The sequence below is a fragment of the Hemicordylus capensis genome, chromosome 5, assembly GCF_027244095.1.
Source record: "Hemicordylus capensis ecotype Gifberg chromosome 5, rHemCap1.1.pri, whole genome shotgun sequence".
In the NCBI taxonomy this organism is placed as follows: Eukaryota; Metazoa; Chordata; class Lepidosauria; order Squamata; family Cordylidae; genus Hemicordylus; species Hemicordylus capensis.
The window spans coordinates 210,978,853-211,123,031 of NC_069661.1; the positions used below are offsets into that span (position 1 = coordinate 210,978,853).

General features: G+C 45.3%; 3 long non-coding RNA genes across 4 annotated transcripts; 1 reads left to right on the plus strand and 2 right to left on the minus strand.

The window, feature by feature from the left end:
• The first annotated feature begins 8,946 nt into the window (after positions 1 to 8,946).
• Positions 8,947 to 71,629, plus strand: LOC128328515 (uncharacterized). Of its 2 annotated transcripts, XR_008309266.1 has the most exons (5): positions 12,137 to 12,177; positions 16,339 to 16,460; positions 57,048 to 57,184; positions 60,776 to 60,951; positions 68,965 to 71,629. It is a non-coding gene; the product is annotated as an uncharacterized LOC128328515 (long non-coding RNA). The 2 variants fall into 2 exon arrangements; XR_008309265.1 differs by lacking the exons at positions 12,137 to 12,177; positions 16,339 to 16,460 and adding an exon at positions 8,947 to 9,078.
• A 3,462-nt stretch (positions 71,630 to 75,091) lies between these two features.
• Positions 75,092 to 91,686, minus strand: LOC128328516 (uncharacterized). The gene is made up of 3 exons (XR_008309267.1): positions 91,653 to 91,686; positions 85,175 to 85,341; positions 75,092 to 75,170 (listed from the first exon to the last, which is right to left on the minus strand). It is a non-coding gene; the product is annotated as an uncharacterized LOC128328516 (long non-coding RNA).
• A 4,570-nt stretch (positions 91,687 to 96,256) lies between these two features.
• Positions 96,257 to 100,042, minus strand: LOC128328514 (uncharacterized). The gene is made up of 3 exons (XR_008309264.1): positions 99,915 to 100,042; positions 98,241 to 98,474; positions 96,257 to 97,247 (listed from the first exon to the last, which is right to left on the minus strand). It is a non-coding gene; the product is annotated as an uncharacterized LOC128328514 (long non-coding RNA).
• Between the last annotated feature and the right edge of the window lie 44,137 nt (positions 100,043 to 144,179).

The following is a 144,179-nucleotide window of genomic DNA, read 5'->3' on the forward strand; positions in this document are numbered from 1 at the left end:
GAAGCGACTGCCTCCCTTCGCCTCAGGAAAGGGCCAGCCCTGGCTAAAGTATGAATTAGGCTGTGTCAAACATGGTCTTACCATGCAGCTCCCCACACTCGTATAGAGGTGCAAACCCGATTGCATGACATGCCATCTGTGCTTGACCCTGAAAAGCTGCAGTTTGAGCACTTTTGGGGGTCATGGAATAAGATTGCTGTGCTGCATAATCAGGCATGTTTTGTATTCCCCATGAGAATGGAAGTCACCCTCACACACATAAAATAATCCAATAAAAACACATAACACGAAACTAACAAATCACAACACAGAACAAAAAAAAATACACAATACAATAGAAAGCATTTTAAAAAAAAATTTACTCCATTTATGTAGGCTGAGGGTATGGTCTGAGGATCTGTTCCTGAAGGCTGCTCTCATACTGTACAATTCTTCCTTAAGACAGAACCGAAAAGAATTTTCCAAACGTTCAGTAACACCTCTTGCTTATTTGGCTGGCTTTTGGAGGCCAATGAAGACTGGCATGGTCTAAACATAATTTCCTATCTATTATCTATCTAATTACTTGAGGGGCATTTCATACTGTTTCTTTTTGCCCTACTAAAGAAGGACTATGAGGTGTGTGGGTGTGCGCACACATGTGTGTCCCTAATAACTTTTGTGTTCACAGTCTGATACAAACCAAATTTACAGTACTTGGGAGGAGGTCCTAGTGCTGATGACTGGTTAGCTCTGCTTCTATACATGGCTCAGTAAACCCCTTCCCCTCATTTCTGGATCATCTCTAGATTATTGTCATCATTGCCGTAGAGTTAACAGGGGTCTACTGAAGGCCGCAGTAGGGGACACCAAGTATAGAAGAAGAAAACATTCCACGTCCAACTGTATTTAAACAATGGTCATTTTATAAACTTATTAAACAAAGTAAACACGTAATAGAGGTTTCTTTCATTTCTCACTTGCACTTGTGCTTTTGTCATTACATTTGTCTTGCTTATTTGATTGCTTATTGAGGTGAAAAGCTCCTAACCCTCTCCTGTGCAAAGAATACCTGAAACAGCTGCCAGGCTGCACTGTTGAGCACCACTTTCCAATTCCAGTCTGAAAAGTGGAGTCTTAAAATTTCCCCCTTGTCTCCTTGTCCTAAAAATTCTTTTCAACAAATGTGGCACTGGCAACCCTTCCCCAACCACACAAATGGACAACAATTTTACAATAAAAAGCGATTTCTTCCACAAGGGTGGTTGGTCATTCAGCAAGCATTTCAGTGTCTTCAGAATGACAACTTTCACATCCAAAATATGAAGCTCATGGAAATTCAGCACATACTCTTAATAAACAGTCCTTCTCCAGTAACCATGAAAAATGTTGGTAGATCTCACTCTGCTATTAGTATGAAGCTGTCTTTGTGACATGGAAAACCATCATGATTAAACCGATCTTACTGCTGGCAATCTCAGCAAGAAGAATCAAAGGCTGTAGATGTGATGTGCGTAATAAACCAGCCCTTACCATTTAGCATAATATTTCCAAAATGGCTTGGAAGTGTAAGGAGAAAATGAAAGGTCCATCAGAAAGTGGAGGGCAAAACAATGAGGACTTAGGTCCCTGGTAGGATTCCTACCTTCCTCAAAAGAGACACAAATACATTCTTCATTTTCCTAATGTCCAGTCATTTAAATTGCTGCATATTTATAATTGCATGTTACATAAAATTGAAATTGATCTGGGAATGGGTGAGAGAGGATAACATCATGCCTTATCTCTTACTAGAAGAATAGGTCAGCCTGCAAATGAATGCCTGCAAAAATGTTAGTAAACTAGTCTAGATATTTGGATTTTTTTCAATATATTTGACACATGGTGGGCCTTTTTTCTTTTCTGGCTATGCAGGAAAGAAAGAAAAATTGATGCTTGCAAAAAAGCTAGGTTTTTAAAAAAACAAAAAACACCTGTCACCCCATTTTCCTTTCTATATTTCCTGTTTGCTGTGCACAAGCACAGCATTGAAAGCAATGGAGAACTCCTCAGTTTGAGCTACAAATCAAAACCTCCCTGGTTTGAATCTTGCCTCTGCAGTTACTTCACTAGGTAACCTTAGGCAAACCATTCCCTCTCAGCCTCATCTCCCAGCTGTAAGATGGGGATAATATGAATCTGCCAGGGCCCATCACTCATCCTCACAGGCCCTGCTTTTGGCCCTGCCACTGACATACATTTGGTTAGTGAGGGCCAGAGACAGGGCCTTCTCAGTAGGGGCTCCCAGAGGAGCTTCTCCAGTTTCCCTCCTGACAAATTTTAAAAGGAACTTGGAAACCCTCATCTTCTGATATGTTTTGTCTGTTTTATCTGTGGTTATTTTATTGTTGTTACTGTAAGCCACTTTGAGCAACGTTGTACTAGAGAGGCAGGGTAGAAATGTTTTAAATAAAATAAAATAAAATAAAATAAAATAAAATAAAATAAAATAAAATAAAGCTTACTCCACTCACAGGGTTGTTGCAAGGATCACATCAAGAAAATTCACGTGAAGCACTTTACACACTCAAAAAGTGGCATACAAGTGCTAAGTATTCTTCATCTCAGAGCACAGACAGTACATTTTAAAAAGAGCATCAGAAGTCCACAGTTTTGTCGTGTTGTAGCACTGCCCTTGTTCTCCTTAGGGTTCTTTCAGATAGAGATGTTTGAAAGTGACACCTGCAAACTACAGGGGAACTGTGCTTGTCCCCATGCTTAGCAACTCTTAAAACTGGTGCTAATATTTCTGGAGAAGCTGCTGTCCGGAAGGATCCCCAGAGACACTAATTAATTTCTCCTACTAATACAATCTGGTGTTGTATTGTGTTGTGTTGGGTGCATAGGACAGTAGGATGAGCTTCTGAAGCTTTATTCACATACATTCCAAAAGCAGCAGCAGAATTCTGGACCACCCACCTTGCCTTCAACTCCAGCTATGAAAATAATCATGGTTGGAGAACAGCAATCAGACCTGCAGCCATAGTGGGAGCATAAGGGCAGGTCAATGTATTGCATGCAAATATGTTACAAAACATGGGAGCAGAGTGTCCCCATACATTTTTCAGTCAGTACCCAACGCTAATTTTTCTAGGCCTGGTACGAACTTGTAATACACGTTGCAGATAGTGATGTGCAAACAGGTTTGACATCAAACCAGTTCGGTTTGACTGTCCAGAGTTAAACCGAACCACCCCTGGTTTGGCCCGACCCTGGACTGAACCTCCCCCTCCGGGGAACTTGCTCCAAGTGGCAGGGGAGTTCCCACTCCCACCACCACCTCCTTGCCTCCCAAACCGGCCCATTCGGCTGGCTCTTTGGCCCATTCGGGCCTCCCCACTCCGGCAGGGCAGAGGCATTCACGTGATGCATTATTGGGGCTCCAGGGTGATCCACCCACACAGCGACGGGTCGGGTGAGTGATCGTCTGCGGGGAGAGCGAGTCAAACCCTCTCTCCCTGCAAACCTCCTCTTGGCACTTCACACTACTTGTGTGAAGCACCTCCTGGCCTAGACTAGTGCTAGGCTGGACATTTTTCAGCCCAGAACTTCTTATGTTTTTGGGGAAAGGGTGATTTGGAAGAATGAAAACAATTTCAACTTTAATAGGGGCAACAATGCAAGTTGGGAAATAGTTTGGGGGAATGAAAATAGAGTTGCCAGCTGTTACTGAAGCTATTCCTAGTAATCCCACCTGCACTGATCATTATTATTATTATTATTATTTATTTACACAGTCAGACAGGTGTTATTGACTGGTTTGTTTTATCCAGACATCGAGTCCTTCCCAAGGACCTGGGATGGCTGAATTTTATTGTCAATGTTGTTGCTGTTATAGATATCGTCACAGAATATAGGCTGTTCCCAGTAAAGTTGCTTTTTGTAATTGGCTGATGATGATTTCTGTGGCCACTATGGTGTTGAGGTGCTCTTCAAGGTCTTTTGGAACTGCACCCAAGGCGCCAATTACCACTGGGATTATTTTGGTCTTTTTCTGCCATAGCCTTTCAATTTCAATTTGTAGATCTTTGTATTTTGTGATTTTTAAAATTTCTTTTTCTTCTATTCTGCTATCCCCTGGTATTGCTATGTCGATTATTTTGACTTGTTTTTCTTTCTTCTCAACTACAGTGATATCTGGTGTATTGTGTGGCAGATGTTTGTCTGTTTGTAGTCGGAAGTCCCATAATATTTTTACATCTTCATTTTCTTCAACTTTTTCAATTTTATGGTCCCACCAATTTTTGGCTACAGGTAGCTTTTGCAGATGTTCCAGTGTATCATCCCTGCTACCTTGTCATGCCTTTGTTTGTAGTCAGTCTGTGTGATCTTTTTACAACAGCTGATCAGGTGGTCCACTGTTTCATCTGCTTCTTTACAAAGGCACACTTGCTGTTTGTTGTTGACTTTTCTATTTTTGCTCTTATTGCATTTGTTCTTAGTGCCTGTTCCTGTGTATTATTATTATTATTATTATTATTATTAATCAAACCATTAAAAGCTCCAAGACAGTTTTCAATAGTCTTCTGGAGAGTGTTATAAGTTCCTGAACACTCCCAGCTAATCCTGGAGGGTTGGCAACCCTAGGTGGGTGACTTACTGGCAATGGTAGGATGGTGGTTCTCTTTTTCTCTCTCTCTTTTTAACTGTCTTTTAACCTGAAAATGCCACTGCTTCTGTTGTTATTGTTATCTGTGGGAGGTGACAGCAGAAGCAGCACTTGAAGGACTGCCCATTTTCTTTCCCAGAATGTCCTTCACAAAAGTGACAAAACTCCTTTCCCATTTTTCTGCCTATGAAAGCAGCAGTGAGGATGCAGGAGCAGGTCAAGCTGGGCACCAGCTTAGAGTAATTCTAAAGACTGTACACCACAATAGCAGCCTGTTCTCATGAGCAGACAAGCCCAGGTTTAAGCAACCAAGCCTGAGCTAGGATTATTGTGAGAACCGTCGGGATCTTAACGGATCCCGGCAGTGCTGAACTGAGCACCAAAGTCCAGGCTTGCAGCTCACACTGACACAGAGAAGGGTACCTAGAGCATCCATCCCCTAAGGCAGGGATGGGGAACCTTGGCACTCCAGCTGTTTTTGGACTACAACTCCCATAATCCCCAGCCACAGAGGCCAATAGCTAGGGATTATTGGAATTGTAAGCCAACATCTGCAGGAGTGCCAAGGTTCCCCACCCCTGCCCTAAGGGAATCCCACCAACTATTTTGGTGGCCTAGCCTTTTCCTTGCAATAGCCTGACATAACCCGACAGAAGGAATTCAGCACATAATTAGACATTGTGAATGTGTGAGAGGAAGAAAGGCTAAACACTTCCAGATGCTAGAACCCAATTCAGTTTCCAAATCCCATAAGAACACAAGAAAGTGCCTTATACTGAGTCGGACCATTGGTCCATCTAACTCTTTATTGTCTATTATCTACACTGAGTGGCAGCATCTTCTCCAAAGTTTCAGGCAGGAGTTTTCCTCAGCCCTATCTGGAGAGCGAGGGGTTGAACCAGAGTCCTTCTGCATGCTAAGCAAATGCTCTACCACTGAGCTGTGATCATCCAGCTCAAGGATTCTCCTTCCTCCCAATCTGGAATAGTCATTCCTACATGCCCTTCCTTTGGGGAGGTCAGAGGAATTTAAATTCTATCCCCCCCCCAACACACACACACTTTTTTCAGTGTATTCATGCTTAAGGGGTAATGAGATAGAATTCTAACTCTCCACAGTAAGGATCCAGAGAATTGCAATTATTCTAATTTAGTTAGTACAGCACACAAAAAGATACACACTTGCATATGCGGCATAGTTGCAGACTGGGGGTTCTAATCACTGATTGGATGCTGGGGTGGTAGCTTTTCCAGCATAACTTGTGCAGAAACATTTCTTTGTGTTACCTCCCTCTCTTCTCTTCTCCCGGCTGCTTCTCTTCCCATGATCTTCTCTGCTCCCTCTGATCGTTCATCCTAGCCACGTTTATGCAAAGCAGCTCTGTAGTCCCATTACTGTTGTGCTGCCTCTGATTGTTCATCAACGATTCTCTTTGCCACCTTCCATCAGACACTGGTGAGCCTCATTAGGGGCCATGAAATGTGCCTGGCAAGCCGAGACTCTTTTACATGATGTTTAGGAAATGGTGAGATGTTCTTTACCCGTTGCACTTTCCTCCTGTCAGACCCACATGCCTCGCCGCTGCCCTGCCTCCTCCCAAAGCACATGGCTCACACGTGTTAACTGCAGAAAGGTTGCTCGGCAGCAAGCAAAAGAGGAGGGAGGGAGACTCACAGAGAGTTAAGAGCTGTAACGGAGCCTAGAAGTGAATGACTTCATTTCTGTCTCTGAGGCCTTCTCTGTGTCCAAGGGTGTGCGGACGGATGCAGGTGATGCCTCCCGATGCTTCACTCATCATAGAAACATTTTATTGCAGAAGTGTGTCAAGGTGAGCATGCTCTGGCCGCTTTCTGAAAGAGCTCTGCATCCAGCTGCTCACTTATCTGCCTAGAGCACACACTTGCCGACATCAGGCACTGCCTCAAAGCATTTCAGAAATGGACACAGAGCTGAATGCACTCACCTATTTTTGCATCATCATCATCATCATCATCATCATCATCAGTTTGATTTCTATACCGCCCTTCCAAAAATGGCTCAGGGCGGTCTACACAGAGAAATAACAAATAAATAAGATGGCTCCCTGTCCCCAAAGGGCTCACAATCTAAAAGAAACATAAGACAGACACCAGTAACAGTCACTGGAGGTACCGTGCTGGGGGTGGATAGGCAAAAAACAAAAAAGAAACCGTGCACACTGCTGGACAGAGAAAAGCAAACTAGTGAAAACCTAGAGGAGCACAGGCTAGACTGTAGCCTGGGGACCTGTGTATTGATATCATCAAATAAGTAAAATATTATTCATTGACAAAATGCATATACCACCTCTCTTCTGGGCAGGGGTGCTGTATTGGAAACAGTAAAATGAACAAATGTCAATATCAAATATCATAACAAATTCTGTTAGGATAGGGCCAGTTAGTCTACCCCTACTAAATAAAGAGAATCACCATGTCAAAAGGTGCCTCTTTGCCAAGTTAACATGGGTATGCGTGTTTCTGTGGAGCTGCATCTGTTTCAAGCAACGTGTGCCTGTGAGATGCATGCATCTGTAGCAGAGCTGCGAGATGTGTGCAGTCAGCTCTGCTCGCTGCTTCAGACAAGAAGAGATTGTTCTGGAGCATGCCTGGAGAAGTACTGTACCCACTGTGTGTGGTGTGTGTGTGTGCATGTGCATACCTAAAGCAGAATGGTTACGTCACTCTGTGTGTGCATGCGTGTGTGTGTCTATGTCTATGTTAACTGCTGTGCAATAATGTAATTCTGCTTTTAGTTGTCCCCCCCACTCTTCCCAATGATGTGCTGGGATCGGATGGCTCAGGGGCTTGGGAATAGAACACAGCTATTTTCCTCTAGGTCATTGCTTCTCATTTCACTCGAAGTCAGGGGAAGAAGGCTGGTTTAAGGGAAAATCAAAATCGGATCTGATCTTTCTAGCCTTTTCTTAGGCTGTGTGGAGCATACACTGCTAGGCCAGCAAGTTCAGCCGCAGTAGTACCTTCAGCCAGCCCTGGAGACAGGTACATTGGAGGTTATGTACAAAAACATTATTTCATGCACTGTTTCACTATCGAAAGCACTAGATGGAGGTTAATCACCAGTTCCAATCATAATGCTATATCTTCTGCGAAAACAGCAAATATCTTGCCACTTTTCTTGGGGAAGAATTTGTGTTGCTATGTAGAGGGTGAAAAGGGAGAATGAAGGAAAACACCAAGGTTATTACAGGGGGAGTACACAGGGGCAAATTTCTATATCGGCTTCACGTTCAGCACTTTTATTACTTAATGCATCAAAAATCCTTGCAGTCTGCAATGTCTGCGTAATAGCCCCACAAGGATACCTTTGGCTCGTATAGAGAACAATACCCTAATTCTGGTAATGTTCACAAACAGGAAAGTCCATATGTACTTCTATGTGCGTGTGTTTTTAATCTAAGACCAGTAAATAACGTATCTAAAAGGAGCTGTGACATATGGTGGGAGTGTGATTATGGACACAAAAAGGAAGGAATTTTATGCATCGGTAACAGTGGGATGGAGCTATAGTCAGGAGAAATTCAGGAAGGGAGGGAGAAGCTATATCCATGAGGTGGTGGTGGTGGTGCTAGAAATGTGACTGGCACAAGAGCCCTGTGCAAACATTATAGGCAGGATCCAGATTAAGCAGTTTTCCGGATGGCAGTAGATGTGATAAACAGAGCTTGCAAATAAATATAAGATGAAGCAATAATCCAGATATTCCCACAGACTGCTGCTGTCTTTTCTTCTGGGATCTGACAGGGAAGTCATATAGAAAGCTCTTGGGTAGGGATATGCACAAATCATTTTTTAAAAATTCGATTTGTACCCAAATTGAATCACACCCAATTTGTTTTGGTCCAAATCTGGCCAACTAGCACAGGGGCAATTAGTTTTGTCCACAAATCTCCCGAAATAGATAGATTCGGGTTCAAATTGTTTTGTACAAATGTTGATTCACACAGACTAGGTGTGGGCAGTGATTCTCTAAGCAGCAAGAAGGGGGGTGAAAAAATTCTCTTCTTTTTTCCTCAATCAGGAAAGCAGGAACAAAAAGCAGAGAATCCACTCCAGGCAGCAGACAAGCAAGATAAAACTCCTCCCCCCCCCCCCAATAAGGCAGAAAGGCAGAACGGTGGCTGCCTGCCTCCTTAAGTACATTTGAAAATCCCTCCTTCGAACTGCCCCCCCGTCCCTTCTTTGACCCTTCCCCTAGCCAATGCGGTGTCAGTCACCCCTGGCAACACAAGATTTGAATGGAAATGAGCCAATCTGGAACCAGGGGGGAATTGCCAGCTAATGGCTGCACACTGTAAGTCACCAATCTAAAGCTTGGGAGGGCGAGATTTTTTTTAAAAAATTCCTGACACAAAATGGAGACAGCAAGAGAGATCACCAAAAAATGGAGGTCTGAATCTACAATTTTTTCAGGTACAAAATTTGGGCAATTTGTTTTGAACCTGAATCTGGCCAGCTAGCACAGGGGCAATTTGTTTGTTAGCTTGTTTATTTTTATTTTACATTTTTTTTAATATCCCGCTCTTCCTCCAAGGAGCCCAGAGTGGTGTACTACATACTTAAGTTTCTCCTCACAACAACTCTGTGAAGAAGGTTAGGCTGAGAGAGAAGTGACTGGCCCAGAGACCCCCAGCAAGTCTCATGGCTAAATGGGGATTTGAACTTGGGTGTCCCCAGTCCTAGTCCAGCACTCTAACCACTACACCATACTGGCTCAAAGCAGGTAGATTTGGGTACAAATTGTTTTGTACCTGAATCGATTCGCACATCCCTACTTCTGAGAGTTATTCACACATGGCTTCATGCTGCAGGATAAATGTTGAGCGAAGCTACTTCGAATCACTAGGGGTGTGCACGGAACCACGGAGGCGCGGTCCGGCACTGGGGGGAGTGTGGCTTTAAGGGCGGGGGGTAGTACTTACCTCTCCCGCCGCTTCCCCCCTCCGGCGCTCAACTTATTAGCAAAGTTTTTGGGGCGGCAGAGTTCCTCCCTGCCACCCCTGCCCCCATCGTTGTCTTGAAGAAGAAGAAGTTGGCACTACGCATGTGCCCGTCGCAGCATGTGCTGCATACGTCACACATTGCGTGTGACATGTGGTGCGCGGGGCGTGATGAGTACATGCATGGTGCCAACTTCTCTTTCTTCAAGACAACGATGGGGGCAGGGGCAGCAGGGAGGAACTCTGCCGCACCAAAAACTTTGCTAATAAGTCGAGCGCCGGAGGGGGGAAAGCGGCGGGAGGGGTAAGTACTACCCCCCTGCCCTTAAAGCCATACACACACACACCGACGGACCGCCAGACCGGCCAAATTCTGAACCGGTCTGGAGGCCTCTTACATGGCCCGGGACCGGTTCCATGCATACTCCTACAAATCACACTCGCGGCATTCAGGGAAGCAGCCCCTCTCCTCTCCTCTTGGGTTTTGTTTTGATGCAAACTCACATGGCATGCCTCTGTGTTTTCCTTCTAGCCAATGGCGGGGGGGGGGGGCTTTCCAAAGAGCTATATCTGGATTTCCTTCCTATATCTATATCTCCTGCCTGTAACCTTGGAGAAGTCGCTGCCAGTCTGTGTAGACAATATTGAGCTTGATGGACCAATGGTCTGACTCAGAATATGGCAGTTCCCTATGCTCCTAACATAGCTTTACATCAATCCTACAATTGTTCAGGTTGAGATTCTGTGTCACTCAAATGCAGCCTTTGCCACTGCAGAACAGGACAACTGTTTGATGTCAACATTATGTGGAAACAAAGAACAGAACGTGAGGACAAATATTGACCTCATGATAGGAATGGGATCAATTACAGGGAAGGCTGCAGGGTAACCGGACAGATTCTGCTCCTTAGATAACACTGGGTGATGCAGAACAGCCTTATTCGGGTAGCCACTGTGGGTAGGAGAGAAGCAGGAAGATCACTTCAGCAAGTAGCCCAGGGGTACAGCACCTGCTTTTCATGCAGCAGGCTCCAACTTCAGTCTCCAGCATTTCCAGGCAGAACTGTGAAATACCCTTGTCAGAAACCCTGGAGAGCCTCTGCCAGTCAGCATTGACCTAGATTAACCAGTGGTCTGATTCAGTAAAAGGCAGCTTAGTATGTGCATATATAGGGAGGCAATGGGTTTCAGTACCAATATCTGTGGCATCCCAGTTGTGTACCAAAAAGTGGGTGGCAGGGAAGGTGCTGGTAAAATCAGTGTAGGGCTGGCATTGGAGAGCAGCTACTGAAAGCCCACAGCCCTCAAAAGAGCCCACTGCTGAACCCTGCAATCATCTCTGTGCCCATAACCTTTGGGTGGTGGTGGCAGAGCAACTCACTTGGGGTCCACCCAGGTATGAACAGCCCATGGAGGGCAGTTTGCTGAGAGCCCCCCGAAGCTGCCCCTGAGTCTGTGTGACAGACTACATGTATGCACTGGGATAAGGCCCTCTTCCTGTGACACATATGGACACTGGATCAGACAGATGCACTGTCCTTCAGGCTTCTTAGGCTAGGGGTTTGCATTCTATAACTCACAGTTTTTTGCCCAGGCCTTCTCAGCCCTTTCTGTATACTTCTTGCCCTGGCTCCACCTCCTCCAATGCCCAAACCAATGGTAGAGAGGAAGAGGAATTATGCTCTAGGGAAGGTGCTGGTACTTACATATAAAGCCATAAATGATTTGGGACCTGGGCATGGGAAGCACCACTGAAATCAATTGGATTTCTTCTCTTATATGTACTTCCCCCTATGCTGTGGTCATCATCAGACACCAAATGCCTGGCTTGTCAGATGTTCAAAGGACATCCATTAGGAGCAGGGCCTTTTTCAGTGGTGACACCAGTTCTCTGAGGAGCTCTCTCCATTGAGGCCAGACAAGATCCCACCCACCACCAGCAGCCAATATGTATTTCAGTAGCAGGCTAAAACATGGAATTTAAATAACATTTTTAATATTGGTGGATTTGTTGCTGCTGTTTAAACATCCTGCAATGTTTATGATGCTGGGCATGGTTTTCTTGATTTCTGTGTTGCTTTGATATGCTCTGTGTTAGCTGCAGATAAGCTAAAAGCAAAGGCTCCAGTATTCTGGTGACACATGTCCAACTGAGAACCAGGCATGCCAGACTTTGCAGACTTTGGTTGGATACCCAAAGGGCTTGTGGAATGGAAGAATAGAGTAGAAGCTCTGGAAGGTGGGTGAAGCCCTGACCCCGTCTGCGTGGCATATGCTGGGTACATGCTGATGAACATCTGGCTCCACAAACGGCACTGAGTCTGGTGCAGTTTGCATTTAAATTTGCGACAATGGGAGAAACAGTGGGGATGCCGTTAGTGCCGCCGCCAGTCAGGAGAGTGGCACCACTGCTTCTGTGTACAGAGAAGCAGCAGCACTAATGTCTTCTGGCCCTGTTGGCATTGTGCATCATGTCACCCAATATTGATGTTCTCCAAACAGCACGTGGGCAAGACAGGAGAAGCTGAAGAGGTTGTCCAGAAGCAGCGTGGGAATCTGAAGCCCTTGCAGGGTAATCTAACGCTCGCCCCGCCTCCTTTATTCTGAAATATGTTTACTTGATTTCATTATCCCATGATTTCAATGAGATGCATTCCCATGCCGATGTACTTAGAGCGACAGCCTCGGTCGCTTTCTCCTTGCTTAGCCTTTTGCAGGGCCAAAACAATGTGCAGTCAAATGTCAGAAATATGTATTGACTTCCTTTAGCATCTTCATTCTGAATATGAAGCCACGGATGTCGCTTGTGGCATATGGCAATAGCTGCTAACTGACAGGAGACGTCGTTCTGTCTCAGCTGAAGTTCTCTTTTCAACAAAGTGAAGTCATCCTTGCTGCCATTTTGTGTTATGCTTCAGGTGTCATATGTTACAGAGTGAGTCACACGACAATGTTCTTCCAGTTATGGGGAAAGGGTAGGTGTGTGCTTTCTCTTTGATTTCCTTCAATCTCCAGTAGCTGCACAGACTGAAAATTCTTTGCCATTTTTGTAGGTTATATATCTACTATTACTATGGAGAGTTTCGGTATCAGATTGGGGCCTGGTCTCTTGTTTGTCGCTAGCATCTTCCACCCTTAGGCATTTGGGAGGGGGCATAGCTCAGTGTTAGAACACATGCTTTGCATGCAGGAGGCCCTGGGTTCAGACCTTGGCATCACTCCAGCTAGGAATCTGAAAGACCCCTGTTGGAAATCCTGGAAAGTCACTGCCAGGCTCCTTATAGCACCCCCTGACATTACTTTCCCACACATGTACATGTTTTTATGTGAATGACTGTGTGTGCATTAATTCTAAAAATGAACCTGGGTACAGACTCCCCATAAATCCAGGGTGCAGACAGGAAGTGTACTACTGTACTAGTGTTGAACATAATGTGTAAATAACTGTACATGCATACAGGTATGTATGTGTGTACACTGTACACAGATTGTACATGTGTTGACCATAATCTGTGAACTTATAAAATTGGTGGAAGTGAGGCAAGTGATGGGGTTTAGTGTGAGCCAAACGGAGTACGGCTTATGTTGCAATGCAATTACAAAATGGCTATGCTCCACATCCAAATTCTGTATAGAACAGGGGTTCCCAACCTGTGGTTCTCCAGATGTTGCTGAACTACAACTCCCATCAGCCCCAGCCACAAAAAATTGTAGCTGGGAATTATGGGAGTTGTAGTTCAGCAACATCTGGAATTACCACAGGTTGGGGAAAAGGTAAAGCTGTGCCGTCGAGTCGGTGTCGACTCCTGGCGACCACGGAGCGCTTTGGTTGTCTTTGGTTGAATACAGGAGCGGTTTACCATTGCCATCTTCCACACAGTATGAGATGATGCCTTTCAGCATCTTCCTATATTGCTGCTGCCTGATATAGGTGTTTCCCATAGTCTGGGAAACATACTAGTGGGGATTCGAACCAGCAACCTCTTGCTCCCTAGGCAAGCTACTTCCCCGCTGTGCCATTAGGTGGCTACAGGTTTGAACCCCTGGTAAAAAACATTCCTGTATTTTCAACATTCTAGTTTGGTGCTTTGACTTGGCCTTTGCCCCTGGGACAAGGAGTGATGGGCTGAACACAGTGGCAAAACGTTTCTTCAAAAATGGATCTGAGGCAGGGGCTATGTAATGAATATGAATATGATGAAGATTTATATACCGCTTTTCAACAGAAGTCCCCAAAACAGTTTGCATCGATATAAACAATCACCTTTAAAAAGGTCTCTCTTTGCTCAGTTAGCAGGAGAATGTTGAATCATGAGTCAAGGCTGTGACTCCCGAGACTATTTTCCACATTAGGCCTCTGTTTATTTCATGTATTGATATGTCACTGCGGGCGGGTGACTTGTAGTGGTTTGCCCTGGGAGAAGCAGGAATTGGCAAAGATCCCTGGAGCTCACAGCTTGTTAATGCCTAGTCGAGGCATAACAGTGGGCCCAGTTGTTCCCAGAATGATTAACCCCACAGCAGCACCGCTGAAGCCGGGATTGGCTCATTGGGATCCAACAGGCAGAGTGGCCAATAAGGAGGCAGGCTCACCCTCAAAAGGAGAAGTTAGGGTAGGAAGAGGGGTAGCTCAGTGTCCAGAGCTGGAGGAGGGAGGTCAATGCTTTGCACTTCAGAGGTAGGTTGGAGCAAGCAGCAGCGCCACCGGGCGTGGCATGAAAGGAGGAAAACTCCTTGGATGGCAACATTCCCTGTAGACCACAGGAAAGCTGAAACAGTAAAAAGGGAGAAAGACAAGAGGGTTTGGGGATATGTACAGATGTGAGGCACCATCCTGACCACTGCTGTGAGTGAGACTACTCTAGGCTTGAAGTTAAGGCCTCCCTAAACTATCATACTTTGGGCACATTATGTGAAGACCCAGCTCCCTTGAGAAGTCCATAATGCTGGGAAAAGTTGAAGGAAGGAGAAGAAGAGGATGACCAGCAGCAAGATGGATGGACTCGATTATGGCAGCAATAAATGCACCACTGAGAGACCTAAAAGGCCAAGCTGAAGACAGATCATCCTGGAGAGAATCTATCTATGTGGTTGCTAAGAGTCAACACTGACTTGATGGCACTTAATAAATCAATCAATTTACAGATTCTCTACAGGCCCCTAAGGGGCCAACCTAATCTATAGATGTGCTCTCTCTCTCTCTCTCTCTCTCTCTCTCTCTCTCTCTCTCTGGAGTGAAGTCACCCTGTGACTGTTGGCAATAAGGAAAAATTGATGTTGGAAGGAGATTTCTCTGTGTCCTGATTATTTGGCTCAATGTTCCCTTCCAACCACCCTAGCCCTTTTGATGTGAAATTGTCTCCATGGGGTGACTCTGACATCACACCTACCTTTCCTTAAAGAGGTATACATGGCTCATCCTTCCTTCCCTCTGCCTTCTCAAGACCCTGTGAGAGGAAGTGACTGGTCCCTAGTTAATTGGGATGTGCGAGCTGGCTTAGTTTGGGTGATCCAAGTTCGAACCGGACCACCCCCGGTTCTAAGAACCAGCTTGCAGGCTGGCTCTGGAGTAATAGGATTCTCCTTTACAAGTAAAGGGAGATTCCCTAGCCTAATGGGGGGGGGACAGCGAAAAGGGAATCTTTACCATTAGTTTCCCGATGGCAGAGGCGGCAGTGGCGGTGGCATTGGAAGCTCCTCCCCTCCAACCCCTCCCTCTGCTGGCCTCCCAAATGACAAGCCGGGCCACCTGCAGCCTGGTTCAGGCCTCTGTACATTCGTGGAGTATTACCCCCATGTGTGGAGTATTGTAAGTATTACCCCTGAGCCAAGCTGGCCTGTGAGCCAGCTTGGCCCGGCTTGATGGCCAAATTGGACTGGACCTGCTTTGGCCCAGCCCAAGCCAGACAAACAGCCAGCTCGCACACCCCTACTAGTGAGCTGCATGGCTGATGGAAGATTTGAACCCAAATCTCCCTAATGCTAGTCCAATGTGCTAACCACTACACCACACTGGTGGACTCTGAGCTTCACCCAGCTTCCAGCGTTTTCATATAAGGCAATGTATGTGTAATGTTTCTTGCTCTCCTGCTTGCTCGGAAGCACACACTCACATCTCTATGCAGTGAAAGGCTTCCTGTCCAATGTCATGTTGACAAGGAGAGAAGAGGCTGTGGAAATGTCATGACTGAATGGCTGTAAGGAAAACAGCTTTGTCAAGCATGATGCAGGAGAGGATCGAGAGGGGAAAGCAGTTTGCCTGAATATAAGCCACCTGCGTGCATCCTGCTTGAAACCAATTTGCTCTGTAATGGGTTGCCGCATTTCTTTGGCGTCTGCTTCCAAGATGGCGATCTGCTTCCTCCTTCTGCTGTATTTTCTTCTCCTGCATTAGTGGAGATCCATAGGAGGGATAGGTTGCGGCGATGGAGACTGGCGTGCATGTATTACTCAGAAGCACATTCAGTGCTGCTTTTATCAAGCATTGCACAGTGTGCATAAATCGCTTTCTAGTCTGCGATAGACAAGCACAGCATGCAGCTCACCTGGATAGTTCGGATAAAAGCACTGATAGGCCATCTCACTTCTTTCGCCCCTGTTTCCCCCCTCTGCTTGAGCCCACACCAGCTGTTTTGTATATGTGTGCCTTGTAGAGTATATAATCAGCACTTTTTATTAACAAAAATAAAAAACTATTCTGAAACATTAAAAAGGCCCTCTGTTTAATTTTCAGGTGGGAAATGCAAGGATCCAGGTTTGCGTGAACGAAATCCATCTAAGTCATGTCCTGGAATCCACTGTCTCTAATTCCAAATATATCCATGCAGGGTGTAGTTATTCAGTTGGAGAGAAAAGGTAACTCTGCACATGGTCAGAGGTGCTGTATATTCTGCATGTTCCATGAGCTAAGGCATTGAAAACAGGTACTGAGGCTCAACCCTTACAGGTTCAGATCAAGATCGGGACCTGATAAAGTGTGCTCTAGTCCAAAAAGGTTTATACTATATTTGTTAGTTTTTAAAGTGCCATCAGGTGTTTTGATGTTTTAGCTACAATATAGTAATGCTAGTAAAGTGTGCCTACCTTTAGAAACATTAATAATGTAGTGCAACATGGCAACATTCTGTACACAGGGGCGCGTATCATTTATTCACTTACTTACTTATTACATTTCTATACCATCCAAAGGCTCTGGGCAGTGTGCAACAAGTAAAGAACAAAGGCAAACACTATTTAAAACAAGCTACTTAAAACAATGTAAAAACAAATTTAAAACAATTCAGAATCATCATTTAAAACCAATTAAAATACTTAGAAATAATCTTAAAACCTTGGAAGGCCAAGCCAAACAAGTAAGTCTTTAGGGCTCTCTTGAAAGCCAACAATGAGTCCAAACTACGGACATCTGTCAGGAGTGCATTCCACAGACCAGGAGCAGCTACAGAGAAGGCCCGGCTCAAGTTGCCACAAGACATGCTGGTGGTAACTGGAGACGGACCTCTAAGGAAGACCTCAGAGTACTATGGGGATCATACAAAAGAAAGCGCTCACTTAGATAACCTGGACATAAGTCATTCAGGGCTTTAAAGGTAATAAGCAGCATTTTGTATTTTTGCCCAGAAACATACTGGCAGCCAATGCAACTGCTTGAGAACAGGCATAATATAGTCTCTCTGGGTTACCCCATTGACCAGTCTGGCTGCTGTATTTTGGACTAACTGAAGTTTCTGAACTGTGTACAAAGGCAGCCCCACATAGAGTGCATCGCAATAGTCCAACCTAGAGGTTACCAGCTGATGTACCACTGTTTTGAGATCATTCTTTTCAAGGAATAGACGCAGGTGTCGTATCAACCGAAGTTGATGGAAAGCGATCCTGGCCATAGCCTTCACTTAGGATACCAGGGAGAGGGCTGGATCCAAGAGCACTCCCAGGCTGTGTACCTGTTCCTTCTGGGAAAGTGTAACCCCATCCAGCACAGGAAGATCTAGCTCATCCCTCAAATTCTGATCTCCCACAATGAGCACCTCCATCTTGCTTGGATTCAACTTCAATTAGTTGTCCCTCATCCAGCCCATTCCTGCCTGTACGCAGGCATTTAGGGAGTGAATGCCATTGCCTGATGATGATGATGATGATGAGGAGGAGGAGGAGGAGGAGGAGGAGGAGGAGGAGGAGGAGGAGGAAGAGAAATAGATTTGGGTGTCATCAACATACTGATAACACCCTGCTCCAAATTTCCTGATGACCTCACCCAGCAGTTTCATGTGATGTTAAAAAGCACTGGAGACAGAGAATGGAGCCCTGAGGGACTCCATATAATAGCTCCCGTTTCGAAGAGCAACTGTCACCAAGCTCCACCATCTGGAATCTGCCTGAGAGATAGGAGCGGAACCACTGTAAAGCAGTGCCTCCTATCCCCAACTCCCCCAGGTGATCCAGAAGGAGACCATGGTCAATGGTATTGAATGCCGCAGAGAGACCCAAAAGCACCAACAGAGTCACACTCCCTCTGTCAATTCCCTGATAAAATTCATCCATCAGGCCAACCAAGGCCATCTCAACCCTACAGTCTGCTCTAAAGCCAGTTTGAAATGGGTCTAGATAATCAGTTTCCTCAAAACCGCCTGGAGCTAGTTAGCCACCACTCTCATTCACCTTGCCCAACCAAGGGAGATTGGAGACCTGCCTATAACTATCCATCACTGAGGGATCGAGGGAAGGCTTCTTAGGAAGTGGTCTATTCATTGCCTCTTTCAAACAAGGAGGCATCCTACCCTCCCTCACTGATGAGTTAATGATATTAACTAGGCCATCTCCAACAATTTCCCTACTAGATAGAAGCAGCCAAGTTGGGCAAGGATCCAGAGAACAAGTGGTAAGCCACACCGCCCCAAGCAGCTTGTCCACGTCTTCAGGTATCACAGGTTGAAAGTGATCCAATTTAGTCTCGCAAGAGTGATTGCTGGCCACTACCTTAACAGACTCTGAAGAAACAGTGGAGTCCAAGTCAAACCGGATACAGGAGATTTTGTCCACAATGAACCCATTAAAAGTATTACAGAACATAGTCTCCAGGGACTGGTTCAAACTGGAAGGAGCCTGAATCAAACTCCTCACAACCCGGGACAATTCTGCTGAACACGAACCTGCAGAAGCGATGCTCGCCAACCAGAATTGTGGTTTTTTGCTGCATGCACATGAATCTTCAAATGGGCTCTGAGCTGTATCCTGTCACATTCGAGCCAAGTTCTCCTCCACTTGCATTCCAGTCACCTACCCTACCCTACTATAATGTAGTACCCAGGATACTCTCAGGGCTGATCTACACATTACTCTTACTTTATAGAGGCTGTCCAAAACAGCCTTGGCATGGGCTTCCTCGTCCTTATTCTGACCTCGCACTATAAAATCCACACCATCATTTAATCTTTACTACATTATACTCAGTATTGAGTATATGTGGTTCTCCTGCCTGGTGTACAGAATTCCTGTGCTAGACACGCACACATGCACATACATATTCCACCACTCAGTGGTGGGCCACTGTGTGAAACAGTATGCTGGACTAGATCAATGCTGTTCTTATGTCCTGGTGCTGATGCATAACATTCTTCAATCAATGCAGAAGAATCATGTGATGCACTGTGCTCCACTTTTACGGCCATGATATGGAGCATTCCAATCCATTTCTTAAACAAACTCCATGGCCACAGATGAACATGGCTGGCAAGAATAAAAGAAACTTTCTTTAGCCAGTAGGTTTTAACCTATGACAGTTAAGTTAATGTCTAAGGAGGAAAGCTGGAAGCAAGAGAGGAAGGAAATATATTAATCAAAGCCCTTTTTAGGCTTCTCAAACACAAAAGTGCAAGGTCCATCCTATTAGTCAGGGGCCTTTTCCACTTTTCATGTCTACTGGGAGAAGCAAATAGTCAAGAGGTCAAAGATTTTGCTTCTGTTCACTCCAATAATCAAACGCTCAAGTCCTGCCTTATGTGTACTTAATAAGCAGAAGTAATTCTGATTCTGACACCTCCCAGGCAGGTCACATATGACTGAAAGTTTGTTTGTTTGTTTGTAGAAGAATAAAGAATATATACTACAAAATCGTGAAATAGCAGCAACACTCCATCCTCTGGATATTTCTTATTCCTAGTGCATTAGCACATAATAATTCATCTTGCCAGAGCTAGTCAGCACATAAACATACTCCAAAAAGTTAATTCCATATATTGCTTTATCCTCACCAATCACCCAACTTCTATGAAAAAGACATAGGCATTTGATAGAGAAATGCAACGGTGATCTAAATCAGGGGCAGATAACTCCCTTCACCAATGATCTTCACTATTTTTCAAGCAGGGACCACTTGGGCAGAAAACCTTCAATGTGAGAGTCATTTCCCACTGTGCTGACTTTACACAGTACTGTGCTTTTCACAGGGCTGGGAGGGCCCTGTCAGAGAGAGTGAGGCTGAGCCCTCTCTTAAGTGCTCTAGGAAGAAAGTGCTGGGAAGGGATATACTTCCCAGCACTCTGTGCATGGCTTCCAAGATGGTGCAGGGTCTTGAGAGGGCTCCATTTCCCTTAAAGGAGCCCCTGGTGCTGGACAGTGCAGTACTCCATGCTAAGAAGGGTTGTCTCTGCATGGTGCAAGGGGGACCATGTAGAGTATTCAGCCAGGGGTGTAGCTATAACTGAGCCAATGGGTTCAAAGAACCCAGGGCCCCCAGCTCCTGAGGCCCCCCCAGCTCCACTCCTCCCTGTTTTCATCATTACCTCCCTCACTCCGAGGGGCCCCTCAGAGGGGTGAACATGGGCCCCCTCTCCTCTAGCCATGCCCCTGTATTCAGCTTTGGCCAAAGTTTCACACAGGCCCAGTAACAATTAGTCAGGGATGTGCAAACTGGCTCAACATCGAGCCAGTTCTACATTGAGCTGGTTTGGTTCGATGGTTCAGGGTCGAACCGAACCACCCCCTGTTCAGTCTGACCCTGGACCAAACACCCCCCAAATGTTGGGGTGAGGGGTTTTGCGGACCTTTTTTTGTTTTGTTTTGTTTTTTAAAAATTACCTTATCCCCCTCCGGGAGTTCCTGGAGGTGTCGAAGGGGGGTGTCCACGGAGGTTCCCCCTTCCCCTGCCGGTTTCTATATGCCCCCTTCCAGCCACTCTTCAGCCGGTTTTTGGTCTTCTCCCCTTGGCGCGGTGGCCATTTTGGAGGCCACACGCCTGCACAATTGGCCTCTGCGTGGTACTTCCTGATGTGGCTCAGGTGGTTTACATTAAAATAAAAACACAGAATAAAACAATTAAAATCAAGAAACATTTAAACCAGATTAAATAGCATGAAAATTTAGGTTTAAACAACATATCATTAAAAGCCAGACTGAAGAGATGGGTCTTTAAGGCATTCTGAAGGCCTCCAAGGAAGAGAGTCCTCTTATATCCATAGGGAGTGCATGGATTAGTAACCCTGCTAAGTAAAAAGGCACCTTGTAAGGTGGTGTATCTCTTCTGTTTATCATGGGGAGAGCAACTGGCCCTACCCAACCCCAGCACAGCATTCCTTCAGTGGCTGAGGATGGTGTTACCTTGCATTTCTTTTTTGGTTGTGAACCCTTTGGGGACAGGGGAGCATATTATTTATTTTTCTTTGAAAACTACAGTGAAAACCTCCTGTTGAAAAGTGGTATATAAATGTTTGTAGTTGTAGAGAACAGCAAGCGAGTGGGAGATCATGCACACATCGCTACATGCCTGCACTAGGCTAGCACACAAAGAGGCTTGCTACCCTAACTCAAGCTTGATGTGTGAGCACTACAAGATATTTCCCTCAGGGAATGAAGCCGCTCTGGGAAGAGCATCTAGGCTCCAAGTTTCCTCCCTGGCATCTCCAAGATAGGGCTGAGAGAGATTCCTGCCTGCAACCTTGGAGAAGCCACTGCCAGTCTGTGAAGACAATACTGAGCTAGATAGACCAATGATCTGACTCGGTATATGGCAGCTTCCTATGTCCTATGTCCTAAGCCAAGAGGTGAAGTTGCAGGCCTGGCTGGGGAGAGCAGGCTGAGTGACCTGTGGGGGAAGGAGGACTAGTATGTGTCTTGCAAACCTAACCAGCTGAGGAATTTGCAGCTAAGAAGCAGGGGCCTTGAGAACTCAGCACCTAGGCAGCAGACTGAGCTGACATGCAGTTCACCTGGTCATTGGTTTCACAGTGGTGAGCTGTATTTATTTTCAAATCATCCAACTTTTATCAAAACATGCCTTCAAGTTTACCAATAAGGGTTTACTAATTAGAGTCTTACTTTTCCGTCAAGAACTCTGTGGCTAGGTTGGAGGGCTTAAAAGATGTAGTAACTGGGATACGTATAATGGTAGCCTAACAGCCCCTTGGTTTGAAAAGCAGTTTCAGAAGGGGACAACTGAGAGTGGAGAAACTGAGGGAGAGGGGTCAATTGAAGCTCCCCCCACCCACCAAGGCAAATATACATCTGAAATCCCACAGATGGAAACATTGCTGGGGGCTGATATTTGTAGCAAGGGATAGAGAAAGGGTTAAGTGCTCCATCCCCCCCATCCTGATTCTCCACTCAACAGCTCCCTTCAAAGCAGCTTTTCAGGTTATGCAACTGTTTTTCCATTTAAAGGTTTTTTGGGGGGGTGATGTCTGTCACAAGTTTGGGAAATACAAATATGCTGACAGCAGATTTGTGGTGCCACGGAAAAAAATGGAAAATAAACAAGGATTTAAAACATAAAATCTGAACCAAAACACCATTTATGTCACAAATTATTATAAAAAAGCAACCTATTCTATAGGCAAGTATTTTAGGTTTCTATTAGATATACTAACGACTTCTTAAAAAAAATGTTATTTACAAAATTGAGTTGGCTCTATAATATTTTTAAACAACCTGGATTTAGATGTGGGGAAAACTGACAATACAAAGGCAAAATAACTATTCTTCTCTCTCTCTCTCTCACCTTTTGGGAAAGATATGGGTAGCTGACAAATTGGGAAACTGCTGAAGCAATCTTTTATTCTCAAGAACACGGGCAAGCTTTACAGTCTTTCAAGTTACAAAGATACCAATTTACACACACACACACACACACACACACACACACACACACACACACACACGATTAGAGTTGTAAATAAAGCAATGCATCATTAAACTATGGGTCTACAATTTAAAAACTACAATCCAAAATTATGTTTACATTTTAAAGGTTATGCTTACATTTTAGACTAGCTAACTAAATTGGAAAACATATGGACCTACAGAACTAATATACTCAAAACAGCCTTAAATTGGCACTTTATACATCCATAACAGGTAAATAGTGGATTTGTCATTTGTGCATATAGCAAGGATTCAGGCTTCTAAAATGTTAAACTGTAGATCTCTTGCCAAGGGCCTAGGCAGCAAGGGACATTTTAAACACTTTATACTTTGGCATCTTGCCTGCAGCTGCAGGCATCTTAAATCATATCTACGAAGTTTTACAAAGTAGAGAATATGCAGCCGTACCCTCAAAGATATACCGCCTTGAAGATGTTGGCTGCTGCCAGAAGCACAGCCAGTTTTATCCTAAAGTGCATTGCAAATTATGCATATGGAATCAGGAATCTGCAGCAGCCTCCAGGGAGAGCTTATGAGACAACAAGCTAACTGGACCGCACACACCAGTTAAAACAGGCACAGGGGGAAAGACACCTTGGGCAATGAAAGCAAAACAACCTTCTCCCATGTCAAAATGGCCATCAGTTATGTGAAAAAGAGGCCATTCCTGAAACATTCAAAAGAAGCAGTGGTAATGGCATAATCTGGAGCCCATATTATCAATAAGTTAACTACTTTTTTGGCTGCAAGTTAACATACTATGAACTGTCTCTGTGCCACAAGGTATCCTGTGCTGTAATCCTGGGCGCTTTCCAGACTAGACCCTACACCGGGGTCAAGACGAATCTCAGAAGTGCGTTTCCACACTTACTGTGTCGTGACACCACAGTCGCTAAGCCAACAGCAGGGTGCCATTCACATTTCCAATCCCTTGTTGTTAATTTAATCGCTGCAATATAGAGCAAGGATGTCACATATCCGGCGTGAAAAAGTTGCTGTTTTTTCAGGTTGTTAGTTGCTGCGAGACTGCTCCCCATGCTGTTTATGGCTCGAATGCTACTTGCCCGAATGGAAGCATTTTGCTAGTCTGGAAAGCGCCTTGGTCAACAATTCACCACTGTCTACCTAAGAAACTAGGTCACAGGGGAGGGTTACTTAACAAACTAAGCTTTGTTCACCTCCCTTTCTTTGAGCAATGTACTGTAATTGACAATAAATACTGCTTAGAAATCACAGCAAAGTTGAAAGTAACTTGGATAAAAGCAAAATCAAAGGATCGCTTCCTAAAGCTGATGGAGGGAGACAGGCCTTAAGGTGCTTCCCAAGGGAATGGTACCAGAGACTAGGGATGTGCAAACCGGCTCGACGTTGAAAAGGTTCGATGTTGAGCCAGTTTGGTTTGATGGTCCGAGGGTCGAACTGAACCACCCCCTTTTCAGTCTGACCCCAGACTGAACACCCCCCGACTGTTCGGGGGTTTGCGGACCTTTTTTTTTTTTTTTAAACTAAGACAACCTACCCCCTCTGGGGGAGTTGTTGGAAGTAGTGTGGGGGTGTCCTCAGATATTCCCCCTCACCCCTCCAGCCTCAATGCAGCCTGAACCAGCCCATTTGGCCGGCTCTTTGGCCTGTTTGGGTCTTCCCCCTCAGCACGGTGGCCATTTTGGAGGCCACCACACCTGGGCAATTGGCATTTGAGAGGCCTGGCATGACCCAGGCCTCTCAGAGGCCAATTGCGCAGGTTTGGCAGCCTCCAAAAGGGCCACCGTGCCAAGGGGGAAGGCCTGAACAGGCTGAAGAGTCAGCCGAATGGGCTGGTGTGGGCTGCATTGAGGCTGGCAGGGGGAAGGAGAACCTCCATGGACCACCCCCCCCCGCCTCCAAAAACCTACCCGGAGGAGGTAAGTAACAACAAAAGTTTTTTTTAGTAAAAACAAAAATTATAAAGGTCTGCGACCCTCCCCGGACCAAACCGAACCGGGGGTGGTGGTGAGGGGGTGCCAGACCAAACTGGCCCAGTCAGGTTTGAGTCAGGTCTGGACTCGAACCGTACCAAGCCAGCCGGTTCCGTGTTCATCCCTACTAGAGAATTCCAAGACAGTGGGCTGTTCCCAAGCTTTCATATGGACACAACATCAAAAGGTTCTCTAAATAAGCTCTAGCCCTCATACATATCTTCATGTACTTGGAGAACCTACTACAAGACTACTTTTTCCATCAGTGAAGGAACTCCCCTGTTATTATAGGTCTAGAGAAGTGGCATCTGAGCAGGAACTAAGAAATATGCTGTCTAACCCACCAAGATGGCAGCAAAAATTCGCCCCTGAAAAAGAACACTTCACTCCTCTCACAAAGGAAAAGTTTTAGTGCTTCTTTCTTACTTTTATGACAGATTTTAAGATGGAAATTAAATCAGAAATGTCTCCTTCAATCTCCCCCATAAAGAAAGTGATCGACAAGCCGACAGTCATAGTGTTTGATGTAGAAACATCTGCAAACCATGTACTGACTTGAGCTTCAGATGGAGGGCACACTGAAGAAGCTGAACTCCACACAACTGAGACTTAAAGATAACAGTGCTGAAAACCATGGACAAGGGTGCAACCTGAGATTTAGAGAATTTAAAGGGGCTTGAAAGGACCTACCATGAAGTCATGTATCAAATCATTGAGCTGTTGAAGGTGACTTTAAAGGGGTGGAACCCTCTTTTCCATGTGTGCTCTCAGGGCAGTAATATCAGGAGGCCTGTCGAAAGGGAAATCAAAGAACATAACCGTAAAGTGCCTATATTACCAAGCAGAGGTGCACCTAGGAAATTCTGGAGCCTGGATCGAAAGGCTTTTGGAGCCCCACCCCCCCGGCCCCGCAAATTAAGCATCATCATGCTCAGCCAGGCAACCACACCATCCGGGACAGACTAAAGAGGATTTGGGGGGCCCAAAGGCTGTGGACACAGGCGCTCTTACCCCTGGACTTTGGGGCCGAAGTCCAGGGCCTCCACAGCCCCTGGGTGCCCCCAATTCCTCTTTAGTCTCTCCCAGGTGGTGTGATCGCCCGGCAGAGCATGATGATGCTTAATTTGCAGGGGATGGGGGCCTCCAAAGGCCTTTAGGTCCAGGCTCCTAAATTACCTAGGTGCACCTCTGGCTGTGGAAGCCCTGGACTTCAGCCCGGAAGTCCAGGGGTAAGAGCGCCTCTGCTACCAAGAGGAGGAAAATATCTTAAGAAAAAGCAGATACCTTTGAGAAATCGTATATATGGATCACACAATTATTGTGTTCCAAGATTTGTCACTGGAAACACATCAGAGATTCATGGCAATGAAGCTGATCACAGAAATTCCCACTGAAGAAGGCCTAAAACTAAGGTGCTCATCAAAATCATTGTTGTGAAAGAGGATCAGATGGATTCAACCAGAACTCTGAAAGAAGGATTTCTGATGTTAATCAGAATGAGTGTTAAAGCAAAGGGGAAAATCAGGGAGCTGATAAAGCAAAAAAAAAAAAAAAAACCCCAAAAAGCAACCAAACAAAATTACCAATGAGGCAGAAGAAGACAAAACAAATCTGAGTGGCAAGTGGCATGCCCTAAAAGCAACATAAAGAAAAAGACAATGCATGTTACAATTAAAGGAGAAAAGGACAACCAATTTTCTCTGGGCTCTGGCCCATGTGATGGGGATTCTGAAGCAGTGGAGTGAACATGCACTGAAAATTGCTGAGCTAGTTATTGTAACCAAGAGCTGGAAAGCTTGGGGAGGTGACATATACTGTAGCTCAGTGGCAGTACACATGGCTTGCATGCAGAAGGTCACAGGTTCAATTCCCTGAATCTTCTGGGAGAGCTGGAAAAGATTTCTGTCTGAAGTCCTGGAGAGCTGCTGCTAGTCAGGCAATACTCCCCTAGACGGATCTTTTCACCTCAGTATATTTAGTTGTGAGATACTCTCTCTATATATATATATATTTACAGACTTACATACCGCATGTTATTGCTATATGTACTTACATACATATAAGTATGTATGGAGGAAATGTATGGAGGAAAACACAGTCGGCCTATATGGCCTAGGAAACAGAAACGATGTAGGAGAACGACTTCTTAGTTTCTGCCAAGCCAATGATCTCTTCTTTGCTAACACATTCTTCAAACAACCAAAGCAGCATCTATACACATGGACATCACCAGATGGAGTACACAGAAATAAAATTGATTATATTATTGGCGCAATGAGGTGGAAGAGCTGAGTTATAACAGCAAAGACATGGCAGGGGGCCAACTGTGGAACCAATCACCAACTTGTGCAAGTTCCAAGTCAAGCTAAAGCAGAAAAACAAAGCTATCCAGCTTCCACAATATGATCTTGAGAATGTGCCCACCATTTTCAAGAAGAACATCAGGAACCACTTTGAGGTTCTGAACCTCATTGATAGGGAACCAGAAGAACTGTGGAATGAAATCAAAGAAGTTGTTAAGGATGAATGTGAAAAGAGACTGCCAAAGACCAAGAAACAGAAAAAAGCAAAATGGATGTCAGAACAGATGGTGGAAATTTCCCAGAAGAGGAGTGAAACCAAAGTCAAGAAAGATAAAGACCTCAGGAAGGAACTTAATAGGGAATTTCAGAAAGATGTTAGAAGAGACAAGGAGCAATACTAGAATGGCATCTGTAAAGACCTTGAGAAGGGAAATAGACACGGAAAAACAAGGCAAGTTTTCCAAAAGAGCTCTGAACTCAGAGGGAGGTTCCAACCTCGAATTGGTATGTTAAGGGATGCCAAAGAACAACTGAATCAGAGAAGATGAAACAGAGATGGAAGGAGTATACTGAAAATCTGTACAGGAGGGACGTCAACATCCAAGATACTCTAGAACAGGCTTCCCCAAACTGCGGCCCTCCAGATGTTGCTGAACTACAACTCCCAGCATCCCTAGCCACAATCTATTGATGAAGTTAGATCAGCTCTCTGGTCATTACCAAGCCGGAAGGCTACAGGAATTGATGGAATAGCTATAGAAATACGACAGGCAACAGAAGAAGAATCAGTCAAGGCTCTAACCAAACTATGCTAGCAAATTTGGAGAACGACACAGTGGCCAACAGACTGGAAGAGGTCAGTATACATACCGATACCAAAGAAAGGAGACTTAACAGATTGTGCAAACCATCACATAATATCCTTACTTTCACATGCTAGCAAAATAATGCTCAGGATCATCCAACACAGATTACAACCCTATGTGGAAAGGGAAATGCTGGATGTTCAAGCTGGTTTCAGAAAAGGCCAAGGAACAAAAGACATCATTGCTGATACACACTGGATAATTGAGAAAGCCAAAGAATACCAGAAAGAAGTCAACATGTGCTTTATTGACTACAGAAAAGCCTTTGATTGCGTCAACCATATCAAGTTGTGGAATATCCTTAGGAAAATAAGGCATCCCAGAACATCTCATTGTTCTCATGAGAAACCTATACACAGGACAGGAAGCCACAGTTCAGTCAGAACATGATGAAACAGACTGGTTCCAGATCGGCAAAGTAGTAAGACAAAGTTGTATACTTTCTCCTTCTTTATTCAATTTATATGCTGAACATATACTGAGAGAAGCTGGAATGGAAGAAGATGAGCGTGGTTTTAAAGTTGGAGGAAGAAACATCAATTACCTGCGCTTCGCTGATGACACCACTCTGATAGCTGAGAATGCAAATGATCTGCAAGCTCTTGTAATGAAAGTCAAGGAGCACAGTGAAAAAACGGGACTACAGTTAAATGTAAAGAAGACTAAACTAATGACAACAGGTACAGCAACCAGCCTCAGAATTGACAATGAAGACATTGAAGTGGAACTTCTGCCTTTTAGGATCGACCATCAACAGCAAAGGATCCAGCAGTCAAGAATACACAGCAGACTAGCACTTGGTAGGATTGCAATGAAGGCCTTGGAAAGGATATTTAGATGCTGTGACATGTCTACACCTACAAAGATTAGAATCATTCGGACAATGGTTTTCCTCATGAAACTCTATGGATGCGAAAGCTGGACTTTGAAAAAGCAAGACAGAAAAAGCATTGATGCTTTTGAACTTTGGTGCTGGAGAAGACTTTTGAGGATACCATGGACAGCCAGGAAAGCAAACAAATGGATCATAGAACAAATCAATCCAGAATTTTTACTCGAGGCACAAATGACTAGGCTCAAACTATCATACTTTGGACACATTATGTGAAGACCCAGCTCCCTTGAGAAGTCTATAATGCTGGGGAAAGTTGAAGGAAAGAGAAGAAGAGGACGACCAGCAGCAAGGTGGATGGACTCAATTACTACAACAATGAATGCACCACTGAGACCTTAAAGGCCAAGTTGAAGACAGGTCATCCTGGAGAGAATCTATCTATATGGTTGCTAAGAGTCGACACTGACTTGATGGCACTTAATCAATCAATCAATCAATCACTTACTTACATACATACATGCTCCTAAGAACTTACACTCCATGCTCCTAAGCACAGTGTCATTACTAGAGCAACAAATGGCCCCATGATTCCTAATGGGAACATCATCACTCCAGCGATGACACCATGCATAGGAGCCAGAGAAGATTCTGGGTGTTTACAAACAGTGGTAATGTGTTTTTAAGTAGAACATCTTGCATAAAATAATGGTGGACTGCTCAGTATGTAAGTCACACGTGTCTGCAGGGATAGTCTCAGGTATCATGATATCATCAAGACTTGTATTTCCACGTTCAGAAATATGACTCTTGGGCACTTGTGATGCTTCATATGTGAGCATTATCACATATGAAGCACACATATATCACATATGAAGTTTCATAAGCATGTGTAATGCCTCATATGTGAAGCAAGCATCATGACCCACAAATTCTTCTCCAATTTGGACTTCATTGGCTGACGTGATGAGGAAAATTACTGAAATTAATCCATTGGAATTAAAAGCACAATTTAGGCAATGTCATAAGCAATAACAAGTTTTAAAAAATGGAATTGGAGTAGAACAAGAATATAAATAAGGATATAAATCATGACATAATCATTTTTCTCTATATTTTATTGCTACACAGTTGCACAATCTTCTGCACTAAATTATGGGTGATAACGAAAAAAACCATAGGTCAAAATAAAATAATCTGTGCATGATCATATTGTTGTTGTTGTTATTTTAAGCACATACAACCCAGGCAATGTACAACAAACACAGAAGAACAGGCCTTGCTCAATGGCTTTACACTGTACTGTAGGCAATCAACAAAGTGTTAAAAAAAATTAAAATTAGAGTAGGAAATGGCCCAAACAAGTAGAAATAAAAATAAATAAAATAAAATAGTCTTAAGGCATCTTTTAATAAGACTAAGCTAATCAACTGGACATACATCAACTGGTAGAGAGTACCACTGATAAAGAGATGAAACAACAGAATAAAAAGCATGAACATGTGGAAAAGAGGGGGAAATATAGGGTTTGGCATGCAACAAATAATTTTAAAAAGCAAAGATTGGGGAAGAGACAACTGAGAAATCAGAGATGAAAGATACACAGAAACTAGAGAATGAGTATATATAAAGGTAAATACTGTAACACAAATCTTAAATTGAATGAGAAAATCAGAAGGTAGCCAATGAACAGAAATCAAATCTGGGGAAACATGATCATATTTGCATACAAAAAATAATAAATTGAGCAGCAGATGTAGATAGAAACAAGAGACTTAAGGTGGGAATAGGGAAGACCAACTGAAGTAGCATGGCAATCCAATCAGGTCAAAATAAGAGGATGAAACCAAATTATAGGCAGAATGAACAGAAAGGAAATAATGAATTTCAGCCACATTTGACAACTGAAAATGACAGGACTGAGCTAATGAATCTCAGAAGAAAAAGAATAACACTAAAATCTCTAATTTAAGAAACAGAAATACTAACATCTGTGTGTGTGTGTGTGTGCGCACACTCATTTCTATAGAAAGTGTGTGTGTACTTTATTTATTAGACTTGTATGCTGCCTTTAATTAAAAAATAGGCTCAATACAATTTTACAGCATATTAATACAATAAGAACACAAGAACATAAGAAGAGCCTTGCCGGATCAGACCCAAGGCCTATCTTCTCCAGCACCCTGCTGGCCCACCAGATGCCTTGGGAAGCCACACAACCAGGAGATAAAGGCATGCCCCTTCTTCCTGCTGTTGCTTCCCTGCAACTGGTAGGGCAATATAAAATTGGTCTAAAGATGCAAAAACATAATTTAAATTCTGTTTAAAACTCCATAAAACACATAAAATAGTGAAGGCCATACACCTGATTTCCCTGTTCTCCCAAAGTGCACTGAATAAGACACTCTTTCATTGCCTACAGCTAAAGGCTAGGAGAGATGTAAGGGAACAGCTCTGTGAGAGACTTCCATGGCTCGGGGGCAACTAGAGAAGGTCCTCGCCCATGTGCATAACAATCCAGACTCCAAGGGTGTCAGCACCAGAAGCAGAGCCCTCCCCCAGAAGTTCTGGTTAGGTGGGTAGAATCCCGTGGGAGCAAGTAGTCCTTAAGTTATCTTGGACCCAAGCTGTTTAGAACTTGAAAGGTAATGAGCTTGTGTGTGTGTGTACGCACACAATCTTCAAATAATGTGAACCAATAACAAGAAGTTAAGATGAAAGACAAACACAAGAATAAGAGGACAGACTGGATTTTTAAAAAATTAATGTTGTCAGCAGAGACTTGATAATTAATAGCCAAAAAGAAAAAAGAAATAAAATAAAATAAAGGATAAGAGAACCCAAAAGATGGATATAAACAATAAATAGTAAAAAGTCTAAAACAGAACCTTGAGGAACCCCATTAAGGAAAGCAAAGCAATGTCTGTTGAATAATAAGCACAAAAACCAGATTGGTGAGGATCAAAAAGAAAATGTGATAAAAGCAGATCTAAACACTCAGAGGAAGCCACATGTTCAATCTATTTAGAAACAAAAGAATGAAGATAAATTGGGTGATAGCCAACAAAGAAAAACCAGAAGTAGGGTGCTTTTCCCCATAAAACTTGAGAAGGAACAGGACAGAATAAAAAGATTAAACAATTAAAGAAGCTATGCTTGTTAGCATATTTGAAAGAAGTTGCACATTCAATTACCATTATAATCCAGGAATATGTTGATAGCAGCTAATTGTCAAACACTGATGCAGCCCTGATCAACCAATGTTGCAAGAGTTGTTTTCCAAATCATGGAATTGAGCACCTATGGCAAAATTAAGTGGATATGCTAACTGGGCAAAGAGGCACCTTTTTAACTTGGTGATTCTCTTTATTTAGCAGGGGGAGAATAACTGGCCCTATCCACCCCCAGCACAGTAGCTCCAGTGACTGTTGCTGGTGTCTATCTTATGTTTCTTTTTAGATTGTTAGCCCTTCGGGGGACAGGGAGCCATCTTGTTTGTTTTTTTGGTTTTTGGTTTGTTTGTTTAAACCACTTTGGAAACTTGTTGAAGAGCAGTATATAAATATTTGTTGTTGTTGTTCATAATGATGAAACAGTTATGAAACTTTTGGAAAATGATACTTTGTGGTTTATATGACTGCTAATTTTAATAGGTGACTCTGGGCCAGTCATGTATCTCTCAGCCTAACCTACCTCATAGGGCTGATGTGAGGATAAACATAACCATGTACACTGCTCTGGGGTACTTGGAGAAAAAGCGGACTATAGATAGATAGATAGATAGATAGATAGATAGATAGATAGTAGGGGTGTGCAATTCGGGTTTTCGGGTGATTCGGCTCGGACCCGAACCAAATCACCCCTGTTCTGTTTTGTGCCTGAATCTGGGTCTTCTGAGGTGTGAATTCAAAAAACTCAAAAAACTTCTGAGGTGTGAATTCTCATTCTATCATAGCAAATGAGATTTTTTTCAATTAAACAACTCACATGACCCCACTTTCACTTTTTCACACTTTCCTTTACTATGAATAATATGAGGAAGTAATCAATTTAGCACACTTCACCTTATGAAGACGAACCTCATAAAAATAAATTCACCAAAATTCACCCCCTGCCCAATCACTCTTAAATTGGGGATGGGTGGTAGCCTCCACCCATTAGACACTATCTACCAGCCCACCCCACTCCTTTGGGGCAGATCCACTTTCTGCCCCCAATCTGCCCCAAAGACACCCAAACTTCAAAAATTCTCAAAAAATCAGCCCTCTACCCAATCCCCCTGAAATTGGGGTGGTAGCCTCCACCCATTAGGCACTACCGCCCCACCCCACTATTTTGGGGCAGATCCACTTTCTGCCCCCAAACTGCCCCAAAGTCACTAAAATTTCAAAAATTCTCAAAAAATTACCCCTTTGTCCAAACCCCCTGAAATTGGGGTGGTAGCCTCCACCCATTAGGCACTACCACCCCACCCCACTATTCTGCCCCAGGCCCCACTTTCTGCCCCAATATGCCCCAATCTGCCCCAAAGACATGAAAATTTCAGAAATTTACCAAAAATCAGCCCTTTGCCCAATCCCCCTGAAATTGGGGTGGTAGCCTGCACCCATTAGGCACTACCACCCCACCCCACTCCTTTTGCCCAGATCCCATGCTATGCCCCCGAACTGCCCCAAAGTCACTAAAACTTTAAAAAATCGCCAAAAATCAGCCATGAACAGAATCACCGAATTTTTTGGGTCCGAAATTCGGGTGATTCGGCTCATGCCCAAAAAATATCGGGGGACATCGGGGGTGATTCAGTTCAGCCCCGAATCACCCAAAATTGTTCATTTCGGGCACAGATCGTTCTGTGCCCGAAATATTTTTGCACATCCCTAATAGATAGCATATAAGAACGTCTCTCTATTATAGATTTGGTTTGATTGTGAATTCTGCATAGTATACATAAATAAAATAAATAAAATAAAGCTACAAGAGCTGAGGCAATCTATTTAAGGGGCAAAAAAGAAAGACTGGGATGTGTAGCACAAGTAATAATTTCAGATGAAGAACAGAAAGATCATTTGAAGAATTAGGAGGTAAAGAAAGGAGAAAGCCCAGAACAGAAGATAACAAGTAAATTTAAGGGCGGGGGTAGTGTAAAAGGCAAAGAAGAATAAATAACAGAAATAGGCTAAGCAAACATCTGAGGAGTTGTGGCAGGGAAGAAGAGTTAGAACGCAGAGACCTGGAGAAAGGTGGAAAGGAAAAAGGGAGCGAGGAGAATGTTGTTCAGCAGAACAGAACAGAAGAAAAGAACAGAAGAAAAAAGGTGAATGGCTGACATCCAGACTTACTCACTGCAGCTACTCAAGTGTTACTCTGAAGGACTACTCTAAAGTACTTTTACTCAAGTAAATTAGTCAGGATGTCAGCCAGTGAATACAGATGTATAATGGAACAAATCAAGGTGCACTTGGGACTTGCACCATAAACATTCAGCAACCCAAACACAAATGAGGATAATGAGAGAGGGCAATAAACCAGGAGTGAAACAGAGAAGATGATGAGAACAAACAGAAAGAAGAGAAAAAGAATCCCTTGCACTAGTAAAAGCAGAGTTTATTTGTGAAATAGCTTTGCTAGGGAACAATGAAGAAAAAGCAGGAGAAAGTAGAAAAAACAATAGAAGAGAAAAACAAAAACAGAGCATGAAGTTCCCTACAAATCAGAATCCTCAAGTAAAAGAAAGCAAAGCCAGTGGTAATCAGACAAATCAGCTAGAATAAAACCATAAATCAAGAGATGAAGAACTCGACAAACTAAGAAGTCAACATTAAATTAAAAGTTTAGACAAAGGACTACAGTAAGAAAAATATTAACAAGCCAAAATAAATGGACAGCATGCATGATCAGAAACAAAAGAACATGACAAATGAAAAGAACAAAATTGACAGGAAAGAAACACAGAAAACTGAAGGGAGGAGAAAACCTACCTGCCACATTCTACCACCCATCAAATAAGGAGAATGAGAGAAAAATTAAAAGCCAGAAGCAAGAGATGCGGCAATAACCAAGAGCCAAAGCTATGTATACATTAAATACATGGTTTGGCCCCATGTGCTATTTTTTTTAAAAAAATAAGACCTTTTACTCCATGCCATGGCCCAAAACTGCTATTAGCCCAAGGAAGGAAACTTCCATTGAGACAATCTTGAAAAAAGCAAACAGGCTTGCATTTAGTTTCATTTTTCTTGCACAGTGCTCTAGCACAAGGTGTAAAACAGCCCTTCTGTGATAGGATGACACCTTCTGCATCTGGAAGAGCACCTATGGGTTCAGCCCCAAATTAGTAAAATGCTAGTGAGCTGGAGGAGATCCCTGAAGGAAAAAATCCTGCACTTGGGTGTATTTGGTAAAGCAGCATGTATCCCAACTTTTCAGAATATTTGGTGTCATCATGAATGCTTCTGTTGATGGCAACAACACCTCCTCTAGCCACTCTGTAAGCTGGCTAACTGTGAGACATCATAACACGTAACTAGTCATGGTATACATTTTTGATGAATTCAATTTTTAGCCTACTTCCCAGGAGGCTTATGAGATCACCTGACATTCTGTGTGTCCGTTTGTCCCCATGTGTGTGTCCCCTACATCAACTTCGCAGTGCCTTGACCAATATGAACTAAATCGGGTACAGTTGTATGGACACATAGGGACAGCTCAACAGCATAGTTTGTGATTATGTCATCCACTCTGATTCAGGATGGTGGATGCATAAACATTTGAGGCGCAATTGGGCTAACTTGTGAACCGCATAACTGATTTGAACCAAATTTGATACAGCTGTAGGAGCACATGGGATAACCTCAATGGCATAGTTTGTGATGATGTCATCTACCCCAATCCAAGATGGCAGATGTATGAACAGCTGTGGTGCAAGTGGGCTGACTTGTGGGCTGTCTAACCCATTTGAAACAAATTAGGTGCTGAGTGACTCACAGGGACACCTCAATGTCATAGTTTATGATGATGTCATCCACCCCAATTCAAGATGGTGGATGCCTAAACTTTTGAGGCGCAAGTGGGCTAGCTTGTGAACTGCTTAAATGGTTTGAAACAAATGTGCTACAGCTGTAGGGACACCTCAGCTACATAGTTTGTGATGATGTCATCCACCCCAATTCAAGATGGGCAGATGTGTAAACATTTGAGATGCATAAACTTTTGAGGCACAAGTGCACTAACTTGTGGACTGTCTAACCAATTTGAACCAAATGAGGTACAGTTGTAGGGAGTGACACACAAGGTCACCTCAATGGTGTAGTTTGTAATGATGTCATCCACCTCGATTCAAGATGGTAGACACATGAACATTTGAGGCACAAGAGATCGATTTGAACTAAATTTAGTCCAGTTGTAGAGAAAGTGAAAGGAAAGTAGGCAAATTAGTTCTTTCTAGAGCAACTTGTTATTTTTTTATTTTTGTTTTAAAGTTTGTGAGCCCTTTGGAGACAGGGAACTATCTTATTTATTATTTCTTTCTTTATGTGATCTGCTTTGAGAACTTTTGTTGAAAATAAATATAGAAATATCCATAGTAGTGGAAGTTTCTAATGCAGCAGTCTGGAGTCTGGGTTTTCATGTTTAAAATACATTTTCAGAATAACAGAGCTGTATCAAAGGCAACTACAGCATTTCAGAGTTGACTTAAATTATAGTGGGCAGCTATGGTTGCAATTAAAATCATGATCATGGGCAGCTAGATTTTTAAAAATAGCAGACATCACATAACCCAATCACATGGGTTAACCCAGTTGCACAGACTGCTTGCAGTCTGTGTCTTGATGGGTTAGTAGAATTGTTCAGTGCAAAGCCAATGTTCTTCTTGGCATCCTGCATCTATAGTGACCAACTCTGATGAACACTGCAGTTTTGTGTAATATAAGCACGGAAATAAAATGGCAGCACAGCAATTTGGAATAGCATACTGACATTTCAGAAGCCAACACACTGCTTTTGGCAGAAAAATTGCCATATAGATTGTTCTGGCTGTCACCAGAAGTGCTGCATCACCCACCAGAGTGATGCAATCACCAGGATTCATTGAACTGCATCCTGGAAACACAAAGGGGGAAGCTTGCTTGAGGAGCCACCACTGAATGACAGGGAGGACTTGTTTCTACTTTGCCCTACACAAACAGGCAATGCACAGATTATGTTGTACATTCATACACACTTAAGTTGACTTGGGGACTGGATTCCTTGAACATATGGAATACAGATCAAATGCACTCCTGTGCATGTGTTGATTGCAACATACAAATAACTGTGTGCATGTGCTTAGGGTAGGAGAGCTGATCTTGTGGTCGCAAGCATGAACTTTGCTAACGCATGGGCTTTCTTGGTTTGCTTTTGGATATCTTGCAGCACTCACTAAGCACATGTGGGTGCTATGAAATGTTCCCCTTAGGGAATGGGGCTATAGCTCAGTGATAGAGCATCTGCTTGGCACGCAGAAGGTCCCAGGTTCATTCCCTGGCGTCTCCAGGTAGTGCTGGGAGAGACTCCTGCTTGAAACTTTGGAGAGCCACTGTCAGTCAGTGTAGACAATACTGGGCTAGATGGACCAATGGTCTCACTCGATATAAGACAGCTTACTATTACTATTACTACTACTACTAGTGGTGGTGGTGGTAGTATTTATATACAGGTTTTCAACAGTAAGTTATCAAAGCTGTTTACATAGCAAAAATAAGAAGTGTGGTGTACCCAGCAATTATGAGTACACCACACACAAGTTGGATTGTGTTGCTTAACATCTAGATAGGCCCACCAAGGTTGCTTTCAAGCAGTGTCCTCAATGTGCAACCTTTATCTTTAAATACACCCAATAAAGTGTGAGAGGAAGTAGCAACAGCTGCTGCCACCTATTTCTCTCCTGGTCCTTTCATCCGTCCTCTTTTCCTTGCCTGTGACGGCAAGCAGGACACTTTTGACCTGTTGCAGATGGACAAAGGGAAACTGGGGAGGGGAAGTATGGGCAGCAACAGCCTTAACTGCTTCACCTCTCACTTTAAAGCTAAATGCATGCTCTCCGTGCTGCAGCATGGCAGCCAAACAGGGACAGTAGCTCCAACAATAAATACCTTGTGAAAGAAGTATTGACCCTGTTATCCAAAGGACCTATTTTAGAGCCAGTGTGCAGATTTCGTGCAGCAGTTTCTACTTCCCTGTGTTGATTCTGTAGTAGAAATGTACTAGCAGTAGCAGCACTTAGCACAGCGGAAGCTTGGCTTGGGGGTGTCCAGCATTCTGAATCAGTCTGCCAGTCACCAGCAAGAGTATCACAATCCCTACAGATAGCCGACATGTGGAAACACCCTAATCTGATAGTTTTACGCACTACTGGCTTGGGAAATGAAAGATGCTGGCAATCAAACCTGTCTTTCCCCTCACCCTGCCCCTACACATACTGCCTCATGTTATAGCAGAGATGTTATCATGACCAGAAACAACCGTCTTGTTTCCAAAGAGTGATGAATATGTTGTTAAACCTGAAAGATGGTGCCATGGGAATTGAAACCAAATCACAAAAGCAGGGAAGCAGCGGTCACTCCCTGTGTTGCAGACCACAGATGTAGGAACACCTATATATCTAGTTTTTATGAGGTATGAAAAATAACCACAACAATTGCTCCCAAAACCCACTGCAGTTTAATCTTAAATGCATCCAAAACAATGCTTCCCACTTCATTGAGAGTTTTGCCTGACCCTCAACTGAAGCATGAACTGACACCCCTGAAGAAAAGCAGACCTGTGTATGCCTTGCAGGCATATAAAGGCAGGCAATCTGATCCTTTGGCTCTCCAAAAGTCAATCTGGAACCCAGGGCTGGCATCATAAGGCAGCATTCTCAGGCAGCTGAGGGCCTAGCACTTACAGAGGCTTGCTGCTCACAGCAGCCTTGGCAACTGAGAAGGACTGGGCCCAGTTGGTGGCTGGGTGGGGCAACAAGATTTTATTTCATAGGAACATAGGAATGTAGGAAACTGCCATTTACTGAGTCAGACCATTGGTCCATCTAGCTTAGCATTGTCTACACAGACTGGCAGCAGCTTCTCCAATGTTTCAGGCAGGAATCTCTCTCAGCCCTATCTTGGAGATGCCAGGGAGGGAACTTGGGACCTAGTTGCTCTTCCCAGAGTGGCACCATCTAGGGATGTGCCCAAATAGGCTTCGGCACCGGCGGGGGTACTACTTTAAGGGCGGGGGAGGGTGTACTCACCCCCCCACACACACATTTCCCCCGCCGGCGCTCTCCAAATTTCAAGCCCCTCGGGGCGGCAGCGTTCCTCCCTGCCGCCCCATTCCCCCCGTCGGCCAGAAGTGGCCGGAAGTCGCAAGCGTGCGGGCGCCCGTTGCGTGTGCGCGCACACGGCAGGCAGGCGGGCATGCACGCGCATGACGGGCGCACGCGTGCTCGCGACTTCCAGCCACTTCCGGCCGACGGGGGGAATGGGGCGGCAGGGAGGAACGCTGCTGCCCCGAGGGGCTTGAAATTTGGAGAGTGCCAGCGGGGTAAATGTGGCGGGGGGGTGTGTGTGTGAGTACACCCTCCCCCACCCTTAAAGTAGTACCCCCGCCGGTGCCGAAGCACCGAATCCTGCCCCAGCGCTGAAACATTTCGGAGGCCTTTACAATGGCCTCCGAAATGTTTCGGGCACAAGCCTAGCACCATCCCCTGAGGGGAATATCTTACAGTGCTCACAAATGTAGTCTCCCATTCATATACAACCAGGGTACACCCTGCTTAGCAAAGGGGACAAGTCCAGATCTCTTCCCCAGAGGTGCTCTTACCCCTGGACTTTGGGGCCTCCACACCCCCTGGGGCCCCCAAATCCTCTTTAGTCTGTCCTGGGTGGTGTGGTTTGTACCCTCAAGAACCTACATGTTAAAAAATGATGCTTAACTTGCAGTGGGCGAGTGGGGCTCCAAAGGCCTTTAGGTCCAGGCTCCAGAATTACCTAGGCGCACCTCTGCTCCTCCCATTTCATTTATTGCTGCAGCAGCAACAGAAATAGAAACAATGGCCAGAATCCAGGATATGTTAGTCATTACTAAGCCCCCTTGAAATAAATGATACATGACTAATTTAATTCCCATTAACTTTAATGGAACTTAGTCATGGCTGACTTAATCCTTCCTAATGTTGTTTTAATGAGCAAGCGCCCATCATTTTTGCTCCCTGACTAGCTCGGTTCAGACATTATGCTGTACAAGAGTACAGATGTCCTTGTACTCATACACGTTTGTGTGAATGACTGTACCTGTGTTCACTTTAAAAGTGAACCTGGATACAACCCTTCAAATGCATGGTACAGATAGGAAGTGTACTTCTGTACCTGAGTTCAACATAACTTGTGAATGACATGATACAAATTGTGTACAGATCTGTACCTTTGTATGCTGCACATTTGTACAAGTGTTGAATAGGGATGTGCACGGAACCGTGGCTGGGTGGTCCGGAAGCGGCGAGCTTGGCACTTTAAGGGCAGGGTGCACTTACCCCTCCTGCCGAATTTCCCCCACCGGCGTCATTTATTTCCAAAAACCTTCGGGGCGGCCGTGTACCTCCCTGCTGCCCCTTTGCCCTCATTGGCCGTTGCGTGCGCCCGTTGAGCACCTGCCCATCTGCTGTGCACGCAAGCACATGCGCGCCCGGTACTTCTGGCCACTTAAGGCTGATGAAGGCAATGGGGTGGCAGGGAGGTACACTGCCACCCCAAAGGTTTTTGGAAATAAACAACACCGGTGGGAGAAATGTGGTGGGAGGGGAAAGTGCACCCTCCCCTCACCCTTGAAGTGCCAAGCCCCTTAAAGTGCCTTTGAACTTTGAACTGGCCCCGGCATTTGAACCAGTTTGGAGGCCTCTGAGATGATCTGAAATTGGTTCGTGCACATCCCTAGTGTTGAATAATGTGTGAATGGGTCTACTGTGTCCAACCATTGTAGCACATCACTGTTCTGTGTTGTGGGGGCCATTGTAGGGGAGAAATTGAGAGAAAAGCACCAACCCCTGGGTAAAACAACATGGTTTCTACTCCTGTTGCTGCCAATGGGGAAAAAAACCCTTACCATTCTAACAATATGGGGAGGGGCGCCACTGACATAGAGGGTACCTGAGTCCCACTACCAAGGTTTCCCCAACCTGGAGCCTTAATACAGAGTCGCAGCTCAGTGACAGACCTCCTGCCTTGCCAGCAGAGGTTCCATTTTCAACCCCTGGCATCTCCAGGTAGGGCTGGGAAAGACTTCTGCCTGAAACCTTGGAGAACTGCTGCCAGTCCGTGTAGACCAGGGCTGCTCAACTTTGGCCGTCCAGCCATTTTTGGACTACAACTCCCATAATCCCCAGCCACAGTGGCCAGTATTCAAGGATTGTGGGAGTTGTGGGCCATCGTCTGCAGGAGGGCTGAAGTTGAGCAGCCCTGGTGTAGACAATACTAAGATAGTCAGATCAATGATCTGACTCAGTATAAGTCAACGTCCTATGTTCCTATATTCCTATGGAGCTGGCCCTGTTGGCATCAGCACTTAAATGCTAGTAAGCATCTTGGGACCAATCTGGTACTCAAGTTTTTGACATCTCTCATTTGTTTTTTATTACTGCATCTATTCAACCATACAGCATCATTAATGTCCAAAACATTTTACAAGCTTTGTGTTTTGCCCAGACAACAGCCCTTTGGTCACCATTATTCCCATTTTACAGATGAGAACAATTTGTTCAAGACCACAGAGCACATTCAAACTGGGAGACTGAGCTTTCACCCAGTTCCAGGCCTCATGATTCACTAGACCACGTTGTTTCCTTTCTTTTTGTTTTCAGCTGCTGACTTTGCAAAGTTTCACCTGAACCTCTTAGCATTTGGGGCAGATGAACATTTGCCCTAAACAGAAGGGAAGTACTTCTGACACTACAGAGTGGCTAGGTTAAAAAGAGCAAACCCTGCCTGCAGACTTACAAACCGATAAACGAGTTCTCAACCCCGATTTCCTACTGCTCTGCACAGAAAATGAGTAATCCATAGAAAAGTCTTGAAAATTGCTTCTAATAGATCCCCTCCCCCATAGTTGTTGTGTGATCAGACAAGCTGCATCAAGGTGCACTAATCATTGCTTAATTAATTAGTACTCAAGGCAGAGTTTTATGTAAATTTTATTTAAATCCCAATCAGCACATTCATTTCCGTGTATAGTTATTTATATCCTGGTTCTCAGGTGAGCAAGGGTCAGAGCTATCTTGGGAATTGAGGATCGTTATGTGCAGCTTGGGAAGACAGACAAGTGGCACTAGGAATGTCAACAATTCTCCAGGACGAATATAAGGAGCAGCATCAATTAGACAGCTCAAGAATAATTGAGGAGAGGAGGAACGGGTATGAGGTTTGTTTGAATGGACTGGGGGTGGGTGGGTTGATAGATCTCAGTTGTGGGGTGATGAACTAAATTAGCCTGCTTTGGTTCTAGAGTGAGAAGGAGGCTTCTCATTGACTAAAGAAGGGGTTTGCAACCTGGGTCTCCAGATGTGGTTGGACTACAGCTTCCATTATCCCCAGCCATAATGGCCTTTGGCTGGGGATGATGGGAGTTGTAGGCCAACAACATCTGGGGACCCAAGGTTGCAAACCCCTGGACTAATGTGAGAAGGTGATTTATGAACACCCCACACTGTGTTATCCTGAGTCAGATGACTGGTTTGTCTGGCCCAGTATTGTCTGGTCTGATAGGCAGTGCCTCTCCAAGGTTGCCTCCTACCCACGTTGAGGTTCTTTTTAACTGCAATTGCCAAGGAACTCTGCATGCAAAGCCGCCCACCACTACTGATCTACAGGCTCTCCGTCATGAGGCAGGGTGGTGGTAGATCTCTGATGCCATTAAAAGCAGCAGAGTGGGAAACTGAGAGTTATGTTCCAGGGGACACAATCCACTGAGTTCTCCTGGGCACATCCTGTGCAAATGCATGGTGTGGTTGCTCTCGCTTCCATTTGTTGTGGGAGGGGCGGAGTCTATCTCAGAGTTCTGATGGAGTTTCACAGTAATAGCAGGAAGCCTCAACAAGAGAGTTCCAACTGATGGAAGCTCCTTGCTGTCATTGCTCCCTCTGACAATGTCCAACAGAAGGTATATGGGCTCCATTGTTTTTGTCAGATCCAACATGACACACAGCCCTAGTGCATATTCTGTACACATATTGTACTTACATCAAACACAACATGCGAATAATAGGGCAATACATTAACCACGTTCTGGAGTGGCCAATCTAATGACTTCCATGGCTACAGCCTCAGAGAGAAAAATGCCAATCCCAGAAACAGCCTGGCCACTTTACGTCCTTTTTAAACTCAAGGTGCAGAAGGCAAAGCAGCTGCTTGAATGCTCCCTCTAGTGTGAAGAGGGAGCAACCAGACCATCCCTTGCCCCCTTCTGGTCAAAGGTAAATGGGGAGGGGGGAGGAAGAAGAGGAGGAGATGGAGGAGGAAGATGAGGAGCGAGTTTGACAAACATGTCAGAGTTCTGCCACTATACGGCATGAAAGCTGGGGCCAGCCCAACATCGACCCTCCCAACAGTGCCATTGTTGCATTGTGTTGCGTCTGACATTTTGAGCCACGCACAGGTCTAGTACATACATAGTTATTCACACATTATGCTCAACACATGTTTGGAGGTACACTTCTTATACATGGCGCTTTCCGGATTGCAAAAAAGGGGTGTGTGAACTGCAATGTTTTGTGGCGCCGAATTCAAACTGCATTAGAAATCCATTGTAAGGGGGCAAGCCTCCTACAATGGGCAAATACAGCTTTCTTTCTTTTTTGCAACACAGATGCGACATTAAATGGCTGTGATGCAGCAATAAAATCCAAAAGAAGACGTCCGAAATATGAACAGCACCTCCCTTACAATGCAGGGGCTGCGATGTCAAAACACAGAAAACATGGAAGCACACTTAAGGGACCCATTGCAGCACTGTGAGAGCTTAAGTGTGCTTCCCTTAAGTGTGCTTCCATATGCAGCACTTGAGGGGGCCTTTACCCAGGTTTCCTTTCAAAATGAGCACATTTTCAGTCATTCACACAAAAACACGTGCATGTGCACAGACATCTCCAGCTGCATAATGTTTCAATAGGACCTACAGTACTCTTCAGAACAGGAATGTTTCTAATATTAAGGTTCTATAGCTGGAACATAGTAAATTTTAGCAGGCAGTTATTGCAATAATCTGAATTTGAAACTAAAAGTTTTTTCTTGGGGGTGGGAGGGATCAATTAACAAAATAATAATGCAGATGTAGTTGGAATGCTAGCTATGCACCCATCAAGGTTCCCTAGCAACTGCCTCATAGGAACTACTACATATGGCCTCACTTCCTATTGTGAAGTTTCCAGAGGCTGTGGGTGGGTTGCCAAGCTACTGTGCGAAACCTTTCCTACCCAGTGTTTTCTCTGCCTGTGGGCTAAGTCCACCAACTCTACCAAAAGAGTTTTCCTTTCTTGGTGTGGTGTTTGAGGAAAAGAGAGGTCTCTTCAAGACCCTCACACAATCCTAGACAACCAGGAGCATTTCCAGACAGCAGGCTTTACTGCGAGATTAAGAGGGGTGAAGTGCTGTGATTTACGGATATTTCAAATTTGCTTCAAAAACTGATGCAAAAAGTGGGTTGTTTTTTTTACCCCAGACATAAATTGGGCAAAGCTCCAATGAGCAATGAAAACCCCAAATCCTGTATGGAATGCTCCCCGACAGTTTGCAGTGACTTCGACTTAAAATCGGACAATATGTGAACCCACACGTGCCCTGGTTAAGCAAAGTAAAATCACTACCTAGGAACACTCCAAAAGTGAACCAAATAGATAGACTAGGAGGAATAGTTCCCTGGGACCTCCATCTACGAGGCCTTTCTTTATATCAACAAATGGAGTCAAGGAGAGATTTGGGTTTTATCAGAATAAAACATGTTCTACTGGCTGCACTCCATTATGAGATCTGAGTTTATGCAGTGTTATGCTAAGAGTGTAAGCTGTTACCCAGAAGTCCCTAGTTCAACCATAAGCTCAATAGGTGGCTTTAGCAGAATACTTGGGGTTGGGGTGAGGAGTATCCTCCCCAGGGCCGGCCCAAAGGTAGGGGCAATCCAGGAGAAGCATACCGGTGCCTTCTGCTCACCCCATTGCCTACTTGGGTGCCCCCCACCCGGGTGCCCCCCGTCACCTTCCTGGGTATCCTTCTAGCCAAAGCAGGCAGTGGGCAGGGGGGTGGGCACTGCGTGGGCACCGGGAAGTATGTGCCTATCCTGCTCGGTGCTGGTATTCTACAGGCAGCCTGTCAGCTTTCCTCCATGTCCTGGCTTGGTCCACATGCTTCCTCCGAGCGGCAGTCGCAGGGGGGCAGGGGGTTCTCAGGCCCCACGTGTACACTCTCCCGCCTGCTCCAGCCCCCACTCCCACAGCCCAGCACCAGCAGTGCAGCTGCCGACTGGAGGAGGCGTGTGGGCTGGGCAGGCCTTAAAGGAACTTTCGGCATCCTCCTCTGGGAGGAGAGAGTGCCCGGAGTTCCTCCAAGTCCCGGGCCTGGCTCATACACGCCTCCTCTGAGTGGCAGCCACTCGGGGGTCAGGGTCAAGGGAGAAAGCATGTGCAACCACAGTTAAAGGGTGGGAGGAGGGTGCATGTAGCCCATGTGGGGTCTGTTGGCCACACGCCTTCTCTAAGCTGCCACTGCTAGGCTATATGGGGGAGGGGGTTAGGGAGGGCAGGAGAGTGTGCATGTGGGGCTTGGGTAAGTGCAGGACTGGGGGCGGCCACCTTAGTTGCCCTGCCCAACGGAGGGACCTGCTCACCTGTTGCCCCCCTGCCACCACTCACTCAATTCAAAGCCCCCCCCCACTCCCCACCATTGACATGTGGAGGCTGGCGCTTTCCCACTTCTTGCTCTCTCCTACCACCACCTCCTTGCTCCTCCTCCTGCTCCCGCTGCCACCGCCGTTTTCTGGCAGGGTCTTCCAGCAGTTAGCGAGTGAGTTGACTTCTTTCTTTCTTACTCAAGCACCCACTCACTGCTGCAAGAGCCAGTCGGGAAATGGTGGCAGCAGGAGGCCGAGGCAAGAAGAGGAGGCAAGGGGTGATGGCAGCAAGGCAGAGGGCAGCAGTGAGAGTGCTAGCGCCAGCCCCCACATGGGAAGAGGAGGGAGTGGGAGGCAGGGGTGGATTAAGATTTGCCTCTGGGAGGGGGGAGTTAATTTTTTTTTTAAAAAAAACTTTTAAAAACTGCCGCTGCAGAGCTGTGGCACAGCAGGGACAGTGGCAAGAGCTCCTAGTCGATACCCACCTCCCAAATCCTGTCGGGCCAGGTGCAGTTGCTGCTGGGTGTTTGCAGTGGAGACGGCAGAAAAAGACCTCCTCACATGGGCCTTTCTTCTTTGATAATGACAGAGGTCGGGCTGCAGAGGGCCGAAATCGGCCTGACCTCTGTCATTTGGGAGGAAGGTGGGCCCGTGTGAGGAGGTCTCTCGCCGCCATCTAGGCAGGAATCCTGCCCGGCCCAACAGGATTTGGGAGGCAAGCGGGCCCACTAGGAGCTCTCGCCAATGCACAGCAGCAGTTTTAAAAGTTTTGTTTAAAAAAAGTTTTCTAAAAGATTTAACTTGCCGCTTCTCCAGGATTTCCCACTGCAGGAAATTGCCGAAATTGCCTCCGCAGTAATCTACCTTTGTTGGGAGGGTTTTGTATCAGGTGAGTGGGGGGAGGGCAGGTAAGGTACTTTGGTGGCCCATCTTCTCAGGAGTGCCCAGGGTGGCTCATGTTCTTTGAATATGTAAGATGATGCAGAGCAGGCAGAAATAAGAATTCCTAGAAATTACAAATTAAAAGTTTGCCAGAAGAAGTTGGCTTTAAGCCTGGTGCCTAAATGTATACAAAGAAGTCACCAGGCCAGTCTCCCTAGGTAGGGCATTCCATAGATGGGGGGCCACTACTGAGAAGACTCTCACCCTGGTAGCCACTGTCACACCATTGTGAGTGGCGGCACCAGAGAAGAGCCTCCAAAGGTGACCTAAAGGAACAGGCAGGAGCATACCAGATAAGGCATTCCTTCAAGTAGACTGGTCCTAAGAATGCGAAGTATTCCCATCTCTGTACCCTCTCCTCTAGTACAATGCTGTTTCTGGGAGAGTCAAAGAGTGTAGGTTCCCCCTATTTCCTGAGGGATTTTGCTCCTTTGGGCAGCTTGACACTGACAGTAGAGGAAGAAACAGAACAAAATAGTCTTTCTGCTCATTTCTTACCAGTTCAATATGGACAAGCCAGATATGGTTTAAACTGTTGGGTGTGGAGTTCCGGTTCCTTAGGAGGAGAAGCTACTATGAAAAATGAATGATCTCTAAAGAATTGTTATCATTTGTCCATACCTCTCTCCAACATCCCCTGCAGTTCTGAGGCAAAGCCCTTTAAGGACACACACAGCCCCAGATTTGGAGACAGTCTAAGCAGCCGCCTGCAGGACTCTAGAAGAGTATTGTTAGAGGTCCAATAAAGCTTAATAACTAATTACAATCTTTAAGACCTCCCTACCACCCCCAATTCCCACCACCCATAGCCTTTTATGTGACAGTAGACAGATGTTGTCCTGGTGTTGCCTGGGCCAGCTCAGCTAATAATGGCAAACTTGCACAGCAGAAATGTTGAGAGATTCTGACACGATGCCATTAATCCTGTAACAAATGATATGGAAAGAGGAGGAGGGAGGGGGGGAGAGAGAGAATAAGTAAGTGTTTCTAAAAGACAGGCCAAAAAAAAAATAATCCCCAAAGGAAGAAATCTGTGTTGGCTTTTTCCTCTGGAACATGCAGTCCAGACTTTAGCAGACGGATGCTTCCCCATCTGTTCTATTCTATGGGCAGGAGGGCGGTTCCTGTCCCTGGAACCAGACACATCATGCCAAAGAACCCTCCCTCCCACTTTGTTCTGAAGAATAGATGCATACATTCCATCTGGCAAATGGGAAGTGTGCGAAGCATTTCGTACACATGAATGCTCACACCCCACAGTTCAAGGGAGCGAAGAATACAATCACCCGCAATGAAGAAAGAAGTCCATTCACTGACTGACATACTGCCCAAAATTCTGTGCATGCTGTAACGCAATGTACACGCAATTATGCAAGTGCAGCCTTGAGCAAAAGGAAGTGAAGGGGCTTGCAAATGAAGTCAAAGGGGCGGCTACTCAGGGACAGGCCTTCTTCGTTGCTGCCCCGAGGCTTTGGAATGCGCTCCCTAGCGTAATAAGAGCTTCCCCATCTCTGACAACTTTTTAAAAGTCTTTAAAGGTGCATCTGTTCATCCAGGCTTTTAACTGATATTATTTTGATAGTTTTAATGTTGTTTTTAGAATATTGTTTAAAAAAAATTAATTTGTGTTTTAAATTTTGTTTTGTTTTGGTTTTTAACTAATGTTTTGCTTTTGTTTTTATCTTGTTGTATACCACCCAGAGACGTAGGTTTTGGGCAGTATAAAAATATGTTAAATAAAATAAACAAACAAAACACCCAGAAATAGTTCGACTTATTTTCTGAGCCAACCCAGAAATCTTTCTTCCACCCAGCCCCTCCCCACATCCCTTTCACCAAAACTGAAGTCCTATTCACATATTATATTTTAACACATGGACCATAGAATAGAGTTGTGCGTTTCTTTTCTGTTTTGTTTTTGGCCAGAATCCGAAACACCCCCATTTTGTTCTTTGTTTGAAACCATCCAATCCAAAACACCCCAATTCTGTTCTTTGTTCAAACTTGCAAAATCCAAATCCGAAACGTTTTGGATTTTAAAAAACGGCCCCGGGGCAAAACTAGTGGGTGGGAGTGGCAGGGCCCAATGGGTGGAAGCTACCACCCAAATTTCAGAGGAACTGGGCAAAGGGCTGGTTTTTCATGAATTTTTGAAGTTTAAGATTATTCCCATAGGGAATAATGGGGGTTTCAGCAAAGGTATAGCTTTAAATCAGGGGGAAAGGGGTGGCCCAGAGCAGAGTAGGGTGGGTGATAGTGCCCAGTGGGCGCAAGGAAGCTGCCAGAATTATTTCAAAGGAATTGGGCAGAGGGCTGATTTTTAAAGATTTAATGGCGCTTACGTGTCTTTAAGGTTCTTCCCCATAGGGAATGATGGAGGGTTCAGCAGCCCCATAACTGCACTTGGTGGGCACCAGGGTGGCCCAGAGCGAGTGGTGGTGTAGTGCAATAGGGTGCCAACCACCCCCATGGGTTGCTAATCCCATGTGTAGAGAGTGTAGATTCTCTGGTAGCATATGAGATTTTCAACGACAAACCATGAATCCACTCTCATATGCTACCAGAGAATCTACACTCAAAACATCTCAGAAACAACAGAACCCAGTACCCCATGGGTTAACAACCCATGGGGTGGTTGGCACCCTATGTGCTCTACACCACCACTCACTCTGGGCCACCCCGGTCCCCCCCAAGTGGAGTTACGGGGCTGCTGAAACCTCCATTATTTCCTATGGGGGGAAATCTTAAAGACACATAAACTTCAAAAAATCACAAATAATCAGCCCTTTGCCCAATTCCTTTGCAATCCGGGTTGTGGCAGCCTGGTAGGCACCCACTGGGGCACTACCACCCAACCCACACTTCTGCCCCTGAATCCATTCCCAGGCTGGCATGCAGTAACCATAGCAGGCTGGCAGGCTGGGCTCAGGCTGGCAACAAGGCAGACATAGGGAATGGCATGGCATCATGGCAACTTGAGGCATGCAATGCTGCAAACTAGTTCTCTCTCTCTCTCTCTCTCTTCAATGAGGCAGAAAGGCAGAATGATGACTACTAACCTGCTGAACAAATTGAAAGCCTCTCCTTGAACTCCTCCCACCCACCCTTGCCCTTTCTTCAACCTTTCCCCTGGCCAATGTGGGGTCAGTAAAGAGTGGCAAGAGGCAAAAGAGCCAATGGGGAACAAGGAGGGAATCGTCAGCAGGTCAGCCTATGCTTTAGGTCACCGATCGGAAGGCTGGAAAGGTGGGAAATTCAAAGAGATGTCAAACACAAAATGGAGACTCAGAGATTGCCACAAAATGGAGGTCCGAAACAACAAAACGTTTTCTAGCCGGAACAGGGACGTTTTGTTTTGTATACAAAACTTTTGTATCTGGAAAATGGGTGTTTTGTTTTGTCTACAAAACATCCCAAACGGGCTGTTTTGGGTATAAAACATTTTGTATCCAAAATGTTTCGCACATCCCTACCACAGAACACTTCCTGTCTGTATCCAGTATTTGAGGGAATTTGTATCTCGGTTTACTTGTAACTTAAGGTGAACACAAAAACATGTAGCTCTCTACAGGCACCTGTACACAAATACAGTGTAATAGCTGAATACGGCTTGACCCATCTGGGGCAGCTGTAACAGTGATGTTTCCCCCACAATAAGTAGGAAGGAGGGAGATAAGGGGCTTTTGTAGAGGGCCATTTATCTTGCCTTCTTTTCAGCTCCCACAGAACTTCCTACTGGGCTCCTGTGCAGGATCCAGATGCCATGTGTGGGCTTCTGAAGAATCCCACCCTCCTTGCAAGTTTTAGATCTGTGGTCAAAAACTTTTTACAGCATCACCCGATGCACTTACTCTTGGACTCTCTTCATGACTGCTTTATGAGAGGAGAGCTGGTCTTGTGGTAGCAAGCATGATTTGTCCCCATAGCTAAGCAGGGTTTGCCCTGGTTGCATTTGAATGGGAGACTTGATGTGTGAGCAGCACTGCAAGATATTCCCCTCAGGGGATGAAGCCACTCTGGGAAGAGCAGAAGGTTTCAAGTTCCCTCCCTGGCTTCTCCAAGATAGGGCTGAGAGAGATTCCTGCCTGCAACCTTGGAGAAGCCGCTGCCAGTCTGTGAAGACAATACTGAGCTAGATAGACCAATGGTCTGACTCAGTATATGGCAGTTTCCTATGCTCCTATGTATGAACGGCATCTGTATCCAGCAGGATCACTGCAGGAACAGGAGACAAAAGGCTAGATAAACAGCCTAATAGAAATACTCCTGATCTCTTCCTGTCTCCTTTTTGCAGCATGTTCATTGTTAGTGCCATAGAGAAAAGCCTTGGTGGCTCATGGGAAACATTTTTTAAAAAAAAACTACATTTCCCAGAGGGCAAGGAGGCTTTTCTCTCTTGCATTTGTAATGAGCCTGCCAGAGAGGAAAAAGCAGATCAACTACCCCGGGTTAAGTTTTGCTCAATGGGAAGGGGGAGCAGGTTGAGGGGTTGGGAAATAAACAGGGACATCTTTTCTGGCTTAGGTTTTAATCTAAGAAGCATCCAGGCCCTTGCAGTGCTTGCCTTTTCTTGGAGGCAAAGATGATGAGCACATGAAGCTTGATTCTGATCCTGAGCTTTGTGTAGTGATTTGTAAAGGATGTAATTTTAATTCAAGATGAGAAACCATAGAAAGAAACAATAAGCCCAGACTTTGAATATTAGAGTTGGAAGGAACCTTTGAGTTCTTATAAGATTCTAAGAATCTTCTAAAATTCTAGGATCACTTTGCTGAGTGCAAGAAACTGTCATTACAACCCTGACGAAGATCTATCCTCTGTTTTTAAACCTCCTGTTGAGAACCTATCACAGCACAAGACAGACTGTTCCATTGTCAAACAGCTCTTACAGTTAGGAAATTATTTCTAACTAGCTTAACTGAGCACCTGTACGCTAGTACTTGATTGGTCCCCTCACCCTCTGTCACAACTCCTCTCACGTCAGAGATCTCTCCACCCTCACCTGAGCTGCATGCCTGCTCCTCTATCTCCATCCTGTTGCTTCTATCCCCCTCACCCCTCTTGGTCACTCCTCCATCCCCCTCACCCCTCTTGGTTGTGGCTACAGCGTTGGCGGCACCTATTGGCCAAGCTGCAGCCCCCTATCCCAAGAGAGCTCCCCACCCTCACCCAAGCCCCACTCCTGCTCCTCTCCACAGAAGCAGCAGCAGTGGTTGACTGGGCCCTTCCTCGTTGCTGTCACTGCCATGGCCACTCAGTCCCCTCAGATCGCTGACAGGCCTGGGCCCATCCCTTGCCCACCTGCCTGCCTCCCTCCACCAATGGCCTCAGTAGCCCCAGACAGCAACAGTGGTTGACTGGGCCCTCCCTTGCTGCTGCCACCAACATGGCCACTCATTCCCCTCAGGCCGCTGACAGGCTTGGGCCCATCCCTCGCCCTTCCTTCTTTCTCTCTTCTCCTCCTTTTTTTCTTTCTTTCTCTCTTTCTCTCTCTCTCCCTTCCTGAGTTAAACAGATCTTGTTCATCTTGTATCCTCATCTAATCCACACAACAGCAGCCTCCTCCTGAAGGGGCTCTTTCCTCCCTTACGACCCCTCTCTTCACAGACCCCTGCCCACTATCCTTTTATAGATTCCTCTCCTCTACAATCAATAACATTTTTCGACCAGTAACAGTTGCATTCCAACTGACCTTAACCATCACAGGCACCTCCTCTCTATCTGCATATGGAATCCCCACTATCCAATCACCACGGTGCTTCTGCTCTCACAGGCTCCTCCTCCCTATCTGCATATGGAATCCCCACTGCCCAGTCACCATGGTGCTTATACTCTCACAGGCGCCTCCTCCCTATCTGCATATGGAATCCCCACTGCCCAGTCACCATGGTGCTTCTGTTCGCAAACTCTCATGAAAGCTGCCACACACGAGATTAGCCACGGGTACACCTTAGAGAATTATATATAGAGGTAGATGTCTAGATTAAATCTGTTTCCGTGTAATTTCAACCGATTGGTTTGAATACTGTCCTCAGGAGCAACAAAAAGGTCCACTCCTCCTTCTGTGCAACAGCCCTTCAGACATTTGAAGATGGCTAGTCTTCACCCAGCTCCTTCAACTGCTCCTTATAGGACTTTGCTTCCAGACTCCTCACCAACTTTGTTGCCCTCCTCTGAATCCATTCCAGTTTATCAAAATCCTTCTGATAATATGGGGCCCAGAATTGGACACATTATTTCTGTTGAGGTTTGACCAGCACAGGATGGAATGGAACTCTTGCTTCTCATGATCTAGACACTCTGTTTCTATTCATTCTACCTAATTTTAACCTTTTTAAGTAGCTGCATCACACTGCTGGTTCATGGTCAACTAGTTGTCCACTAAGACACCTTAGGTTCCTTTCACATGCACTGCTCCAAGCCAGGTCTCCCCCATCCAGTACTTGTGCATATGATGTTTCTTAGCCAAATGCAGGACTTTACATTTGTCTCTTTTAACTTTGACTTGTTGGTTTTGGGCCAATATTTGAGCATGTCCAGATAGGACTGAATTCTGCTTATGTCTTCTAAGATGCTAGCATTCCCCTCCAACGTCATTCCCCTCCAACGTCATATCATCTGCAAATCTGATAAGTGTTAGAAATAAATAATAATGTCTAATATTTGAGCTTGGGTTGCCCAAACCTGTAAGGGTGTGTGTGTGTGTGTGTGTGTGTGTGTGTATGTGTTTCAGGGGCTAGCTCACTCCTATTACAGCAGAAGCGAACAGGGTCTCAGGGGAACAGCTTGTAAATGATAAGTATGGAGACTGATTTAAGGTTAAACTAATCTACTTTATTTAGAAGTATATAATGATAGGAAAGATCTACACCCTAGCTGCTGGCTATATGGTGGTCACTGAGAGAGAGAGAGAGAGAGAGAGAGTCTTGGGAAGAAAAAGAAGGAAGTCACTCCCAGGAAGTTCCTGAGTACATTCTATCACTTGAGAGGTCATAGAGTCAGAGCAGGGCTCCGCCACCCGCCCACCCAGACAAGTAGCATAGTGAACGAGAGGTAGGAGGGAGGAAGCCAGGCCACCAGGTATCTCACAATGCTCTGCGCAAGCAGCACTATGTATTGGGAAATCTGCTGGGCCACTCCCCCCACTCCCAGGCCCTATGGCCAAGATGGCTGCCGGCCGCCCATGAGTGGCTTCCAGCATCACAACAGACCACATGGCCAGGCAGTAAAGTAGGAGGTGCGTGCTTTTCCGTCTACCTCACTTTTAGCCTGGGCCCTAGGTTGAAAAGTAGGGCTACCCAGGGGAGGAGTGGCAGGACTGGGAGTGATCCTAGTGCTTCACACAACCAGCCCTACCTGGGTAGCCCTGTTCTGCCCAGGTAGGGCTGGTCATGTGAATGACCTCCCTATATGAAAGGTGGCTAACCTGAGGCCCTTCACCTATTGCTGGATTACAAACAACAAGCAGCCAAGGCCAAGCACCAGGGTTCCAGACTTCCACTTGCTAGTTTGTTGCCTTTACTTCTCTGACCAAACAGTCCTTCGGTCCTGCACATTGCATGGAGCTGAGGGAGCCTTCAGAGCAAAGGCCACAAGCGATTAGCATGTTCTAGAAGCCTCCTGCTTTGTTTTGCAAACAATCTTGCCAATGGCATATTTGTTATGCCTGATCAAGGCTTGGCATTTAGCAGTGACTCAACAACATCAGCCCAGTGTTTCTCTCTGCTAGTTAAGTGCTGAGATCTGCACAGGTTTGTGTGTTTATTAGCTGATGCTTGATTACATCTGAAAAAGCAACTGTTGCTGCCTGAAATAGCTTCTGGATGTAGTTTTTTTCTAGAGCTTTCTTACTGCCATCTAGTTATGGTTATTTCATGAAATATTCTCTGCACATGCTCAGACACTCCATATTACTTCATCTTATTGGGCAATGAAAACAGTTCTGCTGTTGCTTTTAATGGACATTTAGAACATATGGAGAAGTGCCAGCAATGTGAGATTCCTGTACAAGTGCCGCTGTGACTTTTCTGCATTTTTTCCTTTGTTTAATAGGAGACTGGAGAAGAATTGCTCGTTTGAAATTACATCAAAGTTGAAATATAAAATGCCAGATATTTCCCCCTTCAATTTTTAAAAAACTCTTTAATCCCAAAATGTGTGCAAGGTGGTGGGTTTTTGTTTGTTTGTTTGTTTGTTTGTTTGTTGGCTTATGATTTTAAAGCTTTTGAGTTGCCTCTACCTTCCAACACAAGGGCACAAACAAATACACACACCCTTCCCTTGAGTTCCCATCATATGCTGCAGGGCTCAGGGGACAGGAGGGTCAGTAGCAGCCACAAATAAAGGCAGGTTAATGCCAAGTCAAATTGGGATTTGTCCCTGCCAACAACAAAACAGGGGGGAAATGGATGAAAAGTACTTGTCTTCTTTTAGGACCTATGCAGGTACTCTGCTGCAGGACGACCGGACACAAAAGCCCCATTCAGACATTATGATGTACCAGTGTACAGATATTTGTACACTCATGCATGTTTTTGTGTAAATGTCTGCACCCTCATCCTTTTAAAAGTGAACCTGGTACCGTCCCTTCAAATGCATGGTACACAAAGGAAACATCCTACTTTACTTGTGCGCAACATAATATGTGAATCACTATACCTGTGTACAGATCTGTACCTGGGTACACTGTACACTTGTATGAATGTTCACCATAATGTTTGGATAGAGCTATAGAGGCTGTTCTCACACACAGTCTAACTCGGCTAGGGATGCTAAGCTCAGATTAGGCTGCACATAAGAACTGCCAGGATCTGCGCGGATCTCGGTGGCAAACCCGCCAAAGAAGCCCACCAATTACCTGAGGTTACAGGTGTGCTTACGCCCTTAACTGTGCCTAACTGCTCATGTTTCAGCACTGGCTGCTTGTAGCTGGCAGTGATTGCTGCAGCTATGAACCATCTCCTGTAACAGAGGACACCATGGGAAGCCAAGATGCATGGGGACTCCCACTCCCTACTCCATGCCTGCTAAATAGCTGGATGCCACTCTCTGTCTGTCTTGGGTATCAGCCTGGGTGTTCTTCCTAGCAAGCAACAAATGTTATTTATAGAGATCACTTCCTTAATCCTTGCCCAATGAACCATTCCTGCCAGTGGACATATTAATGTTACAGATGCTGGCCACAATCCAGAGAAAAACCTAGTTAGCTCTCCGCATAGAAAATGTATTTTAAAAAAATATTTTCTTTCCAACAGAATCCATCCCTTCTCCATACCACACCCACATGGAAAGCCACATGTGCAATTACCTGAAAAGCAGTTTGGACTAAAATAAAAAATAAAAAATCCATGCATATGCCCTAAAAGAACTTTCTGGCTTCTCATGCCACTTTATAATCTAATTAGTCCAGTCTTACAGTTTGCTGTTCCTTCCGATGGCATGTCACTTGGGGAATGGGCCATAGTGCTTTGCACACAGATCAGATCAGAGAGGAAGGGAGAGAAAGCAGAGGTTGTATTCCTCCCCTATAAACAAAGGAGCTAGGGATTTCCACGCTAGGGCACATTAGAAAGGGGACTGGAAATAAAAATGCTGATATTATAATGCCCTTATTCAAATCTATGGTGCGGCCACATTTGAAGTACTGCATAGAGTTCTGTATATAGTAGAGCTGGAAAAGATGCAGAAGAGGGCAACCAAATGATCAGGGGCCTGGACCATCTTCCTTATGAGACAAGGCTACAGCATCTGGGGCTCTATAGTTTGGAAAAGAGGTAACTAAGGGGAGACATGATCGAGGTGTATAAAATTATGCATTTTAATGAAGGAGAGGGTGGACAGAGAGAAATTTTTCTCCCTCTCTCACAACACCAGAACCAGGGGCCATCCCATGAAACTGAAGGCTGGGAAATTTAGGACTGACAAGAGGAAGTATTTTTTCACACAGCGCATAATTAATCTATGGGACTCTTTGCCATGGGATGTGGTGATGGTCACTAGTTTGGATGGCTTTAAAAGGGTCTTAGACAAATTCATGGAGGACAGGTCTATCAATGGCTACTAGGCCACCTCCAGCCTCAGGCAGGATGCCTCTGAATACCTGTTGCAGGGGAGCAACAGCAAGAGAGAGGGCATTCCCTCTCCTCTTCCCTGTGTCATCTGTTGAGCCACTGTGTGAAGCAGGATGCTGGACTAGATAGGCCTTAGGCCTGATCTAGCAGGGCTGTTCGTATGTTCTTAAGACAGCAAAATATCAGACTTGCCTACAGCCAGCCAGCCTACCTGCTCTCTAACCAAAATGGTGATTGGATTCTTCTGAGTAGCTAAAAGAAAAAGTCTTCCCCACCCTCTGGGTACCCTGGCTGCCTGAGGAGTCAATCAGCCTAGTCCCTCTCTGATTGGTTTATAGGGTGGTCCTAGGACCGCCCACTTCACAAAAGCAAAAGTGAGCATGCTTATTGGCTCCTGCCTTATTAATATTCATATTTTAAAAGATTTGGGGCATTTCATTTCTCTTTCAGGTTGGTGCTACCGTCTCCCACCTCACAACTCTTAAAGCAGCAGCATGCTGCAGGCAAGAGCAGCAGAGGACAAGAGAGGGAGGCAGTAGGCACACAAAATGGAGGCAGACACAACATGGCTGACTGAGAAATGTAAGGTGAGCATACCTTCCACTTTGCCCATAGATAAGATCTGTTCCTGCCTGCTGCTCAGAGGCGTAACTAGGGAAAATAGCGCCTAGGGCAAGCACTGAAATTGCGCCCCTGGCCAAACAGGAATGATGGGAATTGTAGTCAACTATATCTGGAAATCCCTGTTAAAAGGAACACTGTACCATCTAGACATGGTTGTTGATCAAAACCTGAAAACATGAGCCATCTCTGTAAAAGACTTAGAACAACAGTCAGGAGTTATGCAAGGATTCCAAGTGTCATTTTCTCTGTCTCATCTCATTCTTTTTTAAAAACATGACTTTATCCTAGAGGATCACCTGCCCAAATAGCCACTAGCAAAATAGGAGAAGAGGAAGTTGGTGGGGTGTGTGTGTGTGTCTATAAACCAATGAATGATTCCTGCCAGCCTTTGTCTTATGATGACTGTTGGCTCATGATGGGGTATATGTGCATTCACCACACCAGTGCTTACTTTGACACCAAGAGGGAGGAGGATACATTAGTTTGCCACACTAGACAGAGGAATTTGCAACAGGAACAGACAGCCAAGTTCTGCCAGGGCCAAAACCAGCCCCTGCCAGACTAAGAAATCATTGTAATTTGCCCCTTCCTGTCACAAGCAGCGTGTTGTTCTTTTATTATTGACTCTAACTCTCAGATATCCCAGTCATGGATGGAAAATTCAGGGTCAATTTACAAGAGACACATTTTCTACATGGAAGTTTCTTCTGTGCAGGTGTTGTGCAGAAACCCATGTGTAGTGACCGCCAGGGACATAGCAAGGTTGGAATGGGCCAAGATGAGATTTTAAAATGGGCCCCCAGCCCCTCAAAGTCCAGGGCCTCCACACATCCCAGGCCCCCAAGGATTTAAGTCTGATATTTCAAAATAAGTATGCACCTGGAAATACATTTCACTGAATACACACATGCACACTTCACAGTATATAGTGATATACATTGAGTACTATATATTTGTGCTACTTTTAATGCCTAGAACACACTAGCAACGCTAATTATTAAAATGGCCCCCTCGCTGCAGATTAGCAAAGGAGACTTTCAACCTTGCAGGGTGAGCCTATGTTTGTTTTCTCAGAATTCTGAACAAATTCAGTAAAGTTTGATTCCAGGAGGTTTTTCACATGGGGCTTTTAAAGCCCTTTAACACACATCTCCTCTGGAATGGAGGTGCTGCATTCACATGTTGGCCAGATTTACCCTGAAGTCCCTGCAAGTTATTGGAGAGCAGTTCACACACAAGAAAAATAAAATAAAATAAAAGCACAACACATGCTTCACAGTTCTCACTCAGACCTTCTGGGTTGCAAAACAACTTGAACATAAGTGCATTTATGAATGAATGAATGAAAATAAATAAAATATACTTGTTCCAGAAGTGTTTGTAATTTTCCACCCTGAAACAAGCCACTTATAGGCCTTTTTAGATAGTTTTTGTTTTTAAAGCCAGCACATTTTTCAGTCTGTTTTAAATTAAATATTCAGAGACTTCTCAGTCTCGCCCCACCCCCCATATCAAAGCCCTATGGCAAGCAGATTCCTATAGGGGTGGAGGGGACCACAAAAAGGAATTCACAGCCTACCTAGCAAAAGCTGTGCTGGATGGTCTGGGCAGAGGGGCTGCTGCTGCTGCTGCAGAGAACTCTGCCTGCTTCCTCCTTCCTGGCTTGCTTGGCCTGCCAAGTACAGGCTTCAGGGAGGCCTACTCGGAGACCTCTCTGGAAGCCCCGCCCACCCGCCGATCAGCTGAGAGGCGGGGAGAGAAGAGCTCTGCAGTTTGCAGGCCTTGCCGATCCTAGGCCTCCCCAATCAGCCGGAGTTGGAGGCAAGTGGCTGAGGGGCCCTGGGGATGGGCAGGTGGGCAATGGGGTGGGGGTGGCAGGAACTGGCGTGGCGCCCCCACCTCAGTGGCGCCTAGGGCACGTGCCCTGCCTGCCCCCCACCAGTTCCGCCTATGCTGCTGCTCCAGAGCAGGACTATCCTATTTTCTCTCTCTTGCCTTTAATCAAGGTAAGAGGGGGAAAGCTCCATCTTACTTCACAGCCCCAATTATATGCACGATTAGAGCAATTTGCAGCAGCTCCCAGCCACATGGCTGACTCTCCACCATAGAGTGCCGCCTACAGAGCAGCCAGGAAGCTGGGAACTGCTGCATTGATGCATGCAGCCTTTCTGCGGCCCATGCAATACACTGTGGGATACTGGAGGACTTTTTCCTCCAGATCGCCATTGAAAACCTCACTACTGTGCCAATCATGTGGGCGCACGGTGCACCATCATCCAGGTGAGCCCTCACTCATTTGGGGGAAGGCATGTTGTGTCCTGCCTTCTGCCGCAGCCCTCCTTAGTCCCAGCTTCATGGGTCATGTGAATGACCCTGTAGTCTTCCCAAATGCTGCAGCCTTTGGGAAGACTACAGCCCTGAGAGCCACTGCACCTTTCCCAGAGGAAGCAAACATTTCATACAAAAAGGCTGCTTCCACTCACTATCCGATAAGTAAAGGGTGGGCATGGGGAGGGGGGGTGCATTGAACACCGACTTCTCTGAGTGGAAAAGAAAAGTGCTTTGAGCCTCCCAAATTCTTTTTTGAGCCTGAACTCACGTACATTTTGTAATACTTCTCAAGGCACCTTTGGCCAGCTGCCAACAGTCAGTGCCCTGGGACGTCTCACGGGAGATACCAACCATGAGGGAGGACTAGTCAGCAACCAGTGAACCCCTCCCCTAATTGTGGGGGCAGCATTCTACTTGGCAGTCGCTGCCCACAATTCCCTCCCCCCTCCTACAAATGCCCCACATAGCATCCTGACACTGCATGGACCACTGTGGGTGAGACCAAATATGGTAGGTGGCCATATTTGTTTATGCTCCTGCTGCCAGTCCACTGAGAATGAAAGAAACCTGAGTCTACCACCATAGTAAGCAGAATGGGGCCCACCAGAGATCACCTTGCCCAGAGTCCTTTCAAACCTGGAGCTAGCCCTGATGAAACACATAATCTGCCTAATATGTGAAGGCTTCTAGCTTTGTATCCTGGATGCCAGATCCAAAAGTGACTTCAATTTGCATGCCACTGTGTGGCTTTATGTAGATGGCACAAATGGTATTTTAAATTATTGTTAACCTGATGATTAAAAGGTGCTAAATATATATTTGGATGTAAGCATTTCCTCATGTGACCCATTATTTGGCTATATCCTCCTATTATGTGGCTTCTAAAGGTGAATTTGCATATACAGTTTGGGGTTTATATTCAACTGGCTGATGCTCCCCACAACACAGCTGGGTGCAAATCCAAATGAGTTACAATCACCTATTTTCGGTAACACATCTCCGGATACCACTGCATCATTACAAGCAGAAAGACGTGTGGGTGTAAAGCACAGAGTAAGAAAAGAGAACTACTCATCCATCTTTCCAGAGAATTTTTGCTCCTGTCACATATTTGAGAGGAGGATGGCAGACAGAGCCCTAGAGTTCTAAAGGAATGGTTTTGTTCCACAGTGTTATAACAATATACAATATGTAACATAGAGGATGTATTCCATGTTTTACAGATTGAACTTGTGAGAACTATTGACTCACACTAGCTCATGAATACAGACTTACATGCAGGCTGTGATCCTTAAAGGCCAAATCAATGAACTCCACTCATGTAGTTCTTCTGAAACTGAGGAGGCTACAACAGTGTGGTGCTTAAATCACCCCCTAAGAAGACGTGCATCAACTGGAGGTAATGGCACTTCACTAGTGACTTTCATTTAGGTTAGAAGGTTTGAAGTGTATTCCAGCCAAAATATCCACTCCATGACTCTGCATCCCATGGAAAGCAATGTTAATTAGGGATGGGTCTGGACCAGTCCGGAGGCCATTGAAATGGCTTCCGGACCGGTCCGGACCTGGGTGGTCCGGATTGGGGGTGGGGGTCGCTTTAAGAGCGGCCGGAGGGTTTACTTACCCCTCCCGCCACTTTCCGCTGTGGCGCTGTAATTAGTAGTGTAATTGGGGCGGCAGGATAGCTCCCTGCCGCCCCTTCCCCGCTGCGGCTCAGCAAAGCTCCCAGTAATGCTTTGCGTGCACGTCAGTGACGTGAAGCGCGCGCAAAGCATTACTGGGAGCTTTGCCGAGCCGCAGCGGGGAAGGGGCGGCAGGGAGGTATCCTGCCACCCCAATTACACTACTAATTACAGTGCCACAGCGGAAAGCGGCGGGAGGGGTAAGTAAACCCTCCCGCTGCTCTTAAAGCGATCCCCCACCCCAGTGCCGGACCGCAGTGTGGCGGTTCTGTGCACAGCCCTAATGTTAATCATGTTCATTCATAGGAAGGCCTGCACCTTCACACCACATATACAAGACTGCACAAGTGAGGACAGAACCAGAGCTGAAAGCACCATTGTGCTCCCAGGCCATGTGCTGTGGAAGACACAGGGTGCAGCCATCTACAGAGGTTTGGGCCTCACCCAATGCCTGGAAGGAAGACAACCTGGGAATCTCATGTACCTGTAGATCACTTTGAGTTCCACCATGGAAGAATGGTGGAATGTAAATGTAGTAAATACATATTATCATATGTGGGGGTGAGTAATCCAAACGGTCCCTCCACAGGTGCTCCAAACACTCGCTGACATGACGCTCATGTCACACTCTGCCCCTGGGCTGCTGTGGACTCCTAAGTAGTCCTAACACTGCTCTGAATGAGCGGCTGCACAAACAGTGTTCCCACAGCTTTCCCCATTTGCTGAAATGGGGAAAACTGCAGTAGGGTTGCTTGCACACCTACATGCCCAGAGCACTGTCAGAGCTGCTTAGGAGTCCGCAGCAGCCCCAGGGTGCAATGTTATGGAGGTATAATGCTGTGTATCATATTGGCCACTCGTTTTAAACTAGTACTCAGAGCATGTGCAGAGCAGTGGTTCAGACAATCCACTCACCCCCACGCAAAAAAGGAGCGCAGAACATTGGGAGTTTGGATCCCCATGAAAGATGCTACAATGAGAACAAACTCAATGCACCCCCTTTTTAATCACATGGGCCAGTTCATGGGGGTGGGTGGGTGGGAAGTATCTTTCAAATCGGTCCACAAAGGATCTAGAAATGAGCAGACAGCATTTGAGCAGCAGTGAGTGATCAGCACAATAAGGCTGAGTGTGTGAACAAGGTTCTTAAGTGGTTTGCATGGGTATTTGCGTGAAGTGTGTATGAGTGAGAGATAACAAGGTGTGTGAGTGGTATGTGTATGAGAGAGAAAACAGATAAAACAGGTATAGAAAAAGTCTGACTTTTCACAGGTATCCACAAAGACATTATTCTACCAAGCCACTCCCAGTCAGCTCTGCTGAAGGAGACATTGAAGCTATTCTCACGATCATTGGAAAGTGGGCTAAGGGAGCTTGGCCTACTTTCCAGGGATCGTGGGAACAACCAGGCTCGCAGGCGAGCCCAGTGCTCCCAAGGTGGCTAGCCCTCCTAAAACTCCCTCCCCTAAGATGAGCGAGCGCTCCATTAACCTCATCTTTTTGCTCATGTGTTGCCATGGCACATGGCGACACATGAGTAGACCCTCGACCAGGAGGCTGCAAGCAGCCTCCCGGGCTCAGGGGTCTCTCCGCATGGCCTCCGATCCCCACAGCCCCCACCAGCTCCGTGATGGAGCCAGCAGTCATGTGGGCAGCTGATCCAGCCACCCAGGGCTGCCATTTGATTGTCTGAGGGGAGAGTGGGCTAAGCCCACAGACCTGGAAGAAGCACTTCTCACAGATCGTGAGAAGAGCTTCATTGACTCCATTTGCACATGTTTGTTACACACGAATAGCAAACCTATAGAAGTATAGTATTGCAGACAAATTTATTTCTATCCTAGCAGAGGTGCAAATAAACAAGAAAAATCTGGCTAGAGAGAGGCTGTCTTCCTTCCTTCAGGGCAGGAATCCAGAGCCTCGTTCTCTCTTTGCTGTCCCAGCACTATTTATCGCAAAGCATTAGCATAGAACAGAAAAGATAATTTACTGGAATAGATTGCTGGTCAGAAAGACATGGATGAATGGAAAATAGCCCATGAAATCTGGGGCTTCATTCAGAAGGAAGTGAATAGCTCCTTCCTCTAACACACGGAATGCCAAACATTTCAAATCATTGTTGGAATTTTCCTGTTTTGTAATGCACATTGTTAGAATGCCATGTTTGCAGGGCTGTTCACTACAGTGGGCTGGTTAGAAGATGCGGGGATGCTGAACAACCATTCTAGACAGTGGGCAGCAGAAATACACTATGCAGAGGCTGTTGTCTGCAGGCTGTCTATGATTTATTGCACTACTGTGGCTTGTCTGGCCCAATTCAGAAGTTCTCTCTCTATTTTCGGGAGTATGGCTTGGATCCAAAGGCACTGCTGTGTGAGTTGAAAGCACTTCCACTTGCACAGGGAGATTTGCCATTTGCCCCCATCTCCATGAACCCCCCAAAATTACCCTGGGGAACCCCCCAAAAAACTTTTGGAGACATTTAGAGAAGGGATTAGTAAACCTCTCCTAAATGCATGAAAATACCTTGCAGGCAGGATCTTTGGGCTCAGGCTCCATTCTCTCTCTCTCTCTCTCTCTCTCTCTCTCTCTCTCTCTCTCTCTCATTATACCAGGGTCAACCTTGAAAATGCAGCAAAAGCTGTTGGGGGTTGTAATTTTTATTCTCCAGTTAATCAGCAGAGCACTAAAGAAGCTACCCATTCCAGTTACAGAGTAGTTGCACAGTTTAGTTGTTGCAGCTATTTTTAGAAGACACAAGGAGATTCTTGTAGAACTAAATACTAAGTATTTATTGGTGAAGTACACTTTGGATAGGAAAGACCTAACCCCAATCTATAGAACTACATAATGAATAGGGAGGGAGGGAGGGAGAGGTTTCCATCTGCTCTCTAAGAGGAAAGGAAGGGATTCTGACTCAGCACAGGAAATACCTGTAGAGTCATATTAGGGATCTTAGAGTAGAGACAGGTAGAACAATTAGGGAGACCCTGAGGTGCTTCTGCAGGGAGAGAGGGCTTAGCCCGCTCTCTCCGCAGACAAGCAGCTGCTTGGAGCTGAGTGGCCGAATCGGCCGCCCACATGACTGCCAGCTCTGTCACGGAGCTGAGTAGTTGCAGAGTTTAGGTTGAAGGGCCATGCGGCCCCTGGAAATTCCAGGATGCCCTGTGTGTGCACGCAGGGCATGCTGGAGAGACCTCTGAACCTGGGAGGCTGCTTGTGTCGCCATGGTCCAGAGCTGCGCTGTGGCGGCACATGATCAGAAAACCCGGGTTAGCAGAGCACTCGCTCCGCTAACCTGGGCTAAGGGGAGGGCTACTTTGGCAGGCTAGCTGCCAGAGAACCACCAGGCTTGCACGTGAGCCCACTGGTTCTCACAATGGGGGAAAACTGGGCTGTCTTTAGCCCGGTTTTCCCCCATTGTGAGAATAGCCTCCCTTACTCACTATCTCTACTCCCAATGCCCATAGTGGTCATTAGGATAGTTGGCACAAAAGGTCGATGCACTGGAACTTCATTCCCAACAAATTACCAGGCAACTACCAATTCCCAATTACCAGGCAACTACCAAGGGATTTATAACAACCTTTCCCTCAAGTGACATAATGTGATAGATGTATGAAGGGCGGAGTAGAGGAGGAGAGTAGGGATGTGCAGAACTGGTTCGGGGGGTTGCGGTTAGCAGTTTGGGGGGTTCAATGGTTCGAGGTCAAACCAAACACACACACCCGGTCCGTCCGGACCAGAACCGAACCCCCTGCCATGTTCACAAACTTTTAAAATAATAATAATTTTTTCCCCCTTTTAGACCCTTTGGGGGTCTTCATCTAGGCCATGGGGGGGTCTGCGAAGGTTCCCCCTCCCCCCATCAGCCTCCCTCATCACCGCCGTGGCCCATTCGACTGCTTTATTAGGCCTGTTAAGGCCTCTGTAGATAGGGATGTGCAAACCAGTTTGAATTCTAACAGGTTTGAATTTGAACCAGTTCAGTTTGATGGTTTGAATTCAAACCGAACCGCCATTAGGTTCGAGCTGATGGTTCGAATTTGAACCCGAACTGGGGGGGGGGGTTGATTTTGAACTGGTTCAAACCTTCCAAAGTGGGTGAGATGGCAGTTGGCACCCATGGATGCCTACCATTCAACCCCCAAAGCAATTGGACACTTGTACGATCTTTTATGATTTTTGGGGAGGGGGTATTTTTTCCTCATAGGTTATAATGGGACTCGAACCAGCCCATTATTCCATATTGTGGAACACCCATGGGTGCCAACTACCACCCAAACCCCAAAGCAATCGGACGCACCTACAATTTTTTTAATGAATTTTTGAAATATTTTTAATTTTTCTCATAGTGTATAATGGGACTCAAACCAGCCCATTATCCCCTATTGTGGAGCACCTATGGGCACAAAAATGGGGTGCATGGTAGGCACCCAGGGATGCCTGCCACCCACCAAACTCCAAGACAATAGGACACTCCTCCGATTATTGGTGAATTTTTAAAGTATTTTTGAATTCCCCATAGGGAAGAATGGAGGTTTCAGCAAATGTATTGCTTCACGTCCGAGGTAAAGGGGTGGCCTAGAGTGGAGTGGAGTGGGTGGTAGTGCCCAAGGGGGGCAAGGAAGCTACCAGAATTATTTCAAAGGAATTGGGCAAAGGGCTGATTTTAAGTGTTTTTTGAAGTTTACACATCTTTAAGGTTTTTCTCCATAGGGAAGCATGGAGGTTCCAGCAGCCCCATAACTCCACTTGGGGAGCACTGGGGTGGCCCAGAGTGAGTGGTGGTGTAGTGCACAGAGGGTGCCAACCAACCCCATGAGTTGCTAACCCATGGGGTACTGGGTTTTGTTGTTTCTGAGGTGTTCTGAGTGTAGATTCTCTGGTAGCATCTGATATTTTCAATGACAAACCATGAATCCACTCTCATTTGTGGCACGCGGCAACACATAGACCCCCGACCGGGAGGTTGCAAGCAGCCTCCGATCCCCGCAGCCCCCACCGACTCCGTGACAGAGCTGGCAGTCATGTGGGCTGCCGGCCTGATCATCTGCGATGAGAGCGGGCTAAGCCCGCTCTCCCTGCAACCCCCCTTACAGCGCTTCTCACCGATTGTGAGACTCGCCTCTACATGTGAGGTTTGTGAGATATTTCCTGATGGGGCCATAGCTCAGTGGAAGAGTATCAGCATCTGCTTTCCTACAGAAGGTCCCAGGTTCACTCCTTGGCATCTCTCAGTAGGAATGGGAGCTACTCCTCTCTGTAACATGACATGACTCCTCTTTGTAGCATATGTAGACATGACAATATTGAGTTAGAGATGGACCAATGGTCTGATAAGGGAACTTCCTACGTTTCTATGTTCCTAAGAAGCATGGTAAAGCATATTCAGCTCTGCCTTCATGAGCAGCCTGGAATGCAGAAGAATTTAGAGAGCAGGAGCTACTGAAGTCATTGCTTAGAGTGCAACAGGAATGGAAAATTGAGCCCGGTCCCTAAGGGACTTTGGATGACTTAGAAAGGGCATATATCTCTCCCCATCCCCAACTCCACTCCCCTTACAGAACACTGTACACTGTTAGGAGATCTGTAATGCCAATATCCTCTCCTTCTGGCTTCCTTACCCCCATTCTACCCCCACCTCTCACTAGGGGGAGAGTCTGTGTAAACCAGACTGAGCTCAAACCAGGTTCAAGTCAAACCAGCCCAGTTCAACCAGTTCAAACTCGAACTAGACCAGCCCTCCAAAAAGCGGTGGGTGGGGGGGCGGTCTGAGTTTCAGCTGAACCAGGCCCGGTTTGACTGGTTTGGATGCTTGTTGAGGGGAACTCAGTAAGGACTCCCCTTTACAAGCATCCGGGGCGGGGGTGGCTTTGAAAAAGGGAGGACAGGGGGACAGATGGGAGGCTAGCTAACACACCGCTGAAGCACGTGGCTCCTCGGCAGCAGGCCAATGGTGGGCTGGCGGCAGCTCCCCTAAGCCCCAGCGGTGCTCCCCCCCCCACCATCAGCCCCAGTTTGGGCCTCCACACAAGTACGGAAGCCATTAGACCACGTGGACTGGGTCGCCACTGGTTCAAATGAACCTTAGCAGTTTTGCGCACACCCCTACCTCTCACCCCAACTGGTGCTCAAGCGTTCTAAACATTTTGTGTGTATACTCAGTCCTTGGCAGGCTATCATTAGCATCTTTCTTCTTTCTTTCCCTTTTAATTTACAAACTAATCTTCTTGTGCCTACCTGAAAAAAATTATGTTTCATTGTGGGTAATCCAAGGAAGCATGAGATTCCACTGTCCTGTGTATGGCCTTTCTTAAGGCTACACATATGTGTATTAAGCAGTACAAGACACTGAACATGTTTTTCATGCTTATTTCCAATTCTAATAACCTTCCAGTAATTACATAGGGTCAGTCATATCACCACAGAAGATTATTCCTTTGCTTGGTTTCCAATTCATCCTTTATATTACCTTATGGGCTTGATATTTATGATTTGGGAGGAAAGCTGGCTTAGGGAAGAGCTTTGGTCTTGCGGTAGCAAGCATGAATGGCCCCCTTTGCTAAGCAGAGTCTGCCCTGGTTTGCACTTGAATGGATGACTACATGTGAACATTGCCTGCTATAAGACATCCCCCTTAGTGGGTGGGGCCATAGCTCAGTGGTAAAGCACCTGCTCTGCGTGCAGAAGGTCCCAGGTTCAATCCCTGGCAGCATCTCCAGGTAGAGATGGGAGAGACTCCTGCCTGAAACCTTGGAGAGTCACTGCCAGTCAGTGTAGAGCAGGGTTTCTTAACCTTGGGCCCCCAGAAGTTTTTGGACTACAACTCCCATCTTCTTCAGCCACAAAGGCCATGTCTGGGGATGATGGGAGTTGTAGTCCAACAACATCTGGGGGCCCAAGGTTAAGAAACCCTGCTGTAGAGAATACTGAGCTAGATGGACCAATGGTCTGACTTGGGGCCAAGTCTCAAGATAGCTTCAGGCAGGTGGGGAGGGTGCGTGGTGGGGGGAGGCTGCTTTCAACTTCTCCTCCCACCCGACAACCAAGCAGTTCAGCATGCCTCCCGTGCTCGGAGCTGCAGGGAGCAGGGAGGAGGGATCCGGGGCTGGAACTTATGGTTCCGGCCTCTGGGCATCCCACAAGGCAATGCACGGCCCATGCATTGCATTGGGGATTCTCCCGTCACATGGTCACTCTATGCTCCCATCTCTGTGACTCCTCAGGCTAAATTCAGCCTGAAGAAACACATGATACCCAGTAGCCAGGTTAAGGGGGAGAGTCCACCCTTAACAGCGGCTAACTGCCAGGTTAGTTATGAGGGTTAGGCAGGCGGGGAGCGGAGGGATCCGTGAGCATCCCACCACTTCTCACGACCAGCTTAATGCTGCTTGGGCTCCCCCAAGCAGGGTTAGGCTGGTGGTCGTGAGAACAGCCTCTTGGTACAAGGCAGCTTCCTAAGTTCCTAACTCACCAAGCCTTAAGGGTAGATAGCAGAAAGCGTCTCGAGTCCTTTAAGAATTCAGCTTCCATAGTGCACTGACCCTGGGTACTGATTCGTTATTTATTGCAGAGAAAAACAAGTCACAACAGAACCTGAAGGAGAGTTATTGACTTTTCTGTATGCAAATAGCATAGCTGCTGTAATCAAAGCAAGTGAAGCAGCTGCAATCCGTCTTGCCTGGAACACTGTATCGGTCCATGATCCTCTGCTTTATCTATCCTAGGAAGAAAAAAAAGGGATGCTGTTTAAGGATGCAGCCAACATTCTGCACTCCATTCTGTGTAATACTTCTTTCTAAGTCCCTCTGAGAACTTTGTCGCCTCGGGCTGCGTCACGGATGGAGAGGCACCCAGTCACAACAGCCTCCATTTCTTTTGCTAAGAAATATACAGGAGAAAGAGGAAGCTTTCTAAGAATCAGAGTCAGGCCGGCTCCTTTGCACACATTACTGCCTCTGCAAGAGGTATTTAACACACATCACACTTGCAGCATGTGATAATATCACAGTAATATTATTTTTATCACAACTGTCTAGAGCAGGAGTTTCCAGATATTGTGGGGCTACAGTTTCCATCTTCTGTAGTCTTTGTCCAGTGTAATGGAGGATGATGGGAGTTATAGTCCAATAATATCGGGAGAGCCAAGGTTGGGAACCCCTGCTGTTGGGAAGTAAGTTTTATTATCAAATAACATCATCAAATGTTATTTGATAACAATACTTAATCTGCTTGCAGGGTTTTTAAAATCAGGATTACAAGATAATTCACGTGAAGTGCTTTCGACACTCAGAGGTTCCATACAAATGCTAAACATTAAGGCAGTTCAAGGAACTTCACATGATTGAAAACTGGGTAGGACAAGTGTCCTACTCACCTTCAGGAACTCCCGATTTTCTATTGTGTGTGAGAAAACAACTATGTAGCAGGAGGGAGGAGTGATTGTGAGGCTGTCCACATGAGCAATGTGGAGAGCCGAGGAGGGATCTGTGGGGAGAGCAGGCTTGACCCACTGTCCCCACAGACAATCATATAGTGAGCCCTCGGCAGCCAGATCGGCCACCCACACGATTACTGGCTCCATCATGGAGCCGTTAGGGGTGGTGGGGATCGGGGGCCACCTGGTCCCCGGAAGTCCCAGGATGCTCGGGGCATTCTGGGGGGACCCCCAAGGCTGGAAGGCTTGTTGTAAGAGCTGGGTACATATGAATAAAGGAGACTGCCTTATACTGAGTCACACTATTGGTCCATCTAGCTCAGTATTGTCTACCTGGCAGTGGCTTCTCCACTTCAGACTGGCAGTGGCTTCTCCAAGGCTGCAGGCAGGAGTCTCTCCCAGCCCTTTCTGGAAATGCCAGGAACCTGGAACCTTTTGCATGGAAGCATGCAGATGCTCTTCCCTGAGCGGCCCCATCTCCTAAGGGGAATATCTTACAGTGCTCATCTGTAGCCTGCTTGTGTGGATCATGCTTAGCAAAGGGGGCAACTGATGCTTGCTACAACAAGACCAGCTCTTCATCAATACCATCCTACCCAGCTCCTCTCACACAAACAATCATTCTCCCCTCCTCCTGCCTAAGTGTTTGCTCACACACAGTCAAACACTGGGAGCACATACAGCTTCCAAAGCTGGGTACCTTCTTAACAATCGTGTGGACTGCCTTATTATGTCATGGTTAGAATGATCTCAAAGGTTAGGAGTTCTACAATACTGAGCAAGCTTGGCGCATCAGATATCAAAGAAAATATTAACAGTTGGTTTGACTCTAAGTGTTTTAATATATTGGTGCAAAGTCAAATCAGTGTGAGAAATGAATTCTGAAACAATGAACATTGATAGGAACATAGGAAGCTGCCATATACTGAGTCAGACGGTTGGTCCGTCCAGCTCAGTATTGTTTACACTCCCTGGCAGTGGCTTCTCCAAGGTTGAAGGCAGGAATCTCTCTCAGCCCTATCTTGGATCCTCCTCAGTTAAGCAGCTAAGGAAAACAATTTATGGAGAGATCCTAGAAGTGGGGTTTTTAAAACCTGATTTAGAATGTAAACGCTACAAACACCGCACTTCACAGTACTTGTTGTAACCCGATCATCCTATCGCTCTCTTTAAGGAGAAAAACGTCCCTTTCCATTTAAGGGAAACGAGGTGGCGTTTATACCACCAAGTACTACCGCTTAATGCGGCTAAGCCATGGCTCCCAGAGGACAAGCAAGAGTGTCCTAAAATCACCTGCAAACAGAAAGCTAGTGAGCTAGGCAAAACATTCAGGGAAACTCATTCACATTTCTTAAGAGTATGTGGTAGCCAAAAGAGTGAGACAGGGAGTAAGCAAGTTGTTAGAGTGGCCTGATTTGGAAAAACAGACTTGGGAAGAACTATCCTCGGGTTTGAGCGATAGAACCTCTTTTCGAGGTCCCAGAAAGAAACCTTCAAGGAAACGAGATGGAACAGGTGCCCTCATACTAGGGAATTGGAACGTTCTCCTTCTCGTAATCAGGTTAGTAAACCTGTATATCATTTATGCAATGCTCCTGCATAGGAATAGGGAGGGAAGAGGTTCACGTGGAAGAGACAGTAAATCTCTTCTGGAAAAGTTTGTATGGTTATGTGCAAAAAGACAAGTGTATCTGTTCTTAACAGCAATGGGACAAATTATGGAAATGGACGTTGGATGTAACCCCCTCCCCCCCCCGATTACCTGATGTGCCTTGTAATCCCCCATCCCCGAGTTACAGTACTGCCTGCATATACTTTATAACCCTGTGGATTTCCAAATCCTTGTGTGTAAATCTTTGTAGATATATGATGTACAAACAACCACTTTGTATATAATTGTGCTTTGGCAACGTACTGTATGCTTTGGTAGTTTGTTGGTTCAATTAAAAAAAATTTTGTCCTAAAAAAGAATCTTGTCCTATCTTGGAGATGCCAGGAAGGGAACTTGGAACCTAGATCCTCTTCCCAGAGCAGCTCCTTCCCCAAAAGGGAATATCTTACAGTGCTTAGATTTGTAGTCTCCCATTCGTATGCAATGACCCTGCTTAGCTAAACCAGCTCTCCCCCCTTTCATAGTGCATATGAAAATGTGGTGGACAGTGGAATTAAATATGATGGATTAATAAACCAAAATTCTGTGCTGAGTCTCAATATTTAGCCCAGGTTCCAGGGGTCCCCCCCCCATGTGAGTTACATACTGGAGAATCCCATGTTCTTGTACCAGATGTGCACCTGGCGGTAGAATTAAATAATGAGGAGGCTTTTTGCAGGCTTGGTCTAACTTAAAAGCAATCTGCTCTGTTGCCCTTCCCTTCCATTGACTGTGAACATTTGAATGGTTCGGCTTTACATGTGCAAAGGCTCAACAAAGACACGGTTGCATACTGTTAACAGAAGCAGCCTATTTCCTTGGAGACAGAAAAGCTGCTTAACACAGTAGGGGACACAGTTTGCAGAACCCCTCACTAGGGCCCTTGAACAGAGGCAATTAAGCAAGGCAGACAACATCTAAACATACCCTTGGCAACGATGGCTCTGCAAACATATGTGATTACCTGGTGAGTTACGGGGAAAGAATGTTAAGTATGCAGCCATCCATTAAATTATACAGTAGAATATTATATTTATTTCCCCTTAGGGAATGATGTATTGGGCAAGGTCCTGTGGCCCAGAAATCAAAGGTTTTACGGATGGCAATATAATTTGCTACCTTTTCTTAATGGATAAGAACTCTCCCTTTCCTCTTTTGACTTCCCTAAACCTCAGAACTTATTAGAGCATAGAAATCATTTGATTTACAGCTAAAGTCACCAATTTCCCAAAACATTAAGCCCCCAGACGTTACTCATTTGCAGATGCCAATTTCATTTAAATATTTGCAGATGTTTAAATATCCATGGACTGGGAGATGAATTCACCAAGTGGGTAGGCTTAAGATCAGCCAGGCAGGAAATCTTTGCATTGGCAGATATAGGTAGTCAGCATAGAACTAGGAAACAGCTAGTGAGCAGTCCATTTGTCAATGAAGTGCTTCTTCACAAAAGCAAGCTGGAAGTGTTGTTATCCTGAGATAATGAAAAACATGGTCTCCACAACCCTTCAGTTCTGGAGCCCTAGATGCTCATTGACTATTTTAGCTCATTTACACACAGGTCACTGTATTTTGTGTATGGAACCATGAATGCCACCCACCCAGGATTCATCTGTGGTTTGTCAGAACCACTCTACATATTTAATCCAGAAATATACCCCAGCTTTTCATTCAAAATCTCAAAGTGGTTTACAAGACTGCATAAAATGATATACAGCCGTAATGAAAATAATTTAAATACACAAAACAGAATTTTAAAAATCTCACAGCAGTAAGGGCAAATAAAACCAAGATACAATCAGTTTTTATGCAGTGCAAAAAGATTTTTGAAATTGTTTTCATGCTCCTTTGAAAGATGAAAAAGGAAGGAGCCAGACTAATCTCCTAGGAAAGATATGTGGCACCACCACTGAAAAGACTTTGCTTCTCGTAGCTGACAGCTGAATATGCATTAGTGACGGGGCCAGGGAGCAGGGATTCCATGTCCAGTCTCAAGGGCTAGGCAGGTTCAAAGGGAAGCAAATGGACCTAGCCCCAAGCTGTTTGTTTATTTATTTGCTTACTTATTTACTTATTTGATTTCTATACCGCCCTTCCAAAAACGGCTCAGGGCGGTTTACACAGATAAATAATGAATAAGATGGATCTCTGTCCCCAAAGGACTCACAATCTAAAAGAAACATAAGATAACCAGCACAATCACTGGAGGTACTGTGCTGGGGGTGGATAGGGCCAATTACTCTCCCCCTGCTAAATAAAAAGAATCACCACATCAAAAGGTGCCTTTTAGGCCCTGTTTAGGGCCTAAAAGACTAAAGTCAGCATTTTAAGTTGGGTCTAGGAATATATTGATAGCCAGTGAAGCTGGAAGAGAATAGGTCTAATGAGTTCCAGCTGTCTTGCTCCAATCAGTGTTCTGGCAACCATACCAACTGAAACTTCCAAACCATCTTTAAAGGCAGACGCCATAAATGCATTGTAATAGCCTAGTACAGGGATTCTCAACGTTCAGTCCCCAGATGTTATTGTACAACTCCCATAATCCCTAGCTGGTTGGGGATTATGGGAGTTAAAGTCCAATAACATCTGGGGACCCAACGTTGAGAATCCTGGGCTATGTAGACACCTACGGCTGACCCTGCCATAAAGCAGGGTGACACAAGCTGCTTCAGGCAGCAGTTTATGGGCTACTTCTCAGGGGCACCATAGGAGTCTACACAGCACTTCTCCCCACATTAGGGGTGTGCACGGAACTGCTCCAGGTGCTTCAGTTCAAATTCAAACTGAATTCAAACGGAACCACCAGCCCACAAACCGTTTTTTTAGAACTGGTCGGTGGTACAGTTCATGCGCTCGAACCGGTTCAGGATGCTTGTAAAGGGGAAGCCAGTAAGCATCAGGGATCCCTAGCAACTGAAATGGAGTTTCGCATGACTGCGCAGCATTGGTGGCTCCTCGGCGGCAGCTCCCCTAGGCCCTGAAAATTTGTATGGTGACACAAATGGCCTCCACGCAAGCACCACGCAAATGGCCTCTGCACATGTGCGGAGACCCAAACCAGCCCTACTCTGATGGGGGGAAGCACAGGCAGGGCCTTGAGGTGCCACCGCCAGCCAGCCCCCACCAAGGAGCTGCTGCTGTCAGCACTGCTGCACCACCACAGTAAGACACCCACACACCCTCCACATGCCCATTTCAATTGCGAGGACTCCTCAATGCTTGTAAAGGGCAATCCTTACCGGATTCCACTTTACAAGTATCCAGAACCAGATAAGCCAGGCTGAACTGGTTTGATCTGAATTGGCTCTGGTTCAGCTTGAACCAGCTCGGGCCATCCTCCCTTTTTTGGTTTGATTTGAACTGGTTCCGCACACCCCTACAACACATTTCAGGGGAAGGCGAGGGAAATAGAACCATTATGCTTTTCCTCTTTCCAATAGAAAGGGAAGGAAGGGGGAGAGGTTTGAAGAAAGGAAGGTATGTGTGTTTGTAGTTTTAATAGGAAAAAAGAGAAAGGGGCAGGAAGTGAGGAGGGGCCATTTGCTGCTATGCTTCAGGAAGCAAAATGTCATGGGCCCAGATTCAAGATAATCATATGGTACAGCACTGCTGTAAATTACTTTTACAATTGAAAATAAAAGATTTCATGTTTACATGTTCTTCCCATTAAAAAAAGAAAAGAAAGAAGGGAGGGAGGGGCCTCACACTTAGAACAGTAACACCGGAGGCATAGCAAGGCTGGAGTGGGCCCTGGGAAAAGAAGTGAAGATGGCCCATTGCTCCCTTCTCTTGTCCCTCTGCCTCCTTCTTCCCTTGCCCGCTGTCATGTCTTTGCCGCAGAGGAACTGTAAGGACACAGTGAAAAATTAAAACATTCCCAGCATGTCCTTTCTCTCACTCCTATGCAAATATCACACATTCAGACTCTCTCTCTCTCTCTCTCTCTCTCTCTCTCTCTCTCTCTCTCTCTCTCACTCACACACACACACTTGTGCACAATTGTATTCCCCTGACTCAGACAACATTTTAAAACATATATACCAATTGCAAGACCATTTCTATTATACAATATCAACACTAGCACTAGTCAATCAGTCACGAGGAGGGAAGGATACTGCCTGACATTCCCCCGCCCCCAGAGATGACTCATCTGGTCCCACCTTCTTCAGTTATAGCTACACCCCTGACTCTAGGCTATCATCTTGTTACAATTTAAAAATAAATGCATAAAATACTAGTTTTCTGTGAGCAGGAAATTTTGTGTTTTCTTTTTGTATGAGAAGCATTCAAATATGCAGCTCCCCACTCCTTGAAATGGTGCAGTACCAATGGGGATCTGCCATGAGATTGTTCTGAATATGTAGATTGGCTTTCACAGAGTATTCTCCTCATCCAGGACAACTGATTGTGTAAACAAGAACTTGATTCCAATGGGACAAATGCCATAGAGAACCCACCATATTCACATACACTTGAGTTTTGTTTTAGAAGAAGCCCTCATCCTTCAACCCAACAAGATTTGTATGCAGTGGGGAAGCAACCTGCCTAGAGACCAGGAGGCTGTTGGTTCGAATCCCCACTGGTGTTTTTCTCAGAATATGGGGAACACCTATATCGGGCAGCAGCGATATAGGAAGGTGCTGAAAAAGGCATTGTCTCATACTGTGCAGGAGATGGCAATGGTAAACCCCGCATGTATCCTACCAAGAAAAACACATGACTCTGTGGTCACCAGGAGTCGACACCGACGCGACAGCACAACCCTAACCTAAGACAAACACCAACTCTGGTTTAATTGCCTTACAAACAAATCCACAGAAGAAACCACTAAAAGAATCTAGGAGCTTCATCTAGGAAGGAAGGAACCTAGGATCTTACTTGCAAGTGCAATACTTTGAAGAAAAACATTGTATATGATACTGAGAAAGTGTCCATCCACTCTTTATTGGATTTCAGAATATCTCAGAACTGTTCATACTGCCTATAGGATTAGCACTGGCATGGAGGTAAGTCAGTAGCAGGACAGGGAGGAGACAGAGAGAGAATGGACAAATGACTACGGTGTGTTGTCCTAACTTTGAACTTTCAATACTCCCCATGTCCCTGACCTGCTGCTCAGTAGTAGTGGATGTTAATACATAAAAAGGCACTCAGGAGCCATCTGCAATGAATTCAGCAAACAGACTGCTTGATTCTATTTGTGGGGGTCCACTTTTTTCTCATTTGTCCTGGCCCAGTCATAACACAGAGCTGGATCAAACATTAAAAGCAGACCCACCCACCCCAGTTTTCAGATGTAATGTTGAATCTGTCTTTTTTTCTTTTTTCTTTAAAGGCTGTAGTCCCCCACTGACCTTGTAGACTTGGCCATGAAGGCTGTAATCCTGTGAATATTTACCTGGAAAACGTGCATGTTCAATAAAGTCAGCCTCACTGAACACTGTGGGACTTACTTCTAAGGAAACATGAACAGGATTGCTTTACATATGTGTAACAGAGATCTCCATTTTGGAGTTTGTTGTCTACTAACAGAGAAATGTAGGTAGGCAGAAATATTGGAAGGTATATGGCAAATCATTATTTATTCACAGCAGAGGTGGGATTTGTATCCAAAGATAAGTCCAACTGAAGAACAGTTATATCCAAGAAAACCAAATCCTATGGTGAAAATACAGGACTCATCAGATGTTGGCAAAATCTTGACATGAGACTTCATCTTCTGGTTACAATATGATATTGGGAATATTCACTTATACTTCTCTCGTCTCACCAGCAATATTATATCTTTGAAACCAACTATTGGACCCAATCTTTTCAGTTGGAGAGACTGTTTTAATGATTATTTTTGCATAAATTTTATTGAAATACACAGATATATTTTTATTGATTCAGCATTATTATAAGTTATGCAACTGCACAGTCTTTTAATTATATGGTTCTATTACTATTATATTGAAATATCAGTATATAATATTTGGATTCCCTGTTGATGTTCATTTATATCCTATCCCTGTCCCAATATACTAGTTTTCTATAGGCAGGAAGTTTTGTATGTTGAGGATCATTCAAAACTGTGATATCTCTCACCTGTAGAGGTTCAGCCCCAGGACTTGCCTATGTGATCTTGTTGAACATGAAGATCAACCCTCAAGCAGTTCAGAATCCATTTAGACCTTGCACCAAAAGTCAATTTGCACTTGTCTTAAATAATTAAAATTCCCTCTCTTATCCTGCCTGCACACCAGAAACAAATCAATCCCATTTGCCAGGCTTCCAAAGCACAGAGCCTGAAAACCAGGAGAGACAATAAGGATTTGTCTCACCTGTAGATCACTCTTGTCATTTGTGACTTAAGAAGTTTTAAGCAATCACATGGTTGAGATGCCTTGAGCTGGAAGGCAAAATATCATCCATGGCTGCTGTTGTGATCCTTGGAGATCCCAGAAGGGTTTTTGTACTTTTCTATGGGCTGTATAATCTGTGTTGAAAAGTTAACCGCATTAAATGTGATGGATAATTTGAGTATGAAATGTTCTTAGTCATAGTGAGGAAGAAAGCTGGCAAAACAGACAGTTAAGGATGAGTAAGAAAGTGACAGAAAATACTGAATATATCAGAGTGTCTTGATTTTTACTTATGGCATGTCCAGAATATGGAAATTCTTTTATAGGAAGGAATCTTGGAAAAGAGATAGCTAGGAGAGATATACATATATAAAAGTAGGGAAAAGTCAATGGGAAACAGTTCCTTGTTGCTTAAAAAACAACAATAACAAAATAGCACCCAAACAACCTATCCCCCTTTGGATACATCCCCCAACCCAGTTTTTTATTTACTCTGTCAAAAAGTAATTGGTTCAGATACAACCTATCTCTACAACATGAGAGGAAAAAAGAAATTACACGCAGAATAACTTCAAAAATAACACATACATAAAGCCAAATTAGTACCAAACATCTTGTAAGATAAACCACAGCTGCAAGGAAACTAATGCTATGTTGATTAAAATGAACATTCCAACAATTAAACTCCTACACTCAGAAGAGGCTTCCTCTCATTACACTACATCACGAAGGCCAATGAGACTGGAGAAGCAACAGATTGGGCCATACCAGCTACAGGAGCAGGTTCCTATGACAAGTAGGTCATTCTCCATTTAGATCAACTCCCATTCTCAAATGGGAAGAGCAATGCAGGCCTGCGTTAGAAGTGAGAATTCTAAATCATTGCTCTCAACACCACAGTAACCTCTTCTGGCCACTAGAGGCATGATGAGATGTTAACAGAGTTGAAGTTTGTAACTGTTTAGCAAAGTGCCAAGAGGAAGCTGCCCACTCCAGTTATAAAGCAAGTGCAGAGCTTTGTTGTTGCAGCTATTTAAGAATAGGCATGGAGATTGTAGTGCAGTCTAAACTAAATAAGGTTTATTGGTTAAGTACATTTGAGATAGGAAAGACCTATCCTAACTATGAGCTTACATAATAAATAGGTGGGGAGGGAGATAGATGCTCTCATCTGCTCTCCAAGAGGAAAGGAAGGAGGACTGACTCACTACAGGAAATAGCGGAGGAGTCAAGGTAGGGGTCATAGAGGTAAAACATGGACAGGTAAGGGGATCCTTACTAACTACCTATACCCCCAATGCCTCTCGTAGTCATTAGGATAGTTGGTGCAAAAGGTTGATACACTGGAACTCAATCTCCAATGTAATAGGTCTCTCTTGGCCAGTTAAGAGTCAGTTAAAAATGTGTTGTTGTTGTTGTTGAAGGCTAGTGCCTGTTTGGGTATGTTGTTCTATGTGTCTCTCAGTATGTGATGTTTGTTTTAGTCTCTTAATAAATTTGTATTTGTTCTGGAACTCAACCTAATTTATCCAGATAATCTCTTGGGCTGAACTTCTTTACCATGAGAGCATACTCTGTTGTGTGAGGACTTTAACATTCCTTCTCACATCCCTCAACAGGGTTATGGGCCCAGAGTTCTGAGACTGGTGAAGAAAACAATTAGCCTGAATGAAGGGGGGAAAAAAAAGGTTTTCTCAAAGGTGGAGACAAGACATGTGGTACAGAGGATTGAGAAGTTACAAGGTCCAAATGTTGAGCTGTGGTCTTTCAAAATGGAGATACTCCTAAAAAGCCACAGAATCAGCTTGGTCTTACACAAGAGCACCATGTCAGAGAAGGAGAAGAAAAACAAGTCTGGGACAGTGTAGATGATAAACCCATTGGGATAATTTGTTTATCAGTGAGTGGCCCTATATTGGTGCATTTAAGAAATAAACAACATGCAAAGGAGATGTGGGAGACTCTAAAGAAGTTGTATGAAAGAAAGTCAGCAGTCTCCAAGGTGCATCAAGTTATAAAGATGTGTAATACGAAACTACAGGAGGGAGGCGATCAGTCTAAGCATGTAAATGAGATGTTGGAGACTTCACAACAGCTGCAAGCACATGGAGTAATTTTGCCTGATACAGTTCAACTTGGATTGTTGTTAAACAGTCTTCCTGAGCATGTTGAGTCTATAGTAAATATATTAGAAGCCAAAGATTATTTGAATTTGGAGTTTGTAATAAACCGCTTGGAAGACTTCAATTTGTGCAGAGGCAATGGACAACAGCTGAAGTCTAGTGAAGAAAATGTTTTTAAAATTTATCAAAAGAACAAAGTGTTTTGTCTATGGGGGTCCCAAACATATGAAGGCTCAATGTCCTCAGAACAAAGAATTTGCAATTCAAAAGGAGGTAAAACCTAAGCATACATAGAAAAAATGCATGGAAGCAAGGAGAGAATAATTCCGACAAACATAAAATATCACCTTCTACTTCATGAACCCCACCACCTATTAAGATCATCAGGGGAGGTCTAGTTGCAGTTGCCACCGTCTTGTTTTGTGGTGACCCAAAACCACACCTTCTGTAGGACTGCCCTGAGGCTCTGGAACACATTCCAAAATGAAATCAGAATCTCCCATCTCAGGTTGTTTTTAAATGACTTTGAAAATACACCATTTTTATCAGGCTTTTGTTACTGATGTTTTAAAGCTTTAAAGGTTAAAGTGTTATTTATGATAACTTAAATCTGTTTATATGCTTATTAAGTTTTGGTTTCATTAGATTATAAACTGCTCTGCTATTTTATATAGGGTGGTATATAAATGTGACAAATGAATGAATGAATGAATAAATTTTTTTAAAATATGCTGCTAATACATAAAAGAATTTAAGGACTAGTTTTAGAAAATGTAATCCTGGGATTTGTATTGATTCAGGTGCAACCAGCAATTTGATTAAAGAAAGAGAAAGATTTAATAATTATTCACATTTTATAGCCTGTTCTTCCTCCAAGGGGCCCAGAGCAGTGTACTACTTACTTAAGTTTCTCCTCACAACAACCCTGTGAAGTAGGTTAGACTGAGAGATACGTGACTGGCCCAGAGTCACCCAGCAAGTATCATGGCTGAATGGGGGTTTGAACTCGGGTCTCCCTGGTCCTAGTCCAGCACTCTAACCACTACACCACACTGGCTGTCCAATAAGTTGGACACAAATTTTAAGGCTCCCATTTTTTTCTAGCAGTTGGGAAGCAGATGTTTAGGAACATAGGAAGCTGCCATATACCAAGTCAGACCATTGGTCCATCTGCCTCAGTACTGTCTACACAGACTGGCAGCAGCTTTTCCAAGTTTACAGGCAGGAGTCTCTCTCAGCCCTATCTTTGGAGATGCCAGGGAGGGAACTTGGGACATGCTCTTCCCAGAGCAGCCCCATCCCCTAAGGGGGATTTCTTATAGTGTTCACATGTAGTCTCCCATTCAAATGTAGCCAGGGTGAACCCTGATTATCAAAGGGGACAATTCATGCTTGCTACCACAAGACCAACTCTCCTGCTGAAGGCAGAGGTTCTCCAAGGTTACACTGCAAACTGCAAAAAGGAGAAACAGTAAAACTGACTGTTGAGGATGCATTGTTTGTGCCTGCACTTGAGTCCAGCCTGATGTCAGTTAAATATGCTACAGAGAAAGGTTATGAGGTGAAATTCAAAAGAAAACACTGTTTAATCACAAATGAAGGTGATATACTTATGAAAGGGACTTTGCAAAAGAGTGATGTATTTGAAGTGGACTGTATAAATGGAGAGGCCAAAACTGTAAATGATGTTCACATTAAAAATGTTTGAATTCATGGCACAGAAGAATGGGACACAGAGATCCCAATGCAATACTTCAACTGGAGAAAGAGGCCTAAATATAAGTCACTGTAATGTAGAGTCCGAGTGTACATAAGGGCAAAGGGAACTAAACCCACATTTCCTCAATACAGAGAAAGAGAAACACACAGCAGCCTCTTGAGCTGATATCCAGTGATATTTGTGAGCCTATGCAGATCAATTCATCAGGGGAATCAAGTATTTGTTAACTTCCATAGATGGTTATTCAAGATATACATTTACTTACTTATTTACTTAGTGAAAAGAACCAAGTACTTGAAAAATTGAAGGAGTATGTTGCAAGAGTTTATAAGCAGTTTGGAAGGAAGCCTCAACTTCTGAAATTATACTAATATATGTTGATGATTTGCTTGTTGTCAAAACAGAGAAGATAGTGATGAAATTGTAAAGCATTTGAATGAAGAAAGAATTAAATCAACTGGGGAACATTTCTTATTACCTTGGAATACAAATAGAAAGAGAACAAGATGGAGGTTATCTCCTTAATCAGAAATGAAAGATAAAAGACCTTGGGGCTATTCTCACGATCAGCAAAAATCAGGCTAGCCTCTGCTAGCCCGATTTTTGCTGATCATGAGAACCACCGAGATTTTGCTGATCGTGAGAACCACCTGCCATATACCAAGTCAGACCAACCACCGAGATCGGCTGCAGGAAAGTGACTACACCCACCAAAAATGTTTGGATTGCAGTTAAAAGATTGGGTAGGTACCTTAAAGGTACAGCTAATTTAAAACTTAAATTGCCAGCAAGTAGTAATTCTAGACTAGTGGGTTATGTAGATGCAGACTAGGCAGAAGGTAGATCAGACTGTAAATCCACAAGTGCATACCTATTGTTTTATGAGAGTGGAGTGATTAGTTGGTGCAACTGAAAGCAAAACATTGTTGCTCTTTCCTCTACAGAAGTGGAGTTCATATACATGACCCAGCAACTCATGTGCTCACCTGTGTAACAGATATGTTTAGGGACACGTTATCATTAGCTTGAGTGTCCTGGATAAACTATTTAATAATGGTCATGACTATCATTTTCAGTAAATGTGTCTGTTATTTGTAGGGATGTGCAAAAAATTTCGGGCACAGAACGATCTGTGCCCGAAATGAACGATTTCAGGTGATTCGGGGCCGAACCGAATCACCCCCGATGTCCCCCGATGTTTTTCGGGCACGAGCCGAATCACCCGAATTTCGGACCTGAAAAATTCGGGTGATTCGGTTCATGGTTGATTTTTGGTGAATTTTTAAAGTTTTAGTGACTTTGGGGCAGTTCGGGGGCATAGCATGGGATCTGGGCAAAAGGAGTGGGGTGGGGTGGTAGTGCCTAATGGGTGGAGGCTACCACCCCAATTTCAGGGGGATTGGGCAAAGGGCTGATTTTTGGTAAATTTCTGAAATTTTCATGTCTTTGGGGCAGAAAGTGGGGCCTGAGGCAGAATAGTGGGGTGGGGTGGTAGTGCCTAATGGGTGGAGGCTACCACCCCAATTTCAGGGGGTTTGGACAAAGGGGTGATTTTTTGAGAATTTTTGAAGTTTTAGTGACTTTGGGGCAGATTGGGGGCAGAAAGTGGATCTGCCCCAAAGGAGTGGGGTGGGCTGGTAGATAGTGTCTAATGGGTGGAGGCTACCACCCATCCCCAATTTAAGAGTGATTGGGCAGGGGGTGAATTTTGGTGAATGTATTTGTATGAGGTTTGTCTTCATAAGGTGAAGTGTGCTAAATTGATTACTTCCTCATATTATTCATAGTAAAGGAAAGTGTGAAAAAGTGAAAGTGGGGTCATGAGAGTTGTTTAATTGAAAAAAAATCTCATTTGCTATGATACAATGAGAATTCACACCTCAGAAAAAACTTCTGAGGTGTGAATTCTCATTCTATCATAGCAAATGAGATTTTTTTCAATTAAACAACTCTCATGACCCCACTTTCACTTTTTCACACTTTCCTTTACTATGAATAATATGAGGAAGTAATCAATTTAGCACACTTCACCTTATGAAGACAAACCTCATAAAAATAAATTCACCAAAATTCACCCCCTGCCCAATCACTCTTAAATTAGGGATGGGTGGTAGCCTCCACCCATTAGACACTATCTACCAGCCCACCCCACTCCTTTGGGGCAGATCCACTTTCTGCCCCCAATCTGCCCCAAAGACACCCAAACTTCAAAAATTTTCAAAAAATCAGCCTTCTGCCCAATCCCCCTGAAATTGGGGTGGTAGCCTCCAACCATTAGGCACTACCACCCCACCCCACTATTTTGGGGCAGATCCACTTTCTGCCCCCAAACTGCCCCAAAGTCACTAAAACTTCAAAAATTCTCAAAAAATCACCCCTTTGTCCAAACCCCCTGAAATTGGGGTGGTAGCCTCCACCCATTAGGCACTACCACCCCGCCCCACTTTCTGCCCCAATATGCCCCAATCTGCCCCAAAGACATGAAAATTTCAGAAATTTACCAAAAATCAGCCCTTTGCCCAATCCCCCTGAAATTGGGGTGGTAGCCTCCACCCATTAGGCACTACCACCCCACCCCACTCCTTTTGCCCAGATCCCATGCTATGCCCCCGAACTGCCCCAAAGTCACTAAAACTTTAAAAATTCACCAAAAATCAGGATTTTGCCCAATCCCCCTGAAATTGGGGTGGTAGACTCTACCCATTGGGCACTACCACCCCACCCCAAAATTCTGCCCCTGGGCCCCTTTTTACCCCCTGAATCAATTTGGATTTGGATTCAGATTAAATCCGAATCCAAACTGAATCAAGGGTGATTCGGGTGACCCAGATTCGGGCACAAAACAGAACAGGGGTGATTCGGTTCGGGTCCGAGCCGAATCACCTGAAAACCCGAATTGCACACCCCTAGTTATTTGTTGATCTCCGCTATAATGTTAGCCTCCACAGTCCATTGGGACAACTTTAAGGAAAAAATCAGGCTGTTCACACAAGCCGCCCTACACAGGCTTGGGCAGCCCTACTTAGGTAGGGCTGCTCATGTGAAGTGCTAAGATCGTTGCCAATGCCAATCCTGGCTCTGGCCCATCAGGTAGTCCAGAACCACCCCGCCTGGGCGATTACCCAGATAGGACATTAATTCACCCATCTACTGGGGCTCCCAGTCATGTGAATGCTCGGGCAGCCTGCGGCCCAAGCAAACACAGAGCCTGGCACCTAGATCACCCATCTTGAGGGAGAATCTCTCAATGCACCACACTCCTCACATGATGCATTGTGGGCTTTCTGGAGGCTGGGTAGTATTTATCTGGCTTCCAGAACACCACTCGCCGCAGTGGCGATCATATGTGCAGCAGCGCAGCAATGGGAGCAAGAGGATAATGTGTAGGGAGGTAGTATACTTCTGCCTCCTCACACCCAGCCCTCCACCACCAGGGATTTCAGTCTTGTGAATGACCTTATAGTGTGTTAGCTATGTTGTCTGAACTCATTTGATGGGCTTTCAGAAACTCCTTCCTTATATCTTTGAATCTGTCCTTTCTACAACATCTGGCATTATAATTTAATCCAGGCTGCTGGTTACAGCACTTTGCTTTGCAAATGTTTGCTGCTTAACCCTTCCAACAGTCAAATCCCCATGAGAGAAAGAGCTGCATCACTGACCTCATTTTAATGGGAAGAAGCTGGAAGATCATTGAACCAATTATTTAGCAACATCCATACAAGGCTGTGGTGAAGGCAGAAACAAGTGCCAACGTTTCCTGAATAGGAGCACCTGCGCTTTCAGCAGGCAGCTGTTTTCTTCACTTGAACGGAGTCCTGGCACTCTTCTGAAGGACATGATGCAAATACAAGATGCAGTCAGTGTAAATCAGCCTTAATCAACAGCTCACATAAAAAACATAGGCTTTATATCAAGTGGACAGCAGCACTGTGTATACCTGCCAATGCTGGAATCTTGAGGCCTATTCACACATTATGTTCAATGCACATCTCATCTGTATACAGTGCTTGAATGCTGCACAGTGCCCCAAGAGTGGGGTGTATTAAGGGTGTGCGAGCTGGCTCAGTACGAGCCGGGTTCAGCGTTGAACCGGCCCAGCTCAACAGGTTTAGGGTCCGATCGGGCCTGGTTGAAACCAAGCCTAGGCATGTGTATGGAACCAGAAGGGGCTGGTTCGATGGTGGGGGTTGGGTAACTAAAGGCTTTTCACCCACCGGCGCTGGCTGGAAAACTGGTTCAGCGAGGCAGCAGAGTACCTCCCTACCACCTTGTCTGCTCTTCAGACCAGAAGAAGGTGGAAGTAGTGGACACGTGTGCACATGTCGGGCACATGCACCGACATGTGCACGCACAAATGTGCTCACTAGATGGGGCAGCAGGGAGGTACACTGCTGCCCCACCAGACCAGTTTTTCAACCAGCGCCGGCAGAGGGAAAGCAGAGGGAGGGATAAGTGCACCCTTAAAGTTACCCCACCCCCGCCATCAAACTATTCAAACTGGCCAGTGTTCAAACACATATATACATGTTATTGTGTGAATAACTGGGGAAGCACAGACAGATCTGTATGTATGGACAGTTATTCACACATTATGTTGAACTCATGTACAGCAGGACACTCCTGCATTTGAGAGGCCTGTAGCCAGGTTCACTTTACAATAAATGCAGGTACAGTTATTCACACAATAACATGTATATATGTGTATAAAATAATATAGGAAGTGTACAACATAATGAGGCAATTCTCACGACTGCCAAGGCGGTCATGTGCTGCAATGGGAGCCACATGGCTTCGGGCAGCAAACCCCGCTAATTCCCTTTCCCCCTTAGCCCAGGTTAGCAAACAAGCACTCCGCTAACCTGGGTGTTTTGATCATGTGTTGACGCAGTGAGGCTCCACACCATGGCAACACATGAGGAGACCCCCGGCCAGGAGGCTGCAAGCAGTCTCCTGGGCTCAGGGGTCTCTCCAGGATGCCCCATGCACTCACGCCAGGCATCCTGGAATTTCTGGGGGCTGCACGGCTCCCGATCCCCGCAGCCCCTGCCGGCTCCATAACGGAGCTGGCAGTTGTGTGGGCGGCCAATCCAACCGCCCAGGGCTTCCTGCCTGCTTGTCTGTGAAGAGAGTGGGTGAAGCCCACTCTCCCCGCAAACCTCTTTCCGGCGAGTTTCATTGATCGTGAGACTTGTCTCATTATATGAAGAAGGCTGTGGTTTATCAGTATATCCATGTCCACTTATCTTCCACACTAAGGTAAATATATTTTTTGTTCTTCTCCTGCTACATAAACCCATCTAACTCAGCTGACCTCTGCAGAGCTGGAAACCATTCCTGTCTACTCTCCCATCCAGGGGCATAATCACAGCAGGGCAGGCAGGGCACGTGCCCTGAGTGCCACTTGGTGGAGGGCGCCAAAAACTGCCATGACCCCGCCCCAAAATCTATTTTTACTTTGCAGCATGCACAGGCACTGCAGCCTGCAGGTTAGCAGCAGCCGCGACCGCACGGTGCCGGCGCCCCTCCCCCAGAGAGTGCTCGGCTCCAGCCTACCTATGCCAATGCCCCCACTCACACACCAAATGAATCTTCAGGACAGGAGCGGTGCGCGGCGCGCCCCTAGCAAGCGCTCGGCTCCGGCTCCTGCCGTGCTGGGCGCCCTCACGGCCTGCAGCCACGGACCTCCTCCTCGTGGTACTCCTCCCCACCCACCCCCACTCGCGCATGCGCGAGTTTACCTGCTCTCGTCGCCTTGCACGCATGTGCATTTGGCTGAGGCGACGAGAGAGCGAGAGCGTCTGTGCTTGCTTGCTCAGTCGCTCCCGCAACTTGAAGACGGGCCCAAGAAAGAAAACCAGCAGCAACAACACATCATCATCATCTCCAAGGACTGCAATAAAGTACAAGTAACACGGAAGGACAAGGAATTTTTTATTATTATAATTAATGTTTTATTTTTATTTTAAATGTCCGGGCTGAGCGGCGGTGGGCTTGCTTTGAACTGGCTGGTGGCTGGGTGGTGGTGGTGGGGCCGGGGAGTGGGGGGTGGCAGCGGGGTGGCCTCCAAGTCCTACGGTAGTTGGAAGAGGCGGTGCATGGCCCATGATGCCGGGCAGGTTGTCATCACCGGGCTGGCCGACAGCAGAGGTGGCTCAGTCCTCATCACGTCAGTGGCCAGAATCGGATTCCCCCTAGGGAGGGACCCCCTCCCATCTGGCTGTGGCTGCCCTTTCCCCCCTGGGCCGTGCAGCGGTGCCGCATGCCCTTGCCAGCTCGCTCGCGCCGCCGCTACCTGCGCCCTGGCTGGCGGCCCAACGGAGTCATCGTGTGCCCCCTGGGATGGCTTGTGGGGAGTGAGCACCAAGGTCGTCATATAGCCCCCCAATCCTTTAGCAACCACGCACGCGGCGGCGGCGGAGCGCCGAGAACAGAGTGAAGCTGAGGCCTGCCATCTGGCCCGGCGTCGCTTCCCAACTGCACAGGCACGCCTGCGCAGTTAATAGAATGAACTGCGCAGGTGCACCTCGCAGTTGGGAAGCGACGCCGGGCCAGACGGCAGGCCTCAGCGTCGCTCTGTTCTCGGCGATCCGCCGCCACTGCTCGTCATCGCTAAAGGATAGGGGGGCTATATGACGACCTTGGTGCTCACTCCCCACAAGCCATCCCAGGGGGCACATGACAACTCCGTCGGGCCGCCGGCCAGGGCGCAGGTAGCGGCGGCACGAGCTGGCAAGGATAGGGTTACACCTTGCTGAAAGGTGTCATGAAAACTGTTTTCATGATATCTGATCTAAAACTGTGATTTGTTCCTGCTGCAACTGTTTTTCATGGCAAAGTTGGAAGAAATGCCAGTCCAAAACCCTGTTGGCTGTCTGCAAAACTCATTATTGATGGGATCCTTGTTTATTCTGAAGTATTTTTTAAAGTTTATTTTTAAACAAAAAACAAAAAAAAAACATGTTTCTGAGACCAGCCCCTCTGGGGGAGGGCTGCATAGAGAACCCCAACATCTCAAAGTAGGGCTGGGAATGAAACCTTAGAAAGTCACTGCCAGTCAGTGCAGTGCAGACTGTTGCTCTATCTCGCTCTGAAGCATAAGTTTTCTGAAACATGCGTGTCAGATGTTCGGGGGGCGGGGGGGGCACAATTTCAGTGCTTGCCCTGGGCACCGTTTTCCCTAGTTACGCCTCTGCTCCCATCCCAGCTTCACTGGAAGGCAAAGGCATTTTGCATAGCTGCTCTTCTTCATCAACCCACCCTGAGTAGCTGATGTCTGTCCCCCTTCTGGGGGAAACTTCAAATTTGCTCCTGTTCACCCTTCCACCTCGGCTGTTCCTGGCCTGTCTTGATAGAGCAGGAAATCCTGTCTCACTGCTCCTCTTTTCCATCCAAACATTAAATATTTCAATTATCGTTTCCGTCCATTATCCCCCCATTGGCCAGTGTCAGGCATTCTGTCAGTCCATTGGAAGGCATTCAATTTTGACCGAGGTCATTCCCTTTTCAAGCCATGTAATGTATCTGAACTGAGGTAAGCCAACCCTACTGTGGCTGAATATGAGACTTTACCTAGGCATTTTTCACACAGGGCTTTTAGCTTGCATCTCTTCCGGAATCGAGGGTGTGCGTTCATATATCGGCCAGATTGACCCCAAAGTCCCTGCGAGCTATCGGGGAACACTTCACACACAATTCAGGTTTTTCTTTGCATGTTAGTGTGTAGCCCAATTTATATCCAGAGCTTAAAAATTCACTTTTTGCACCAGTTTTTTGGGGCAACTTTGAACTCGCAGTAAAGCCTCACAGTAAATTCACGATAAAAGCCTGCTGTGTGAAAAATGCCCTCGGCATGCTTGCTGGCCATTAACATCATGTTCAATCCCAAGAGCCTGGTACACCACTCCCCAAAGCAATATGAATTATTCCATTGACTTCAGCTCAATCTGCATTAGATTTCAAATCTAAGACCTAGTGCCAGCAAAGAGAAATGACATGGCATTATTGAAAACAGCTGCCTGTGGGCTTAGATACATCATGGGCCATAGCTGTCGCTCTTTTCTGTAGATCTAAGTGGCCATTAGTTTTGTGATGGTGGAAATCATTTTGAAAATATCCCTAGTAAAAGTTAGGCTTAGGGAGAACTACCTGATGCTTTCATTCATTTGTTCTTTCTTCACATTTCTAGCCACCCTTCCTCCAAGGAGTTCATGATGGTGGCTCTGTGGATACCTTCCTTGTTATCTTTCAGGTGCTGGCTGAAGTCTGCCATGTTTCTTTCAACCCCTTTGGGAGTTACGTTTTGGTGTGCTTCACATTGTGTTTCTTTTGATTTTGTTTATGTTCTGCCTCTTGCAGTACAGCAGGGCTGCACAACTTTGGCCCTCCAGATGTTGATGGACTACAGCTCCCATCATCCCTGTCTATGGGCCACTATGGCTGGGGATGATGGGAGTTATAGTTATTTTATGCTGTATATTTATCTATGGTAACAGTCTAAAGTTTTAATTTTATTTGGCTTATGGCCATAAATAAAATGATTGATTGGTCCAACAACAGCTGGCAGGCCAGTTTTGCAGCCCTGCAGTACAGTCTCTGAAATATTGTTTTTATGGCCCTGCTGCTTATTTACTGTGATTTGGTTTGGCTGCTATTTTTGTATTTTCAGTATTTTGTGACTTTCATTCTTACGTTGCATTTTTACAGTGTTTTACACTGTAAAACTGGTTTGAGTGCAGTTTCCAGAAAGGTGGTATACAACTTTTTAAGATCAGTAAACAAACAAAGTAATAGTAATTATGATTTATAGTTGTGGTGGGATTTTTTTTTTAACGCAACCTTATTTCACTGCAGGTGTCACAGTACTAATCTATGTTCATTTTCTGTGTCGCTGTACATTCGGACTTCTTTCTGTGGGGATTGTAGACTCATTTCTCTTTTCTAAAATGAATTTGTGTGGCAGCACAAGCAGGGAGGAACATTGCAGGAGGACTGGAAAGTAACGTGGGGATTTAAGAGGTTAGAAATCCCTCCCTTCCCCACTAAAAAAAGAATTCCAAAAAAGGAAGGTATCTGATGAATGCGTACATTTACTCAAAATCAGCTTACACACACACACACACACACACACACACACACACACACACACAAATATTTTTGTAATGAAACTGGAAAGGCAGATACTAAGAGATTTGTCCTATTTGGTACTTCTTAATAATCTCTGTATTAATCTCTTAATAATCCTTAAAAATTCTTGCATAGCACTTTTGAGAGTTCAAAGGGTTTCACATGTATTGTCTTGTTGTAACACTTACAACAGCCCTGAAAGGTTAATAAGGTAAATTTTATCCAGTAAGGTAAATAAATAAGGTGAATATTATCCCCATCTTGCAGATGTGGGAGGCTGAAGCTGTGAGGGTTCCTAAAGTCACCTAATGAGTTCATGGCAGAGGTGAGGTTTGACTTCTTGATTCCTAGCTCACCTTTTAGCCATTACACAACACCATTGTTCTTTAGTGAGGTGTCAACTTTCACATTTTTTTTAAAAGGATAGCTATTAGGGTCATTTCAACCCAGTTCTGTGGTCAAAACCTCCTAGGCCCCATGGTCAATAATGTGATGTTTGTTTAAGGAGGTTTTCTGGGTTACTCCTGTGTTCTGTTCACAAGTTATAGGAACATAGGAAGCTGCCATATACTGAGTCAGACCATTGGTCCATCTAGCTCAGTATTGTCTTCATAGACTGGCAGCGGCTTCTCCAAGGTTGCAGCCAGGAATCTCTCTCAGCCCTATCTTGGAGATGCCAGGGAGGGAACTTGGAGCCTAGATGCTCTTCCCAGAGCAGCTCCATCCCCGAAGGGGAATAACTTATAGTTATGTTCGACACATGTACAATCTGTGTACAGTGGATGCACATACAGAACTATGCACAAGTTACACACATGTTCAATGTATGTACAGTACACACTTCCTATCTGTACCCTGAATTTGAGGGCGCCTGTATCCAGGTTCGCTTTAAAGGTGAATCCATGTACTGTCATGCACATAAAACATGCACATGTATACAGACATCTGTACACATGTACAGCATAAGGTCTGAATAGGGCTCTGCTGGAGACTTTCGAATCCTGGGCTACTCACCCAAAGGCTTCTTGGGTGATTTTGTCTCTTCCATCTCTTTGCACAATTGAGATAAAAAGGATCTCCTTACTGTGCTTCAGGTACATGAAGATTCTGATGCACGCAAATCCTGTGTTAATGAATGATAAATATACAGGAAAGGGACATGTGTGATAGAATCAGATACTTCCGAAAACCATAACAGAATTTGATGTTCTCCTCAGATTCACAAAGGTGAATCTCAGATTAATAGGTTTGGTATTTCTGTTCTGACAAAAGCAGCCTCTTCACAGTACTAAGTAAAAAGGTTACATACGTGGAGCAAAACCTCGCCGTTTTTCAACACCAAGAAATATGCAGAGCCCATTCTTTGTACAAAGGCTGTGGACAGGGAGACATAAGTAACTAGATGGTGAAGCAATTCTGCTAGAAAATTCAGGCCTCATTAAAATCCAACTGTAAGAGTTCTATGAACTGCATGTATTTTCCTGATACACATGTATGAACTGTGCATATTAAAATAGTTATTTGGACCTTCTTGTCCAAATCCGGTCCAATGCAATGTTTCTTCAAAATGTTAAATGTTTATTGGTTTACTTACAGCTTCTTTTCCTCAATGAAGCTGTGCTGAATGGTTCACCTGGAGGGTTTCCACACAGTGCTGTTACCACGAACCTGCTCTGGAAGAGAGTGTGTATGTTCACACACTGGCCAGACTTACCCTGAAGCCCATTCAAGATCTTTGGAAGCACCCAACACACAAGTCGGACTTTATCTTTCAAATTCTAGCTTACCCCGATCTATTTCCGGGTTTTTTAAATCCTGGTTTTAAGCAGGTTTTTCTAAATACCCCACAGCAAATGCCAGGGAGAGGCACTGACTAGAGTCTTTACATAATCATTAACATGATAAGAGGAAAGCACTCTTTAGGAATGCAAATAGAACTGCCTTGCCTAGATGTGAAGAGTGGAAAAACCAGTTTCCAAGAAGCAAACTCTTTGAAAGTTTTAGTTACAAAACCTCTGTGTATGCTCAAGTTGTCTTTTTTGAACAATATTAGCTGCCTGCTTAAGGTTTTCACTGGTTAAAAAAGAGATTCACAAAGGAATCTCTTTGTTTGTTGGAAAACCAACAAACTGATGTAAAGCACACCATGCATGTGTTGCAAAAAGAGAAGAAATCTGTTAGTGTATACAAAGTGTATACAAATGCTCCAAGTCTAGGATACAAGGTTTTGGAGGCAACATTGTATTCCTCCCCATGGAGCTCCCAAACACTCTCTCCCTCCCTCCCTCCCTCTCTTCCTTGGCTAGAAAGAAAACACAGAAGCATGCAATGTGAACCTGCACAAAAAGGAAACCCGAGAGCAGAGGGGAGGGGCTGCTTCCCTCATGCCACGAATGTAATTCAAAGTGGCTTCACTCAACATTTACCCTGAGAGCTGGAAGCTATGTGTGGGGAAGCTCCTGTTTAGACCTTCAGGCCAAAATTAGGGCTTTTGGAGAAAGGGGCAGAAATACCCTGGGGGTGGGGAGGCAGAGAGACCTTTACATGTGCAAATATTCACCTTTTTTAAAAGCTGTTTACTGCCATTGTTTCTGCCTGCTATATAATTTCTGTGAGTTTTCTTTCTCCTTCCAAGAATGGTCCAACACAGTCAGGTAGCACATAGTGAATGTGACTATTTCACAACATGGTGTAATATTTGGCTATATGCCAACACTGCTGTAATGTGCCAAATCTATTTGGGAGGTACCATTTTAGTAGCCAGCCACTTAATAGCACAGTGGGGAAATGACTTGCTAGCAAGCCAGAGGTTGCCGGTTCAAATCCCTGCTGGTATGGTTTCCAGAAACACCAATAGAGGGCAGCAGCAATATAGGGAGTTGCTGAAAGGCATCTCATACTGTGCGGGAGAAGGCAATAGTAAACCCATCCTGTATTCTACCAAAGACAACCACAGGGCTCTGTGGGCGCCAGGAGTCGACACCGACTCAATGGCACACTTTACCTTTATTTTATTTTAGTAGCCAATGAGTTAATATTATAATGAGTGCATATGTGTGGGGAGGGGCTACAGCCAGAGGCACTCTTACCCCTGGCCTTCAGGGCCAAAGTTCAGGGCCTCCACAGCCCCTGGGGCCCCCCAAATCCTCTTTATTCTGGGTGGTATGATCGCCCGGCTGAGCATGGTGATGCTTAATTTGCAGGGGAGAGGGCTTCCAAAGGCCTTTAGGTCCAGGCTCCAAAATTCCCTAAGTGCACCTCTGGCTAGAGCTCAATAGTGCAGGTCTCTAGCATCTCAGTTTAAAGGATTCGAAAGAAGGGCTAGGAAAGATCTTCACTTGAGACTGCAGAGGGATACTGCCAATGTGAGCAAACATCGCTGGGCTAGATGAACCAGTATAAGGCAGCATCATGTCTCCGTGGACCCCGGACTGGCACCTGTCAGGAATGTGGTCGCAGTTTCCTGTGTTGGACCAAAAGACCTCCAAGGTCCGTTCCAACTTTAAAAGTCTGTGATTCTATTATTATTTGTTATATATCACTTTTCAACACACACACACACACACACACACACACACACACACCACACACACACACAGTGGTTTAAATACCACAAACAAATGAGAAAAGGTATAGCTATAAGCCTGCATGTTAACTTGGAACTTAACTCTGAATTAATGTAATTAATCTGGAAATAGCTACATTCTAATTGAAAGGAACAATCAGAAGCATTGAAGAACAATAAACAGTCATTGCATTGTTACAACTGGTACTTTGGCTTCCACCTGTTTTTACTGAATGAGTCTGAAGGAGACAGAACTGATTGAGAAGAGGCGAGCAGCAAAAGAGTAGCAAGAGAGGTTTTTCTAAGATGACTAGACTTGGCTGGTTTGTTATCTTAGCTTGTCTTTAATAGAGAATTTTAAACATGGTCTGCAGTGTTAGAGAGAAGGCTATTTCGAATGCTGTGGTCCTCCGGTGAGAGGCCAGCACAGATACTGAACCATGCCACAGGAGGGGGAACTGGGTGTTGTCAATTCCCTGCCTCTAAGGCCCTGCCAGGTGGCCGTGGACCAGCTAGGCAACATGGACCAGCCAACCTGCCACAGGTGTGCACACACTAAGCATGTTTACTCAGAAGTAAGTCCCACTGAGTTCAATAGGAATTTTATTTTAAGTGGGTTAAGAATAGCAGCCACAGTTCCGCACTGTATAATTGAAACAGATATTTTCCCAATGAGAAATACTTGATTAAACTTCATTGATATATATAAATCCATTGTATTTCCAAATCCAAAAGAGCTATGCAGCTGCAAAACAAAATGAAGTGCATAACTTGTAGATTATGGTGCTTGTGAAAGCAGCTAATATACAAGCCATAGAAAAACCCAATATTCTTTTCAGGAGATTCTCAACTAACTTGTCTCAGAGGTTTGACAGGTGTCTCCCCAACCACCTGAGTAGCTAGTTATTGTTGCCCATTCATGCCCATGTGGTTGCCAAGAGAATGATGGGAAGAACAGAAATGTTCCCAGCTTTAAGCTACCCAGATCTAGAACCAAACAAACGGCAACACTCAGTCCTTCTGTTTACGGATATTCTACAGCAGCTGATTAGAAGGACTGGAAAAACAGCTGCTTTGCATGCAGAGCATACCAGGTACAATCTCTGGCATCTCTATGTAGAGCTGGGAAATACCTGTCTATACCATGGAAGGATGCTGCTAGGCAGAGTAGATAATATTGAGCAGATGGACCAATGATCTGACTTGGTATAAGGCAGCTTTCTATATAACCTAAGCTTTTCTTGCATGGTGTATTCTTGAACAAACAGATGATTCAGTGCAGATCTCGAGTCCTGTTTTTGATGAGGGCTCCCCATTCAGGTTTTCTGCAGGAAATCTGTTCCCTTTTGAGGCTATCGAGACACCCATTTTTGTCCATTCTGAGGCCATCAAGACACCCATCCTTCAATAACACTGCCTTGAATCTTTCAAGTGATGCACTGCTGCACTTTTCGTTTCATTTCTCCATATTTCCATCACTCTTCCAGTAAGCTCAGAATGTGTTCTAGCTTCAAAACAACCCTGTCAGGTATGGCAGGATGAACAGCAGTGAGTCAAATTTCCTGACTAATCCATGAGCCAGGCCCACACATTTTGGCCATCTCTGGGGATGAATGCTCATAGCAATTTTTGGCAACATCTACTAAAGACTGTTGCACTTACAGCTCTGTGTGCATTATCACCCCTTCTTATCCATACCCACAAATGGTTAGGATAAAATTGCTGTCATTTTTGCACAGAGGAAAGTGTTCAGATAGGCTTAGGGTCAGGGTTAGAGTAGCTATGGTCAAATTGTTGTACTCTCCCCATGGAGTAATCTATGGAGGACACTGTTCCTTCTAAGGTGTGTGCATGTGTGCACGCTCACAAGTTTTTGGATGTCCAGTCAGTTAATTTTAGATGCTGCTCAGGTTGAATCAGGAAGGCCCCACTCTGAATGCAGGTGCACACACTGCCTTGATACTGCCGCCCAGAACAAAACTCATTCTGCACAGAGATGAAAAAAAATAGCAGGACTACTGATGGAGGACATTCCGGCCACTTTTCATTTCCATTCTGCTGACAACATTGATATCGTTTTTGTATTTTTCAAATTTTTAAAAGCCTTTAGAGCAACATTGTACATTTGCACACTGCAGTTCATGACGATAAAAGCATGATAACACACAGAGAACTGAGAGTATTGCAATGCTACCACCTAGTTTCCATTTCAAGGGGTGTAGAACTTGTCAAAGATAAGAATGGGCATTTGTCCTCCCAAATGGTACCGACCACCCCAACTGGCTCGTGTGCCAATCGGGCAGAGAGCTACAAGCACATCACTTCAGAAGTTGAAGTGAATGTGCAAAGGCCAGGTTGGAGTTTGCAGCCACCATGCCATTCCCTCACCTAAATGCATTAATTCTACACATATTTAACCTCTGGAAAAGGCTGTTCTATTGACTTCCATCACTGGAGATTTCCCTCCGCTTTCCCAGTTTTGCTAGCCTTTAATTTACAGAGGTTTCCAAACCGGTGCCAGTTCTAGTGACTCACGTTAAATGAATATTTGTTCTCTGACAAATTCGTTTCTCAACAACCCCCTCTGCCACAACTAAAAAAATAGAAAGTAAAAACCAGATGACACGTTTTATGGTCCTTTATCCTGCAAAGCAATGCATTCTCTCCCCCCTGCCCAGTTCTCAGCAGAAGCTGATTTTGGAGACGAATCTGGAAAGGAAGCAGAAGCAGGGGGGTGGCATATATTCCTCTTGAAGGATCCTCCTCCCCCCTCCCCCTCCACTGTGCTGTTATTTGCATTTGAATGCCCTTGTGTTCTTTATTATAAGCAAGAATTAAATGAACAAAGGAGACAGGAAGTGGGGAGAAGCAAAAAGAGACAGAAACTGGAGGTGGTGACTGACACCCAGAAGCAGAAATGGTGCTCTCAGTCCCTAGTTGTCTGGATTCCAAATGACAGGCTCCAGAGGTGTAATTTAGTAGAAATGCTGCTTCCTTCTTCTTCCTCTTCCTCTTCTCTCTCTCTCTCTCTCTCTCGCCATTTCCTTTAAACCAAATTAACACACACCAAGACCAAGAACAATTATTTCTTGGTCTCATTCCTATTGAGATAATTATAAAGGCTCTTGCTCCCTCTCATGTCTGTCTCTCTCTCTCTCTCTCTCTCTCTCTCTCTCTCACACACACACACTTTAAACAAATATGCTTGGCAATAATTCCTACTAAATACACATAAAAACATTTGAGCCACATCATTAGTTGAGAATCTCTGGGAAACTGAAGGACAGCATTTCCCTATACCAAGCAAGCTGACTGTTTTCACAAGCATCACAATATATACAGCCATTGTGCATCGTGCTGTACTACAAGTTCGCTTGAGGTTTTCCAAATGGCAATTTACTCCTGCTTCATTCATTACTCCTGTTTCCTATGCTGTGCATAGGGTTAGGGGGGAGTTCATGCAAAGGAGGGGTTTACAGCGACTTCAATATGGTATCAGCAAAGTCAGGGGCGTAGCAAGGTTGGAGGAGGCCCAGAGACAAGATTTTAAAATGGGCCCCTCGCTGATATACACACACAAACACACTTCACAATATATTGTGCACTCACACTCGCATCCCCATTATGAATACGATGAATATCTAGTTCACATTGAATCTAGTTTTTTTACTCTCTGCTCTTGCCGATCTCCAAGAGACTCAACATAATTCATTGGGGGTGCAACATGGGTGGGCGGGGAGTCATGTGATGTGCCTCTGGGGGGGGCCTCAAGGCAGTGGGGCCCCAAGACGACTGCCTCCCCTTGCCTAATGGTAGTTATGCCCCTGAGCAAAGTGTTGTTTATGCAATCAATGGCTTTAAAATAATGATTCATGACTATTGGTCCTTAATACATAACAGAAATGTGCTTTAAAAGTTGCAATTTGGGAGAGTATTGAAAATGGTCGTGTGGAATACTCTGGTATTTTTACTGTGCCATATGGAGAGATCCTGCAGACAAAGCAGATAAAGCAAGAGTTGGAAGTGTGACTACCTACCTGAGAGTGGCTTTGGGGAGTGTCAGCTATATCTGCCACCCCTCTCAATTCCTAAGCAGGCAGGGTTGTTTCCTGTACAGTCAACTTCCATCCAGTCAATATAATATTTTTTTTAAAAAAATCCTGGGTGCTGCCACACACTGCCAGTGGTACATTAGAACAATGGACAGACACAGTGCACAGGCAAATCCAAAATCCATAGCAGCTTTTATGTTCTGTCCTGTACGCAGAAGCCTGTATCGGATTGGATATAATCCAGAAATATTGTTAAAATTACATTTAAAATTACTGGGAAGTTGGAAGATAAAATGATTGCAGAAACAGAAAATGGTGGCCAAAGGCCTTTTCTGCAATTTGAGCAATTCCCCCAGCCACAGCCACGGTTATCATTCTCTGGCTTTAAAAAAACAACAACCAATGTGTCCTTGCACACCCACACTATTGCAAAATGATGAAAACAAGAGGGAGGAGCAAGTGGGTTTCTTTTAAACCTGCACAGGTGCACAACGACAACTCTTTAAACCAAAACGTCTATGGGGAAAAGAGAAAAAATAGGAGCACAGTAATGGCTGGGCAGAGAGCTCTGAAATTTGGCACACAGATAATGGAGGATGGCATTGAATCTGTGTATTTAATTTCAAGAAAATCAGTCCAGCCATTGTTTTTCAGCATTTTTTTTAAAATCAAGCTGAAATCACACTAATATCAGATGTAATTTCATTGGAAATGCTCAATATATACAATTTATATTGGTGGAGGAGAAAAACTCAGAAGCACATATTATGAATAGTACTCTGAATATTTATATATCACTCTTCAACAAAAGTTTCCAAAGCCATTTACATAGAAAAATAATAAAAACTAGCTTAACTTGCACAGAGCATCTGAACGCTAGTACTTGATTGCTCCCCTCACCCACTGCCCCAGCTCTGCTCACCTCAGAGATCTCTCCACCCTCACCTGAGCCGGACTCCTGCTCCTCTGCCTCCATCTGGTTGCTTCCATCCCCCTCACCCTTCTTGGTTGTGGCTGCAGTGCTGCTGGCACCTATTGGCCAAACTGCTGCCCCCTATCCCCAGAAACCTCCCCACCCTCACTCAAGCCCCACTCCTGCTCCTGCTCCTCCCCACAGGAGCAGCAGCAGTGGTGGCTGACCAGGCCCTTCTGCGCTGCCCCCACCACCATGACTGCTCATTCCCCTCAGGTTGCTGACAGGCCCGGGCCTGTCCCTTGCTTGCCTGCCTCACTCCGCCAATGGCCTCGGTAGCCCCAAACACCAGCAGAGGCTGACTGGGTCCTTCCTTGCTGCCAATAGGTGCCACCATAGCTGCTCATTCCCCCCAGGCCATTGATAAGACTCGGGCCTGTCCCTCTCCCTTCTTTCTTTCTCTTCCCCTCCCTTTCTCTCTCTCTCTCTCTCTCTTCCTGAGTTCCTCTTTCCACCCCCAGCACAGTACCTCCAGTGACTGTTGCTGGTGTTTATCTTATGTTTCTTTTTAGATTGTGAGCCCTTTGGGGACATGGTTCCATCTTATTTATTTATTTATTTATTTATTTATTTATTTATTTATTTATTATTATTTACACAAACAGCCCTGAGCCGTTTTTGGGAAGGGCGGTATAGAAATCAATCAATCAATCAATCAACAAATCTTGTTGATTTTGTTCCCTCACCTAATTCACACAACAGCAGCCTCCTTCTCCTAAGAGGACTCTTTTCTCCCTCACGACCCCTCTCTTTGCAGACCCCTGCCCACTATCTGTGTGTGTGTATCCTCTCCTCTGCAATCAAGAACATATTCCGACCAGTAACAGTTGCAATCCAACTGACCTTAACAATCACAGGCTCCTCCTTCCTATCCACATATGGAATCTCCACTGCCCAATCACCATGGTGCTTCTGCTTGAGAACTCTCATGAGAGCTGCCATGCACAGGTTTAGCCCCAGGTACGCCTTGGAGAGAGCCACCTAATGGCACATCGGGGAAATGACTTGATTATCAAACCAGAGGTTGCCAGTTTGAATACTCGCTGGTATGTTTCCCACCTATATCGGGCAGCAGCAATATAGATGCTGAAAGGCATCATCTCATATTGCGTGGGAAGAAGCAATGGTAAACCCCTCCTGTATTCTACCAAAGACAGCCACAGGGCCATGTGGTCACCAGGAGTCGAAACAGACTTGATGGCACATTTTATCTTTTCCTTAGGTCTTAGAGAATTATATCGAGAGAGATAAATATGCTTTCTATTCCAAAAGGACTCACAATCTAAACAAGAAACATAAAGTAGACACCAGCAACAACGACTGGAGGGATGTTTTGCTGGGGTTGGGTAGGATAGCTGTTCTCCCTCTGCTAATATAAGAGAATCACCACTTATCTGAGTGATTATCTCCTGTTTCCAATATGGCTAGGTTTAGAATTTCTCAAGCCCGAGGCAATTATACAGGCCCAACCACTCACACTGGCTTCTATTGCAAATGTGAAATTCCTTCCTCCACTCACACATGGCCTTCTCTTCCACAGACCTTCTGGTTTTTGCTTCTTAAAGAAGCAGCACACATCATTCTCTGCCTCTATCCATCCTGCATCGGAATTCGCTGCTGCTTAACTTCTCTGCTACCTGGAATGTCTTTCTGTTTCCAGTCCTCATCTTGATCCACACAGCTGCTCCCATGTCTTAGGATGTCTGTGGAGTTTTAATCCCGGCCTAATGGAGAACTTTTGCTTCCCTTGCAGAACCTGGGCTGCCAACATTCTGTTACTCACAGCTTCATTCCCTGAAAAGTGAGAATGTACAAGAACATTCTGTGAGAATGCAGCAGTTCAGCCAACTGCTGCCAGAGACCTTGCCACACACCAATTTAAAATAAATAAACAATTGAATTCCAACATAGAATAGAATGGTGCAGCTATGGAGCTTTTGTGTGAGAATTCCAATCTCATCCGCTTCTCTTGACATACAAGCCTAGCAAATTACTTTGCCAGACAACCAGTGACAGGATTTCTAGGCTAGTCATTCTGCCCCATAGCACTCAATTACCAGGAAAAAGAGGGATGGTTCTGCTGCTGTCACAAACCATTGCAAACAGTTTCCGTAATCCCCACTTTGAACTCCATCATTATTGTAGTTTACAATGGCTTTATTAGAGGCTTAATTGAATTGGTCCTGCTCCGGGTGTTCCTTGCTAACACACCAGCCATTAGCTGCTGCTAATGAGGGAATCCAGAGGATTACTGCATCAATTATCAGGTTTGGTTTGGACTGTAGGGGCAGCCAGCAGCGGGCTCTTGTGAATTCAACTGAGAAGTGTGACACAGAGAGCTCTATGGTGGAAATACACACACTGATTCATGCACATCCTCTCAGAAATGCTCATATCCACGCATGCAGTGAAGGCACAGAAGACTAGGCTGACCTAGCACCATCTGGCCACTAGAGGGCAGTGGACTAGAGAAGAAAAGTTGCATCTCTCTTTCCCATAATGGCAAGATGACCTTTGGGCTGTGTGCATGTGAGCCAATGAGGGAGACCATAAGCCAGTGTTAGACAGTAGGTCCCGACCATGAGACTACAGCTGCATCAAGTCCAGGAGCCATTGGTATGAGATCATGCCTTTCTGCAAATAAGTTGAAGGCCACATCTGTGAGCAAAGTTCACAAGTCATTCAGGACCCTGGCACCTACTCCTTATGGGACATAGCAGTTAGTCTGAGGCTGGCTAGATTGCTGAGCATTGATTATGGAAACAAACTGTCATACATCTCTTGCATCCGAACACATGTCTCTGATTCCACCTTTTAAATTCCCCTGTGCTCTTTTTTAATCTCCCATTAGGGGTGTGCACAGAACTGTTTTTTGTGGTTTAGTTCGAATGCAAACCAAATTCAAACCAAACTGCGGGTCTGCAAACAAGTTTGGTTGAACCGACCGGCGGTTCAGTCTGTTTGATCGAACCAGGTTAAACCAGTTAGACCCCAGTTAGATGGGCTCTGCTTGTACAGGGGGATCTTACAAGCAAAGGGGAATCCGGCCTTTAAAAGGCTTCTAAGTGTGGCCGGGAAAGGGTGGCGGCGGCAAGAGGGCACCCCACCAGCAGCATCAGTGGCTCTAAACCCCAGCACTACCCCCCACCCTGCAGAACAGCCCACGTGGTGATGGTGCAGTTCCAGCCTTAGCACATGCGCAGTGGCCATTTGTGTGACCTCCATGCATGTGTAGAGGTTGGAACTGTGCTGCTGCCAGGTGGGTCACGCTGCTGGGGGGAGTATGGGGATTAGAGGAGCCACTGGCACTGCCAGTAAGGTGCCTTCTCACACCTCCCCCCGCCCCAGCCACCCATAGAAGCCTCTTAAACGCAAGTAAAGGCAAGTAAATCCTCACTGGATTCCCCTTTACAAGCACAGTCTCTCAAACCATTGAATTGGGTCAAGCATATTTGTGATGGACCAGGCCCAGTGCGGTTTGGTCACATTTTTTTTTTTTTGAGGCCAGTTCGGCTGAAATTCAAACTGGTCCGACCATGCTGGTTCGAACTGAATCCGGTTCAATTCAAACGGGTTCTGCACACCCCTATCTCCCATGCCCCCTCTACTATACTTATTTTCAGGGCAAATGATTGAACTGAAGGCTGGCTCTCATGTGCAAGTAATTTTCTTATCACCCAAGACTTGATGAACGTATGAACTGACTTTACTGGAAAATCAATGCATTGAGATGGCTTGAGTTATATGAACATTCTGTTTGGGGTATCGGATCTGGGCTCTGGAGTGACTCATTTGCACAGGTAAGCCAGCTCTTGAGGTTGCAGTCCTGAAACTATGAGGATATGTCTGTATTTCCTCCCACTCCAAAAATGGGCCACACTGGGCCCTATCTTGTCCCTAAACTATATTTCAGAACACATATGAGCTCATGTTAGGCGCTCTATGACAACTGCTTGTGTGTGCGAGATGCAGTTGAGATAATAAAGGAATGGAACAAGGATAGAAAGAGTAGTGTGTTAGAAGAAACTAGTGAGTATGAAGTGGAACAGGAAAGACAATGAGGCGTGAACTTGGTCAGAAAGTGTAAGGTTTCTTTCCTTTTTTAATATTTACTTTTTTAACAAACATATTATATTAGATAATCAATAATATACAATACGGGAAGTCAGATAACTTTCAAATAGATCCTTGATATAACTGATTAAAAATTCATTATCAATGATTATATGTTTTTATATCACCTTTTACAAAGTGTATGGTTGAACATTGTCTTGTACTGTACATTATTGTTTCAAAACATCGTTTTTAAAAACCCAGTTTCTGAGCAGAACGATTTTCAGCCTGCTTCACTTCACTAACTCTGGCCAAATAAGTCAGTTTCACCATGGAGGCTATATCCTAGACTCTTAAGTTTGAAATAGACAGTGAGTCTATATTTTTCCATCTGTAATTAATTGCCATGTTGACTGCAGTCAATAGATGTATGTCCACTTTGAGATCTTTCTGTACTACTATAATGTTTAAATAACAAAAAGTCTTACCAAGGGATCTAAAGGTAGATTGTAACCCATCAAGGATGCATTTCCAATTAAAAAAAGACAACAGTTCCAATGAGCACAGTGTGATCAGCCCCAATATTACTGCATCTCCAACAAATATGATTAGCATTTTGTTACATCCAACTCAGTCTAGAGGGTTTTGTTACATCCAACTCAGTCTAGCATTTTGTTACATCCAACTCAGTCTAATCTCAGTCAGTCACTCAGTCAGTCTAGATTTTACAAAATCTTGTAAAACGATTTTATTCAAAAGCTTCCTTTAAGGTTCATACAAACAGTAAGTAACATGCAACCAGCCCAATTTCCATTTCTCTTCTGCTACAACATATCCGAGATCCATTTCCCATTTCAAATGTAATTTTCGCTGTGTCTTTTTGTCTGCTTTGCATTAATGTTTGAATGTTTCACCCAGCTAATAATACCCATCCTAATTGACAGTTGGGTAATTGAAATGGGAAATTGCAGGGTTGCAGCCCACACGCCACATACTTTGGAGGATCTCCATAAAGTTAATGGGACTGCCAAGGATAAGTGCTTGATGTACTGCAGAGCTGCTCAACTTCGGCCCTCCTGCAGAGGTTGGCCTACAACTCCCATAATCCCTGGCGATTAGCCACTGTGGCTAGGGTTTATGGGAGTTGCAGTCCAAAAACAGCTGGGGGGAGGCTAAATTGAGCAGGCCTGATCTACTACATCCAGGAAGACCCAAAAAAGATCAGGAGGGAGGGTCTGTATCAGCTCTGTATTTGATCTCAGATTTCCAGTGTTTCACATAACCAAATTGCCCCATCCTCCCCACGCCAGCTATGTATTGTTCTTATTTTCTTTCTGTTGAACTATCTGTGTCTATGGGTCAGCACAGCAGGCTGGCCAGAGAAGATCAAGACACTCCTGGTAGGTAAAGGACCTGAATATATTGCCATTCCTACCATGAAGCAGAGTGAAGCAGGCTGCTTCAGGTGCCATATTGTGGTCCAGTTCTCAGGGGCAACACAGCAGCCCGCTCAGTATCCCACTAGCAGATGGCCTGTAGGGGAAGGAAGGCCAAATGGCACATCATTGCTTTTCTTCTTCCCTCCCTCCCTCCCTCCCTTAAGAGTGTGGGAGGGAGAGGGAGGGAGGGAGGAATCAGAATTTATTTTAAGGGGGGGGAGCAAGCAGGGGAAGGGAGGAAGCACCATTTGGTGCTATGCTATGCAAAAGCACAAAAATGGCACAAACATAATTGTACAGTGGTATGGCCATTACTTCTGGTGGCCATTCTGTCATGGAATGCAAAAAAAAAAAAAAAAAAAAGGACCAGAGAGGGGAAAAAATACAATAATAGGCTGCTAAAAACTATAAGTATAACTAGAAGTGGGTATTTAAATAATAAAATTTTAGAAGTCCTACATAGAACAACTAAACACAGTTAAAATTATTCCATAGCAATAAAGTATAAAACATTCTGATACAAATAACAATATAAGAAAATATAAAAATGTCCCAAAGTAGTAAAAATATATGCTCTCAGGTAAACCAGAGTCCTCTTGAAAATTGAATGCTGTACCAACAAATAGTGAAAAGTCTTCCTAAAGTATAAAAGTCCTATTCAATGGGTCAAAGTCCTATTCCATGGGTCAGACGCATTTCGACATATGAGTCTTCTTCAGTGACCCTGTCAGGCACTGTCACAAAGGTATCATCGTGGGGGGGGGGGGGTGTACCTAGAAGATTTTGGAGCCTGAACTAAAAAGCCTTTGGAGCCCTCCCCCACACTGGAGCCCCCCCCCACCACCAAATTAAGCATCATCACCTAAAGGCCTTTGGAGCCCCCTGCTGCAAGTTAATCATCATCCTACACATACATACACACACACACACACACACACACACACACACACCCCATGACACGCACAGTATTTTTAAACATGTGGCTTCTTGAGGCCACAAACAACAACTGAACTCACAAGAATGTAAGAATATAAAAACAGGTATGTAAATATGCATTAGCAGGAACATTTCAACATGCAGCTTAACATATTCCCATCCCACATGTTTCTTTCCTCACTCTCCCCTCTGCCTCTAAAGGATCCAGTATTTAAGCAACTAAATTTGCGTGAATGTAAAGATGTACATAATGTTAGAATGGAAAGGACCAGGCTCCAAAAGCCCTTACACAGCAGAATACAAAAGCTCCTCTGTGACCAATAGGTAATATTATCATGTAATACATTGGAATATATAAGGGAGTGTTGGACTAGGACCAGGAAGACCCAAGTTCAAATCCCCATTCAGCCATGAAACTCACTGGACTCCTATAATCTTTCTCAGTCCAACCCCCCTCACAGGGTTGTTGTGAGGATAAAAATAACCATGAAACCTCGGGGCTTCTTCTAAGAGGTGATATGACTGCTTTCCTCTACTTGCACATTTGGCTTATCAGAGTATTGTGGCTTTTAAACATCCTATTAATAACACATTATTCAATGTAAAAACTCCAAGACCCCAGTCCACACAGCCACCACAGAGTTGAGGATAACGTAGATGGAATGGAGAGACCAGTGTTCCCTCTAACAGGGATTCCCAGATGTTGTTGACTACAATTCCCATAATCCCCAGCCAAAGGCCACTGCAGCCAGGGATGCTGGGAGTTGTAGTGAATAACATCTGGGAATCCCTGTTAAAGGGAACACTGGGAGAGATCCAAAGGTTTTACTGGCTGTTGGACTAGGAGCAGGAAGGGCAGACCCAAATTCAAACCCCCATTCAGCCCTGAAACTCACTGGGCTCCTAATCTCTCTCAGCTCCAGCCCCCTCGCCGGGGGCGGGGGTTGTAAAAACCCCAAGACCCCAGCCCACAGAGCATGACAGACAACGGGAGAGGAGAGAATAACAGACTCAATTATTTTACCGGCTCGGGCTCATTCGCTGGTCTCTCTCGTTGCTGCCCACTGTGGTCTCTGGAAGTAAAGGAGGGGATACCTGCTCTGTGCAGCCTCTGTATGTGCCACTACTCAGTCAGCTCAAGCCAAGCCAGCCAGAAGACTGTAGCAGAGAGAGACCGTACACAGCAGCAGCAGCAGCAGCAGCAGCTCCAGAGTCCAGCCGGCTCCAGGTCTCCCCAGCTCAGCCCAGCACTCCTTCTTGCCCACCTTCCTCATGGGCGCAGATCCTCTGCATCGGTCAAGCAGAGCAGCTTTGATTGGGGCTCGACTGGGAGGCCAGCAGGCAGGAAAGCAGCCCCGCCCCCCGCCACACACCACACACCTGAAAAGAGACAGACATGGGGCAGGCGGGCGGGCTAGCTGCCTCAGCCTGGCAGTAAGGCAGCCTTCTCGGGGCGAGCTCAAACAAAACACATCAGCCCATGCCCCAGAGGGGCCCCCCGCCTGGCCGACACCCCTCCCACACACATGGCTGCCGCCAGAGGCCCCAGCTGGAGGCTGCTTGAGTTGCCGCTGCCGGAAGCACATTATGGCCGCCGCTGCCGGAGGCTCCTGCAAGCACATGGCCGCCATGCTGGGGAAGGGGTCCCCACTCAAGCACATGGTTGAGTGCTGCTCTGGCTGCCCCCCAGCACATGGCTGCCACCAGAAGGCCCCACTGAGTTGCTGCTACCAAAAGGCCCCCCTCCACCAGCTCTGCTCCAGTTGTTGGGCAGCCAGAGGCCCCTGTGAGTACATAGTTGCCCGACTTGAGTTGCTGTGCAGCTCCTGAGAGGACTCCCCTGCTCAAGCATGTAGATGCCGGAGGCAGTGGGTCTTAGTGAGCGGCACACATGGCAAGCTGCCATGGAGGACAGGCCCCCAGGGGGGTGTTTTGAACCCCCCACCCCCACTGGATCCCAAGTCCACTGATAAGTGCGCCTCTGGGCAGGGGCGTAACTACTATTAGGCAAGGGGAGGCGGCTGCCTGGGGGCCCCCATGCCTCGAGGGGCCCCCCAGAGGCAAGTCACATGAGGAAAGTCAAATGACTATATCATCATCATCATGTTTATTTACGGTCATAGACCAAAATTTACATACATGACTATATATTGTGAAGTGTGTGTGTGTATCAGCGAGGGGCCCATTTTAAAATTTTGTCTCTGGGCCCACTCCAGCCTTGTTACACCCCTGCCTCTGGGTATCACATTTTCAAAATGTTAAGAAAGTTTAAAAGTACAATTGCATAAACTTGAAATGTGGTGATCTCTTACAAAGTTGCCTGAGCCATCATTTTGACAGAGATAACTACATTTTAACTACACACTCATACTGTCACACCACTAGGTTGGTGCTCTTGCGCAACTGTGCAAATGTTACATTGCAACTTGTAACATTGCACAGTATGTCAGTCATTACTTTGGGATGGGGGGGAGCATGCCATAATTTTGATTGTCACACCTGAAAATGTGCAACCCTTTGCAGACACCCGCCGCAAATTTGACGACAGGCTTCCACAGAGGAGTAAAGGTCCCAAGGAAGGGTCCATATGGAAGAGGGCAGGTCTTGGGATAGTTCTAAACCCATAGCCCCATGTTCTGAAGGTTATGGGGCTATAGTTCAGTGGCAGAATGTTTGCATTGTAAGCTGAAGGCCCCAGGTTCAATCTCTGGCAGCATCTCCAGATAGGACTGGGAAAGACTCTGGCCTGAATATTTGGAGAGCTGCTGCAAGTCAGTGTAGACAATGCTGAGCAAGATGGACCAATGGTCTGACTCGGTATAAAGCAGCTTCCTATATCTATGTCTGTAAGCAACAGGGGGCTGAGAACAAAGGGCTTTTTTTGCTCCCAATATGACTACATCTTGCCTGTGAGTAAATAGAACAAAGGACCTCAAAAGGTTACACGGCCAGTTTGGCATCTTTCACCAGTACTTAGGAATTCACTTTTTTAAAAAGAGATTAGTTTTTCTTTCCATCTCACCCTTCTTCAGTACTCATTTTTCTTCTGTGTCCAAGATAAGAAAGGACAAGCAGCTTTAATTATAGTTTCGGTGTGAGAGGAATATGAGCCAACCGCCTGTGCACTCCTGCTTCAGTGCCTCCCTCTGTTTTTGAAGGTTTTGGATTTTTTTTCTCCTGCTTTGGTTAGTGTCCGGACAGAGAGAAGAAGCCCCCTAGAGCCAGCCATGTGCTTAGCATAGAGATCGGCCTTAGGCAAGGATCCCGGAGCTCAAGCAGAGATTTCCGTGCCCAGTCTTCACTTCATGCTGCAAAGGATTTTCAAATACTGGGACGATGGGGGAAATTTATTTGCTGGTAATGACCGCTTGAATGGGGTTTGATGAACTCCCCCAGAGGGATTTGAAAATGCACTCCTCTTAAGCGTTGCTGATGGAACCAGGAATTGTACAGGGGGTTGAAATGAAATACGGAATCAGTTTCTTATTGCTAATTCCCAATGTACCACAGATGAGCACAAGCTTAGTAGGGGGAGAAGCAAAACCAATCCTTGGATCACAACAAAATTCACTTCTTTTCATGGTGTTACACTAAATTATACAGCATTTTTCTAAAATAGATTTGCTTGAAAAAATGTATTAAAATCCTTCCTTCCTTCCTTCCTTCCTTCCTTCCTTCCTTCCTTCCTTCCTTCCTTCCTTCCTTCCTTGGAAGCCCAATGCAGGCTAAACCTGCATAGCTGTATCAGGTGGCATATTCTGTATGTTGTTAATTATCCCATCATGGAAACAGTCAAAGTGATTCACCCCACACATTACTTTTAAATTTTTTTTGTTTTATACTATTTATTTATTTATTCATTCATTCATTCATTCGATTTCTATACCACCCTTCCAAAAATAGCTCAGGGAGGTTTACACAGAGCAATAATAAATAAGTAAGATGGCTCCCTGTCCCCAAAGGGCTCACAATCTAAAAAGAAACATAAGATTTACACCAGCAACAGTCACTGGAGGTACTGTGCTGGGGGTGGATAGGGCCTGTTTTTAGACATCTAGGGGTCTACAATGTGGTTTATGTTGTGAAATAATAAAACAAAATGACATTAAAAAGCACCATTGCAACTTCATTTAAAAAAAACCCAACCATTTAAGAATAGAGGAGTCAGACCCAGTTCTGTAAAATATATTGTTCAATCTGGAACTGTATCCCAACTGTAAAAATACTGGAGGTTTTTTCATTTAGAGAAAAACGTTGGGTAAGGGAGAAGAGGACAGAAGCTGACAAGATTATGATGGTGTGGCGCACAGCTGGCAGCACTGCATTGCTGGGCAGTGACTGAGGATCCAGGATCCTCAGAAGAGCCCACTGTTCATCTCTGAGGCTCCCTCTGTGCCCATAGCCTTTGTGTGCAGGTAGTGAGTGGGCTCTCAGGGCCAACTCAGGTAGAAGGGGGACTATGAAAGGCAGTTTTTTGAGGCCCCCCGCCCTGAAACCAGACCTGATATGAAGCTCCACTGGGGCTCCATTGGAGAGGTTACATGGGAAGCTGCCCACTGGTGTAGCAATATGGGCAGTGACACGTAGGTAGACTTCTTGGCAGCTCCCACTGCTGGCCTCTGCCCACCCATCTGCCACCTTCCCTCCTTCCATGGCCACCCAACTCCCTCCCCATCACAGGCAGTGGCCTCACTGCATGGCAAATGTCGCCGGGTGGTAACATCATTAGCCTGTGCACCAGACCTTTGCTGTCAGCATCGAGGGCGGAGGGAGGGAAGGAAGTGGGGTGCAAGTGGCATGTGACTCCCCTGTTCCTTGGCCCAGTTGGGTGGCCTGTGTTTGCTGCACACAGTCGCCCAATGGTAGATCCATTCCTGAAGCTGCCGCCCTTATACCAAATCAGACCATTGGGCTATCTGGCTCAGTTTTGTTCTGTGCTGACTGGCAGTGGCCCTCCAGGATGTCAGACAGTTATTTCCTAGTCTTACCTGGAGATGTCAGGTATTGAACTTGTTATTATTATCTATTGAACTTGTTCAATAAATAATAATAACATTTAAGCTGACAACAACAACAACAACAACAACTGTATTTGTTAGCTGCCCCATAACAAATTGTCCTCTGGGTGGCTGAGGATTAAAACATACAATAAAAACACATAACACAGTAACTCATAACAGACAAAAAATAAGGTCAAAAGGAAAAAAAATACAATACAAAGCAGCTTTAAAACTCCTTTTAAAAATTAGTTAAAAATCAGATCAAATCTGAAAACGCAAATTTAAAAGGCCTTGGTGAACAAAAAGGTCTTCTTTACCTGGCATCTAAAACAACAAAGTGATGAAGCCAAGTGAAATTCACTGGGGAGGCTATTCTATAAAGAGAGCCAGCATGGTGTAGTGGTTAGAGTTCTGGACTAGGACCGGGGAGACCTGAGTTCAAATCCCCATTCAGCCATGAGACCTGCTGGGTGACTCTGGGTCAGTCACTTCTCTCTCAGCCTAGCCTACCTCACAGGGTTGTTGTGAGGAGAAACCTACACCGCTCTGGGCTCCTTGGAGGAAGAGCGGGATATAAAATGTAAAAATAAATAAATAAATAAATAAATAAATAAATAAATAAATAAAATAAACAGGGTGCAACCACCAAAAAGGTCCTCTCCCTGGTAGCCAGCTGCCTCACTTCATCTGGCAGGGGCACCCGGAGGAGGTCTTCTGAAGAAGATCTAAAGGTATGGGTAGGGACATGTGGGGCAAAGTGCTTTCTCAGGTAACCCAGTCCCAAGCCACATAGGCATTAGGTTAAAACCAGCACGTTGAATTAGGCCCAGAAATGGACTGGGAGTCAGTGCAGCTGATGAAGCACTGGCATGATATAATCACAATTATTATATAATTTTGGCATGATATAATCAAAATGTCCAGTCCCAGTTAATAATCTTTCAGCCCTATGTTGTACCAGCTGCAGTTTCCAGTCTGTTTTCAAAGGCAGCCCCACACACAACTCATAGCAGTAACCAAGCGAGAGGTTACCAGAGCATGAGTAACTGTGGCCAAGCTATCTCTGTCCAGGTAAGGTCGCAGGTGGCGTATCAGCCAAAGCTTATAAAAGGTTCTCCAAGCCACAGAGGCCACTTGAGGCACTAATGACAGTGCTGGATCGATGAGCACCCCCAGACTGCTAACCTGGTCCTTCAGGGGGAGTGCAACCCCATCTAGAACAGGCTGAACATCATTCAGCCAGGCAGAGGAACCACCAACCAACAGCACTTCTGTCTTGTCTGTCTGTCTGGATTGATTCTCAGCTTATTCACCCTCGTCCAGTCCATTACTGCATCCAAGCACCGATTCAGGACAGTCACTGCTTCACCTGAGTCTGATGAAGAAGAGGGATACAAATGAATGTCATCTGCATATTGATGACACCTCAAGCCAAATCTCCTGATGACCTCTCCCAGTGGTTTCATGTAGGTGTTAAACAGCATAGGAAAAAGAATGGAACCTTGCAGAACCCCATAGCATAACTACCAAGCCAAGGGGCTGAGCAGTAGTCCCCAAGCACCACCTTTTGGGAATGGACCACAACGCAGAAGTAGAACCACCTCCAAACAGTGCCTCCCACACCCAACTCAGCCAGCCTATCCAAAAGGATACCATTGTCAATGGTATTGAAAGCCACTGAGAGATCCAAGAGAATTACCAGGGTTGCATTTCCCATGTCTCTCTTTTTGCATAGGTCATCCCACAGGCAGCCAAAGCAGTTTCATTCCAAAGTCAGGCCTGAAGCTAGATTGAAATGGATCTAGATAGTCCATTTCCTCCAAGAGTGTCTGGAGCTGCTCAGCCACAACACCCTCAGGCACCTTTTCCAGGAAGGGAATATTGTCCACAGGCTTATAGTTATTTACATCCTCTGGGTCCAGACTGGGCTTCTTTAGGCAGATGCTCTTGAGAGATGATATACTTCTTCCTTCCTAAACAAATCCTAAAGGTGAAGCACCTGTTCGTTCCCAGCAAGGCTTGCCTGGGAGCTGTACCCAAAGCCTCCTGCACCCTACATGAAAATCATACCCTTAGGCCAAGCACTGAAGGTAGAGCCCTCCATCCACCCTGACAGGGCTTGTCCAGAGGAGCTGAACCCAGGGCCTTTGGCACACTAAGCAAAATCAAACCCCAGCACTACAGGTAGAGCCCCCCATTCTCAGGTCCTTATTGTGTTGGTGATAAAAGCAATAGACAACTTCATGGATAAAGATATAAGAAATACAGTAAAAGCAATGCAGATTTTTGTAAGCCTGTCTATGATTTCTGAACACTCTTCTGTTTTAATAGAAACTTGCATTTCATGCCAGATACCATTGTAGGTAAACATGTCTGCAAGTTTAATGTATTTGTTAGGGATGTTGTATTTGGCAGGTCACATATCACATGAGTGGTTGCTCTGACCTAATGAGGTCGTTTCTGTGTTCTTCTGGTGAATGCCTTGGCAGGCCAGCTGTCTAGCCAAAATACTGCTGTGTTGCTCTACTTTGGAGGACTTGAAGAATCTATCTAGGCTCCTTCCTTATGATATTGAACATAATTTTAAAAAACACACACCACAGCTCTAACGTTAATGCAACTGTACAGATTACACAAAGTCTTTTACCCCAATGAAGTTGGGGAATTCTGAAAGCGCTGCAGTTGTAAAGTGTGCCATCGAGTCGATGTCAACTCCTAGTGCCCACAGAACCCTGTGGTTGTCTTTGGTAGAACACAGGAGGCGTTTACCACTGTCATCTCCCGCGCAGTATGAGAGGATGCCTTTCAGCATCTTCCTATATCGCTGCTGCCCAATATAGGTGTTTCTTATAGTCTGGGAAACATACCAGCGGGGATTTGAACTGGCAACCTCTGGCATTTCCCCGCTGCTCCATTAGGTGGGGCTGCAGATGTACACAGCAAAAATTATCTGGTTCCTTCTGGACTCAGTGGATGCATCTGTTGTGGACAGAGATGCACATTTCCATCCAGCGGCACGGGTTGCACATAAGACTAGTGATAGACGCCTGCGGTTACATTCCTCGAGAACCAGCTTAGTACTGGTTAGTACTTTGAGGTGCTATCTATCTATCTATCTATCTATCTATCTATCTATCTATCTATCTATACCACCTGACATATGCATACCCAGGTGGTGTATGTAAGGTAAAATACAACCAATATCAAAATAGGATAACTTGCCCAACTTGCTACTTGCCTAAGGAGCAGAGGCGTCACAAGGTTGGTGTGGGCCCTGGTTAAAAAAAGGTAGAGATGGGCCTCCTGTAAGCCCCTCTGCCTTCTGTTCCAGAGAGGTGTGAGAGGGAGAACAAAGAGCAAGCTGTCACCCAGGCAGTATCCACGCTCTCAGAGGCCCATGAACATGTCCCCCCCCCCCGCCCCCCTGCCAACTGTAGCTACAACCCTGCCAAGGAACAAGAAATTCCAGAGTAGCACTACCAGCTTTTGTTTCCTTTGGATGAGAGAGCACCAGGAGACTCAAGGCATCTTTGTGGAATTTGTCTGATCTACACACAGCTAGTAGTAATATTACTGGCTGACATGATGAGGAAAATTACTTAAAAGTACTGCCACTGAAATTCAATTTTTTTGTAATTTCAATGGGATAACTTTGAGTAATTTTCCATGTCATGTCAGCCACTATTATTATTAATTATTTATTTCTTGTTACACAGTCAGGCAGGTGTTATTGACTGGTTTGTTTTATCCAGACATCGAGTCCTTCCCAAGGACCTGGGATGGCTGAATTTTATTGTCAGTGTTGTTGCTGTTGTTATAGATATCGTCACAGAATATAGGCTGTTCCCAGTAAAGTTGCTTTTTGTAATTGGCTGGTGGTGATTTCTGTGGCCCCTATGGTGTTGAGGTGCTCTTCAAGTTGTTTTGAATTGCACCTAGGGCACCAATTACCACTGGGATTATTCTGGTCTTCTTCTGCCACAGCCTTTCAATTTCAATTTGTAGATCTTTGTATTTTGTTATTTTTTCTATTTCTTTTTCTTCTATTCTGCTATCACCTGGTATTGCTATGTCGATTATTTTGACTTGTTTTTCTTTCTTCTCAACTACAGTTATATCTGGTGTATTGTGTGGCAGATGTTTGTCTGTTTGTAGTTGAAAGTCCCATAATATTTTTGCATCTTCATTTTCTACAATCTTTTCAATTTTACGGTCCCACCAATTTTTGGCTACAGGTAGCTTGTATTTTTTGCAGATGTCCCAGTGTATCATCCCTGCTACCTTGTCATGCCTTTGTTTGTAGTCAGTCTGTGAGATCTTCTTACAACAGCTGATCAGGTGGTCCACGGTTTCATCTGCTTCTTTACAAAGGCGGTACTTGCTGTTTGTGGTGGATTTTTTGACTTTTGCTCTTATTGCATTTGTTCTTAGTGTTGGAAATTCTCTGTGGTGAGAGAATCCCTTTTTCAATATAGCAGAGTGCACAGAGGCACAAACACAGCGGATTTAGTTATGCATGCATGTGTGCTAAGAGTAAAGTAACTTGGAGCCAATTGCTAGTTTCAAATCAATATAAAAGGTATTTATTAAGGAACTCCATTCTAGATAGGAAAGTGAGGATTTAGGATCTCTAATCTATCTATCTAAATGGATGCAGATGGATTCACCATCTTCTCTGCACATATGGTGCAGGGCAAGAGACTTGCCATGTTGCAAGGTCAACAGCCAGGTAGGAAGAGAGAGAAGGAGGAAGGAAGTTGAATCCCCCAAGATTAGCAATCTACATTTCAAAGGGATAGCATCAGAGCAGCAGGAAGTGATGACCAAATGTCTTTGACCTTCTAGCCCTCTGACTTACTAGTCTGTCCTCCACTGTCTGAGGCAAAGAGACAGCGCAAAGTCCTTTCCTTCCAACACCCCCTCTCGTTGTCTCGTGACTCAGTTCACAATATTCATTTTCTCTCTCAGCTTTTCAAAGCAGGGTCTTGGTAGTGGCTTAGTGAGTAAGTCTGCGAGCATTTCATTTGTCGGGCAGTAGAGCAACTTGATTAGTCCATCTTTCTGCAGACTTCTCACTACATGGTACTTCACATCAATATGTCTGGTACTCCTCTTTACATCTTCTTGTTTGGAGAGTTGAATGCAGCTTTGGTTGTCTTCATACACTGGTATGGGCTGTGGTACATCTGCACCTAGGTCCTTCAGTAGTTGACACAGCCATTGTATCTCGTGACAGCCCTGTGCAGCTGATACATATTCCGCTTCAGTGGTTGATGATGCTACTATGTCTTGTTTTCTGCTTGACCAGCTTATCGCTCCATCTCCATAGAAAATTATGTGACCACTGGTGGATTTCCTGTCTGTTATATCTCCACCCCAGTCTGCATCTACGTATGCTTCTAGTTTTGGTTCACTATTAGCTGGCAGCTTGAGCTTAAAGTGTGCAGTACCCTTTAGGTACCTAACAAGTCTTTTCATTGCATTCCAGTCCTTGACTGTTGGTGATGCAGTCTTTCTACAAAGTAAACCAACTGCTGTACTAATATCTGGCCTAGTGAGTGTACTAATGTATAAAAGCTTACCCAATGCTTCACGATATCTATGGTTGTCAGATAGTGGCTCAGTTTGATCTTCTTGCTTTATGTAGTTCACTTCCATTGGAGTTGGTGTAGGATTTGCATTTTCCAGTCTGAGCAAGTTTATCAAGTCTTTAATTTTCTGTTCTTGGTTGATCAGGAAACTTCCATCTTTCTCTCTTTGTACTTGAATGCCCAAGTAGTGTGCAATGTTGCCAAGTTGCTTGACTTCCACTTCTTTGTTCAGATGATCCATTATTTCCTTGCTGTCATCTGGGTTTTCATAGGCAAAAATCAAATCATCAACATATGCCAAAATGTAAGTCCATTTCCCATCTCTGCATCTCGTGTACAGGCAGGGATCAGCTTCACTTCTTTTGAAGTTTGCTTGAAGCAGCATATCATTCAGTTTTATATTCCATGCTCTGGCAGCTTGTTTTAAACCATAAATGCTCTTTTGCAGTTTGCATACATAGTCCTCTTTGCCTTCCTGTAAGAAACCTGGTGGTTGTTGCATGTAAATGTCCTCTTCTAGTTCACCATGCAAGAATGCAGTTTTCACGTCTAGGTGCTCAACATGCATTCCTTTGCTAGCAGCAATACTTAACAGAGTCCTTACTGTGGTATGTTTAACCACTGGTGCAAAGGTTTCATCATAATCTTCTCCATATTTTTGTGAATATCCTTTTGCTACTAATCTGGCTTTGTAGCGCTGAATCTCACCATCAGCATCATGTTTGAGTTTGAAAACCCATTTGCAGCCAATAACTTTTCTTCCTTGTGGTAACTTAGTAAGAGTCCAGGTTTTGTTTTTCTGTAGAGCCTCAAGCTCTTCAATTGCAGCCTGTTTCCACTTCTGGGCTTCTGGTTGTGGTAGCTGGGATATTTCCTCCCATGATGAAGGTTCTGGTTGTTCCGCTGTTCTTGCGAGGTAGGACAGCCTCGGAGCGGGAACACCTCTGTTTGAGCGCGTTGATCGCCTCACCTCACCCTCTGTGGTCTCTTCTATCACCTCAGGTGCATCTGGTGGATCGCTGGGGGTCTCTGTGTCAAGTGTGGTTGGATCTGGATCTGCTGTCTCCTCCTCCTCCTCAGTTCCTCTGAGATCAGGAAGCATAATCCAGTCATCAGGGTGCTTGGTCTGGTTGCTTGCTTCAGTGTAGGCCCCCTCTGAAGGTGTAGCTCTTTCATCCTCTTCAAAACACACTGCTCTGCTTATGGTTATCCTGTTGGTGTCAGGATCCAGAATTCTGTAGGCTTTGGATTGTGCTGCGTAGCCTACAAAAATCCCTTTTGTGGCCCTAGGCCCTAACTTAGTCCTTTTTTCCTTTGGGATGTATGAGTAAGCCGTGCTTCCAAAGACACGCAGGTGCGTCAGGGACGGCTTATGACCATGCCAAAGTTCATAAGGTGTTGTTTCAATAGGTTTTGTGTTCATTCTGTTGTGTATGTATGTAGCAGTCATGATGCCTTCTCCCCAGAATTTCTGTGGGAGGTGTGCGTCAGCAAGCATGCATCTTACCATGTCCAGTAGAGTTCTGTTCATTCTTTCTGCGATTCCATTTTGGGGCGGGCAGTAAGGCACCGTAGTTTGATGCACGATTCCATGTTCTCTCAAGAACTGCTGTGTAGCATTGGACATGTATTCTCCTCCATTGTCTGTGCGCAGGATCTTTGGCTTCCAGCCAAATTTGTTGCTTGCCATCGCCACATATTGTTTTAATTTCTCCAGCATCTCTGATTTTTCCTTCAGTAAATAAACACACGTGTATCGTGAGAAATCATCTGTTATAGTTAGAAAATATTTATGATTACCTATGGTCGCTGGTAGTGGTCCAGATATGTCACTGTGGATCAGATCCAAGGGTCCTTTCGTCTTCCTTTCATTATGCTTTGGGAATGGCTTGTTTACTGCTTTGAACTCGAGACAAGAAACACAGTTAGTTACAGTGTCACATGGTACAAAATCAATGCCATTAGCTAATCCCTGTTCCTTCATGTTTTGAATTGATTCAAAACTTCTGTGTCCTAGTCTTCTGTGCCATAATTGTAAGCAGTTTCCATGCTGACACAACTTGGCTAGGTTCACTACATTAGGCTGGTATGCCTCAGGTCTGGACTGGTCTGGTCTTTCTCTGTCTGTAAATTGCTCTTCCACATGATAAAGACCTTGAAATTCTGAGCCCACAAGGCAAACTTCTCCATTCTGGGTAACAACACATTGTCCATTTTTAATATACAATTCACAGCCTTGTTGCTCTAGCTTGGATATTGAAATCAAGGAGCTTGAGAATTCAGGGATATACAAAACATCTCTCAGAAAAAATGGTTTAACAGATCCATCCAGCAATTTGCAATATAAAATTCCTTCGCCCTTTTTCTTTGCTTTAATTGTAGTATTATTGCCCAAATAAACGGTCTCTTCAGGAATATCAAACAGTTCAGTATAGAAACTTAGATTTTTAGAAATATGGACAGATGACCCAGAATCTAAAATCAGCTTTTCATTATTTTTCATTAAATTAACACTATAGTTCTTGTTGAAATGTCTGTCTGTATACTTGGAATCTCTATTTTCATTCTCCTTTGTTTGACTGATATTCCCAGACCTCCTGGTCTGATTCTTGGGACAATGCGCCACCCGGTGGCCAAATTCGTTACACAGGAAACACCTGAAGGCTTTGTTTCCAGCTGACCTCATTTCAGCACTGGCGGTCATGTGACCTCTCTCTCTGGGCTGAGTTTCTCTGGTGTAATCGGCTCTCTTTGTATGCAAATGTGAGGTGCCCATGCGGTTCCCTCTTGCAGCATTTCCTCCAGCATTCCCTCCCCATCTCGGGTTACGTCTGGAATGATCAATTGTTGCTTTAAGAGCAAAGTTGCTAGCCAGTTCACTTTCATAGCGTGAGTTTAAAAGGTTTCTTCGGTTAGCCTCCGAAGACAATGTTTCTACAGCTTTTTCAAAGTTTAGATTGGTGTGGGTTTCCAATTGCCCAATTATAGTGCTATAGGAAGCAGGCAAGCTCAAGAACAGAGTCTCCAGCTTTTGACTCTCTGTAAATTCCTCTCCTGCTTGTCTAAATTGAAAAAAGAAATCTTCCAAAGTCCCAATAAAAGTAGAGAAACAGTCCCCATCTTTATATTGGAGATCTTGCCATTTTCGGCGTAAATTAAACGTGTATGCCCATCCTTTCCTCATATGCATAGAATCTAGCTTGTTTAGCATCTCCTTTGAGGTTCCAAGATCACAAATAGCATAAAGGAAAGTTTTACTCACGGAAGCTGCAATCATCGCTTGTGATTTTCGGTCCTTAATTAGCCAGAGTTCCTTCTCCTTTTTCTCAGCATCCGAGGTTCCATCTGGTGGCGGGTCTCCCTCAGTAACTTGGTGGAGTCCCTCTGCTTTCAGTGCAATCCTCAGTCGAGTCTTCCATTCCAAGTAATTATCCGCTTCCAGGATGGTAAGCCTGAGTTTTCCCTCCAGGTATGCAGCCATGCTCACCGGCTCCAAAAGGCAGTTGCTGTAGATTAGCAATTCAAAGTGTCCACGCTAGATCTCAATGGATCTCCTGGAACAAACCTAACTATCTAGTTGCAGCACACGCAGCTCAAAATACTGCTCCCATAACTGGCTGGAGCCCATAACCTGTTGGAAATTCTCTGTGGTGAGAGAATCCCTTTTTCAATATAGCAGAGTGCACAGAGGCACAAACACAGCGGATTTAGTTATGCATGCATGTGTGCTAAGAGTAAAGTAACTTGGAGCCAATTGCTAGTTTCAAATCAATATAAAAGGTATTTATTAAGGAACTCCATTCTAGATAGGAAAGTGAGGATTTAGGATCTCTAATCTATCTATCTAAATGGATGCAGATGGATTCACCATCTTCTCTGCACATATGGTGCAGGGCAAGAGACTTGCCATGTTGCAAGGTCAACAGCCAGGTAGGAAGAGAGAGAAGGAGGAAGGAAGTTGAATCCCCCAAGATTAGCAATCTACATTTCAAAGGGATAGCATCAGAGCAGCAGGAAGTGATGACCAAATGTCTTTGACCTTCTAGCCCTCTGACTTACTAGTCTGTCCTCCACTGTCTGAGGCAAAGAGACAGCGCAAAGTCCTTTCCTTCCAACACTTAGTGCCTGTTCTTGTGCATCCAGTATTAAACCCTCTGTTTCTTTCTTCAAGTTGCCATTATTATTATTATTATTATTATTATTATTATTATTATTATTATTCCACTTTTCAATGAAATAGCAACATTCTCAAAGCAATTTAGAGATTAAAAAAGAAGATGGTTCCCTGTCCTCAAAGCGCTCACAGTCTAAAAAGAAACACAAAGCATCAAAACCAGCCACTGGGTGAATATGACCAATTGCTCTCCTACAGCTTAATATAAAGTGAATCACCACTTTAAAGGCACCTCTCTTCCCAGTTAGCAGATATGCAGAACATAAATAGAGGCCAAGAGCCACTCCTACAAGAAACCAGATCCACTACCCTGCACTGGATCTAAAGAGCAAGCCCCTACATGCCAATGTACCTCCAGCCAATTCACAACTCTCTCTCTGCTCCTGCCCCACCATTCAAAACTCTAAACATCTTTTTCTGCAGTGCCTCTGCCATTTCCCCTTGGCTTCAGGGATATCTTCTCCTACTCTAATGGGCATATCATTCAAAAAACCAAAGAGAGATCCCCAGTTATCAGGAGACTATTTTCTAAACATTAGTTCCCATCGATGAAACATCAATCGACCATACCAGATGATTACTCAGCAACTCACCTAACAGAGATCGGCAGAACAATATTATGTGTGATCCAAGATTACAGATTTGTATGCTCTGATGCACAGACTTGCTCTACTCCCTAAAGCTCTATATAGTTAGAGGCTGTCTCCAATAGCACACAAGGTGCTAGACAAAACGTGCCTCTAAAGGACTAGGCAAGGTCAGGAATAAACAGGTAGCCAATGAAGATAGTAACAAAGGAGATCATTATGGGTGTGCATAGCAGTTGGATGCAGTGATATAAAGAAAACCAGAAGAGAGAAGAAATATGCAGGCTGAATGAGGAGAACAGATAGAGTCAAGGTCCTTTTCACATGAAACATTTTCAATTTTTATTGTAATTAAAGTATTTTTAAAATGTTAATGGAATAAATTGAACTCTCCTTCTCCATTCTCTCCTTATTGTGCAATTATGGTAGAGAACTATCTTGAAAGGATGCCAAAGGGTAATAGATTAACTCCAAAATGAATCAAATTCCCTCTGCTCCAGAGTTAGTGAAATACAATAACTGGTCCATCCTGTCATCACCAGTATTTGCAGGGTGGTGGTGCTTGTTAATATTCAGTCCTCAAGCCATAATAGTGCAGACCAAGCTCCACTGAAAGAGCCTAAGTTGAAGCCAACTTAGATGAGAACTAGAAGGATATGACTGCAGGGGGAAAGATACTCGTTAATAAAAACTGATTCCATGGACAAACAAACCAGCAAAGAATCCAAGCTCTGTGGGTCCCTTTTCACAGAATGTGAAATTTTCTCAGTTAAAAACTCATATGAAAAGGAAACATCTTGAATCACTTACATCCCCCACAGTACAGCTTTACACACAACAAACCTGACAGTCCTTTTCCTCCTCTTATTATATTCACATTCTCACAATGTGAATGTAATATTGTGCAGGGCAGTAGATCTGCTTTCTTGTAGGAGTGACTCTTGGCCTCTATTTATGTTCTGCATATCTGGCCCCCACCTCAACCCGGGAAACCAGGGAGAGGTTTGTGTCCTGAAGCACCCCCAGACTGTGTACCTGTTCCTTCTGGGGAAGTGTGACCCCATCCAGAACAGGCAGATCAAACCCATCTCCCGAGTTCCGGCCCTGCACAATAAGTACCTCCATCTTATCTGGATTCAGTTTCAGTTTGTTAGCCCTCATCCAGCCCATCACTGCCTCCAGGAGGTTATGCCTTCTCCTGATGTTATCAGCATACTGATAACACCTTGCAAAATCTCCTGATGATCTCTCTCAGAGGTTTCATGTAGATGTTAAAAAACATTGGAGACAATATAGAGCCCATATGAAAGTTCAGATTTTGAAGAGCAAAAGTCTCCAAGAAACACCCACTGGAACCTGCCCGAGAGGTAGGAGCGGAACCACTGCAAAGCAATGCCTCCCAATCCCAACCCCCTCAGATGCTCCTGAAGGATACAACAGTCAATTGTATCAAAAGCTGCTGAGAGATCCAAAAAGACCAATGGAGTCACACTCTCTCTGTCAGTTCCCAACTGGAGATCATCCATCAGGCCGACCAAGGCAGTCTCCACTAGAGATGTGCACGGAACCAGTTCAGCACTCCTTTTCTGGAGTGCTGAACCAGTTCTAAATGCTGGCGTTCAAGCCGGATCAGAGGCCGGGGGGGTTACTTTAAAGGACATGGAGAGTGCCTGCCCATCCCTGCCCTGTCACTCCCCCCCGCACTGGTGCTCTCCCAAAAAGCATGGGCATGGGGCTGAAGTGTTCCTCCTTGCAGCCCCATTCAGCGTTGCCACACCAATGGCCTTCATGTGTGCATGTGCGTGCCATGCACACGTGTGTCAGCCACTGCACTGTCTGACCCTGGTCAGACACGTTGACAGGGATCCGGATGAAGGAGATGTTATTCTTATAGATCACAGCCACTCCACCCAGAGGCGCTCTTACCCCTGGACCTTGGGGCCCCAGTCCATGGTCTCCAAGGTCCAGGGGGGCATCCAAAGGCCCAGAGGGGCCTCCTGCTGCCACTCCACCCCGAGCTCACCCTGCCGCTGACCTGAGACACTGAACTGCAGTGTCGAAAACTTCAATGATTCTAGCCGCTATGTGGCGGCTAGAATCACTCTCACACACACTTTAAATCCTGGGCCAAAAGGCCTGGCTCTTGCCCTCGCTATCCCCCGAAGTGGGATATCCCCCAAAGTGGCTCAGCATTCGCTATCCCCCGAAGTGGCTCAGCATTCATACCTGCTGCGACTTATTAACGTCCTTCTTCTTTTGAAAGTGCTTCTTCTTTAATGGAAACTGAATGATATGTTGTTTGTTTTAACTTCCCTATTGGTTTATGTATGCTACTGCAGGCTTCCACACTACTTCCTTGCATGCTCTTACACATGCTGAGCAGGGACTATGCCTGATTTTCACAGCACCACCTCCAGCCAGTTCTTGCATCGATAGACCTGCCATCCATGAATTTGTCTAACCCCTCTTTAAATCCATCTAAGCCTACCTTGCCTAATTTCTTGTTGTCTTCCCCTCATTTGTCTCAATGGTTGCAATCTCTCTCCACTAATGTCCATGAATTTAATACATATCCACCTCTCCAGTAATTTAATGCCCATTTTAGCTTGCCAAGTGAAGAAAAGTTCCATGTCAAATCCTGTTGTAACTCCTGTTACTCTGTTTTTGGTGGCCAGGTTCCTGCTATGGCTTCTACCTTACAGTCTCCCAAGTTACTAGAAGGAAGGGGTGTGCGTGCACAACTTATGGGGAGAGTCACAGCGAAAATGTCTCCCAAGTTACTAGAAGGGAGGGGTGTGCGTGCACAACTTATGGAGAGAATCACAGTGAAAATGCTGGGGGTGGGGGTATCAGTTGAGATCAAACGCTGTGGAAATAAGGAAGTAATTGCTATCAAGCCAAATGGGAAACTATAATCTTTGGAGGAAAATTACACAAGGGGAAGAGGAATGTCTTTCTGGGTTGGAGGAAACGTGGAGTGGGCTCAGTATTAGCTTTCCAGAGCAGTGGCAGAGGAGGAAGGATGCCTGTTGGGTAATTCTGGTGGGATGATTACTTGGGGACCTGACAAACTGACAAATGCAGCTATTTCCATTTCAAATGGAAAGCTGAGATGAGATCAAACACATTTCACAGTAATGAATCGGAGCCTCTCCCTGCACGCTGAGTCTCACAAACACTCAGCATAATTGAAGTTGCACCGAGCCAAGGCAGAGAACATGAAATCTGCTCAAGGGGGTTGAGAAAAAGCCAAACAAATAAACAAACACAGCTAAAGATCAAATCATTAATGCACCCTTAAATAATACAGACATACCAGCTTCGGTCTTGAGGCCTGCTCACTTGAAGAGCTCTTGCCTGTCCTCCTTGCCCTGTTTGGTGATGGGCTATATTATTCCATAGTTGCCAGCCCCCTGCCCGCTTCAGAAACAGGCCAAAAGTCAGGACTACAGTGAGATCCACTTGGCACTGGGTCTTCTTGTCGGTGATCCAATTTGCATTTGGTTCCTGTCTGGCAAGTACCTTAGACTGTGCGCCTGCAGGCAGAAACCTGTGTCCTCTTATCTCTCCACAGTGCCAGTATACGTTAGGCAATTTTTTAAAAATAACAAATGATTATTTGCACTTGCAAAGCTTCAACAACCAAGACTGATATTTGTGTGCTGACCCAAGAGAATGAGATCCAGTCCCATGAGGGGCTGATCTTTTTAAAAAAAAAACTGCTTTGTGGTAGGACGGGGTTGCGGGCGATTCATGTGAACCTGTCCTTAATCTTCTTTGGATCACTTGCTGCTATGATGGAAATTGATTCCTTCGTTCATTCATTTCTGACCTAGGAAGTGAATAAACTAGAGATTCTCTGAAAGTGAAGGATTTGTACTCTCATCTTAAGTATCTTTTACCCTTGCAGCCTATTATCGAACTGTTATTGAGAAGAATAGTAAAGGGTGGGGGGAGGGGTTGTGTTGAGCAGGACTGAATAGATTTTAACACCTCAAAGTAGTATGCTTTAGAACTGCTTCCTCCATACATACAAAGAAATCTTATTTAGATTTAACTAAGAGTATTCAGAAACAACTCCATTTTCTCCTCCTGCTTTCCCTCCCTTTTCCTTTTTGATTCCACCTCTGACACTCTCTACAGGATCCCTGCAGAGACAAACTTCTCTAAACAACAAAACATAAAAGATACTGGATAGAATACAACACAGTGCCTTTGTATGAGCAGGGCCATGAATTAAAAAACCTAGAACTAGCAGGAAAAGAAAGGTTGTCACCTTATTCATTTATTTCTTTTCCAGCATATGTGCTCCACATTGTCAACCCAAATGGTCTTTCAAACCTTACACTATGGGACTGTTCAGACATCATGCAGAACCGCAGTTAAAGATGGGCTTCACATGACATCCCTGAGCCTAAAGAGCATGTGCTCCACCTTCCCATGCCTGAGCTAATGTCCACTTCTGCTCTAGATCAAAATCAAGCGAGATCAGTTGTGATGTCTGAAACCACCAATCTTGATTTATTCTAGTCTACTTACTTCAAATAAGCTGAGATCTTCAATTTTTGAAGTATGTTACATACAAATCTTGGCTTATGTGAAGTAGGAAGACTAGAATAAACCGAGATCCGTGGCTTCAGATGTCATGGTTGATCTTGATTTATTATAGCTTAGAATGGAAGTGGATGTGGGCACAGACATGTGGGGTGGGGGAGCACATATTCCTGAGGCTCAGGGATGTCACACAAAGCCCATCTTTCACCAAGTTTCCACACGACTTCTGAACCAGCCCTGTGTTGATATTTGACTCTACTCCCTGCAATGCAGCAGTATTACTACTGCACTTGGCAGTGCACTGCTTGACATCCTGCATAGAGCATCAGAGCTCTCTCCACTCCCCTGTGCACAATACACTCCAGGCCAGGGACACTGCTGATACTTCAAAGGGCCTCAGGCTATTAGCTCCCCCTTTCAGGACCTGCTTTAGGGTTTGGAGCACCCTTGGAAAAGTTCAATTTGGCTCCCCAAAGCTGAGAAGTGCGGAGCCCTTACTTTAACTTTAGCTGCTCAGGCTGCTTATTTGTGAGGTTGAATGACTAGCCCGCACAGATGACCACTGAATGACTAGCCCTCACTTGGGGATACAATAGGAGAAAGTGCCCTATTATGGGGGGAAACTCTACCACTTCAGAGATGAAAAGATGCTGCTCTTAATTTGGAAATCCAGTCTGAGACCATTTCGTTTTGAAAGTGAATGCTGAGGCAGGCAATTGCTCAAGAGAAGAAGCCCAGCTTATGAGACTAGCTGTTTATTGAGGGCTGAAGTGCTATGAACAAAGAAGGCTGTGCCTTTTGGGGTGCAGAATGTACAGGCCCTTTGGGGAGCAGGGTGCAGTATTACATATTACATTCTTACACCACTGCGCACTACTTTGGGGTGCAATACAAGAGAGAGAATGATTGGTAGTTCTGGATTTGGGCATTGTTTATGCGCCCCACAAGAATTGGTGCCCACGATGCCTGCCTCGATCTGCCTAGTGGACAGGCCGGCCGCCCCTGCCCCCTTTTGAGAATTAAACTCAATCACACTCCTCCCAAGAACAATTACGTATGTTTTTACAAGTCTCTAATATAATGCAGCACCCATGAAAGTGGGGGGGGGGTCAGAGAGCTAGATGAGGCTAGGAGTTCCCCCCCCCCCATACTCTGTGCATGTGTCTGCACCACTGCATTTCCTTTCTGGAGGAGCACGGAGGATGGAGATGACTGATGAGATGCAGGGCTCTGGGCAATTCATTGGGGGCCTGTGCACCATGGACCAGCCCCTCATGACACCCCTGCTGGACAGTTCTGTCCAATAGGAGACATGGAGGTTGGCACAAACCTGACAGTGTGTTTTGGAGTGGGGTAGGGCAAGGCAGGATGGGGATGTGAGGCACAAAAGAAAGGACTTCCTTGAGATCTCACATCTTGAGATCTCATATGGCAGCTTACAGCAAAAAATTTAAAAAAACACAATAGAAGACAACACAATTGGCTCTAAAATTACAAAAATGCAGGGCAAAAGTTAATCATTAAAAAAAGGCAGTCAAAGAGCAAAATGTATAAAGCTAGTGGAAGGCCTGCTGGAATTAAAAAGTCTTCAGTTTTTGTTTAGAACTCAATGGGGAGGAGGAGAGCCTAAGATCAAGGGGAAGGGAGTTCCAGAGATCCAGGGTCACCACTGAGAAGGCTTGCCCACGCATCAGTCAGTGTATGTTGCTGATGTAAAGCATTGGTGTACACAGAAGTAATGCGTGTGTGGTCAGTAGCGGCTGGTGAGGGCACCACTGGGCGGGGAGGCAGCAAGAGGCACCTTTAAGCGTAAATTTGTAGGTGTTTACCACTGCTGCCACTGCACCTGGAAGTTGCTCTGAGCAGTGGCAGCACATCCTGCGGTGGGGGGTCAGCTCCGCCACTCCTCTGGCCTTCGCACATGCATGGAGGCCATTTGCTGGCCATGCAAATGGCCTCCACCTGGTGAGTGGCAGAGCTGATCCCCTGCCACAGGTGGTGCTGCTGCCGCTGCTCAGAGCAACTTTGAGGTGCAGCGGTAGCAGAGGTACTACTACTTTATGCTTAAATGTGCCTCTTGCCGCTCATCTCCTCAGCAGTGCCTGCACCAGCCGCTACTGTGTGTAATGTACCCTCACTGTACGACTGGCTATATCAGTTGAATCATTCATTCATTCATTCATTCATTCATTCATTTGATTTCTATACTGCCCTTCCAAAAAATGGCTCAGGGCAGTTTACATAGAGACATAATGAATAAATAAGATGGCTCCCTGTCCCCAAAGGGCTCACAATCTAAAAAGAAACATAAGATGGACACCAGCAACAGTCACTGGAGGTCCTGTGCTGGGGGTGGATACGGCCAGTTACTCTCCCCCTGCTAAATCAAGAGAACCACCATGTTAAAAGGTGCCTCTTTGCCAAGTTAGCAGGGGTAAACCCTGCTATTATACCCCATGTACCAGCGACTGATCTGTAAATGAGTCATAGATTGTAAATGATATTGAACTTGGGGGGTTCTTGCCATCAGTTTTTTCATCACACACACCAAAAAAAAAAAAAGTGGGCCTTGAACTTGGGGGTTCTTGCCATCAGCATTGCAACCAGGAAAACTGGGAATGTTCAGATCTCAGCACTGGGAGCTTCTCTGTCAGCAGCTCATTTGCTCTGAACAGCAGTAGGCAAAAATAAGTCACATTTATGAAAACATACTAAAGTACCAAAGAGGATCTGGTGGAGTGCCACCAATGAATAAAATAATTGCTTCTGAAGTTTTATGCACATATTAAGTCACCCTAAGCTGGTTCATAGGATCCACTTGCCCCACTGTGACCTTATGCTAATACACTTGGGAATAAAAGCTCTGATGAAAACAATAGAACTTTTCCCCAATAAAAGCTGTTTAGAACTAGATGCAAGAGGGGTGTAGCCATGATGGAGCTAAAGTCCCATTTCAGAACATACAAGGAAGAATTCACATTTATTTCTGCATGGTTCAGTTGAGTTTAAAATACCTACCTCATACCCTAGGATTATAATACAACAGCATTCTTAAAATTCTTTAGTACTACTATGAAAAATAACCTGTCACCAAGAAATCTCTCTGCAGATGATCAACAAATGCAGATTCCACCACTAGGGGGAGAAATAAGTGACAGAAAGGTAAAGTTTCTTTTCTCTGCAAAAATGCCCTGCTGGCAACCCCTTAAATGTCTAAACCAGGGTGGGTAGGTGTTAACTTGAACGCCTCCACTGTATTCAATTGCTGTAGAATCACAGAAAGAGAGAGGTGGTTTCTAAGGAAACCAGAACCCAAACCATTTTGGGCTTCCAAGGACAAAACCAATCCTACAAACTAATCAGAAGGCAGTGCATCTCGCAGAACATGAATGCAACATCCTGCCTGCACAAAGCTCTGCTCAATAAGAAGGGAGCCATATTCTGTTGATTATAGTCCCATAATGGGAGTGGGGTGGAGAATGACTTTTTAAGGAAAGTTAACAATATGTATCATAATCACAACCTAAGCTTGATCACAAATATTATTCCTGCATCGATATTACCAGCTGCTGTGCTTTCCGGTTGAATATTGAGATATTCTGTCCAGCACCATAGGGTTTCTGAAACTTCGGTCCCCAGATGTTGATGGGCTACAATTCCCATCATCTCCAGCCACAATGGCCAAAGTCACTGTAAGTGTGGATGGTGGGAGTTATGGTCCAACAATATCTGGGGACTGAAGGTTAGGATCCCCTGTCTAAGAATTTCAAAACAAAAAGTTTGAATAAGAACAGAAGCAGCATATAAAAGCAAGTAGTTTTTTTTTAAAGGAGCTTAACAAAGGATAAAACAACAGCAACAAACCGTAGTCGTGTTCACATGACCATTCTGAGGTGGGTAGAACCCAGGCAAGATGTTATCCTGCATGCAACACATGAGAATCAGCTTAGCTTGGCTCTGCAAAACCAACAAGCACACAACCGAGGCTGCCGAGGGCTTGGGTGGCGAACTCGGCAGCTGCAAACCCCACCCCTCCACGGAAGGTCCTCCATGCCATCCCGACATGCCCTCTGCTTCCAGCAGACTGGAATAGCTTCATGATGTCAGTGGTTCCCGTCCCAGTGGCCATGATAGAGCAGGAGGCAAACTCAGCCCTGCCAAAGCTAGTCCAGCTTCAGAAGTATAGAGTGCACTTTGCCAGGCCGTGCAGCCATTGACAGTGGCCACTGCATGCACAACTCTCTTTGATTTCCATGCAGTGGGGGGAGTGTGCTGTGTGCCAATAGCTGGGTAGAAGAGGCATGAGGGTTCTCACAAACAGAAGCACTCTTACCCCTGGACTTCGGGACCTCCACAGCCCTTGCCCCCCCCCCCCAATTCTCTTTCATTTGGTTGCCTGGTTGCCTGGCAGAGCATGATGATACTTAATTTGCAGCAGAAATTGGAGGGGGTCCTCCAAAGACCTTTAGGTCCAGGCTCCAAAATTGCCTAGGTGCACCTCTGCTCACAGCTGAGAAATCAGAGTGGGAGGCCTCTTCTCTTCAATCCTCCTCTCTCAGTAAAAAGCTAGGTACAAAAGCTGGATAGCCCTGCCTTGAGCAACCTGGGCTGGAGGAACCGTGTGCGTTCTGACAAATTAGGATAGCCCTATCCCAGTTTTAACAGTCATGCGAAACAGCCAAGTGATAACCGCTCTGAAGCATGGCTGTTGGTGACACATGGGAAACCCTTCTCAGTGGTGGCCCCAGGGAACTCCCTGCTTCTTGATCTTAGGCTGGCTCACTCCTTTTTCAGTGAAACAGGAGTTAAACAGCTTCTTATTTCAGCAGACCCTAAATATACATTTCTCTCAATGACTGCCCTGTTTTTATGATTGTCTTTTATTCTTGCATTTTTATTATTCTGGTGGCTGCTGTTTTTATTATGTTTATATTGTGTCCTAAAATTCTCTTGTAAGCTCCAAAAAGTCGCATGTAAAGAATGGCAGCATATTTTTAAAGACTGAGATGGATGAATGAATAAAATCACTGCATTTCTTCTTCTACCATGAACAAGGTGACATTGTACACCAGCCCTCAACCGCCTCTATAGCTCTCCTTTGTACAGAAGTTGTTGGGGAGAGTTTTAAGTGCACAGAGGGGAACATAATGTACAGGCAATCCTTTTCTTCAAAATACCTGCTGAGGAACAATAGCAGCCTCAAAGAACACCAAAGCTTAAACATGTTTATGTGCATGTCATTGCATACTTGCGAACAAACTTGAAATGTCATTTGCACTAAAGTGCTTCATACCCTGACTAATTCACAGCTGCTTTAAGGCAGCATTAAACTGCCAAAGTGGTGTAAGAAAAGACCTTCATTATCAAAGAGAATCTGGGCTGTGATTCTGCAAAATGCATGAACTGAATGTGCCTTTTTGCTCATGCTGAACTGCACATACACACACGTGAATTGTGCACCTCAGGAACTAACGTCTAGATTAGCCTGGAGGATGAAGCATTGGCAGACTCCTCACTTTACATCTAATCTAGGAGGTCATATCTCTTCTTGGCTTGCCATTTCCCAGGGACATGAGAGAAACCAATGGAAACTACAGGCTTCACAATCTTCTTTTTCTTGTCAGTGCTTCTGGGAGTTTCATATTGGTTAGCTTCCAGATTACTTGATGGAATGCAATATATGTAGTTCTTAACCAAGATGGTCAGGAAAAGCACCTCTAAATATATGGATTGCTCATAAAAAGGAATGACATACTGTATTATTGCCCTGTGCCACTGTGTACCTTTGATGAGGCAGGTAGAGATAGTGGCTGTGTGGGGTCTGGAAGTTGGTTTCAGAGGTCATTAGAGAGGTGTGGAATCCCCTTGAGAAAGCTCACCAGGCATTTTCTAAACCTCCATCGCCCGCCCGCCCTTTTAAGCATCCCTTTACATTCATCTTGGAGAGACCACGTTACTCCCTTACTGATGGAGCTACACTGGGTGCCAATAGGTTTCCAGACAAAATACAAAGTGCTAGTTATAACTTATAAAGCCCTAAATGGCTTAGGCCCTGGGTATCTAAGAGAGTGTCTTCTTCACTATGAGCCCCACCACCCATTGAGGTCATCTGAGGAGGTCCATCTCCAGTTACTGCCAACTTGTTTGGTGGCTACACAGAGACGGGCCTTCTCAGTTGCTGCCCCGAGATTGTGGAATGTGCTCCCTTTTGAGATACAATCCTCCCCATCTCTGGCAATTTTCAAAAAACACCTGAAAACTCATCTTTTCGCCCAAGCTTTCTCAGCTTCCTAATTTTTTTAAAAAAAATCTCTGGTGTTTTTTAAAATTGTTAAATTGTTTTAAGTTTTTTGTATATGTTTTTAACTTGTTTTATGCTATTGTTAACCACCCAGAGACGAAAGTTTGGGGAGGTGAACAAATTTGATAAATAAATAAATAAATATTTTGCTTCAAATTTTCATTTAAAATCTGCTTCAAATTTTCCTTTTAAAATACTTAAGGGAATTTGTGGACATGTGGCTCCCTTCCATGACTCCAAAGTTTGTTTATCAAGCCTTTCCCCCCACTTTACTTGATATCCCTGAAATGTTTTGCATGAGCACCATCTTCTAACCACAATCTGCTACATGGTGTCAACTACAGCTCACCTGCTTTGCATGCAGATTATTCCAGGTTTAGTCCAGGCATGGAGCCAGCCGAACAGCGGCCTGGGTTCAGTCCCACTCAGCAGCCTCCTCCACATACGCCTGTGCGTGTGACATCACGCACATGGGGGCAGGGCTCAGGCTCCAGAGGAGCCCAGAGCGAACTCCCCTCTCCTGTCTGGGCTACCGAGAGCCTGCCCGAGCAAACTCTCCCGGCCTCTGTGGTAAGTGAACTGAAAAGTTGGTGACAGAAGAGGGGCCATTTTTAAACCATCTGATGTTCGGGGCGCTGAGGAGGAAGAGGCGGAGGAGGCAGCTGCTTCTTTAAGAGCCTGCCCAGGCCTGCTGCTTTCCCTCCCTTCACACGGAAGTAGCCACCGGGCCTGCTGCTGCTGCCGCCACCACGACAAGAGCGGGCCACCTCCCCACGGTGCAACCTAGCCATGGCGCCGCAGCCGCCGCAGCCCTGTGCCCCTCCAGCCCCTGACCAGCTACGGCCCATGGGAGATGCGGGAGTGCCTGGGGATGGGGGGCTTTGGCAATGCCATCAGCTGGCAGCATAAGGTGGGTGGGTGGAAGCGGTGGTGTGTGTGTGTGTGTGAGGATGCCGAGGAGGAGTGGAGGCTGCTGCATGAGTGAGGCAGTTGGCCCCATCTGTTAGTGCTGCTGGAAATGACGAGCTGAGAGCTTGCTCCAGCTCTCGGCAGCCCGGGCCACGCCCCTTTGTGTGTGAAAGAAAGGGGGGGATGTCCTATCAGGCAGTCGGTGCTACCAGAAATAACTGGAGAGTTCGCCCGGGCTCTCGGCAGCCCGGGTGTAGGAGAGGGGAGTTCACTCTGGGCTCTTCTGGAGCCTTGAACCACGGGGCTTTGGCGGCCTTTTTCATTGGCGGCCCATGTTCTTTGAACCCATTCGCACAACGGTGGCTATGCCTCTGGTTCAGTCCCAGGTATTTTCAGGCAGAACTGTGAAAATGTCTACCTGAAATCCTGGAGAGCTTCTGCCAGTTCGTGTAGACAATACCAACTGAGACAGATCAACGTCTGACTCAGTATAAAGCAGTTTCATAAAGACCAGGCTTACATTGCTCTGTGTTAAACAGGCCTGCTCTAGTTAGCTGCTCTTTTAAAAGAATCAGGGTAATGTTCAAATTTTGAAGTGCAAGGAGGTTTTTATCCTGTCTTCTGTTGTGCTATGAAGGGAAAGTACACTGTATGTAGAATTTGTCTTGGTGGGATGCGTCAGGAAAAGATATCCTTAGATATATTTGGATGTCCATGTTTTTCCTGACTGGATAAAAGATGGTCCATGTTTTTCCTTACCTGATAAACTGTTGAAACTTTGGGGCTAATGCCATGGTTTCTTAGGATGCAGCTGCTCTATTCTCACTGCAGTATCTAGTGCTGGATTTTAAATATTTTTTTCAGCCTTCCATAAGAAGGCAAATCTGATTTAAGTGAAGAAAAGCTGAGGGAAGAACGTATCAGAGATTATCAGAAAGCATCAAAGGAAAATAAAAGAGGGCATGACATGCATTAAAAAAAACTAAGGTGGGAAATGATGAGTGGCAGCTGGCAAGACACAATCCTCCCTGGGCAGGTACTCATCAATCAGCAGGCGTCTCTATGGCTGTGTACAGGTGTACATAGTTTGCATAATGAGCCCAATGTGGAACTGTATTCATCCCATTTTTTTTGTAAGATGTACAAAATATCTAAGAGAATTGAGCTCAGGAGCAACTGGTTCTTCTTGTTTCCATCATAATGTAGCTGTGCAGAGTGTTGATTGGCTGGCCCACATGGAAATTATGACACCACCTCTTCAGCTGCCTGTGCAGAGTGCTGATTGGCTGGTCCTTGTGAAGTTATAGTCCTCCCTCCATCTAGAGCAGGCCTGCTCAACTTTGCCCCCACAGCTGTTTTTGGACTACAACTCCCATAATTCCCAGCCCCAGTGGCCAATAGCCTGGAATTATGGAAGTTGTAGGCCAACATCTGCAGCAGGGCTGATGTTGAGCAGCCCTGATCTAGAGCAATGCTTCAAATAAAACAAACAAACAAATAGACCTTAAATTTAAGTGAGGAACTTGTGAGGAAGCCTGGAGTAGTAGGGGAGCTATGCCGCAAAGTATTGATAGTAGGAGCTGGGCTCACAGGGCTGAGCAAGTGAGCTTTACTGGGGAGCTGCTGCACCAGAAACTAACAGGCAGACTCAAGGGATTTATAGTGGTGACTCTTCTTGGATATCAGTAGGGCCCTGATCCACATCTATATGCTTGTGCTTTCCTCCTCCTCCTAAGAAGCCCTGATGGAAATCTTACGTGGAAGCCTAGAACCAATGTCGTGGTGCATACTTCACCCACCACCTGAGGCCTCCCCTCTATCAATGCCAATTTTTCATTTTTTTGAATTCACAGAACACCCCCCCTGCCCCTACCAGCTCTCATCTCAATGCATTGAACTGATCCAATAACTGATGCAATATCAGGCTGCTTTTAAGCCTCCCGGTCGGGGGTCTACTCATGAGTTGCTGCGGCATGGAGCCGTGCCGCTGCAACACATGATTAAAATAACCGGGTTTGCGGACCACTTGCTTCGCAAACCTGGTTTAAGGGCAGGGATAGTTTAGCAGGTTACCTGCTTGGAGGACACCGGGTTCGCCTGCAAGCCTGGTGGTTCTCACAGTCAAGCGAAATCGGGCTAGGCTCCCCTAGCCCGATTTCGCCTGACTGTGAGACTAGCCTCATTGTCAGATGGTAGCTTTGCCTTAATTTTCACTATTTTACTTTAAGTGTTATTGTATGTATCCTATTCAGCTGCATTATTTATTGCTGTTTTTGTTCTTGATTGATTGATTGATTGATTGATTGATTGACACACACTGTCTGTGTAGCAAATTCAAAGGAACTGAGGGTGTAAAACAAGAAGAGTGGCAAGACATGAGAGAAGAATAAAGGTGTGCAAAAGAAGAAAAGTGGAAGTCACAAGAGAAGAAAGGGGATAGAAGTATACAGAAAAAGAGAAGAGTGAAATGCTTTTGTATTTAGATCCAGGCCTCAGCAGATTCTTATTAGTAGCCCAAGTAAATAATGCCTTAAGTTTGCTGCATGGTTTATTTTATTGATTTACTCCTTGAGTGCTTTATAAAAAATGATTAGAGAAGTCTCAGGGTACATGGCCATCATTAATAATCAACATGGGCAAATAAAGCCAACGTGCTTTGGGAACTGTAATGAAATGGGGAGGAAATGGAAGTGCCCCCCCCTCCACCAACAGCAAGAGTTGGGCAAGTGCTGCTGTGATTGCTTTTCCACTTCAATGCACAGTAGCCTGCTACTGCCCTGCATCACACTGCTTTCCTTGGTGCTCTAGTAACTACCTCTTCTTCTTTATTTCCAATAGAGCCAATGCAAGAAATGGAGCTGCAGGTGCTGTCCTGGACCTGCTGTCTTCTGGCCCCTTCCTTGCCCAGCTGTCATCTTCAGATGTCTAGCCACATGGTGCCCCAATATCAGCTATAATATCTTGGGATAAGTCACTTTCTTGATTCCCATGTAAAGAGGTTCTGCTTAACCTACCCCCAAAGAATGGTCTCAGGAGATGTGGGCTTGAAACATGACTGTAGAGTTGCACAGAAGGAACTTTTGCTGATCACTGAGAGTCCTGAAGCTATGGTCTGCAAGTATGTGATGTTGTAACTTTGTTAAAGCTGAGCAAGTCTGGGCTTGGTCATTGCCAGACCAACTAGAAAGCCCATATATGCTTCCTTCAATTTCACCATGGAAGTATGGCAGGCAACAAGTGTCTGGCTGAATTCGGACGTAACACAAAACCCGAGTTAAATGGGGCAGAGGTTGGAACCCGATTACATGTGAATTAGTGCAACCGTGGTTTCATGGCAAAATCAACCTGCGGTTTGCCTCGCCAAACTCCAAATTGAACCTTTGAGAATTTGCTACTGAGACCAGAGGTGTGGCCACCAAAGCGTTACATCAAACAGGGACAGCACCATAACCCTGATCTGTGAGGATTTTGAAAATGCAGTCATGGAGACTGTGGCACAGACCCACCTGGGATCGCACCCACTCCATGCCCACGGTGTTTCTCACTGGCTGCCTCTCCTGTGCCCAATGCAGCAATGCAGTTGCCCGGCAAGAGGGATACCGCCACATCCCAGCCCAAGCTTGTCAGCCTGTCAAGTGGCAAAGTCACATAGGGGCATTCCCTCTCCCCACTCTGTCCCTTGCTCTCCCTTCCTGGCATCTAGGAGGGAAAGGGGGTGAGATGACAGGATGGACACTAAGTGCTTCACTCACCAAGAATGATGGGATAATGATGTATGTTCACAAGCACTAACACTCCAGGTGGCAACATTAGGGAGTGAAAGCTTTTAAAGACTTGGCTTTTTACCCAGGCTTTTACATGATTGTTTTCTACTGTGGCTTCTCTGTGTTTCTATTTGTTGTATTTGTTGTGTTGTTTTTATGCCTGTTTTTATATGTTTTTGTACTTTTAATATGATGTTTTTATTGTGTTTTTATTGTATGTTTTTAACTTTTGTAAACCGCCTTGGGGTTATCTTTTTAATGAAAGGCGGTATATAAATGCAAAAATAAATAAATAAATAAATAAATTAGCAGGGCACTCCATTACTGCACTATGACCAGAACAGATAACCGGGGGTGGGGAGTCCCGGGGTCAGGTGTAAAAGGCAGCCCCAACCAGGGATTCTTGAACAGCTAATTTCTATTTCCTCTCCACAAAGCTGGGGAAGGGGGACCCAGCCCCTTCCCTTTGGAGGCCCTGTGCAGTCCCTAGGCTTACTCATAAGAAGAGCCAGGCAGAGGACTGCATTGCCCCAGTGAAAGGAATGTGTGTGATGTGTGATGATCATGTGTGATGATGAGAGATGCACAACGCATAATCAACTTGTGGAATTCTCGGACATAAGATGTGGTGACAGCCAACAACCTGGATGCTTTTAAGAGGGGTTTGGATAACTTCATGGAGGAGATGTCTATCAATGGCTACTAGTCTGAGGGCTATAGGCCACCTCCAGCCTCAAAGGCAGGGTGCCTCTGAGTACCAGTTGCAGGGGAGTAACAGCAGGAGAGAGGGCATGCCCTCAACGTCTGCCTGTAGGCTTCCAGTGGCATCTGGTGGGCCACTGTGTGAAACAGGATGCTGGACTAGATGGGCCTTGGGCCTGATCCATCAGGGCTGTTCTTATGTTCCCGAGTGGACTGCTCACTTATGAGAGTGTAAGGCCATGGGGACACCCGCTCGTAAATCAAGAGAATAACTATCTGTGGGGAACGGGGTGTCAGGCAGAATTGCTAATAATGTGTGGCAACAAAACAACCCTTTCCCCAATGTACAGCTCTCTCATAAGAGTGTCAAGTCATTGTAGGGCTCTTTATTGAGTCAGTTTGCTCTATGCAGAAAAGCTGTGGGAATGGGTACCCTGGCACCTGTTCTCCCTGTCTTGGCTTCCTGCAGCCAGGTAGCTGTCAAAGCGTGCCCGCTGCCAGCTGATCTGCCCATATGGACATCTGCACCATTGCTTGTGCCCCAAAGCGTGACCCAACTTTCCTGGGATTGCTGGAAATCAGGGCTCCTCCTCCTATGATTCCCTGCAGCGGCAGCTCTGCGTACAGTGCAATACTGCCCCACACCTGGGAATTGTGAAAGGGAGTAAAGATCTGTCCCTGCACTCAGTGTTCCCCCTGTCCAGACATGTGGCTCGACTCTGACACATAGAGCATCAAAATCTCCTTAGGGTCCATGCAAGGCTTCCCATTGTAGGAGGGGTGACAGTGCAAACATTCTATCTTTAACCAGAGAGAGTGGGGGCCCACCCCACGCAAGCAGGACCCCCTTTGTTGGGTTTGCTCAACTCATGAGCACACAGTCTGATGGAAGACTTAGGGAATCCTACCCAATGGTCCTCCCCAGTAGCCTGGCCCTCTCATGAGAGGACTAGTCCACCAGCAGCAAGCAGGTGTTTGATTTGGTCTGCATTGTCCATTTTGCCAGAGTGAGCCCTCATAAAAGCATCCTAGATCATGATAGGACAGACCCCCCAGGATTCTTTGCCCTCCCCCATATACATATCTGCTCCTAGGAAGTCATCATGTTCCCTTCCCTGAGTAACAGGGAAATAAATAGTGGGCCCCCATTACCCACCCTCCCCGCTGAATTGTGTTTGTGTGAGACAGTTTTAGTGTGGGGCTCTTAGGAGGCGGGCAGTGCAATAGCTATCAGAAGAAGTGCTGACATGCCATGGCATTTAAAGAGATTAAAATGTTCTTTCCATGCCGAGGGCAGGCAGACCATTCCAAAAAGGCACAATCGTGCTCAGCACACCCCAAGATTGTGGCCAATTGCAGCCACTCTGGTGAGATAGCAATAGCAATAGCACTTACATTTATATACCGCTCTATAGCTGGAAGCTCTCTACGCAGTTTACAATGATTTAGCATATTGCCCCCCAACATTCTGGGTACTCATTTTACCGACCTCGGAAGGATGGAAGGCTGAGTCAACCTTGAGCCCCTGGTCAGGATCGAACTTGCAACCTTCTGGTTACAGGGCAGCAGTTTTTACCACTATGCCACCAGGGGCTCCTTGGTGCTGATGCTTTGCCCATAGCCTGGCTATGGAGCTTGCTGGGATATGGCCTTGGTGACCAAGAGCAAGGAGGGGCCACCCTGCCCTGAAACCAGAGGCTGCCACACCATGGTTGGACGAACATCCCGTGATGCAATCCAGGGTTTCCAATTGAAACCATGGGTTTGTCAACATCCATTTTCACATTACATGCTAGTTCAGCCACTATATAATGCAGCTAGCAAAAGATGCACTGGAACTGACTGAGCAGTGCTTGTTAGCTACAGAGTATAGCCAGTGAGTTTAATCTCTGGGGCTCATCTGCCTCACTTTGCATTGTAGGGGTTATTTAGCATGTTGGCAGGGAACAGAAGGCATTTTCTGCCACTTTTCTACCAGAGCAGGACCTATATACCAGGGGGCAGGGTTATTCCATATTCACAAACTCCCCTCATACCATTTCATATTTGACTACTGGGGGGTGAGTGGAAAGTGGCTATGAAATGTGGAATCTGCCTATCTCTCCCTCATATTGTGTGCTTTTGAACAGTAAAGCATCATAATCATTCTCTCGTACAGAAGCCAAGACTGCACTCCCTGCTGCGTGGCTTATCTTCTGCAATTAGCACTTCCTACCATATCTGATAGAAGAGACGGCTCAGGCGCTCCTGATTAATTGCATAGTATTTGCTTTCTTTATCCCTCTTATTCCTTTCATAGACCAAAGAGAGGGGTGTGTGTGTGTGTGTGTACGTACACACACACACACACACACACACACTTTTTGAAATTGCCAGTGGAACAGATGGATGGAACCTGGATATTTAGAGATTACTAGAGGGCAGAAGTCCTATTCATACATTGAGGCTATTCTCATGACCTCCCCAAACCAGGCTATGGGAGCCTAGCCCGATTTGGGGAGGTCATGTGCAGCACCAGGAGCCATGTGGCTTCTGACTGCTAGCCCTCCAAAGAACCCCTCCCCTAAAATGAGATTAGAGGAGCGAGTGCTCCACTAGCCCCGTTCTTTTGATTGTAAGTCTCCATGGCATGGCTCCCTACCACAGCGACTCATGAGGAGACAACCGAGCGGAAGGCTATAACAAGCCTCCCAGCCTCGGAGGTCTCCCCAGGATGTCCCATGCACTCATGCAGGGTGTTCTGGGACTTCCGGGGGCAGAGCAACCCCCGATCCCCACTGCCTCTGCCGGCTCCAAGATGGAGCCGGTAATCATGTGGGCGGCCAATGTGGCTGACCAGGGCTAGGTGGATGCTCGTGTGTGGGGAGAGCGAGCTTGACATGCTCTCCCTGCCAATTGCCTTAAAGTTCTCCACACTGCTCGTGTGAAGAGCCTCCTTATGTTCAATACATGTACAAAAGCACATTTTCTATCTGCACCCTGCATGTGTGGGAACCTGTGTCCAGGTTCACTTTCAAAATGAACACATGTACAGTCATTCACACAAACACATGTGTATACACATCATGTACACAAGCACAATAACTGTGTGGGTTATTGGTCATGCATTCATTTTGAAAGTGAGCCTGTACTCACATACAACATAACATCTGAATAGGGCTAAAGTCCACGCTGCTTCCCTGAAACCCTAAAATATAATCAAATAATTCCTTATCAGTCACACTGATGATATGAATATTTCCCTACACTTTTAGCCACCTTGGAGGAAAACTGACCTGTGTTTTGCCCACATTTGAAGCATAGCCCAAAGAAAACCTCCTGAAAACCCAAAAATGAGGTTGCCATTCTTCTTTGGCTGAATTAGAGCAGGGTAAGGCTGTGGTAGACACACTGATGCATTTTCTGGGGGATCACCCAGTGCCTGTGAATTGCTGGGTTCTTGCAACCATTATGTATGGATTAGGAAAGTTGATCCCCCAGGATGCATCTTCTCTTCTTAGGCAAGTTCCTGTTCTTTGGATCACTCACAGGTGACTAGGGCCTTAACTGACTCTTGAGAAACCCTGAGTGTACACTCTTTGCTGTACATATTAGTAGGCTGCAGAAACTCTGTTCAGGTGTTAGAAAAAGGAGGAATGCTGTCCTCATGAACAGCATCCCAAAAATGTGATCTGAATCACTGCCTCCACACTGAAATGCTCAGAAGCTCTGTCCCACACCACTGTCCAGGGTTACTTCTGGAAAGATTCTTCTGTGATGCAGAGCACTGGGGTGTTCTGCTGGTATTCTAATCAGGAGAAAAATGAACAACATGTTAGAGAGTTTGGAGAGGAGATTTGTTTATCTACCCCAGCTGTAGCAGAAGTGTTCTTATTGAAGTATGGTTCACGAAAGATGCAAATGTCTCATCAGTCTTCACCATATTTTTTTAGAGTATGTCTTGGCTACTAATCTTAGAGATGTGCAAACTGAATCAAGTCAAATCGATTCAAACTCAAATCAGGGTAATATGAGTGATCCAAACTTGAATTGAATTGCCCCTAGAATAAAGGGCCTGATCTGACATCAAACTGAATCAACCCCAATTCAAGCTCAAATCAATTTGAGGGATTTGAATGGCAAGTGACATTTTGGAGGGCTGGTTTTCCCTTGCTGATTGGTTTTCTGGCACAGGCTTCTGATTGGCTTGAGGTCTCCTTGTTTCTTGGTTGGCTTGTTATCATTCAAATCAAATGTTGTTATTGGGCAACTGTCCCCCACTGGGGGCAATGACCGCTGTTTTGATGAATGAATTTGAGTACTTTGTTATTCAATGTGAGCTCGAATTGAAGCGCAAAATATTATAAGTGCACATCTCTAACTAATCTGGCTTTGTAGCACTTGATGTCTCCTTCTGCATTGTATTTGGTTTTTAAGATTCATTTGCATCCCTCTGACTTTCTTCCAGAAGGTAGTTCCACAGGTGTCCAAGTTTTATTTTGTGTAGAGATTTATCTCTTCTTCTGCATTGTCTCCCATTTTTAGCTTCACTTGTTAGTATTCTTTCAGTGTCTTCCCATCTGCTGGGTTCCTGGGTCTCCTCCTTTCTGGACATGTAGGAGAGTCTCCTGGGTGATTCCCCTTTGTTTGGTCTCTGTGAGCATCTCACTTCTGGCTCAACTTCTGTTTCGTCTTCTGGTTCTGGTTCACCGGTTAGCTCCAGGTTTATTGGAATTTCTAGTTCTCTTGGTTCTTTTTCCATCTGGATCTCTGGTCCAATTTCTGGCACTACACTTGTGGTTGGCCTTCATCTTTCATCAAAGTGTACTACATTGGCATATTCTCACTGTTCTAGTGGCCACATCAAGGACTCTGTATCCTTTTCCTCCTTGTGTATATCCGGAGATATTCCTTCTTCACATCTGCAATTCAGTTTATTTCTTTTCTCTTTCTCTTATGCTCATAAGAACATAAGAAAAGCCCAGCTAGAACAGGCCCCAGTGCCAATCTAGTCCAGCATCCTGTTTCACACAGTAGCCCATCAGATGCCTTTGAGAAGCCTGCAGGCAAGAGCTGAGGGCATGCCCTCATATGTATATGCCTTTGATCCAAACACTCTGTTATCTCCTAAGTTGAGTTTGTTCTCAAGCCATAATTCAAAAGATGTCATATCTGTTGCTTTGGTTGGCAGTCTCTTCTATAGGTAATTGGCAGTCATGAGTCATGACTGCTTCTCCCCAAACTTTGCTTGCCAATCCTGCACATGCACCTTGTCATCTCTAACAGGGAATGGTTCTTTGCTTTGGCTACACCATTCTGTTGTGGGGTGTAAGGCACTGTTCATTAATGTTCAATACTTTGTTCCTTAAGATAATTGGCCATTTCCTTAGATATAAACTCATCCCCATTATCAGTTCTTAGAGGCTATTCTCATGGTCTGCCAAAATTGGGCTAAGGGAGCCTAGCCCGATTTTGCAAGACCATGAGAACCACTAGGCTCACAGGTAAGCCCGGTTTCTCCTAAGCGGGCCACCAACTTAACTATCCCTCCCCAAAGGCCAGGCCGTTCGCTCCGCTAACCCGGGCTTTTGGGTTGTCTGTTGCCATGGCACAGCTCTGCACCACGGCAACTCTTGAGGAGACCCCCAACCGGGAGGCTAAACAGCAGCCTCCCGGCTCGTGGGTCTCTCCAGCATGCTCTGTGCATTCGCGCAGAGCATGCTGGAACATCTGGAGGCCATGCAGCCCCCGATCCCCGCAGCACCCGCCGGCTCCATGATGGACCCAGCTGTTGTGTGGGCAGCCAATCCGGCCAAGCTGCAGCAGGGATTGTCTGTGGGGAGAGCGGGCTAAACCCACTCTCCCCGCAAACCCCGTTAAGGAGGGTCTCACCGATAGTTTCTGAGGTGTTGAGTGTGTATTCTCTGGTAGCAAATGAGAGTGGATTCATGGTTTGTATTGAAACTCTCATTTGCTACCAGAGTATCTACACTCAGGATACCTCAGAAACAACAGAACCTTGTACTCCATGGGCTAGAGACCCATGGGGGTGGCTGGCACCCTCTGTGCACTACACCGCCACTCGTTCTGGGCCATGCCAGTGCCTCCCCAAGTGGAGTTAGGGGGCTGCTGAAACATCCATTGCTCCTTATGGGGAAAAAAACCTTAAAGACATGAAAACGTTTAAAATCACTAAAAAAAGCCCTTTGCCCAATCCCTCTGCAATTTGGGTGGTAGCCTCCTTCCATTAGGCACTACCACCCCACCCCACTCTTCCACCCCATATCCCACTTTATGCCCCAAATCTGCCCCCAAAACACTAAAACTTCAACATTTCACCAAAAATCAGCCCTTTGCCCAATACCTCTGCAATTTGGGTGGTAGCCTCCACCCATTAGGCACTACCACCCCATCCCACTCTTTTGGCCCTGGGACCCATTTTTTTCATCAAAATCTATTCAGATTCAGATTCGGATCCGAATTGAATCTGGGATGATTTTGATGGGTCAGATCCAGACTCAAAAATGAAATGGGGGTGTTTCAATTTGGATCTGAATCAAAACACCAAAAATCCAAATTAAATAGCCCTACTTTCCAGACCTCTGGTACAGAGCCTGATTGTAGGGATAACTTACATATTTTTGCTAGAACATCAGCAATTTCACATTTGAGTTCTTTAAGGATTCTCAGGTGGGTGCCATCTGGCCCTGGTGATTCATTAATTTGTAATTTTTCAAGACAGTTTAGAACATCAACTTTCATCACCGCTATCTGACTCAATTCTTTAGCCTCTGTCCCTGTGAAGCTCAGTTCAGGTATAGGTGTATGCTCAGTAAGCTCTACCTTGAAGACAGATGCAAAGAACTAATTTAGCTTCACTTCAGTCTCTATATCCCCCTTAATAATCCCTTTCACTCCCTCTTCATAGCAATGGCCAGAGGCGTAACGAGGGTGGGGCAGGC